General features: G+C 40.3%; 1 protein-coding gene across 6 annotated transcripts; it reads right to left on the bottom strand.

Annotated features, from left to right (window-relative positions):
* Positions 1–35,484: 35,484 nt before the first annotated feature.
* On the bottom strand, positions 35,485–132,437 carry LOC123753816 (homeobox protein abdominal-B-like). 6 transcript variants are annotated; one of them, XM_069312208.1, is made up of 5 exons: positions 132,342–132,437; positions 119,473–120,108; positions 98,008–98,040; positions 66,456–66,509; positions 35,485–37,886 (listed from the first exon to the last, which is right to left on the bottom strand). In XM_069312208.1, exons 2-5 carry the CDS (start codon positions 120,074–120,076, stop codon positions 37,540–37,542), a joined length of 1,038 nt encoding a protein of 345 aa, XP_069168309.1. In that variant the 5' UTR covers positions 120,077–120,108; positions 132,342–132,437; the 3' UTR covers positions 35,485–37,539. The 6 variants fall into 6 exon arrangements, with proteins under 6 accessions (XP_069168309.1, XP_069168305.1, XP_069168312.1 ...); XM_069312204.1 differs by lacking the exon at positions 132,342–132,437 and having other exon boundaries at positions 119,473–120,397; XM_069312211.1 differs by lacking the exons at positions 98,008–98,040; positions 132,342–132,437 and having other exon boundaries at positions 119,473–120,396.
* Positions 132,438–144,179: the final 11,742 nt, after the last annotated feature.

Here is a 144,179-nt window from a genome sequence, read left to right as displayed (position 1 = left end):
AAGTGAGAAATGGACTAAAGAACATTAGTGGAAGCTAGAGATCTACACGAGCCTGAAGGCTGTCACGAAATATGTCATTAGCGTAACATTTTCCAAGTGAAAGTTGCCACGAGATTTGGTTGCCGAAGAGAATTAAAAAAAATCTTAGAGCAAAAAATTGGTGAGAAACCAGCTTCTAGACTCTAGACACTGAAACGACGAGTGTGTGGAGCTAATACTGGACAAAAGTACATCTAGAAAACATATTGTATATATATATATATATATATATATATATATATATATATATATATATATATATATATATATATATATATATATATATATATATATATATATATATATATATATAATATATATACCGCACACATTTACGGACAGCGCTGGTTACAGAGCAGCAACGAAACGTGGTGTAATGTGCAGTTCACTAAATAGGCTGACAATGAGTAATGACGGCTGCATAAATTAACCGTGCAAATATTTAGACATTGATTGATTTTTTGCCATATAATTCAGCATAAAAAATACCGTGAATGGCAGTAGCAGTGTATGTTAAAAATCCTTAAGTCAAGTGGAAGCTCTATGGGAACTTCACCCCAAATTCAACTACCTGCCTCATACCCTTTCCTCAGTCCGCTTTCCCTTCCCCTCCCAGGCCCCGCCGCCTTTCCCTTCCCTCCAAAACTGCCCACTTCCCGTCTTCTTCTTGCCTTCTTCTCCTCCCTCCCTTCCAAACCCCGTTTCGTTCATCTCTTGAACTGTGAGATTTAAGACTGATGGGGAAGAGTTGAGGAGGACATGTTATCGAGGACCACAGAAAAAAGCCATCAATATGCAAGAAAAGTAGCATGGGATTTCAAACCGGGTGAATTTGTTCTTTATGTTCTATTAGCGATTAGGTAATCTCCTTTTGGTTGCGGAATAGAATTCCATTTTTGAGGTCAATTATCCCCAGTCAGGTGACATTACTATGATAAATTTGCAGGTGATTTCCATACCTGGTAGATCAGGTAAGACGTGTTACAATTATGAAATAGATACTGGTAATGAATATCTCAGGCTCAGTGTGGCCTGCTGAGCCACACTCTTTGCGTTCTTACTGTGAGTAGAGTCAAGGGAGGTAAATTATTACGGTCATCAAGATTCAAACACAAAATAGATAGTGTTTGATTCAAACACACACACATATACATACAGGTAAGGATATAAACGCATACTCAAAACAATAATGCTAAAACTTAGATTTAAAAAAAAATCTAATCTAATTGGTCTTCATCTCACTACTAGGACTTTGTCAAGGATCCGTCCAAGAGCGGGGAGTAAGGATGTTTCTCCATTTCCTTTTCCTTTAATTTACTTTTAGTATTTGTTCGTCTTTCCTACACTGTCCTTTCTTCTCGCAAGGCCTTAGCTACCGCCATGAACCGCTACTAGAGGGTTAAGGTTATAAGGACATGTGATAACTCTTAGTTGTCCTCAGTGTTCTGTGAATCATAAAAAAACGCTAAGAAATACCCGTCTGATTTGCGTGCATTATTGTATCGCTATTAACTTTAATATTATCCTATAACATAGGCTGGACAATCTCGCAACGCGAAGATTGTGTATATCGCGCATCCTCCATTTACTTTTTTCTCCTTCCCTCTATATTTGCGGCCCTTTGATTAAAAAGCTTAATGGGGCATAAAGTTACTTATAATTCTTGCGTTGTTATTCGCGGTCTTTTGCCGCTCCAGCTCATAACTGGAACATTACGAGGGTAATCCTGGACCTCCTGCCCCTCGATGCCTGGACCCAGGTCTCGTAAAGCCATTATAAACATACGAACGGCATTCAGAAACTTGTGTAAAGAATCATTCAGAACTTTGTATACCACATATGTCAGGCCAATCCTGGAGTATGCAGCCCCAGCATGGAGTCCATATCTAGTCAAGGATAAGACTAAACTGGAAAAGGTTCAAAGGTTTGCCACCAGACTAGTACCCGAGCTGAGAGGTATGAGCTACGAGGAGAGACTACGGGAATTAAACCTCACTTCGCTGGAAGACAGAAGAGTTAGGGGGGACATGATCACCACATTCAAGATTCTGAAGGGGATTGATAGGGTAGATAAAGACAGTCTATTTAACACAAGGGGAACACGCACAAGGGGACACAGGTGGAAACTGAGTGCCCAAATGAGCCACAGAGATATTAGAAAGAACTTTTTTAGTGTCAGAGTGGTTGACAAATGGAATGCATTAGGAAGTGATGTGGTGGAGGCTGACTCCATACACAGTTTCAAGTGTAGATATGACAGAGCCCGATAGGCTCAGGAATCTGTACACCTGTTGATTGACGGTTGAGAGGCGGGACCAAAGAGCCAGAGCTCAACCCCCGCAAACACAACTAGGTGAGTACAACTAGGTGAGTACACACACACACACACACTAACACACACACACACACACACACACACACACACACACACACACACACACACACACGCACATACACTCACACGACTAAAGGAATTGGACCTCACTACACAAGAAGAGTTGGTCATAGCTTCCATAATATTTTGAAAAATATAAAATTTAAGTGCTTTAACCGAAAAAAATTGTACAATCTCTTATGCTATCATTAAATATCATTCGTACTACCTGATATTCATCTTTCGTACCTCCATCTCCCCAGCCAGAAATTATGTAGAATTAGTCCTTAAATATGCAGCATCTCTATCTGGTAGAGAATATGTGTATGAAACGGTACAGAGAATCGTTTGACACTGCAACCAGAAAAATCACTTGACACTGTTATCAAAAAATCGCTTGAGACTCTAATCAGAAAATCGCTTCAGACTGGTATAAAAAAAATCGCTTGAGACTCTTATCAGAAAATCGCTTGACACTGTTACCAGAAAATCGCTTGAGATTGTTATGAGAAAACTGCTTGAGGAGCTCTTATCAGAAAATCACTTGAAAATATTATCAGAAATCCGAGTTGAAACTACAAACAGTGGAAGAGGAGGTAAACCACTTATCACTGCACCACAACATATTAAAACGAATCATAGACAAAGCTTACTGGGATACTTGGTTTCAGACAGCTGTAGACCGAAGGGAGAACTGTAAATACGCTGCACTAGCAGGGCACACACGAAATGAACATGATCAGCGCTTCTCAACTCGTTTCTGCCCAGGAACTACAATGACATCCAAAACAATTCCGTGTCCCACCTCCTTTTTCAGACATGATTTAAAAATAGCAAATACAGCATAAAATGACCTAATGGCAGGGCGGGCTGACACTGTACGACCCTAGGGAACAAGAACCACCTTAAAATCACCATGCACCACACGGACCGTTGAGCTAGAAGAAGTGGAAGCAAATAACATTAACTTCTAGAGTAGATATAACAGTAAGAATCTCCGAGTAAAGTTACCCTAGATTATGGAGAAAGCCCAAGAGTCCCTACTACCAGTCCGTAAGTACTATTACGTTGCCATTAGCATATACAAATTCACAACATCCACAGCTTAAATAGCATATGTATCACTGACGAACGTCAGAAAATATGGCTTAGCACAAAGTACAAAGAGAGTGAAGTGTCTAAATTCCGTGCAAAATGAAGGGCAAGCAACTTCCAACATAAGAAAATAAAAACCCCACTCGGGGTAGACATAATCACAAATTTAACTAGGAGGAAAATATAATTTGTGCTTGATATCCCAAACATGTGAACGTCCGGATACTCTCCTATAATTTCGACTAGGGAGCGTATAGAACTCTCTCTGCAATACAGTAAGGCTAATTTCAGAACGGTGAGGCCTGAGGTATGAAGAACTTTCAAAGGACAGTATCTAAGATCACTGGAAGAATGAAGGAACAGAAGACAGGATTTCAATAAATATTATCACACAGAAATCCCATTTCAGTGATTTCTGTGATTCTGGGAATTATATACCCAGTAGATTTTCTCATCGTAAAATAATATTCTAAGGATAATCGAAGAACCAGTAAAAGAAGCATATTAAGAATGGGGGAAGAATAGAACGAACGGATATAGATGGAAATTAAGCGCAAATTTTTCATAGAGATACCCTAAAGAACTCTTCAAGCGTAGAAATAATAAATATATGAAGTTATCTAAATCTTAATGAAGTGAACTTTCTAAACATTTAAATGTAAATAATTGGAAATACAATAGAACATCCTTTGCTTTATCTAGTAATGGTTCCGAAGGAGGGAATTAATTTTCTGTTGTCGCTCGTCCTAACAAACATGTCTAGGTAGGTACACCAAATACACTCTCGTGCGCACAAGCTGAAGTCCACAGACCCGGGTTCAATTCTCGGTCGAGACAGGAACAAATCGGCAGAGTTTCTTTCACTTGAGGTCTCTAGCAGTAAATAGGTACACGAGTTAGCTGCTACGGGCTGCATCCTGGGTATGTGTGTGCATGCGAGAGATAAAATTACGAAGAAAGAAGAGAGAGAAACAGGTCGAAGTCTGTATATTAGACTACCGACGGTTGAAATGTTCGGTTGAAATCTTTCTCTCTTATTTTCCTTCAACTCAGTAATTAGCAACTTATTTTAACGTTTTACGAGTCTAAGAGCTAACAGATCAATCCTGCAGGCACAAAAAGTTGATGCTAAATATACACAAATAGAGTTGCACACAACTACACACAGAATGATTATTCAGAATGAATATTCTAAAGATGCCTGAGCATGATTCGCAAGAACCAAGAAGTGGATTTCATCTAAATCCATCGAGTTAAGAAACGATGTAATGCATGTATTTAACAAATTGTGAGTTGAAGGAAAAAGACCAAGAAATAATATTTATATGGAAAGAGTTGGCCTTTCCGTAATGCATTAATTGGAAATGTTTTTATTTTACAATTTACTTAAATTTTTGGTCTATTTGAAGTCGGTTATTACTTGGAAATAAAAAAGAAATGTTAATATTGATGTTCGGGTGATATTTCAATATTGTTTCAGTTTAATTTTTGACACGTGGTGAAAAAATTCAGTCAGACTTTTCTGCTTGTGTCACTTTTTGCTTCTCTCTTTCTGTCTATCTCTCCTTCTCTCTTTCGATCAGTCTCTCCCTATCTCTTTCTAACACTCTCCCTCTCTCTTTCTGCCTCCTTATGTGCCTCTGTTTCTCCCTCTCCCTCTTTCTAATTTTATCTCTGCCTCTCCCTCTTTCTACCAACCGCGAACTGCAGCATTAGTCTCGCATAATCTTCTTAGCGAAGGATTCCCATAACAATGCAGGCCTGGGATCCCACCCTAAATACATCCTCCTCTACCACCATCACTACCTCCTGCACCACCACCACCACCATAACCTCATCACACCTCCCTTCACTCCCACGGCCTGCTCGACTATCACCACCATGTCTTACACCACAAGATCAACCACTACATGAACCATCAACACACACAAACCAACTATCGCAGCCATCACCACACCAACCACTACAACCACCATCTCACCAACCATTACAACTAACACCTCACTAAGCCATTGCAACCACTCCTTCCCTGACCCCCTCCTCTTTCCCTTCCCCGGCAACTGCATTCCTCACTCCCCACGTCTGTATATTGCTGTGTCTTGTCATCTCTGTAGTCACCTGCATTATTGGTTTAGTGTCCTCTTCCTCTCCTCCTTTCCCTTATACTGCGTTTCATGCCCCCATACTGCCCATCCCCCTCACCTGGTATTCAGTTCCTCTCACCATTCCGTCTCTCTTATTTTCCTTCAACTCAGTTATCTGCAACTTATCTTAACATTTTATACGAAAGTCATATATTTATATTATCATTATTTATTGATATTCTTTACATTCTCTTGTAATTTCACACATTTTTTTCCATCTCACGGCTACATCTCCCTTCCTGTTTTTTTTTTCTTGTTTTTTGTCAGTTTACGCGTTGTTAGTTGTTAATTTTTATTGCAAGGGATGCATTGCTCCTTTGTAGTATCTGTTCTCTGTTTACTGTCTTTTTTAACGTTTTTTCAATACTTTATGAGAGGAATTGTTACATGTTATTTACAATCCTTAGTTCCTCTCCTTTGCTGAGTCTGACAATGTTTTTTGCGTTATACATGAAGGTTCTTTTACCAGTGTTTAGTTTACAAGTTCTTCACTTTAACTACTTCCTCATTCAAATCATTACATATCATGCATATCATGAGTTCAATTGTTCCTTTATATAATCTGCTGCAAATCTACTTTTAATTCGTCATACCTTCTTCGTATCTGTTTTTGAAGTTGTGCCTCAAATGCCTCTTTATTTTTTAAGTCTCCCACTGCACACACCCATTAAATTTTATACCCTTGTATTTTCAGTTTCCTTTATTCTTTGTCGGCATTTCTTCACTAGCCGTCTTACCACCAAATGCATTTATGTATTTAGTGCAGCCATCACTCGCCTCCCCCCTCTCCCACATCCACCACATTCCCTCGTTTCACCTCCTCCTCCTTACCCCGCCTGCATTTTCTCGTTTACTGCCCCTGCAGAAAATTCGAAACTGCATTGTTTTGCCTTCACTGGGGAAGGATGCAGTCGCAGTCGGCATATAGGTTTTATGGCTAAACCACACTCTTCCTCCTCTAAGCTGCAGAAGACAAGACGAGTCTTTCTTGCAACCTTACTGAATGTTCGGTCCCTCAAGGCTATAACGATCTATTCCTCCTGCCCTCCCAATGACTCTGTTGTCGATATGTAAGACAAGTAGAGAGAAAAAGTGTTCCCAAGTAGTCCATATCCAAGTTTATTATGCATACCTCCAGCTCCGTCCAGGTGTTCTTTGGGTCACTTCCAAGTCCATGCATATATATATACTGAGCTCTTGGCTCCTGGGGAAATACAGTAGTTGCAGAAATTGTACTGGTGATGGTTAGCTGTCTGGCTGACTATGTGACTGGAAGGCTGGGTGTCCGGTTGACTCGCTAACTGGGGTGCTGGTCGACGGACTGGTTGGCTGGTTGGCCGATTTTAAGTTTCAACGTGGCAAGCAAGAAATGAACTTAACTGAACCTAAGAATTTAGTGACCATTAGCAACTAAATTGTAAAAACATCAAGGCCACTGTCTGAAGTGAATATTGTCCCATATACGAACATGTGTGTTTCAACATATATATATATATTATCTACAGATATATATATGCTTACATTTGAGTGATATATCTAGAGATATATATTTATACACATATATATACAGATATATGCTTACGTTTAAGCGAAATAACTTTCGCTTCAGCACCTCTAAACGTTAATATGATGTGTGTTTTGAGTGGAAATTAATCAACAAATAATGTAATTACCGAAAGAAAATGCGAAGTTGGTGAATTTGAAAGATTATGTATTAACTGGCGTCACTGCGCATGCTGTAATGATAAGCATCAACACATCGACGTGAATACAACAGCGTCTTCTGATACAGCAGAAATGTAAAAATTAGTGCAAGAAAGATCTAAAGAAAAATTCCCTTTTGTAAACGGGAAAGAATAATTGTGATGATAAACGGTGAACACTAATAGTAAACAGATACAGTAATATTTAACAGTAAATATGAAGAAAGACGTGTCGAAAAGCAAGCCCGTATAGAGTGTATTGAACCAACACTGCAGGAGATTTTCGGGTCTAGGAGACCTATGGTCCCATGAGGCCTATGGGACCTGAAGGCCTACGATACCAGGAGACCTATAGTCCCCAAAAGGCTTGCGGTACCGGAAACCTACAGGATCACAGGCAACTCTTCCAATATTTATTCATAAGACTTTATACCCTGAGTTTTTAAAAAGTAGTTTTTCAAACTAAGGCTACTTGTCATTTCCTCCTTCCTCTTCATTTCTTTTACCAAATCATTGTTTACCTTTAACCTAATCAATATTTATCTTTATCTTAACACATGTTTATCTCTGTCTTAACACATGTTTATCTCTATCTTAGCACATGTTTATCTCTATCCAAACTCCAGTTTACCTTTATCAAACCATTTATTTTATCATTACCTATGTTTTGTCTTTAGGCTATTCAGTGTTTTCCTTAATCCTAACCCATGCTTGTTTTAATATTATTTAATAATTCAATTAATCTTTTCCAGTATTCTCAGTTATCCTTCTCATATCTAAATTTTTCCAGCTGAATAAACGGGTCACAGTTCTGTTCCAGATTTATGTAATCCACTAGGGTCCTTTTTTCGATTCCCATTCTTTTCATATTCTTTTTTCTATTCCCTGACTATTCCTTTTACGCCCTTCAAGACAGTTTATTTAGCATTAACTTTGCCCTGGAATACTTTTGAAGAATGTTGAATATAACTTCATCGCATGACTCAAGTGATGGCACGAGATATGAAGGTAAGGATGATGGATAGTTTCATTTATTTCTTATCCACACTATAAGCCTCTTGTGATTCATAGTGGACCAAATATCCATCCTGTGAGTGATAGGAGATCTCATACCCATCTTCTGAGTTGTAATGAACCACATACCCATCCTGTGAGTGGCAGTTAACCCCACACCCATCCTGTTAATGGCAATTGACTCCATATCTAACCTGTTAGCGGCAGTGGACCCCATACCCATCCTGTGATCGGCAGTGTATCTCATACCCCATGCTGTGAAGGATAGTGAACCTAATACCCTTCCTGTGGGTTGTAGTGCACCCTATAACTATCCTGTCAGCTTCAGTGAATATAATCTACGTGAATATAATCCAAGGTGATGGATTATATTAAAATAGATATTTTGAAGATTTTTAGATATACCTCATACTTATCTGAGTACCTCATAGGATATGTTGCATATATTCGTATAAAGTTTTTGCTAATAAGCTTTTTTCTTATTATTATTCTCAGATCCAAGCTGAAGAATATTAGATTGTTCTGTTGTTGTTGTTTAAGATTCCCTACTAGGAACAAAAAGTTCCAGGCAAGCACAGGCTATGGTGAGCCCGTAGTTAGATTGTTCACATAAAGCTGTATTTATTTATTCAAAGTCCAAATGCTTTGCTTTCTCTAGTTATTTGAGATTTTCTTTGACTTGGCTAATTTTGATTTCATCCAATTTTGTGACGACTGAAAAATACTTAATCTGATCATTAATATCAAGAAAGCATATTGATGTTGTGAATAATATTTTTCCCCAAGTTATGTCCATGAAAACACCACACGTGATATTTAATTATCAAGGTTATTACATAATTAACGCTAACTCAATAATGTATTTATCTGTCGACCGTAACCGAATCAGATGTTCTGTATTTGGCTTGTAGTGCATGACCATAATTTTTTCTTTCATACCTCCGGTATCCCCCGTGTGGAACAGTGTCAGGAGACTTGTTATAGGCAAGTTAAACATCCGATCAATGATGACCAACATTCACTGCTTCAGAAGCATTTGACGAGTAAATACTTGTGGTGAGATGACCTTAACATTGAGAAGTTTTCTTCTTTTTGTCACAATTCAATTATTTCTCTCTCTATCCTTCACTCTTCTTGTCTCTTTCTGCACCTCTTTCTTTCTGATTTCCTACCTTTTTCTCTTTTTTCAGTTTTCTTCAGCCTCCCCTCCCTCCTCTCTCTCTCTCTCTCTTTCTCTCTTTCTCTATCTCTAATTCTATTTCCAACACTATTTCCGTTGACACCCAACACCAACATCCGAAAATGAAGAAGTGACAAAGTTTCAGTCCGTTCAGGACCAATATCAAGTCGTCATAATGGTCCACGACGAACCAAAACGTCGTCGGTTCTTCATGTTCATATGTATGGGATGAGTGTCAACTCTTCACCCACGTTATTGTGGTTCCTCGTCTGCAATAATTTCTTTCTCTCCGGTCTGCACTTATTTCCCTTTTCCCATTCCACCGTTCTGTATCCTTTGTCTGCTTCCTCTTTCATTTGTTGTCCATCCATCCCTATCAAGATTCTCCGTTCCCTTCCTCACTTTTCTATCTCTCCCTCCCCCTCCCTTATACCGCCGCTACCTCACTTGTAATCAATACTCCGCCGTTACAAAATGGCCGCCAGTAGGGGGTACTGTGCCCTGTGGAGGACATTTTCCGGTGGAAATGTCAACATTTAGAGGTAGGTAATGAAATATATGCACTTGGAAATAGTTACTAGAATATCCGCATTTAAAGAAAGGGAATGAAATATCCGCCCTTGGAGGTGTTTAATGAAGAATACGCAATTGGAGGCAGTTAATGAAATATCCGCACTTAGAGGTGATTAATCAAGTATCCCAGCCTCTCCTCAGATCAGGATCGTTCAAGCGGTGGCCGTCCTCGATGACGCATTCGTCAATTTTAACATAATGTGAATTATAAATAAGTTTGTTCTCATTTATAAAAAAAATACTATTATACATTAAAGTTCAATGTATAGTTAGGTTAGGTTAGGTGTTAAGGTTCTGTTGGCGATTACTTGTATTTAAAGTAATGCGTATGAAGCATTTACTAAGTTGCAATTCGAACAGGGTCGTCAGCGAAGCCCATTTCGAGAAATGTTAGAACGTCGTCAGTTGTGAGTCGCACACCTCTATATGCTTCTTCGACACATTGCACATTTGAATAACTTCCAACAAAATCAAAACATAACCTATTCTGATTATAGATTATAATATATAGTAATACTCCTTTTTCATTTAAGAAAATATAGCTTTTTGGTACAACACAATACATTAAAACTTTTTCATGTGTGTTTATAATTGGACGTATGCATGGATGAGATTAACCAAAGGATGGGTTGCGATGAGTTTTAATTGTTGAGTCAAGGATAGGTGTGAATGTCCTGTTAATTCAATTAATTCCCAATCTATGCTCATCCAATTTGTGGCCGACCCCAAAACGTATTTTTTATTATTATCAAACAGCGTAAGCAAGAAATTTGTTCGTAAATAAAAATAAAATAATTGCATATAACAATTTGCTGTATAGTTTGTCCTATAATTTGTAAATTGATTATGTTAACAATTATTGATTTTTACATGAGGGTAAACCATTTTGGAAGGTGCAAAAGGGCTTTGACAACTGGATTAACAACCGCTTGCTCATTGTTTATGAGGCGTGGCTGAGGACGCTGTTCATCAGACCTCATCAATTAATATCAATTACAATCTGCGGAACTGATCAATAGTTCTTTCCTACAGTTGTCCGGATGGTCAGGTTCAGTTGTTATTCTGAACCCCAAGGTAACAACCGTATGGTTTAGGGTTCAATTTCAGCGCAGAACGAGTGGTTTGCAGACGTTTTATAGCACCTGATGCATCTGTTCACAGCCCGTTCGTATCAAAGGCTTAATGCTCGATAATCCAGCTATCAAACCTGGTAATGAATGGTAACATTTTATAAACAACATTTTATGTATGCACAAGTGATGACAGTTGAACATTTATCTAGCAGTGCTCCGCTGACGACTTCTACTCGAATCGCAGCGTTGAATATGCTTCACTCAAGTACTTTAAATATATATAATTTCCAACTGAACCTAACCACCTAACCTACGCCTAGCCAAACATAAAACCTTATTATATAACAACAGTAATATATAAATGAGAAAAAATTTAATTCACAATACGTTAAAATTTATAAATGCGCTTTCGTGGTGGGGTGGGGCCGAAGCTTTAACGAGCCTAGTCTAAGGACGGATTGCTATTAACATGGTAGCAAATCGGTGCCTTTGAGATAGCTCACTATTGTGAGTTCCATCCTGAGAAAGGTCAGTCGTAGGCCTAGGGAGACCTTAATAAGCTTAACAAGATTTTTATTCCTGATAATTAGAGTCCTTAATTATTTATATTTTCTAACTGACAGTAGTTGTTATTATTATTATTAAAACTATATTTATTGCTGTTGTTTTTGTATTTTAACATTTATAGTTTTAAAACTTATAACTATCAATTACTCTATTGATAAAACATTGCATTAACATTTTTCCTTAAACAATGGTATCATATCACAACTTCATACTCCACTACTGGTCTAACGTAAGTTGTAAATAATTTATCATTTTACCATATATTTAAATTTAATCATAATACAGGTATCGTTAGGGTGTTTTTTTTTATCAAATATCATCTATAATTACCCGAATGTTTTATTTCATATTTTCCTATATTTTGTTCACAAAGTCTGTAATTCTTATTGGGCTTAATACCACTCTTCTCTACGTCCATTCTTAATACATTTCTTGCTTCATTCAGTTAGATTATTCAAGTCTATCTGGCGGACCTGAACATCAGAACAGTCGTTCTGATGTCTTTTCTCAAAATTGTTGCATCGTCTGTGACCATAAAATTACTCTCACCAATCAAGCCAATTATTGTTATATATATATAAGGAACACCATTATGATCTATAGTAAGCCATGCGAGATCCCGCATAATAACAGCTGCCCTCGTATCACTGTTCTCATTTTCATTTCAAACTTTTAGTCTGAAATGAAAGTCTGCCTATTATTTTTCAATAAGACCTTTTTGAGGGTCTTTGTCGAAAGCCAAATCAGCGAGTTTTTCTCATTGGAAATGTCAACAACTCAACGCAGTAGTAATGTGTAGATGAGCTTAGGATCCTCGCAGCAGTAATGTGTACATGAGCTTAGGATCCTTGCAGCAATATGTATATCTTGTCTGACATTTCCAACAGTACTTCACCAACCTATTCTCTCATCTGATGCGTTGCATATTTCACGGAGACGAGCAGTTCGCTATGAATGCGACGCATTAGTAAAAATGAAAAAAAAACTGTAATTTTGGCGTATTCCTCGGCCACGGTATCTCAAATGCTTTATATGGTACCTCTTACCAAGATGGTTAATCCACAACCGTTTTTCTCCTAACTATTTCATTTTCAGGAAAGTTTGCCTTATTTAATATCCCGTAATCTAACTTGGTATCTAATAAAACTGTACATAATGCATTTATTTTTATAAAATCAGCTGTAAGTGTTTGGAGATTAAGCACATTTTACAATTTATTTGCATAAATTTCGTAATCCTCACCTTTTTCATTTGAGTTAGAATTAGAATCAATCAGTCACATTTGAGCTAGAATTAGTGCTGTTACTCTCTGCATGATTTCTGTATAAACTATTTGACTGGTTTCCTTAATCCTATTACCATGCAAAAAAAATATTTTATCTTTTGCGGTTCTATTTATATATAACATTTTTCTACTGCATTTATCTTGAGAGTAGCCCTATAATCCTTGGATAGATCTTTGTTAGCTGTTGTATTCTTATCATTTACATCGATATATATGTATATATGATTTCTCACATTTTTATACACTTCTTCCATTTGTGTAACTTTACTTAAGATCGCCTTACGAAGTGAGAGAATGCTGCTCATCTTCTTGGATTATCAATGATAATTAAAGTGGTTCAGCGACTTCCAGAAGCAAGGAAGTCGCTGAACCAACCAGTGCAAATGGAAGTGAAGCGAAAAGATGAATATTGAAAATCGGAATAACTGGAAACAGGAACTGCCACAGGAACGCATGGACTAATTCGAACTAGCCCAACAAAGTCTATATGGCATATGATAATGAATTCAACAACATACTTAATGGTAGATGGCTGTAAAGCACTAAAGAAAGTAGTTTTTTGTAGAAATAAAGGATAAAGGTAGTCTTTTATTAACTTTAAGATGGCGCCTGAGATGCCTAGTGCTTGAAGCTTGAAGTTGCACATAAATTTGAGGATCAACTATCATGAATGATCAGAGGAATGCGCAGGAAGCCACAAACTAGACATCAACTTTGTTGACCATTCCACACACTAGAAAATGAAGGGACGACGACGCTTCGGTCCGTCCTGGACCATTCTCAAGTCGATTGTGACTTGATCGACTTAAGAATGATCCAGGACGGACCGAAACGTCGTCGTCCCTTCATTTTCTAGTGTGTAGATTGGTCAACATACTTCAGCGACGTTATTGTGACTCATCGCCTGCATAGACATCTCTTTTGTTAAACCTCGAATAAATACTCACACATAGGTAACAATACATTTTATAATCTACAATTATCTAGCGGGCGGCCATGGGCCGCACGGCTCCCTTGTGTCTAGACTCTTGGCCTACGGAAATATATATTCAAGGCGCTATATCGGCCCCCCGGAGCCGTCTACCGGGCATATAAAAGGATGTAAGGCAAGCCTCCACCAATGCCCATCACCGCTACATCACGCAGAGTGCCACTATTCAACTTTATGAAGGGGTTTTTATCTTCCCACCAGTCCCTCATGTGACTGCTTTATTACACTTTTCCTCCATCCTCTAGTGATAGAGAGAGGAGAGACAGACCCCAAAATATACTCAAACCGTCTCCATCTTGTATAATGTAATATGGACATATATCGTGCAAATGTATGTTCAGTAATAGTTTCACTAAATTTCAAAAATATGTTTGACAAATTGCAATATTCTTTCCAAACATCTTAGTATGAACAATATTGTATTTAATAATGAGAACTAATAAATACATACGTTATGTTCAGTCAGAATTGCAACACTGTGTATAAGTTGTTAGGATTAAAGCCCTTTAATCTAATCTATTTATACATAATGAGTAGTGATTCAAACTGATCCTCATTTATCAAACTTAACCAAACCACCTAGCCTAGGATAATATAGTAAAGCCAGCCCAAACGGCCTAACTTAATTTAAAGCCTTCTTTCCAATATACTTAAGTCACTGAACAATATATTCTGAACCTTATTTTTAACTACATATAAAATACAGTTAAATAAATTGTTCTGATCATTATTATTCTATACTATTCGAGTCTGGGACCCTGGATTATTAGTGAAGCTTCAAGCACTAGGCATAAAGAGTGCTGTACACCGTGAAGCAGAGTATCGTAATCCTGCTGTACTATATAAAGCAGAAACTCTTGTGATAATGCCGAATTTCCTTCACCCTCACTCTATTATCATGAGGATGTGACACGTGTGTGGCGTTCTCTGGCAACCCGCGTTCTATCCTCTACTTCAGTAAAGCTCTATTCGCTTCTATTTCCATTTGTCTGAGATTTGTTCCCAGTTCTACCCATGTCGCTCCTATTGTTAACAATATACTCTATTCCTGATCACATATAGCAAACTTTTAACCAATTTTTCCTATTTCTGGCAGTTTATTGTTGACAAATGTATGGTTTTAAGGCTAAATAATGAAGAGTTAGTAGATATCAGCTGGATGAAATGGACATTGCGGTCTGATTAAGAACAAATTATCAGTATTAGTGTACAGGAACGGCACTTATGTATGAATCAGATTGGGTAGATATAAATATTAGCTGCAGCATGTGTTAATATATGTTTCAGTTTTCAATAGAAAATTTTTGTTACTGGCACTGTTATTCAAATAATCTCACACAAATCTCAGCATTACATATATATTTAATTTTGAAAATACTGAACTTGCTGTACCCAATACGCTACGATGCTATCAAACATTCCTCGCCAACTGTTCAGATTGATATGACGCACTTCTAGAGGGTCACAGGGAAGATGTTAGATTTTCTTTTTCCGGTTAGATCTTCGGCCAGGGAGACTGTCTGGTTCCGGTTTGGTCGAAAGATGGCAGGTTGTGGAGTGCCCACGAGGTGTGGCGGATTTCTGGCTCTTGCTTCGTGGGAGGTCACTGGAAGATATCTTTTAAGCTTTTGCCAGACTGGATTTCAATTTTTAAGATGAGGCATCGCGATTCTACTGTTTGGCGTGACATTGTTCGACTACCCAGAGTTACAGGATGCTTGACGCCTTATCTCCTGGGACTCTAGGGCATCTCATGCACCTTCCTCTCACAGTGTTAATGTACGTTAAGGCACAATAGTTCTCTGCTGACTGGCGACAGTTTGGCACGTGGATTTTGCGTTTTACTCATCACGGGAACGCAAGAGGGGGGGGGGCCATCCGGCACAAATGCCATCATGGCCACTAAACCAAAAACAAAAATATGTAAACTTGTATGAGTCGTGTATGATGATATAAAGCATGAAAACTGGGTTGAGGAGTGTAAACCAAAGAGTAACATGTACGGAGTTGTGTAAGTTGTGTTGATAAGTGCGTCAATATCACAAGGGAGGCATAAATCAAAGCTTATAATCTGAATATATATATATATATATATATATATATATATATATATATATATATATATATATATATATATATATATATATATATATATTATTAAATATGACCGAAAAAGTAAGATTAATAATTCTAACACGAATTTTCTCAATCTTTCGTACATTACGCTTCACTGTTGGAGGTAAATCAAAAATCACTTCTCCAAAATTCATTTTTATTTCTAGTCTGACGCGACACGGGCGCGTTTCGTAAATCTTATTACATTTTCAAAGACTTCACAAATACACAACTGATTAGAACTTGCGTTTCCCTGATTTTATATCTACATTTGAGTGAGGTGGGAAGGGTGATGTGGCATTACATTTGAGTGAGGTGGGAAGGGTGATGTGGCATTAACACAAGACAGAACACTAGGGGATATTAATAGGGTATTAAAAGTATCAACACAAGACAGAACAGAAACAATGGGTATTGAATAGAAGTGTTTGTAGAAAGCCTATTGGTCCATATTTCTTGATGCTTCTATATTGGAGCGGAGTCTCGAGGTGGGTAGAATATAGTTGTGCAATAATTGGCTGTTGATTGCTGGTGTTGACTTCTTGATGTGTAGTGCCTCGCAAACGTCAAGCCGCCTGCTATCGCTGTATCTATCGATGATTTCTGTGTTGTTTACTAGGATTTCTCTGGCGATGGTTTGGTTATGGGAAGAGATTATATGTTCCTTAATGGAGCCCTGTTATTTATGCATCGTTAAACGCCTAGAAAGAGATGTTGTTGTCTTGCCTATATACTGGGTTTTTTGGAGCTTACAGTCCCCAAGAGGGCATTTGAAGGCATAGACGACGTTAGTCTCTTTTAAAGCGTTCTGTTTTGTGTCTGGAGAGTTTCTCATGAGTAGGCTGGCCGTTTTTCTGGTTTTATAGTAAATCGTCAGTTGTATCCTCTGATTCTTGTCTGTAGGGATAACGTTTCTATTAACAATATCTTTCAGGACCTTTTTCTCTGTTTTATGAGCTGTGGAAAAGAAGTTCTTGTAAAATAGTCTAATAGGGGGTATAGGTGTTGTGTTAGTTGTCTCTTCGGAGGTTGCATGGCTTTTCACTTTCCTTTTTATGATGTCTTCGATGAAACCATTGGAGAAGCCGTTATTGACTAGGACCTGCCTTACCCTACAGAGTTCTTCGTCGACTTGCTTCCATTCTGAGCTGTGGCTGAGAGCACGGTCGACGTATGCGTTAACAACACTCCTCTTGTACCTGTCAGGGCAGTCGCTGTTGGCATTTAGGCACATTCCTATGTTTGTTTCCTTTGTGTAGACTGCAGTGTGGAAACCTCCGCCCTTTATATATATATATATATATATATATATATATATATATATATATATATATATATATATATATATATATATATATATAAATGATCGTCTAGACGATCATTGGTGCGGTGGTCACGGTACTTTTGAAGTGAAAGAATGTTGCTCATCTTCTTGGATTATCAATGATAATTAAAGTGGAAAACAAAGAGAGAGAGAGAGAGAGAGAGAGAGAGAGAGAGAGAGAGAGAGAGAGAGAGAGAGAGAGAGAGAGAGAGAGAGAGAGAGAGAGAGAGAGAGAGAGAGAGAGAGAGAGAGAGAGACGCACATTAATTAAAATTAAAATAATAAGAGTATAACACAGCAGCAAGCGGCAAACTCAAGGCTCGCACCTGGAGCGCTCCAAGCAAGCTTCGCCATCAGCCATTTTGTTCTGCTTTTTCCAAGGTGCCGCAGTGCGCCATTTGCTTCGCCCCCTCCACCTTATCCAGCCTCCTCTCCCCCTCTCTCTCCTCCATCCTCATCTCCTCCTTTCGAAGGCTCCCTCCCATTACATGTACATAAAAATGGAAACAACCTGCGCTTCCTACCCACCAGAGACCCCATCACTGCCACTTCTCACTGATGTCGTACAAAAGTTATGTTGCTAATCGCCGTCAGCCTTGTTATACCCACCTGCTCAGGACCCCATCTTTTTTCTACCTTTCTTTCACCACCCCAGCTCGTGTGCCTTATCTCCCATGCCCGTTGCACACTTTTAATGCCCTCTTGCCCCACGTTCCTCACTCTCACAGTCTTGTTCCACGTTCTATTCTAAGACATTCTCGTCCAACGTTCCCTGTTCAGGCCCAATAGTCCGAGGTCTCATGCTCAAGGCTGCACACACCTTCAGTCAAGGTGTAATCCACCCATCTCTCATGTGCCTTGAACGATACGTAAATTAATTCTTTTTTCTGTTCTTGTCCTCCTATCATTCTTCTTCTTTCTCCTCAGACTAATTATCATAAATACGACTACTGTATAACATCTTTCACCTGCACACTGCAGGTGAGGCCCTCCTGGACCCGATCTTCTGATTGGTCTGGAATGGGAGCTTTGAGTGTGTTTTTATGCCACCTTCCTGATGATGATCCGGCCAATGGGAAACTTCTCCCAATCCCCCCTTCTACCTTCCCCTCGTCATCTTTCATTCTCTGTAGCCCTCACAACCTATCGTAGCAGCCAAAGTGGCCCGGAAAAAGATCTCTCGCCTTAATTTATTGAGTTCTCCAAGATAAAACCAATACCCACAGGAGTTTAGCAAGATGGAGCTTAGGGTGATCTTGTAGAGATCTGTAATGGTAGGGAGACCTTGCTGTTCCTCCATTTTTTACTTCGCGTTTACTTTCGTACCATGCAAGATGATGGAAAATATTGTTATAAAGAGGATAGTAGAACATCTGAAGAGAATAACCTTCATAGTACACAACCAGGATTGATTCAAAATTCAATCCCATCTTTTTCACCCCCTAAAATACTCGAGACACGATATCAACAGTTCAGGAAAGAGGCAAACGGATTTACAATATTATAAAAAGGAGACAAATAGCAGGCCATAATTGAAGACCAGTGTCACTATCAATTATTCCGAGTAAAGTGCTGGAAAAAGTTATCAGCAGGAGAATAATGGAGCACTTGGAGAGGACAGCCTGTTACAAAAAGAGACTAGACTGTATTTTATTAGAATGTCCCAAAGCATTTGGCATTCGTCCTCGTGAAATGCTTATGTTCAAAATGGAGACGCAAGGTAACATAACTGAGAAAACACTGAAATGGGCAAGAGAGTACCTGAATGACAGAAAACAAAGTCGTGGTCAGAGAGGACATTTCGAGCTGGATTAATGTGAAAAGTTGGGTCCCACAAGGCTCGGTTCTATTATCACTACTTTTCCCAACTTGTGTGAATGACCATCCTGGATGAGTGAGCTCATTCACCTCAATGTTTGCAGACGCCGAAAAGTAAATGAGCATTGAAAAATCCAAAGGGGACTGAACAAAATTACAGGAAGCTCTTGACAAACGCTAGAAATTGGCAAATAAATGGCTACTTGAATTAAATCCTGACAGTGTAAAATAACGAAAATGAGACGAAAGAAGGGAAGGCAGGAGGTATTTACATCCTACACCATACGAAAGCGGTAACTACAAGAATAAAAAAGAGAATAGTATTTGGAGTAGATATAATTCCAACATTAATACTAGAGGCACACATAAATAGGGTAACATCGGCAGAATATGTCATGCTGTTAAACATTCATACATATTCAAACCCGGGCGCCTTTCAAGGCAATCTATATGGCGATATATGGTACTGACCTGGAAACTATACCCTGTGAAGAGCAAAATAACTTAAAAAATAACAGTTTGGTACAAGATTATTGCCAGAACCAAGAGAATTCAGTTACGAGGATGCGTTAAGGCAATCAAATCTCGCAACTCGTTAGTTTAGTTCATTTATTATGCAACCCCGAGATAGAAAAAACAGAGGAAATATTATCAGAACATAAAAGATACAGAAGGAAATAGACAGTGAGGATAAGGAACTCCTTTCAATTCAAATAATATTGAAGAGGACATTCGTGAAAGCTGGAAACGCAAATAATAACGAGACTGGAGCGCCAAAACGGTGCGCCAGAGAAAGTTTTAAGTCTCAGTTTAGGTAATATTAGGTACTTGTGATATCCTTCCTTTTTGTGAGATACATTGGTCTAGTTTATAAAACAACAGATTCGTTCTTTTGAGGTCAGAGTTCGAATTTCTGATTATCCAAGTGAAAAAATATTATCCACGCAATTGTGGATTGCATCTTATATTCCATATATGAAAGGGTGGATCACCTGTATATATCTCAGCGGAGCTCCAGGGAGGCGTAAAGTCTCAGCTGAGTACCAGTAAGGTACTTCTGAGAGCCAGGTAAATGACCTTTTCTTTTATTAACACATTACTAAGGAGTAAGGCGTAATCAGACATTTAAAAGTTAAGAGTACATGCACTGATGACCAAATGGGTAATCCTGAGCATAATAATGTCACATTTCCTAACTTTCTAAATAACTTTATATTTCTTGCGAGTCAACGCAAGGCATAAAATATGCGTAAAAAGGAGAAATATGCTGTAATCGAGACCAATAATAAGGTCTGCGAGCATCTCCGAAGTCTTAGTGATGTATTGAGGCATATACGAAGTCTCAGTCATGTATAGAGGCATATACGAAGTCTTAGTCATGTATAGAGGCATATACGAAGTCTTAGTGATGTATAGAGGCATATATGAAGTCTTAGTGATGCTTAGAGGCATATACGAAGTCTTAGAGAGGTTCAGTGACACAGAATCTTAATGAGGTATAGTGATATTTACGGAGTTTTAACAAGGTATAGTGACTTTTACAGAGTCGTTATGAAGTTTAGTGACGAGCTGTTAAACACTGGCATTCTCGGAGTCTTGGGAAGTTGTTATCTTGCGATTAGCGACAGTTACTAAATCTTGGTAGTATACAGTGATATCCACGTGATCTTGAAGTAAGCAAACTAACAATCATAGAGGTAAGGAGTCTTTGTGAGGTATATTGATGTTAATGTAGTCTTATTGAGGTATAGTGACATTAATGTAGTCTTATTGAGGTATATTGATATTATTGTAGTCATATTGAGATATAGTAAAAAAAATGTAGCCTTAGTGAGGTATAGTGACATTATTGTAGTCTTAGTGACGTATAGTGACATTAATGTAGTCTTATTAAGATATATTGACATTAATGTAGTCTTATTGAGGTATAGTGACATAACTGTAGTCTTAGTGAGGTATAGTGACATTAATGCAGTCCTAGTGATGTATAGTGACATTAATGTAGTCTTAGTGAGGAATTGTGACATTAATGTAGTCTTAGTAAGGTATTGTGACATAAATGTAATCTTAGTGAGGTGTAGTGATATTAATGTAATCTTAGTGAGGTATAGTGACATTAATGTAGTCTTAGAGGGAAATTGAGACATTACGGAATATTAGTGAGGTACAGTGATATACACGAAATGAAAATGAGATATTAGTAACATATCTAGAGTTTTATTGAGGCATTTTGATACTGATGAAATATGGGATGTAGAGTGGCAGTCACTGAGTCATAATCGGGTAGTGTGACCTTCAGGTTCATAGTAAGGTATTGAATAAATTTTGCAGTTACAGTGAAGTACAGTGACATTCACGGAATAGTGGCATACAGTAACTTCTACAGAGTTTTAGAGAAGCATTGTGAGAATCAGTGAGTCTTAGTGAAGCATAGTGACATCCACACAGTCCTAGTGATAAATAATGATATTTATGGAGTCTTTGTGACAGTTACGGAATCATAATCAGGTACAGTGAGAATCACAGAGTCTTAATTAGACTCAGTGATTGTCACTCCGTGAATATAGTGATATTCACAGAGTCTTTGTGAGGTATAATGACATTTATGAAGTCTCATCAGCAAGGTATAGTCTAATTCACAGTAGCTTAGTGTGGTATAGAGACTTTTTCGAGGCATAGTGATGTATAGAAACATTTTTAGAATTATATTAAAGTATAATGCCATTCACGGAAACTTAGGAAGATATAGTGACATGCATGGAGTCTCACTGAGGTATATATGTAATTGCATTCACAGGGACTTAGTGAAATATAGTGGCATTCACTAAAATTAATTGGGTATAGAAGAGTCTTAGTGAATTAATAATAGGATTTTAATCTGGTATAGTTTATTATTATTTATTAACACCTTTATTGACAAAATTAATTACAATTTTGCCTAATCTGAGGATTTTAACTAAGTCTTATTAAAGTGAGGGGAATGCTGGAATTCACTGTCACACAGGAAAGAGGGTCATACACAAGACAATAAGTCTAAACTGTAGGCTGAAGCACATATATATCATGGTCACAATCAATGTTTTAATGTATGAATATGTGAAAGCAAATTTCTATTGTGCAAGGGCAGGGATGGGTTCATAAGTGATACAGCTTAGAAGTAATATACATAAAAATTGCTCTTCATTCCTTAAAATGGACAAGCAAATTTTTTATAAATTGTTAGGATGTCGTCCAGAACACCCTGAGTCAATGAAATAGTTACACAGTCGGTGGTACAATAGGCCAGGAGGTCTAAAGTCTTTTACGGTTTCACATTCAACAATATAGTGTTCTAGTGAATGCATTAAAGGTTTGTCACAGAGTTTACAATCTGAATATTCTGGTAGTGGCTCAGTCTCACTAATCTGCCAGATGTATCTATAGCCAAGATGAATTCGTATAATGACATGCATTAGGTTATAGTGAGTTATTAGTTCCAACAGTTTCCGTGGCGCAGTGGTAAAACACTCGCCCGGCGCTTGGCGAGCACTTTGGCCTGGATTCGTATCCTGGTCGGGGAGGATTGACCGGGCACCAATCCTTAACTGTAGCCTCTGTTCACCCAACAGTGAATAGGTACCTGATTGTTAAACGATTTGGCGGGTCGTATTCCGAGGAAAATTAGGATTAAAGACCTGCCCGAAACGCTATGCGTGCTAGTGGTTTTACAAGAATGTAAGAGCTCTTGTATAGATAAATAAATAAAAATAAGGACATCACGGAGTCTTAATGAAGAATAATGACATGGAGTCTTAGCGAGGCATACGAGCAATCAGTGAACATTAATAAAGTTTAGTGACATTCACAGAATCTTTGTGATAAACTTTGTCATTTCAGGAGTATTTGTGAGGTATAGTGACATTACTGGATTCATAGTCAAAAATAGTGAAAGTACTGATTCTTGATTAGGTATAATGATATACACAAAGTCTTAGTGAGGTTTAATGATTTATTTGGAGTCAAATCAGAAAAGTATAGTGTGACGATAATCTCCTTCAAGAGAGATTTGGCCTGCTCTTTCTTATCATCATGTTACTTCAGTACATCGACAACATCTAGCTACTACAATCAAGAGTAGTACATATTTAGTAGAATACGTTTCTACAGGAGGTATATGTACCCTACACTCGCTCTCCACCTCCACTTCCTCGCTGACACCACACCACCCTCGTCGATCACCAAACTACCACTTCCAGCCAGTACGCTTCCCATTGGTGAATCGGCGACTCCACTCGACTTCAGCGCCATCTATAGAGCCGATGACTAAGCATGCACGAGCCGTTGGATTTAGAATATTCTGTGCTTTCAAGGCTGATACATCTATCTAGTATACGCTCTGTGTAATAGTGGAGGTTTTCAGCCAGCCAATATTCTCAGCACCTTTTAATTCATTTTTTGTCTTGTTCATTGTAGAGTAACGTAACCATTGTTTTATTTTATATTATTTTTTGACTTTGTAATTTGTTTAATTCGCACAGTACATAGCCAAGGGATTATCTTTGTTCATATTTGTTTCAAGTCAATTAAAGTTTTATTGTTCATACGATTTGTTTTGCGTGTTTTTCCCTTTTACTTGACCACAGGAGACAACAGCAACGCAGTCAACTTTTGTTTCTCTTTTTTTTTTGTAAATGTGATTGTCATTGACACCAGCCATTGGGAGGACTGCCGTACACCTACATTTTTTTACATCACAATAGTCTCACATACACAGGTCTTAGTGTAATGTAGTGACTTTCTTGGTCTTTGTAATCTATAGTAATTTTTTGGAGTTTTATCGATGTATAATGGCATTCACGGAGTTCTCGGCAGGTATAGTGACCTTCACTGAATCTCATAGAGGTGTAGTGGCATTCATGGATCCTTAGTGAAACATAGTATCATTCATAGATTTTACTTAGTGGGGGTATAATGATATTCAAAGTCTTAGTGAAGCACTGTGATGGTCAAAATGTTGACGGCCTGGTCTTCGACCTGTTGATGGCCTGGTCTCTGACCAGGCCTGTTGATTGATGGTCTGGTCTCTAATTAGGCCTCCTGATTGACGGTCTGGTCTTAGTCTTAGTGAGTTAAAATGACAATTAGGAAGTCTAATGTGTTAGGTATAGGGATATTCACGGAGTCTTCGGCCGGTATAGTGACCGTCACTGAATCTCATAGAGGTGTAGTTACATTCAAGGATCTATAGTGAAGCATTGAGTCATTCATGGGTTTACTAAGTGGTGGTATAGTGATATTCAAAGTCTTAATGAAGCATTGTGATGTTCAAAAAGTTGACGGCCTGGTCTTTGAACTGTTGGTCTGGACTCTGACCAGTCCTCCTGACTGACGGTCTGGTCTCTGGCCAGGTCTCGTGGTTGATGAGTCTTAGTGAGATAAAATGACAATCAGGAAGTCTAATCTGTTAGGTATTGTGATTCATGGGGTCATAATAAAAAGCAGTTATATGTTTTGTCTTCAAACTGTTGTCTACCTGTTGTTGGTTCCCAGAATCAATATCCCGCGGCCCGGTCTCTGGCCATATATCCTGGTTGATAGTCTTTGTCGCTTAATATTAATAGCATTGTCAATTAGCGTACCCATCGCACCTCTGATTCTCAAAAACTAGTTATTTGCGTGTCAAGATTTGGAACCAATCACTCTTATATTTTCCAAGTGTAAATTATTATGAAACTTTCTCGCATGCACTCTGAAGAATACACTTTGAGAAATTAAAAACGTTTCCAATAATTTAGATGGTTTATTGAATGTTTTCGGACAGTAAAAGATCTCAGCACGTTCTCCAGACTAGCAATTTCTCCAGCTTTGAATGGGACAGTAAGTGAGCAACAATATTCCATCCTAGAGAGCACTCATATTTTATAAAGAACTGTCATTTGTCTTGCATTTCTTGTTTTAAATGTTCTTGTTATCCAGCCTGTTATTTTCTTGCAGCTGTAACATTTACAGAGTCGTAGTGACGTACAGTGACCTTCAGTGATTCATAGTAAGAAAAAATGGAATTCACCGTGTTTAATTTGTGTGGTATAAAGATATTTACCGAGTCTTAGTGAGGTATAGTGACATTCGGGGAGTTTTATTGATGTATAGAGACATCTACAAGGTCTTCCTTGACAGTCTTAGTGCTATTGTGACATCCACGGAGTCTTCGAAATAGTGTCACTCACGGAATCTTTCTTCACGTTGGCTCACATTCATGGTGTTTGTGAAGACGTGTTGTTCACGAAGTCTTAGTGAGGTATTAAGACATTTATGGAGTCTTAGAAATGTGTCTTGGGGAGTATATTTGACGTGGTATTGGGAATTTATTTGTTAGAACCTATGGTAATGGATTTATAAATATTTCGGTGGTGATTTGAGAAGTAGTTTGAACGTTTTGAAAGGGTCTTCGGTGGGATGTTTGGAGGATTCTAAAGGAAATGTGTTAGTAGTTAACTCTGGAAATGAGCCGTTGGTTAACGCTGGTAGCATCTTGGGAGAGTATTTCCAGAGGAATGATTTTGGGAGTATCTTTTGTAGCATGTTGATCATTTCATTCAGTGTATCTCTCGTAGGGTGTTGAGAATATCTTTGGTAGTGTGTAAAGAGAGAATATGGTGAATTGTTTAGAATATTTCTCGTAGCTGTATTGAAAATCCCTCAGTCTGAGCGCTGAGAATATTCCCAGTTTGGTGTTGAGTATGACTTGAGTTGGGCGCTGATAATATCTCCGGTTGGGTGTTGAAAATACCTCTGTAGAGTGTTGAATACCTCTGGAAGGGTGTTTGGTATAATTATGGTGAGTTCTTTAATACGTCTAATAGTGTGTCGAAAGTACCTATGGAATGTTGTTCTGAATAGATCTGATAGTGTACAGAACATTATCTGGCAGTGTTAAGGGTGTCTGGTAGGGAGTGGAAAAAAGCTTTTGTTGGTCTCTGACGAGGCCTTCTGTTGGTGTTAGATTTGTCATTTTCTGAAGTCCTGACATATATTTTTTTTAAGACTACTCAGCACCCAACAAGCAGTCTGGTGGGGTGCTGAGTAGTATTTCTGGTTGAGGTTAAGGCAAGTTATGTTGGGAAGCACCTCTGGCAGCAGGCAAGGGAGAATACTTACAGCTAGTTCGAAAGTTCCTCCGGCAATGTGTTGTGGAGTGACTAATGCAGCAAGTACTGCATGTACTGGAATATTAGAGTGTTTCTGCTAGTATATGGTAGAGTATCCCAGGTGGGACTGTGCGGAATGTCTCTCTTAAGGTTTTTATAGGATGCCCTATGGACGTATGCTGCCATGTTGGGGACTACCACATACTGGGTGATGAGAAATTCCTTTTATAGGGTGCTAGAGACCACACTCTGTAGGCATATTCTTAGGCTCTTTGGCATATTGAGGCAAAAATTTAAATGAACACATACAAATTTATTGAAGAGGACTATATGAGATCAATGCATTGATGTTTATTGATTTATTACTAAATCACTGACAAAGGTTCCATAAAAAACAATAAATTGAGGATAATGATACATTCAGTTCTAACATAATAATTTCTAAAGAACTGCACTCAGCTAAAAATATTTTATTACATAAATTAGGAACTCTCAATGCCCATTACAAAATTGTTAACAGCATCTATTTTGTTAACTTAATCATCCATAGCTACAGTAGCTGTATTATTGTTCTAGTGATTGTATTAATAACAGCGATAACAATATTTGTATTATTTATTATTTTTGGCCTTATGACGGTACTGTGTAGATCATTATAGCAGTACCATTTTTGTTCTTATCGTTATAACAATGTTATTATTGTTCACCCTCTTCATTATACAAGTATTATCGTTGTTCAAACTCATTATATTAGTACAATTATTGTTTTCCGGTAAGATTATTGTTCACCCCTTATCATATTACCAGTATCATTAATTATTGTTCATCCTCGTCATTATAACAATATTATTATTGTTCATCTTCATCTCTATACATTATCATATCTGTTCACCATTATCTTTATACCAATATTTTTATTGTCAACTCTCACGTTATGATGCGGACTGCAACATCACTCTCACATTATACCGTTTACTGGTTAGCTGTCTAGTTAACCTAAGCTATTGATTTCTGCAGCTCTCAGTTAAGTCGAAGGAAAGATGCACAGACCCTTTGACCAATTACCTATGGAGATCTTCTCCAAGTTCGCTCTTAAACAGACAGACATATGTTAGTAACGTCTTTTTATATTTAGACGGAGCGTGTTTGAAGGCCTTGACTTGGTAATGTTTACTGAATTCCCTCCTATTGGGTTCATTTCACACCTACTTTCTGATAAGAAGATGACTCCTGGTCTTGTACGGATTTAATTCAGTGTGTAAGGATGGAAGACGCCTAATACTTGCCAGCTATAGACTATAATGTATCTCCCTTTCGTTCCAATGAATACTGCAGGAAGTATTTTCTGTGATTCTAATGATTAAATTTAGTTTTTGCAGTTGAATCGGGTAGTAAATGTCATCTTCTCCCAACTTGAATTCAGTAGTTAATGTGAAATAATATTTCACCCTAGAGAGAACTTTTTAATTTCTTTTTTAATCTTCCATCAATGGTTTGGTATCTTCTGTTTGAAGGTCTAGTATAATCCAGACTTTCATTGTCTTGCATCTGAATTAATTACTTGACAGTGTTCTTTAAATGTCAGGTGTTTTGACATGATTGTTCTTAGGTATTTTACTTTGCTAACTATTATTTTTTGGGTAGTTAACTGATAATTAACTGATAAATAGTAATTGGTCCCATTAACTGATAAGCAGTTAAAGATTTATCGTCGTATTTCACCAGTTATCTAAAGGTTATCTTGAGGTTATCTTGAAATGATATCGGGGCTTAGCGTCCTCGCGGCCCGGTCCTCGACCAGGCCTCCTTTTTGTAACACACCACGAGGAAGCATCCCGTAGCAGCTGTCTAACTCCCAGGTACCTATTTACTGCTAGGTAACAGGGGCATCAGGGTGAAAGAAACATTTTGCCCATTTGTCTCCACCTCCACCGGGGATTGAACCCGGAATCTCAGGACTACGAATCCGAAGCGCTGTCCACCCAGCTGTCAGGCGCCCTGACAGCTGGGTGGGTGTGAAGTTATTCCTTCCACGTAGTTATTTTGTCTTATTGACATCGTGTACACATTTGTCCAATGTTTTCGGAAAGTTTGTTTGTTGTATTTATGTTTTAATTACCTTCCATAGTCTTCTTTTTAATTTTTTATGTATGCAATGGTGTTGTCGTCAATAATTGCTACATTTTTTCTTTCTTACTCAGTTCTTAAAATTCAGGCGTCTCGGAAGGCGGGGGAAAGTAGAGAAGTGTTTTGGCATATAGTCTATGCTTCAAAATGCAGTTGGAAATAAGATGATATCTGAGATTTAATATAATTTATTTTAAGGATGATGTCACGTTCATACAGAACTTTCATTTGAATTTCCATTATCTGTGTGCTTAGGTATTAATTGAAAACGAATTCGTAATATGTACATTGTATTTACCGCATTTCCAGTACGCCATTAGTAAATGTTTCATCTGCCTTGAGAAAGGGCCCAATTCTCAAAGTGGCTTTTGCTTTGAATCGAAAAAATTGGGCTTCTTTCAATATAATTGAAGACTTTTCGATTTTTGCCTCTCCTAGGCTAATTTATACGATGCTCTGAATTTTAGCTCAGTAGCATGCATGTCAATAGACTTGTTAGCAGTTTTTGTGATAGTGGGAAGGTGTTTATGCAGTTTTCTTATTTACTTCTTTCGCCCATAGCGTGAGCTTGGATCTCGCCAAAGTGTAGCTTTTCCTCATTTCCCTAAGTAGATTGTGAGTTTAGAATATTTCTAGTGTATCTGTGCTTATTCTCTTCAGCTTTGCGTTAGATATTCTTCTCAGGTATTGACAGGACACTGTGACAGTGACGGTGACACTGTGATAACAACACTCTCACACTCTGACAGACATTACAAGAGCACTCTCACACAATGACAGATATCACAACATGACTCTCACAATATGACAGACATCACAACAGCACTCTCACACTATAACAGACATCACAACCGCACTCTCACACTGTAACGGACATTACAACAGCACTCTCACACTATAACAGACAGTACAACAGCACTCTCACACTATGTCAGATATAACAACATGACTCTCACTATTATAAGCATTACAATAAGACACTCACACAATGGCAAGGTAGCAAGACATCGTGTTGAACATTAATCCCCTCCCCATGTTATAGGGGAACAAAATAACAGCCAACCCGTGTCAGGTAATTAAACATAGATTATACAAGAAACCATTTTATTAGCTAACTCGATAATTACAATGTTGTAGCCGGACCAAGGTCTCTCGAATATCAGAGTTTATGAAATAAAAAAAATATAATGATACTAGAGTCAAAATAGAAATCAGTCTTATATTCCTACTGACACAGATCAATCAATGTGTGAGTATTTGCGCAGCCTTATTTCTGCTTTTGTTGTTTGTTCCATTTACTTGCGCAAATTTGGAACAGAGCACGGAAGAGGATCAGCTTAAAGAGGACATTATACATAATGAAATTTATTAATTTCTGGCATTTCGTGTATATATATATATATATATATATATATATATATATATATATATATATATATATATATATATATATATATATTTAAATATAATATATAACATATATTATATATATTTATATATAATATATTACGAAATTGGCCAATTTGAAATTTGGTAGCACCTGTTCAACAATTTTTTTTAGACAGGTGCTCAATGTTTACAGATTACAGATTAGTTTATTATTATATCGTTCACTTCTTGACCAGATATATGAGATACAATTGATGAAATTCTACTCTGCAATATCAATTGACTCTGCAGTACTCTGCAATTTTACTGGATTGAGGCTGCTACTGCAGTATGACTCGAATGTAACCACTCAGCTATATTGTACCTGTCTGTCTTCAGGTATTGGGGGAGGGGGACGAGGTAGAAGTCGGGGTCTAGAAGGTGAAATGAGGGGGTAGAAATTTGGGAGACGGGGTTGGAGGGGAGAGGAAATCCCAAAAGTTATCCTGAAGAAGGTTTGATTCACTGAACTCTTAGTGAGTGTGTGCAGTAAGGGCTCTCGCTTTGCCTCTTTATTTGTTTATTACTTATAAATCATAAGGACTTGAGCGTTAAGGGGGAGGAGGAGGCGTTGATCCCCATCTCGCCGATGACGTCGCAATGAAGAATATGAAAGAACGGAATCAACCAAGAATGTTAAGTAGCTACATGGCAGCGTCTGTTGAGCAGCAAAAACACTATTTACAAATAAGAACAATTACACAGTCAGTCGTCAGCTACTTCGGTTTCTTCTTAATTTACGTCTCAATACGAGAGAATATTTTGTCTGCAATCCAGATGATTTCCAAGTGGAACTTGTTGAAGGAAAATGAATGACAGCTCCCTGAAGTTTGCTTCAGAGAACGCAAAGGTTAATTTTCACAGTAGTTAACTAGCATTGTAATTAACAAGCACTTCAGTTAACTAGCACTCTAGTTAATTAGCACTATAGTTAACTAGCACTATAGTTAACTAGCACTGTAAATGACTGACATTGAAGTTAACTAGCACTGTAGTTAACAAATACCGTAGTTAACTACACTGTAGTTATCAAGAAATTTAGTTAACTGACACAGTAGTTAACTATCACACTTGTTAATTATCTTTGTAGTTAACTTGCTGTGAAGTTAACAATCACTGTAGTTAACTGTCACTGTAGTTTGGGGTTAACTAAGATGTGTATTGAAGGGTTGGTCGATGTGGAGAGAAACTGTTTGACAGAAAGTCTGATCGGATGTGAATAAATAAATCAACACTCGAGAATAGTGTTTAACACCGAACAAACTCTTTTATTCATGAAAATTATTTTCTTATAAATGAAGACTTCTTTGAAGACTTAATTCTACACTTCATTTTCGCACATGTATATCTACATCCTGAAAATGACTGGCTTCCTGACAGTTTCACAATTGTTTTAACAGTAATACAAAAGTGGTTTGGAATCCTGACAGTTGACAAACAAGTAATGCATTCCCTCTCTGATATCCTCATTATTTAATTGTTTTCCACTTTTAGGGAGAGAACATCTTATAGGAAAATAATCTTTGCAGTGAACAAGTCTAAATGGACTAGTCTAGCCTATCTAAGGTATCCTCTGAATTCATCAACATCGTATCTAAACCACAATATCTGACCAGGAGTCCAGCGTACTTCACTAAATATAAAACAGCCAAGGGATTTTTATCTTACTAGCTTAAACCATTAGTGACGGCTTTCACTATATAAAACCAGAGAACCTCACAGGTCTCGTGTCTTAATCGATGAGATTCGCATACCTAAATGTATTTCAAGAATGTGGACGACTTCCATGTAACAGAAAAAATAAAAAACTATATATATATACATAATATATATATATATATATATATACATAATATATATATATATATATATATATATATATATATATATATATTTATATATATATATATATATATATATATATATATATATATATATATATATATATATATATATATATATATATACATATACATATACATACATATATATTTAAATATATATATATATATATATATATATATATATATATATATATATATATATATATATATATATATATAATATGTGTGAAGAACTGTGTTTTAATAAGGCAGACATCATATGTTTCCGCGACTTTTTTTTTGTTTTAACATTTTTATAATTTTCCAGAAAACAAACATCTGTGATCATTAGCATACATAGAGACATTTGTTTTAAAAAGTGAATTTTGGATGCTACTTCGACACGCTTGCGCGTACTCCTAGCTCTGGGGGAAGAGAAGGCGAGCCAGTATGTTTGTACTTGGTTGAAAAGCCATGTATACTACTCATCTCTCATGCCTTGTGGTTGTGCATTGCTCAGGAGGTACTTTCCCCCAGCTCGCCTCAACTCTTTACTCAGAAGTCGTACACCAGTTTTAATCCTCTCGCAGGAGGAACAATCAACCTTTGTTTATGTTCTTCTGGTGAGAAGATTTAAAACGTCCATAAAACAGAAATTCAAGACAGATTTACGAGCAACACTTGAGCCACAGAGAACGATGCTCTCATATAATATATATATATATATATATATATATATATATATATATATATATATATATATATATATATATTTATATATATATATATATATATATATATATATATATATATATGTATATATATATATATATATATATGTATATATATATGTATATATATATATATATATATATATATATATATATATATATATATATATACATATATATATATATATATATATATATATATATATATATATATATATATGTATATATATATATATATCATATAATATATATATATACACTCATCAAGAACCAAGCCTTACCCATATATCTACGAATCTCAACTTTACATACTCAGGATTAGCCATAATCAACATACCATCCACCATTTATTTAACAATTTTGCTCTCATCATACAACACATACTAATCAATATTTAAAAAAAATTAGGGAGGGAAATATAAAATATGCTCAAACATCTGACATTCACAGTATTACCTTACAGAGCACGACCTTTCCTTTGGTTAAAAACACTAATATATATATATATACATATATATATATATATATATATATATATATATATATATATATATATATATATATATATATATATATATATATATATATATATATATACATGTGATGTTTAACCACCAAGGAAAAAAATAAATAAATTCCTTGAGCACTTTCGCGTAATCAACACATTATCAGAAGGTATTTAAGGAATTTATTTAATTTTCCTTCATGTTAAACATTGTCACATTATTCATCACGTTATTCATCACGTGTTAGTTTCGTCGTGATTTACACACACACACACACAAACACACATACACATATTATCTGATATATAAATACATATATATATCAACCTTATCAGATAACCGGGAAACAAATACAGTCGTCTAAAATATTCATAGAACAGATAATAAATATACATTGTACGGTAAAACCCGAAATGTATACTCAACCTATGTACACACCCCTTGGGTCTTCATTATGTGACACGCTGAACTGAAGAGAGAGAGAGAGAGAGAGAGAGAGAGAGAGAGAGAGAGAGAGAGAGAGAGAGAGAGAGAGAGAGAGAGAGAGAGAGAGAGAGAGAGAAAGAGAAAGAGAAAGAGAGAGAGAGAAAGAGAGAGAGAGAGAGAGAGAGAGAGAGAGAGAGAGAGAGAGAGAGAGAGAGAGAGAGAGAGAGAGAGAGAGAGAGAGAGAGAGAGAGAGAGAGAGAGAGAGTAGGAATTAAAGAAGTATCTTAATGGTGGAGAAAGGTGAGGGATTTCCTTGTCAGCAAAGTCTAAGTTAAGAATCTTCCTCCCGAGGCTGTGTATATTGTGTATTCTATTATTCTGTAGACCAATAGAATAATAATGACCTGTTATTATTATTATTATTAGTAGTAGTAGTAGTAGTATTAATATTATTATTATTATTAGTATTATTATTATTATTATTATTATTATTATTACTTTGGTTGACACTTAAAATGCTGTCTTATTCTTACGAAAGTTGTGATTCTAGTTGGTTCATAATGCCCAAATAGTGATCATATCTCCTCTTTTTCCTTTTATCTTGAACTGGCCGGTAGAGCAACGTCCTTGCTTCTTGCGGGAGTCAGCGTCGATACCCGACGGTCAAAATGGCTTGGCATTTTTCCTTGACTATCCTCATATCTCACCTCCTTGAGTTCGCCTCCTTTACATATGCTACAATGTCATACAAGGCTTAGCGCTTTCTCCTCATAATACCTGACCTTTCCTCCTATCTTCTAGCTTTGGCATATTTAACACTTCTAGCCCATCTTCGGAGCTATAGTTGTTTAGTCCAAGAGGCCAAGAGAATTTACTTGAGAATGGTCCAGGACGTACCAAAACGTCGTCGTCCCTTCACCTTCTAGTGTGTGGTCTGGTCAACATACCTTAGCCATGTTATTGTGACTCATCGCCTCCTCAAGAGGCCACTTAGTAACTTGTCTGCATCTTTTTCAGTTTAATTGATTTCATTTATTTATTTGTTTGTGTAGAAGAAGGCACATTGGACTGTGGGAGTACATTGCACTGGTGTTCTTACATTCTTGCAAAGCCACTAACACGCACGCCGCTTTCGGCAGGCATATTGATACATTGGCAGACATTTTCGGGCATATTGGCTCACTTCTTGAGATATGAGCAGCATACAACCGCTGCATATTCCAATTTTGGTCTAAAAAAGTCGTGAAAAATTTGTGTTCTGTGTGTGTGTGGTTGTGTGTGTTGTGTGTGTGTACTCCACCTAGTTGTACTCACCAAATTGTGCTTGCGAAGGTTGAGCTCTGGCTTTTTGGTCCCGCCTCTCAACTGTCACTCAACTGAAGTACAGGTTCCTGAGCCTATTGAGCTCTATCATATATACACTTGAAGCTGTGAATGGAGTTTGAGTCCACCACCTCACTTCCTAATGCATTCCATTTGTCAACTATTCTTACACTAAAAAGTTATTTCTAATATCTCTGTGGCTCATTTAGGGACTCAATTTCCACCTGTGTCCCCTAGTGCGTGTGCCCTTTATGTTAAATAGCCTGTCTTTATCTACCCTATCAATTCCTTTGAGAATCTTGTATGTGGTGATCATGTTCCCTTCAACTCGGTGTGTGTGTGTGTATGTGTGTGTGTGTGTGTGTGTGTGTGTGTGTGTGTGTGTGTGTGTGTGTGTGTGTACTCACCTATATGTACTCACCTATATGTGCTTGCAGGATCGAGCATTGACTCTTGGATCCCGCCTTTCTAGCTATCGGTTGTTTACAGCAATGACTCCTGTCCCATTTCCCTATCATACCTAGTTTTAAAAGTATGAATAGTATTTGCTTCCACAACCTGTTCCCCAAGTGCATTCCATTTTTCTACTACTCTCACGCTAAAAGAAAACTTCCTAACATCTCTGTGACTCATCTGAGTTTCCAGTTACCACCCATGTCCCCTCGTTCTGTTATTATTACGTGTGAACATTTCATCTATTTGTGTGTGTGTGTGTGTGTGTGTGTGTGTGTGTGTGTGTGTGTGTGTGTGTGTGTGTGTGTGTGTGTCCGTGTGTTGGGGGGGGGAGTACATTTGGGAATGAATTATATACCTGTTCTATAATATTATTTAATACTGTAGTTAGGATTTGTTAAAATTTAAGAAGTTGTATTGAAGTCACTGAATTAATCGACTTGGAGGTGCTGTGAACAAAATTTTTTCTCTCTCTCAAGGATTCAGAAAATATATGGTGATGCAGTACTAGCTGCCTGGCTGTGCCTGGGAGCACCTATTGTTGACTTTTTACACCGAAGATTAACCTTTTTTGCATGAGGCTATACATAAAAGTATATACTAATTTGATTGAATACTCACGACAAAATACAGTATGACACTAGAACCTTGAAAAACAATATTTTATTGTTCAGCCCTCACTATTATACATTCAAACACATCCATACATGTTCTCAAGTAAACAAATAATCATATACACATACGAACATACACACATCCGTACACACAGAGATGCTTCCTCTAGACCTAATGTTAAAGTGACATTGATCCTGCGTTGGCGTTTCTCTAACAAAACAAAAGAATTATTTTAACAATAAGTAACAACATAACTAAGAGTAAGGGAGTAAAGCTGCCCTGTTTACTAGTGACAGAGGAACACTTGGGTCTGTGACGATAGTAACAGTTTCTCACAATAGACTCTGGTACATTGAGAAAAAATTAATTATAGAACATTAAGCACAATACCTACAGCATACGAAATTGGAATTTTTATTTACATTTATTACACCTGACGATAAATAGTAATGTACAAAGGGGGGACGGGGAGGGGGGGGGGACAGGAAGTTATTCGGGGGTTGGGTTGAAGTTTTTGGGACGGAGGTGATGACAGGAGGAGAAGAATTGTAACTCAGGAACATCATTATAACTATCAACATTATCAGCAGATATTTCCTCACATGGCTTTCAGTCTCTCTCTCTCTGTCTCTCTCTCCCCCTGTCATTCCTTCTTTTTTTCCCTCATCCCAATCCTTCCTTCCTTCCTTCCTTCCTTCCTTCCTTCCTTCCTTCCTTCCTTCCTTCCTTCCTTCCTTCCTTCCTTCCTTCCTTCCTTCCTTCCTTCCTTCCTTCCTTTCCTTCCTTCCTTTCTTTAATGTTATAAATGTTTGTTGTCACCACTTTTTTCTTCTTTAGAGTCCTGCACCGGTTTTTTCTCTCTTGTCACTTGGGAGTAACACTTGGAGACCGCGACTCCTCTGGAGGAACGAGGAGGAGGAGGAGGAAGAGGAGGAGAAGGAGGAGGAGGAAGAAGAGGAGGATGGAACCGTGGGTGGAGAAGGGAGGGAGAACCTCGGTACTTAAAAGGATCGAAGCCTGACGCAGTAGGAATAGCAGTAAAGAGAAGGAAGACATAAAGGTAGGGAGAAAGAGAATTTTGGATGGGAATTAGAGAAGTGGGAGTGAGATGGGTGGTGGGGCGCTAGGAAGGTGGTTGTGGAAAAGGGAGGATGGGAACAGAATTTGGGATTCGCTGTTGAACAAGTCTCTGTCTTGCACATGAAATGTTCTAGTTTCATGTGAACATTTTGTTTGGTTTAGTTTTTCTCCTGTCCAGCACAATGCCGCCAACCTGACTGGTATTTTTTTTCAGTTTAATCTATTTTATTGTATTTTAACACTTTGTTTGTTCACAATACACTTCCTGGTGGGTTGCTAGTGTACACCATACACTGCCCGAGCTGTTAGTGTACACAATACACTATCTGGTGCGCTGGTACTGTACATCACACAATGATTGGTAAGCAGGTCACCGTATATACTGCAGGCCATGGTGTACACTACAGCAGGTCACTGTGTACACTACAGCATGTGACGGTGCACTCTCCAGGGCACTGCAGGTCAAGTTGGACCGTCGGTGGCTCCTGCACTCACTACAGAACCTCTCACGCCCACATGTCCCCAGAGATGGTGGGGAGGGGATGGTGGTGGGGAACTGGAGCAGGGGGCAGGCTGGGGGCGGCTGGACAGGCTCCCTGCACTGGTCAAGGCTTGATAGTGTTTGGTGTCTGGGGAGTGTTGGGCTGATGTCCTGGGGTGCCGCCCCCAGATGAAGGGGTTCCGCCCCCCGCGCCATTTGCTGCCGCTTCCTGCGCCGCCTGTCTTTGGCTATTTTTCTTATTCTTCATCCGTCGGTTCTGGAACCATATTTTGACCTGTCGCTCGGTGAGGTTCAGGTTCCGCGCCAGCTCCCACCGCTTCTGTTTGGACACGTAGGCGTTGTAGAGGAATTCTTTCTCCAGCTCGAGCGTCTGGAACTTGGAGTAGGGCTTCCGTTTCTTCCTCACCGTCATGGTTCCCGTCCACTCCTGCGGGATGGACCCCAGCGCGCCTGGAATGCAAGATGGTAGCCATTAGTGATAAAATACTTGAGAATAAATGGTTCATCTAGCATCATATTACACAAATTACAGATAAAATTAGAGTTCATTACACACACACATATTCACGAAGGAAGACCAGCTCTTTAACAAGAGTTTGGTCGTGTGCAAAACATAAATAATGCTTATTAAGGAGAGCTGTAGAACAACATAGCAAATTAACAATCATGCACAGTATAATTGGCCTGCGGTAACAACGCCACAAACGCTACTGTCATCCAGATACTCTGCCAGCCATAGATCAATTAGACCAACCCGCCAGTGCTAAAGGCCAATGCCAAACACATGCTAAAGGTCAAACACAAAGTCAGAAGTGTAGGAATTCATTTAATTAGATAACAAACGGTTTAACAAGGCAGGGTCTAAGGGCTAATGCTCGATCTTGTAGGCAAAAATAACTGAGTACACGCACACACACACACACATACGCACGCACGCACGCACGCACACACACACACACACACACACACACACACACACACACACACACACACACACACATACACATACACATACACACACATACACACACTCTCTCCCAGGGGCCTCGCGGCTGAGTGGCCAGCGCTGTGGGGTCATAGGCCTAATGGCCCAAATTCGATTCCCGCGGAGGCGGAAACAAATGGTCAGAGTTTTTTTTCACCCTGATGCGTCTGTTAACCAATCAGTAAATAGGTACCCGGGAGTTAGACAGCTGCTTTTTGGAATGTGTGTGCGTGTGTTAGAAATAAATATGCGTAGTAGATATAATAGAGGAAAACTTGATTGGTTAGAAAGGAGGGGTCTCTCTCTCTCTCTCTCTCTCTCTCTCTCTCTCTCTCTCTCTCTCTCTCTCTCTCTCTCTCTCTCTCTCTCTCTCTCTCTGAGGGGGTTAAAGGGAGACACACACATACACAGAGGAAGGAGAAGGGGAGAGGGAAAGATTCATTTGTGTTGCGTTGCCAAGACGGCGCATAAACTTCCACTCTCTACCTCATAATTTCCCCAGACGAACCGTACAATTAGCATCCAAAATCAATCCCAAACAAGGAGCTAGAAGGAAAACATTGTCACGCATATGTGGTATCAAAGAATGCTCACTCTTTCTACTTTCAAAACAAAAGAAAAGTAACAAAAGAAAAAAAAATGGAGCCAAAAAATGGAGAGCATTGGCACCACTGCCAAAGTCTGGATGAGTGTTTATCTGACCCAGAGTTTTGGTCTTGCAGCGTTGTCAATGTCAGGGCCAACCACCTCCTTGGTGGTGTGTGTGTGTGTGTGTGTGTGTGTGTGTGTGTGTGTGTCTAAATGTGCGTCTCATAAATTACCAAACAAATATTTTAGAATTACCAACAAATCCAACAAAACGCCGAAAAACGTTATCGAGAGAGTGAGACATTATTCTTAACCCATCCAATAAACCTCCCGGAACAACTACCAAGTTGTCAAGTAACATTATAGAAGCAAACTTACTGGAAAGTTTCAAGCTATGGTTGGATAAGTAAATGAATGGGAGTGGATGTATATACATATGATCTACTCTCCTGGGGCCACTCAGCCCCATTTCAACCAACACCACCACAACCACCTTAAAAAAACACCAATCAGCCCCCACCTACACCACCATTACTACCACAATCACCTCCATCACTATAACCACCATCTCCCCCTACCTATTCCTTCCCTCTTGCAAGACTACGACGGTCACTAGACGAGCTGATATCATTCCCGTGAGAGATATGAGACGTCCATCGCCAGACTCTCAAAGAGAAACGTATCTTAAGGCAAAGAATACTTTCAAGAGTGCTTCTCACATCCACTCCGTCGATCGCAGGGGTAATTGTGTCTGGCCTCGATGTATGGGAAGGGAGACGTTGGGAAAAAGAATGAAGGGGTGGGCGAGTTTGGGCAAAAGGAGAGAGAGAGGGTGGGGGGGGGGAGAGTGGAAAGTGTGTGTGAGAGTTGGAGAGGTCAGTAAAGTTTCAGATGTAGAAGGAATGGCCGTGTAGATAGAGGTAATGTGTGGGTGGGTTGGTAGAAGGGTGTGTGTGTGTGTGTGTTTTTGTTTTATAGTGGTTTCTGTGTTTATTTATAGGGTGACAATTTCTAAGAGCAGTGGGGAGTTTGTGTTTTGGGTGTTTATCTTGGATGTGTGTGTGTGTTTGTATGCGTTTATCATGTATATGTAAGTTTGTAGTTATCATGTAGATGTGTTGCCCATGTTTGTGTGTTTGTGTTTTCTTGGCATATATCCCTACGATTGGTTGCAGGTGTGACTTGCAAGTTTGGGATACGACGGGGGATGGAATGGTGCCCGACCCCTGTGACGGGCGGGGATTGAACGCAGACCTGCAAGAAGCGAGACCGTTGTTCTATCGTCCTGTCCAAGTGACTGGATAAAAGCTAAAACAAACGCTTCATTACCACTTTCCTAATTACAACATCACTGCGGCCATTCTACAACATCACCACTACCACTATCCTACAACAATACAACTATTACCATCTTACAACGACACCACCACTACCACCATCCTACAACAACACCACCACTACCACCATCCTACGACACCCTTAAGCACCGACAACAATCGGTGCCGACTATTTAACACCACCAACTCCACCCTACAACAATAATCTCCACCGTTCCGTCTATTTCCACTCACTATCTAATATTGTCCATAACACGGCATGTGTATTAATGATGCTGTGACGGGATGATTTACAGGTCAGGATCTGCAAGAGAAGTTAACATTACACACCACTGAGCTTTCAAGATGTGTATATCTTTGTCTCGGAGCTGATGTGTGACCTGTTGACCTTCCCTTACCCCCTCACAGCCCTGCCGTCTCCCCTCACAAACCTTCCATTTCCCCTTATCCTCACTGTCCTCCTACCCCCTTGTCCTCCCCCTCACAAACCCCATGACACTCACCCCATAGTGTACAGCACACTATACTATTGGATATCGTGACAAAAAATTATGAGATAGCCACTCTGGAGTAGTTGTGGTGGCTTGGCGCTTTCTACCGATAGATCCCTTCCTCTTCTGGAGTATGTGTTCGTAAGTGTATTGGATACATGTATCAGGGTTAGAAGGAGCAAGATAGAGGAGCGTTGAAGGGTAGAAGGACGGAGAGAAAGGGATGCAGGCGCTAAGGAGGGAAAAGGGAGTCTTTAAGGTATACAAATTATGAGGAGGAAGTGATGAGGAAGAAAAGGAGAATGCCTTTGAGAATGTAGGAGGAAGAAGATAGAGTGTCCTTGGTATTAAAGAGTTACTATCTTTGGCACTGGTTTGAGGAGCTATTGGCAGTGGCTGTAAGCGTGGACAAATGTGTTACCCGTGTAGCACTAACATCCCTCAGCACACACACACACACACACACACACACACACACACACACACACACACACACACACACACACACACACACACACGCACACACACACACACACACACACACACACACACACACACACACACACACACACACACGCACACACACACACACACACACACACACACACACACACACACACACACACACACACACACACACACACACACACACACACGCACACACACACACACACACACACACACACACACACACACACACACACACACGCACACACACACACACACACACACACACACACACACAGGAAGCAGCCCGTAGCAGCTGTCTAACTCCCAGGTACCTATTTACTTTGATTTATTTATCAGGTGTACTGTGGCATCAAGGTGAACGAAAATCTGCCTACGACCCCGAGCGCTGTCCACTCAGCCGCGAGGCCCCTGTGCGTGTATGCGTGTTTGTGTGTTCGTGCATGTGTGTGTATATCTACTAGACCAAGTACTGGTTATCCCTAGGATGAACCTCAAAGTAGGTTTCTAACTTTCAGTACTATTTACTGTTAGGTAAACAAATGCATGAAATGAAAGAAAACGCTACCAATTGGTTAGGCTCAGACCGGGAATCGAACCCTGGACTTTCTCTCTAAACGGGAAGGCAACGGTCCAACCAAATATGCAAATAATAAAGTGAAAACATAAGTAGACGCCAGACACATTTACAGATAAATGACGGAATTGCATTAGCGAAAAGGAAATAAGCGCAACCCATAACCTAGTGGAGAAGAGGCAGGGGGAGGACAGCTCAGCTACACATACAAATCACAGCATTTACCACTCTATATTCCCACTGCCTGCCATCACCCCCCGTTCCTCCCTTCCTCTGTACCTTCGGTCGAAGCCTGCGAGCAAATGACGGATCCTTTCGAAAAAGTCTGTGGTCATCGGTAAGGAAAAAGAAAGGGAAAGAAAGAATATGGGGGAATAGGATGAGAAAAGAATCTGGGGAATATGGTGACGTTTGCTCCTTGAATATATTGCCTTAATGCACAGAATCACAGCGATTAGCATGTATTCTCCAGTTCCTCTGTGTTTGCATACGGTAGTGGTGGTGGTGGTTTTACCTAACAATCCATATTTATCAGTGACAACAATTTTCGCATCTGGCACTAAAGGTGAAGCTGGAAGTGGCTTTCACAACTTCTTCTTTCAGTGCATTTAACTTGTTGATCACTCACACAGAATATGAGAATTTTCTTTTATTTCCTCTCAAATGCATTTTCAGCTTCCTCCCATTCCTTCTTGTCCTATTTTCTCTCTTTTTAAAGAGAGAGAGATAAATTTTCTCTCTTTTATCTTTTCTCTCTCTTTTTGTCTCTCTTTTCTCGTACGTCCTTGTTCATCTTGTATGTTAATTTTGGTTCACTTTCTTTTCTAGGTTGTGAGATTGAGCTCCCTTACTTAGTCCTCTTAGCTTAGTCAGTAATATTGTTGCAATCTTCTGCAACTGTATAAGTTCAGTTTTGTGCTTGACGAGGCCTGTGGATGTAGTCATCGTTGTTGTCGTGGTTGTAGTTGTATTCATCCCCATAGGGTGAGGAACGCCATCTTCCAACAACAATACTTCCCTCCTATCATCCATCCCGAAAAGGATTCCAAACTTGCAGCAGAGGGAGCTCTTGATGGGATAGTGTCACTATTCCTACTCCCCATCATATTCCCCCCTCCCACCGTATATCCCTAACCCCCCTTCATACAGCGCACTATATTACGACGAAAAAACTCTGTATTTCGTAATCCATGAGACGGTTCTTGGCTCTTTCAGGAGAGTGCAGAGGGATGTTGGGTAGGCAGTTGACAGAGAGATTCCTCCCTAACCTCCAGAAGGTCAAAGTGCTCGGGCCAGATCATATACAGAAACTGACACTGCCTCGACTCATTCAGACCATCGGGTCCCGAGCAACGACCGCTCTTTAGGAATCACTGACTGATGGAAGCTGGGGTGAGAGGGGGTAGGGCTGGGATAGGGGTAGATGGGAGGAGGTGCGGGGAGGAGAGGTAATTGAGTAAAGGAGAGAGAGAGGGGAAAAAGTTGAGTGAGGGGTAGTGGGAGGTAATCAAGTCGGGGGGGGGGGTTGGAGAGTAGGACGAGAGGGAGAAAGAGTGAAGAAAGACACGAATGAGAAGAGGGAGAATGGGAGAAGGGAAAGAGGAAAAAGGATGCAATGAAAGAAACGGCTAATGATCTCAGCCGAAAAAACTAATAATCAAGAAAACGAGGTTGACAGAGCTTATTAACGATAATGTACAGAGATATTCAGACGGCCGGGTAAGGGTGAGGGACGAGGCTGACACCTCCGGCCAGAACTTCAAGCTCCCAGGATGTAACTTGAATGTTTGTTTATGTCTGGGCAGCTTATTACCTGCTGCCAGAGGGTGGCTCCTCGCTCCTGGAACAGCCAGGGGCCCTATAACGCCAAGCTATACTGAGAAAACTTCCCAAATCAGAAATGCCAATGAGCCTGATGGATTACAAGTCCGTATTTTTCCTCCTGCCTTTCTACAACTTCGTGATACTCGTAAAGGCATTCTGGGAGAGAACCAATTACTGTCCTGAGACAAGAGGACATATCGTGATAAATTGACGGAAAGTTAAAATTCAGTTGTATCTAGACAGCACACATAATGACTAGGAGGTTAGAATTTCAAGTAGAAACATTTTCAATCTGTTTTCTCTATTTTCATTTGTACTCTAATATGTTATTAATTATTACAGTTGCCGATATATCAAAGGAATCAGGTCGGAAAGTATAAGATAAATTTATTTTTGTTTACGCCAAGTAACTAACACCATCATAGGACTACTGTTTTGAGATAATGAATTACAATCATTACACGGTAACTATTCTTAAAGGTAATTGCAAAAATAAAAATGTTAAATTTCCTGCTTTGTCTGTTTCAGTGGCTGGTGTTTCTCCCATCCTTAAGAAGTATTTTGAATAGTGAATTATGCCATTCTTAAGGAGTATTGTGAATGATGAACTATGTCATTCTTAAGGAGTATTGTGAATGATGAATTATGACATTCTTAAGGAGTATTGTGAATGATGAATTATGTCATTCTTAATGTATGGAGTACTGAGGCTCAGAGTAGCAAAAAAAGTAGCGTGACACCTCTGTACAAGACAGATGTTCTATACATATGCACACAAAAGATGTGTGCCACAAAATATGTAGCCACAAACTCATATTCAGCAACTGTCGCAAGCACATCTCTCCCCTTCCCCTAAACTCGCAATCCAAAAGCTCCTCCACTGCACACACGCACGCACGCGAGCGTGTATACACCATACTACACCCTCATCCCTACACACGTAACACTCTTCCCCCAGCGCCCACAAATAACTCCCCAACACACTCAACCCCTTGCTTCCCCCCACCCCTCTCAGTACAAAACCATTCACTTCACAAACAACCCCTCCTTAGCCGCCCTATTCCTATCCCCGTCTCCCCTCTCTTCCCCCTTTCCATCGTCTCACTATCCCGCACATAATTTCCCCCTCTTTTCCCTCCTCCATCACCTCTCTCCTTCCCCTCCCTACCCCCAACACACACCTACCTCCCCCAACTCCCATCAAAGTTGTATTAGATCTTTGTCTTCTAATCAGGATAAATGCTCTGGCATCATCGAGTGAGATCAGCAGCGTCTCCGGCTTCGCTTAGACTCCTGAGCAGGCAGACAGATAATAAGGTTAAACTCCTTATCTGTAGTGCAACACGTCAAGGGACTGTTTCCTCTGATCAGAACGAAACGAAATATAAAGCGGAAGACATTTTTCAAGGTGGCTTGATGGATGAATTGAAGGATAAATGAATGGGTGGATTGATGAGTGAATTAGTGGATACATAGATGGATGGGTGAATTCATTAGAGGGTGAGTCAATAGAGGGATAGATGAGTCAATGGACTGATGGTAAATGTATAGTTAAGTCGATGAATGAATGAGTAGACTCATTGTTGAATTGGTGGATTGTGAATGCATGAATGAATTTAGCAATTAATGAGTCAAATGGTGGAAGTTATAAGTGAAGGGACCACTGTATGAATGAGTTGATCAAATGGAGATATAAGTAGAAAAGTAAATGTATAGAATTGACAGATGAATGAATAAATTAAAAATAGATAGATGAATGAACGAATATAATATGAATGTATTTTTCAGTATTTGAATCGATGAACGAATGCGTATGGATGAGATAAATAAATAGAAATATTAATGAACAAACACATTGATGAAATAAACAGGATAAGCAGATAAAACGGAAAAATGGATAAAAAGACGGAGAGAACGCCGAATAAATAATAAAAATTGATGAACAGAGAAAGATGAGATAAATATAAATAGATAAAATAATAACAAGTCAGATAAGCTGGAAAAACTGACAAGTTTACAGACGAACTTACAGGCAGTGACAGACATAAAACAAGATATATGTAAATCATATTATTATTGTGACTTAAATTTACTGTCTTCCTCCTCCTATCTACTTATCTTCCCTCCCCAACCCTCCCATCTTCTCCAGTCATCTCTCCTACTTTACCTCCTCTCTTCCCTACCATTCACTCTCATAGCTGAGAACCCCCATAAGGGTTGGCAACAGGGGGCCCCTTTTTCAACCTATCAAAAAGCAAATAGGATCATAATTGTACTTTTCTTCAAGATTCCCCTACCCACAAGCACATAAGGTAAACCTTCTATCGAATGAGGTCCATTAGGAGTCTCTTTCGTCTCTACAGGCAGCACTCTTGGACCCTCCTCCGTATATTTACCTGTACAAGGGGAAATAATGGCACCCTCCATGTCTGCATAGGAGGAATGTAAGGATTACTCCCTCCTCGTCGTCCTAGTATTTGTTTGGGAAAATTAAAAATGTACATTCTGACCATGTTGTCGTATCAGAGCATCAGATAGAGCTTAGCAAAGGCCTATTAGAGATCGGTAAAACTAGTGTGGTGCAAGGGATGAAGCATCTTTGGAGAGAAGATAGCACACCGTCGCACATTTTTGAAATGTATATTATTGTTACTAAGATTTTCGTGTTTGTATAGGTTGAAATACTTCGAATCAATTGATGGTTGAGTAATCCGGAGTCAGCTGGGCTCCACGAGACCCGTCAGGTTCGTGATACAGTAGCGTACTGAGGCTCTTATCTCGCCTCCAGCTGCACTCTCATTGATGCTGCCGCCGCTGCGCACGCTACGATGTGCTGCGGCTCATCTCTACACAACCGCCGCCACCTCATCTCCCCACAACCTCAACCCTTCAATCAGCTGCTATATCCTCCCTCCCCTACAAACATACCCCCTCCAACCAGCCACTACGTCCCACAACCCTCACATTCATCCATAACGACACCCCTACAACTAGTTACTACACTCTACAACAGCACACCTCTGCAACATGACGCTGCTTCCCACAACCACACACCCCTGCAACTAATCGCTACACCCCATAACCATATGCCCTAATAACCAACACCTTCACTCCACAACCATACACATTTACAATCAACCACTACACCTCATAACAACACAACTCTACAACCAGCATCTACACAAAACATCCCCTTATTGGTCAGCATCAATGGTTGGTCAGCATTTAGACCAACCCCTAAATCATATTAACTTTGAGGCTACATCACTACCCTTTCTGAAACCCCAGCTGATTATACTTGCTTCAGTTCTCAATAAACAACTGCCCCCATCCCCTTCCTTTACCCCTCCTCCGTAACGTAACAGCTTTGGTCAAAGTTGTTGTGAAAGTTATAAGAAATGGGATTAGGAGTATCACCTCCTTAAATTAGTAGACGCAGAAAATGTGATGGGCTCAGAGTAGGTCAACCCGATATTGTTAATTGTTTGGACCAGCCTCTGACAGCTCTGCCTAGTATATGATATATAAATATTCAGTGGAAGGCTCCAAATAACGTTCCATTTCAGAAGGGAATGATTCATTCAGTGGCTAGCAACTATAGACCACTGCCACAGGTGTCAATCACAAGTAAGAGTCTCAAGGTGTGAGATGTACAAAAGAAAGCCGATTTGGTCATAATTTCTTTATGTTCAACTGCCAATAGAGTTTCACTATACCATGATATTTCAGTCATTGAATGAATCTAGTGATAAAGCATAGTCTTCTGGCATAACAACATTCACTAAAACTCTCGGTGTTATATACAGCTCCTTGTTAACTTCCATGAAAATCAAAATCTGATGTAGTAGTTCAAAGGAAGAGTTTGAAAACCTTTCAGTTAGCAACAGTATACCACAGAGAAGTGTTTTTAGTCCGTCTGTTAGTAAATATCTCATTTGTGCTTCAATCTTATTGAAGATTAACCCTGTGTGTGTACTCGCTTAGTTGTGCTTGCGGGGCTGAGCTTCGGCTCTTTGGTCCCGCCTCTGAACCATCAATCAACAGGTGTAAAGGTTCCTGAGCCTATTGCGCTCTATCATATCCACTCTTAAAACTGTGTATGGAGTCTGCCTCCACAACATCACTTCTTAATGCATTCCATTTATTAACTACTCTGACACTAAAAAAGTTCTTTATAATGTCGTTATGGATCATTTGGGCACTCAGTTTCCACCTGTATCATCCAGTGCATATGCCCCTTGTGTTAAATAGTCTGCCTTTATCTACCCTATTAATTCCTTTGAGAATCTTATATGTGGTAATCAGGGCCACTCTAACTCTTCTGTCTTCCAGCATCGTGAGGTTTTATTCCCATAGTCTCTCCTCGTAGCCCATACTCCTCAGTTCGGGTACTAGTCTGGTGGCAAACCTTTCAACTTTTTCCAGTTTAGTTTTATGCTTGACTAGATATGGACTCCATGCTGGAGCTGCATACTCCCGGATTGGTCTGACATATCTGGTATACAAAATTCTGAATGATTCCTTACACAAGTTTCTAAAGGCTGTTCTTATGTTGGCCAGCCTGGCATATACCGCTGATGTTATCCTCTTGATATGGGCCTCAAAAGACAGGTCTGTGTTTGAGCTTTTGTACCTGCGTGCGTGAGCGCTTGCGTCCGTTGTTGTACCTACCTATTTGTGCTTGTGGGGGTTGAGCTTTGGCTCTTTGGTCCCACCCACTTTGGTTCCGCAGTTGTGCTTATATGAGGGAGGGTGTTTGAGAGGGGAGAAGGTAAGGGGACTGTGGGTTGCATAAGATGAAAGAAGGGGACGTGCTTGGGAGGTATGGGGGTGGAAGGGATAAGGATGAATTGGGATGGGAGCCAATAGAGCATGTAAAAGGAGAGATGGGTGGAAAAGAGGGGAAGATGTGTGATGTAACATTTGGGATATTGGGCTAGTAAGGAGAAGTAAAAGTGAAGAAAGTAGATATAAATGGATGAAAAACGGTGAGGCGGAATGAGATGGGAAAGGATGAGGGGAGTTGAAGAGGAGAATTAAGGGTTCACCTGCTAGACTCATGCAAGGCCATAAACTCACACAGGTGATTGTTGGCTATCGTGTCAAGCTGATGTTCCGTGTAGCGGTGGTTGTCTTGCCAGCAGCTGTGTTAGCTGCGGTTAACTTTTGTTCCACCGCTGCCTCGTATAATGGTACCACCTGGTACACTTTGTACCCTTATCTCTTTTATCTCTTATCTTGTATCTCTTATCTTATATGTTATCTCTCTCTCTCTCTCTTATCTTATATGTTATCTCTCTCTCTCTCTCTCTCTCTCTCTCTCTCTCTCTCTCTCTCTCTCTCTCTCTCTCTCTCTCTCTCTCTCTCTCTCTCCCTCTCTCTAATCACCCTCCCCTCCTCATTCCCAATCACCAGTTTGCTCATAAAATTGTCGGATAAAAATATTTCATTAAACAGTAAATGTAAGCGATTTCCTTCGTTCTTTAGCCTATTTTAATAATAATAATAATAATAATAATAATAATAATAATAATATTAATAATAATAATAATAATAATAATAATAATAATATTAATAATAATAATAATAATAATAATAATAATAATAATAATAATAATAATAATAATAATAATAATAATAATAATAATAATAAAAGAACAAATCCACAGGAGCCATGATGAGGGTTCGAACTTATGTGGTGAGTGTTCCCAGATACGCTCTAGTCAACTGTACCACGACGTGGTCATGGTTCCCACACGCACTCATTGCAAGGGTTCGAATCCTCATCAAGGCTCATATGGATTTGTTCTTTGATATATCACGTTAATGTGATTTGTCTGTGTTATTATAATAATAATAATGTTTTACAGCACGAAACATGATAATAAAAACCAAAGGTTCCTTCTAACAATTTTAACAATTATAGCTAAATAGGAAACTTATTCTAAGTTTGATTTTCAAGAGAACCTTAAATGCTCGAAGCTGAATCCACAAAGTTTCAACACGAGTGAGCTAAAACTACAAAATCCTGAGTTCTCTTTTCTTGAGTAACTTCTACGAGGAGGAATCGAGGCGTGACATAACGTAACTACATTAAACTCAGTACTGAATGCCCACTCGTCATACCCTTTATACGTGCCTGTATGAGGTACTTGGAGCTGCGCACATGCCGGCTCAACTCTCGCTTAACTGGAGATATTTTCATAATGAATCCAAAATGTGTCAATGCAGGCTATTGATCACAAAACCCCACTGAATGACAAACCATTCACTAAGAAGAGTGATTTTAGTATGACGTAGCCAGCTCTTGACACAAACTCTCTGATCATTCATATTGTTTAGGGTCGCCCAATAAACGTCCATGTACCTAAATATGGTAATGATAATAATCTAAATGGTCAGTCTCCATCTCTGGTCAAAGTTAGTCACATTCAGTCCTCGAGATCTTGATTTACTCGAAACCTAGTGATAAGGTGTTTAAAATCCAACTGGAGTCAACACTAAATTCTTCTAAGCTTCGTCTACCACCTTTGGTAAGTTTTTTGTGGTAGTAGAGATATCCTAATATCCAAAAAGACTATGAAATGTTTAGACATTGCTTCAGAATAAAAAGGGAAAGTTAGCATATAGCCAAGGCTTGAACCAGCCTCCCCTCTCTCTCGCCATCATGCCTGAGATGTTTAAACGTAAATAGCCACAGATACAGATAGGGGAGTGGCTCATGTGCTTGCTTCCCGAAAGGTGTGTCCTTATTGCTATCTTTGTTTACTAAAGGGACCCTGACCCACCACCTGAAATGAACACTTAAGATAACGCTTTGTTCAAATAGTCTCTACCAGGAGCCTTCTGCTCCTGTACTCTACGAGTCTGGCTGCCAACTCTCTTCACGCGAGCTGGCTACCTTTGACGTCCCCTTGCACCTTGAAAACTCAAGACTCAAGCCAATATGATTAATACCACTTCCACTACCCACCCTCTCCTCAGCCCCCTGGGATAGCCTCACTGACCGGTTGCCAACTAGCGCCAGTATCGAAGAAGAACATAACTTACGAAGCACATTGGGATGAAAAATTAATTGAAGTGCCACAACGTCCAAGGCACAGAACAACGTCCAGGAAAATGAGGAAAATGAGATATATCTTTGTACTGTTCTGTGTTGCTCCTCTTAGCATCTATGTAAGTTATATGGTTCTAAAGGAAGGAATTATTCATGTATTACGCAATGTATATTCTCTGACGAACACCTGAACATCACAAACTGAACTCTGCCACCACCTTCAGTTATTATTACTACAGAACAAACCCGACATTTAAACCATTAATAAAGCAGTCCAAGAATTATTTTCGAGTCATCCCAAAGCACGAGTTCTTTACCTACATACACTCACGCCTCTCCTCAGAGCATTAAGTGTAGAAGAACCAACATTCACACGCCATTCAACAGAGCACAAGGTACGAATGTGACTGTAGATACCCCTACATTCACTCGTTCGTCTTCGCATAGAGTGCTAGCTCTACGAACTTCAGGAAGAGCGTAGAAGCAGGAGGGAAGGGACGTGAAGGGAACGAAAGTGTGGATTGTTGATGGGACAGCGGTGGAGTACTCTCCGTCTCCCCCTCTGTGCCACTCATAACCCTCCTTATTCCTCCTCTTTCTCCATTTTCATTCTCCCGTTGCTCCTCTTCCTCTCTAGCGTCTTTGTCTAATGTAATCTTTTAATTCCCTTCTTTCCAACATGTATTAATTATACTCCTCCATCTCGATATGTCATACCTCACTCTCTCATCTTATTTCCCCTGTCCCCCTCAGTTTCTCACCTCACCTACTCTCTCTGTCTCTGTCTCTCTCTCTCTCTCTCTCTCTCTCTCTCTCTCTCTCTCTCTCTCTCTCTCTCTCTCTCTCTCTCTCTCTCTCTCTCTCTCTCTCTCTCTCTCTCTCTCCCATAATCTATCATCTCTCACTCCCCTCGGTCTCTTGTCTCACTTCCCTCTCTCCTCATCTAGACCTTCCTCTCCCCTCAGAACAGATCTGAAAGAAGCGTTCGCTCGATGAAACTTGTTCCAATCTTCTTCCAGTAATATCAAGACGCTCTCCCTTTTCTTTTACCCCTCTCTCCCTCCCCTGCCTCCCGCTCTTTCTCTCTCCCCCCAATATTTCCCCTCCTTCTTCCATCCTCTCCTCCCTCCCCTTCCTCCCTCTCTTTCTCTCTCCCCCCAATATTTCCCCTCCTTCTTCCATCCTCTCCTCCCTACCTCCCTCACTACTCTCTTCTTTCATCCCTTCCTCAATCCCCCTTTCTCTCTTCCTTCGCCCCCTCCTACCTATCTTCCTCCCATCGTATATCCTTCCTTTAATCCTTTTCTCACTGTCTTCTTTCCTTTCCCAATGTGTTTATTAAGATGTCTTACTGCCCCTAAGTTAACTAAACCATTTGATTTTGACTTTCATAATTTCTTTCTTTTTCCCTTCATTTCATCCTCCTTCCTTCGTCCCATCTTCGTAATTCCATCCATATTTGCTTTATTCCTCTCTTTATATTTTACAAATAATAAAAGTCCTAAAAAAGCACTCTGGGCCAGCACTCAATTTGTGACTGTTTTTCCCACCTAAACTTGACCACAATTTTATATAACTTCTCCTTTCTCCACTCAAAGATGACCTGATCCAATGTTGTATATCCCTTCCATGCCTGACGTTTCAGCTTTCCTCATCAACCTCTTGTGTGGTAATGCAAAAGCCCTTGCTGTGGTCACGGTATATAGTTAAGCTTTTGCCATTATGTTGTTTGTGAAGACAGATGAGTTGATTGTAAGTAAATTTTATAAGATAATTATGCATCTACGTTAGTTGTTATTTTGTTGTTTAGGGGGTTATGAATTCGATTTTTATATTATATTCGCAAGCAGTTTCGCCATGTTAGATTTGAAGTTAATTTTTAAGCAATTAGAGACCAAGGATCTGTTCCCCCATTTATTGGAATAGAGGCTCATTTTTGTCTTGGTTCTGGGTAAAATAGGATTAATGGATTAATAGTATTTTCGAGCCCTTTTTTGTCCCTTTTCCTTTGCAACCTCCTTTACTTCCATTGCATGTCACAAACCATTACATCTCTCCCATCCCACCTACCCTCAATCATCAATCACCCCGTCTCTCATTTCACCTAATCTCACTCTTTTCCATCCCACCTGTGCAGTCTTTTTCCAACCAACCCACCATCAATCACCTCGTATCCCACCCATCGTTATCCCTCTCCCAATCTACCCTCTATCCGTTTCCATTCAACTCACCCTCACATCTCTCTCTTCCCATCTACCCTCACATCTCTCTCCTCCCACCCACCAACGCTCACCCTCAGCCCTTTCCAATCCAACCCTCCCTCACTTTTCTTCTATCCCTCTTCCTCGCATTCTTTTCCATTAAACCAACCCTCACTACTTTCTAGAGTTTTAACTTCCTCTTAGTTCCTGTACCTTTGTCTCTTCCTAACTCCTACTTACCTCTCCCAATTCCACTTCTTTGATTCATCTCTCATCTACTTCATCTACCACACACTCTACCTCAATAACCACATTTTATCAGCCTTTCCTTTCTCCTTCTCTTTCGTGTCTCACATTTTATTGCACGTTTTTGTAGCGCCTTTCCTCACCCCCCTCACTCTCCCACTCCCTCTTTTCTTATTACCCTAATGGGCCGTCTGCTCTCTCTGGATCTCAGTGTTGTGCCTCACCTCTCCTCTTTCTCTCTCTCCTTTTTACGCTAACCTACTCCTCTCTCTCGCCTGTTCATTTTTACCCACCCCTCTCTTCCTCTTTCTCTACTTCTCTACCACCTATTCACCCCCTCTCTCCCTATCATCCTCTCTTTACTAGTCATCCTAACGTACCCTCCTCTCTCGCCTATTCATCCTAACCCACCCTCCTCTCCCTTCTTCTCTATCACCTATTCACGCTAACCTACCCCACTCCTTCCTTTTCCCCCTTTTATTCACTCTAAATCCTTCTCTGCCTCCTATTCACCATACCCCACCCCCCTTTTCTTCCTATTCATGCTTATCCCTCCCCTCCCCCCCTTTCCTTCCTATAATTCCTATTCACTCTACCGTACCCCAACTCCTTCCCTCCCTCACTCTTTCTAAATGCAGTTATTCTACCCAAGTGAATTCCACTCTTATTGTAGAAGGCTTGAATTACCCCACTAGTCTTCACATGCTCTGCTATGCTGGCTTGGGTTTCTCTAACTGAGGTGCTAAGTGCTTATCCCAGAGTCTAATTCTCATCTTTATTATCTCTTGCTCTCCCTCTTTTGTTTTTTTCACTTCTTGTTCCTTCGTCTGTTCTCTGTGTATGTTTATATACAGCCTGTCTGTATGTTGGCATGTATGCCTCTTTCTCTTTCTCCTATTTCGTACACAGGTGGGGTCAAAGAAGACGCCTTTTGACTCCTGTTAGCTGGCCGAGAGCTTACTCTTCCTATAGCTTTTGATAAGCCTTACCCTATTAGTTTTCCTTGGAACACAACCCGCATATCGGCTTTACTCCCAGGTTCTCAATTACTGCTGGGGGAACATGGGCAAACTCTTATGGATTTGTTCAAAGTAAATCCTTCCCGGGCTTTTGGCTCAGAGCGAGTGTGTGTGTATCATATGTTCCCGGGTGTCACTGTGTACGGTGTTGTGTGTATGTTTATGTATATCTAACTACTACGCCAACATCTGGCCATCCCTAGGATCAGGCCCCCAGAAATAGTCTAACTCCAATTTACCGATTTACTACTAGGTGAAGAGAGGCATGAAGTGACAGGAAATGCTACTACACACTGAAATCACAATAGCGTGATGCATCAAAGGAACAAATCCACAAGGGCCGTGACGAGGGCTCGAACCTATGTCCGAGAGGATCCCAGACGCCGCCTTAATCAACTGAGCTACGACATTTGCTTATAATTTATGAAATTTTTTGATTTCCCGGTTGCAATTCTTTTAACCATGTATTAGCTCAGTCGATTAAGGCAGCGTCTGGGATCCTCTCGGACGTAGGTTCGAACCCTCGTCACGGCCCTTGTGGATTTGTTCAAATGCTGCTAGTTTGTTGCTGCTCTAGCTGGGATTCGAACCCTGGACTTACAGCTGAAAATCGAGGTCGTTTATCTCGTGACCACTCTCTCCCTCTTCTTCCCTCCTATTGGTCAACTCAGCGTGTCATACAGAAGACACAAGGGCTGGCGTGCAACAATCAAGTGAGCTACTCTTCGGTTTAACCGTGCAATAGCGCATGAATAACATGGAAAGATACACCAAATGGAAAACCACCCCTCTTGAAACAAGAAAGGGTCTTAAGATACGCCACAAGGCTCTTGACCGAGTTTTAAAACGCGGTCAAGAGTTTAGAAAGGGGAATTCAATTACGCTTCAATAAATTGCTGAGAGGACGCCACCTCACTATGTTAGTGTATTGACGAAACATGGGATGAGATATAAACATGGAAAACATGGGGTAAAAGATACGGAGGAACAGTTAAAAATTGGTCTCAGAAGCAATGTTCTAAATGAGATGCGGCTGAATTATTGACCACGGGTTGATGCTACAAGATGACATTGTGGAGGCAGTAACTTTAATAAAAAATACAATGAAACAAAACTCATTTTACTCACATCTAGGTGAGTAAAATATCGCCCACGCCATTTATGTATCTCCATCTCACCCAACACAACTATTCATTTTATGCACCCCAAAACAGCCAATACCTCCAATATTCCCTCCACACAGCCAACACCTCCAATATTCCTCCACACAGCCAACACCTCCAATATTCATGCTTATCTCCCACAACCAAAACTCCCTCGCCTCTAACATACCCGCCACCACCAGACCTCTTCAACCCCACCTCTCGTCCTTCTCCAGTCTCTAACTGCGACGTGTCTCCCCTCCCACCCTCGAGCGCCTATCCCACCCTTCGACAACCGCCGGTGGGATGGTCGGGCGGGAGGGGTCACATTGGGGGTAGGGTGGGACGAGGGGCGAGGAGGGGGAGTAAGAGGAGGGTGAGACTAACAGTTCCACCCTTCCCAAAAGTGCATCAGCACGCCATCTATTGGGGGAGAGAGGAGTTACTCCCAGTCATTCCCTCGCTGGCTACTAAGTGCCCACCATCGTCGACGCCACAGACCCCGACACAAGCTCTCTCAGCGCGCAAGTGCGGCTCCAGTAGTCAACAGGTTTTGGGCACTCTAGAGCAATACTCTCTACTTGCCAAGTCACCGAGAAGTGTTACAACCGAGGCTTTGCTGTGTAAAACATAGACAAGAACTTTATGCTCACTAATCTATTATTTTCCAGCTGTCCTGATAAAGCTTGAACTGAATATGAGTTGGTATGGTGCAGGCATCTACATTACATAGTGATAATAATAATAATTGAGAAAATCAGGAGGAGTCATTCGTGTAGTGATGTTTAAAAAGTAATATCACCTTATTTATACAAAGTATTGGATACAATCGACGAACAAATTACTAAGTAAATACGAACATTATTATGTTATAGCTAACTTAACCTACAAAATAAAAGAGCACTACTAGAATGACTAAAATTTAAATTTCAAATTATAATAATAGCAATAGTAATAGTTATAGAGCTGTTATTAAGCTATTAGGTTTTAAGTATATAAATATATATATATATATATATATATATATATATATATATATATATATATATATATATATATATATATATGTGTGTGTGTGTGTGTGTGTGTGTGTGTGTGTGTGCGTGTGTGTGTGTGTGTGTGTGTGTGTGTGTGTGTGTGTGTGTGTGTGTGTGTGTGTTTGTGTGTGTGTGTGTGTGTGTGTGTGTCCAAGTTATACATCAGAAAACTCCTCCCGAGAAGGGTTCGAACCCAGACAGCTAAGCGCTCCATACACCTACCCATATTTTGTACCGTACCCACTAGTCATTCGTTATAAAGCAAGTCGTTGCAATTTACTGTGGATGTTGCAAGCTAGACCTGCATCTTTTCAGTACAGTTAGATAACAGCAAATAATATAGGGGGATTGCTGTTATTATTATTATTATTATTAGTATATTACTGTTACTTTCCTTAATAATAAAAATAATATACAATTAATACTAATAAAATTTGTGATAAAATAATAATAATTATAATAATAATAGTTAAATACAAAATTAATAAAAAAATGATAACTATTCTTTGCATCCTCAATAGTAGTAGGATTATTATTAGAGTACTTTTTCTTTTCTTAAAAATAATAATGATGAAAATATTAAAAAAAGAAATACAATAAAAATAGTAGTAAAACAAAATAATAATTTTAAAATAATTTTTACTTTAGAAACAAAATATAAAATAATAACAATATATGTTATTATTTACAATAAGTTATAAGGCATAAAGGAAGTACATTTTCTTACCTTCATTCACAGAATATATGAAAATATGCTTTACTATATAATACCAGTATACTTCTCCCAGTGTTATTTCGCCCTCCCTTTCTCTCTCCCTATTTTCCTCTTTAATATTCTTCCTTCCCTTTCTCCCTACCCTCCTTTCCTCCTCTCTCCCACAATAATAATATTAACAATAATAATGACAATAATAAGAAGAGGAATAGATAATAATAAAAATAATAATAGGAATGGTAATAAATGATAAATTCCCTTCGTACAAAGATATTTCAAAACTTGTATCACCCTCTTGAGGGTATCTTGAGATGATTTCGGGGCTTAGCGTCGCCGCGGCCCGGTCCTTGACCAGGTCTCCTTTTTGTTAAACGTCCTCCAGGAAACAGCCCGTAGCAGCTGTCTAACTCTCAGGTACCTATTTACTGCTAGGTCAACAGGCGCATCAGGGTGAAAGAAACTTTGCTCATTTGTTTCCTTCTCCACCGGGGATCGAACCCGGAACCTCAGGACTACGAATCTGAAGCGCTGTCCATTCAGCTATCAGGCCCATTTATAAAAAAATCTGTTTTACAAATATAGTGTTTCATGAATCTGTTTTTTTATATATATCACTAATTAAAAAAAAGTTTTTTTGGTAAAATACATAATTCAGACATTTTTTATAAACTGATCCTGATGTTTTTTTTTCTCTATAATTCCTCATTCGACTAATAAAAAATTTGATTAATTCCAAATTTTCCATTGAAAATTACATAGACTAAGACTTGGAGCGCAAAATTTTACTATTATTAGTAATAGTAGTATTAGAAATGTAATAAAACCAAAGGAATATATAGAGAAGAGAACTACAAAATATTATTGTTTAAACGATTATTGATTTGAGAATTTATACTTTTTCACACTATTATTTTTTTCAAGTTAAATTTTAAATATCATTTCAGTATTACCCACATTCCTTACTAATTGTCTTTGGAATGATTACGTATTACTATTATATTTCATACTAGTAATCAAACCACTGAGAGACAGCATCAATATTTACATTAACTTCTATAACCATTGTCAAAACTCATGATATATAAATTTATATGTAAACTAAATAATTATAAATTGGTAAACCTATTTATGACCATTAATAATGATTTCGGTACTATAAACAACGATCTTAAACGAATCTCTAGACAAATTATTTATGTGATCATTAACTATACAGCACAAATGGATATGTACTGTTTCATATACTGTACTCATCTATTATGTTCATAATCCCAAATATATATGATCATATGTAAATAGTATTTACTTCCAATTTATATTTTATCAGCATCAACAGGTATACTATAATTAATAATGAATGTCCATCTAGCGAGAGCATTGTTCAGATATAGACCCGCCACACATCCCAATAACAAATATCATCCTGGGAGTGTGAGTTTCATCTGAGACTCCTCGTTACATCAGAGACCAGGAAGTGGAGATGTTTGGTTTGGTGTTGGACTTAAGACCTCTCATTCTGGAGAGGGTTATTAACGCCACAACAACAATTTACTGACCAAATAACTGGTATACATAATCCAGGATAAAAAGTAAACTCTGAGTTTATATACAATAAGTACAGTGGTACAGCTCTCAATGGATACTACATTTTGTGTCGAGTTCCACTTGATCTATGTTGCGACATCCAACAGAAATGAGCGCTCAAGAAGGTTAAAATCGACATCAAGTTGTATTCTTAAGATATCGTTCAGGAACGAATTGATAGACTGCAATACTATTAATATCAATAATAATAAGTATAATAATTTAAATATTATTATTAATAGAGTAGAAAGCTCATAATAATCAGGAGAAAGCTCTAAGCCAGTAAGACTTCACTTGCACATGGAAGGGATACGAGACATCACAGGAGATGAGATGTAAGGACAGGGTTGAAGAAACAATATATAACAACTTGGACCATCGGGGATCGAACACCGACCTGCAAGAAGCGAGGCCAAATTGATGGACTAAAAATAATAAGACTAATAATGATGCTAATGAATTCATGAAAACTATATTCAACATGCCAACATAAATACAACTCACTCCCTCGGTGTGTGTTTATTCCCCCAAATATGTTTACTGTTCTGTCAGTGTGTTTGAACACTATCTTGATACTATCTTAAGAGCATGTTTGTCTTATTACTTGTAACGTGTTACGCAGAGGTTCAAACACACACACACACACACACACACACACACACACACACACACACGGCGGCTGAGTGGAGAGCACTCTGGGGTCGAAGTTCCCCAGCAGAGGCAGAAATAAATGGGCAGAGCTGCTTTCAACCTGATGCCCCTGTTTACCTAGCAGTAAATAGGTGCCTGGGAGTTAGACAGCTGCTTCTTTGGTATATGTGTGATGCAGTAGACATATTAGAGAAAAAATAAATTGGTTAGAAAGGCGGGGTACAAGAGCTAATAGCTCGATTCTGCAGATACAAATAGTAAATACACACACACGCGCACACACACACGCGCACACACACACACACACACACACACACACACACACACACACACACACACACGCACACACTGACGTTGAACCCTCTATAAATAGCCATATCAAGGTCACTCCGGCCTTGTCGAAGTGTCATCGTGCTCTCTCTCTCTCTCTCTCTCTCTCTCTCTCTCTCTCTCTCTCTCTCTCTCTCTCTCTCTCTCTCTCTCTCTCTCTCTCTCTCTCTCTCTAAAAGAGCTGTTATCCTACATCATCACGATATCCTACAGCTTATTGGTTGTATTTGTTAGGAATAAGATACATTTTTTGCACTGCATCATAAATAACACAATCACTTCTCTATCTGCCTTGTTTTCTCTTTTATACCCTTTCTCCTACATCACTCCTTTCCCCCTTCTCCCCCACTCTTATTCCTTCAATCATCTACCTACTTTCTCTCCCACAAATAACCATACTCTCTCTCCACTCTTCTTCCTCCTGCTTTCTTCCCCTTTCTGCTTCTTATCTGTGGTCTTCTCACTCCCTCTTTATCCCCCTCATTTACAGTCACACCCCCGTAAACAAATATCACCCTCCCTCTATTTCTCCCTCCTGCCCCTCTCGTCACTCTCCTCCCTTCAAAAATAATCATCGCCGGAGCCCACCTTCCTCTCCATCTTTTCCCACATCTCTCTTTAACACTACTCTCATTCTCCTCCTTTTCCATTACTGTCCTCTGACCCAGGCACCGGCCTAGCCCCCTTTCCGCCTCAGCCTCTCCCTCTCTCTCTCTCTCTCTCTCTCTCTCTCTCTCTCTCTCTCTCTCTCTCTCTCTCTCTCTCTCTCTCTCTCTCTCTCTCTCTCTTTCTCTCTCTCTCTATCTATCTCCCTATCTCTCTCTCTCTCCATCCATATGTCGTCTTCGTTTTTATGAATCGCGTTCTGATCCTTTCATGAGCCTTGGATGGACGAATGAACCAAATTGCAAAGGAGGACACGACGTTTTAGTTATTTATTCAAATAATTTCCTCTGCAGGGACATAGAATAAAAGTACGGTTCTAGCGACAGTAGCCTGGCCAGCTTGTGTGCTTACCTGCTTGCGTCTACGGGGAGCGAGATTTAGTTCTAGAGCCCCGCCTCATAGTTATCGCAAGTGCTGCATTTGCACCTCACGAAGTTCCGGTCATATTTGTTCCTGAAGCCTTGAGTGCTGTTAGCTTCTATCACCTCTGGCTTCATTTTATTTCACTTATTTTCCTTTCGCAATTCATGCGAATATTTTCTAACATTTCTCAGAATTATTTATGTTTCCAAATACCAACAGTGCCCCATCGTCCGTTATGTGGTCCTTAATCTGGGAAAAGACTGTGTATCTATTTAATCTATTTCATCTATTTCCATCAGTATCTTCCACGTTTTGGTCACATTGACTCTTAACCTTCTCCCAGTCATTATTAGTTATCGTAGCATACCCGCATAGCTCATTCCTTGTATCTCTGGTACATATCTCAATATATATATATATATATATATATATATATATATATATATATATATATATATATATATATATATATATATATATATATATATATATATATATATATCTTTAATAGTTTTATGTTTCATGATAGCATTGCATGTTCTTGTGCGGGTTTAATGTATGCCGTGTACAGTATTCTGCAGGATTCTTTGTTTTTGTTCTTGGAAGCCAATCATGTTTGCTTGTCTTGCATAAGTTCATGATATTCTGTTATTTTACTGGCAAAAAAGATTTGGCATTTTACTGTTCGTTTTCACTCATGTAGCTGTGTGCCAGCCAGGGGCGATTTTTGGCTTTTTTAGCTTCACCTCGTGACCAGTATGCTATTTTTTGGTTCTACTAAGTCCTGTTTTCCTCTGTGCTCTTTTGCCTGTACTTCCTTCCAACCTACTCCTTTCCCTCTTTATCAACCTTCTCTCGCCTCCTGAACTGTGGGTAAATCTTGATTTTTCTCCTCTACCTCTATCCTGGGTATAAGCGCTTTTCTGTGTACTTTATGCATTTATGAGCAATGAGTATTTATTAATCTCTCGTCAGTCTTTAGTGAGATTTCTCAGGCCTCATTATTTTCTCCTCCTTCAGTTTTGCAATGTGTGTATCTGTGTGCTCACCTAATTGTATTCACCTAGTTTTGCTTGCGAGATTAACATTGGATTTTGGTCCCGCCTCTCAACTATCAATCAACTGGTGTACAGGTTCTCGAGCCTACTGGGCTCTATCATATCTGCATTTGAAACTGTGTATGAATTCTGTCTCCACAACATCACTGCCTAATGCATTCCATTTATTAACTACTCCGACACTGAAAAAAGTTCTTTCTAATGTCTTTGTGGCTAATGGGGCCTCGTAGCCTGGTGGATAGCGCGCAGGACTCGTAATTCTGTGGCGCGGGTTCGATTCCCGCACGAGGCAGAAACAAATGGGCAAGTTTCTTTCACCCTGAATGCCCCTATTACCTAGCAGTAAATAGGTACCTGGGTGTTAGTCAGCTGTCACGGGCTGCTTCCTGGGGGTGGAGGCCTGGTCGAGGACCGGGCCGCGGGGACACTAAAGCCCCGAAATCATCTCAAGATAACCTCAAGATAACGGCTCATTTATGTACTCAGTTTCTACCTGTGTCCCCTTTCTGCAAAAACCACCCGAGAACATCTCGCAATTCTGAGACCTCACCCTTCACAGTGAGCTGCTGTTTTCTGTTGCTTAGGTACTCCATCATATGTGTGTGTGTGTGCGTGTGTGTGTGTGTGTGTGTGTGTGTGTGTGTGTGTGAGTGTGTGTGTGTGTGTGTGTGTGTGTGTGTGTGTACGAGTACACACACAATACAATGTATTTGCTTTCAGAATTTAAAAATATGTGTTGAATATATTTCCCTTTTGATATCTTGATGTACACAATACAGTTATATCACCCTATATAAGAAAAATATTAAGAGAAATGGTTGCTGACTTTCCTACACCAGAAGACATAGAATATAAATAATTAGCAAGGAAGAATTATGGGTTCTCTAAAATCAGTAAATTGGAGGCGAAATACGTACCCATTTCACCGTACCTTCCCCACGAAACTGAAGAGAAAATGGGCACCCATTTAATAGATCTTTCATCACAAAAGAGAAGTGAAAATTAACAGCGTAATAACCAATTCACTTGACACGAAATCAACAGACAGCAAATTGGGCATTCACATATGCTCTCTTGCAACATATATGACAGATAATGACTGGCATTCAAATATCGGCTCATCCACCTAAATATGGGAGAGAGTATTTTCCACTAATTTAACATAAATAATTTACCACTTGACCGAAGTCCGAAACAGACTTTTCGTGGCCCTTTTACTTAGAAATGGATTAATAAGTAAACAACCACATCATTGTACATTTTTCACGAAAATGGAAAGAGAATATGAAGAGGGAAAAGGGAAAGCTGCCAGGTATTGAATTGGGAAGAAGAAATAGAATGAAATGGACGAAAATGAGAACAGAGACAAAGAGGAAAAGTGTGGCGGATTGGAAAAGAGGAACGAGAATATAGAGGGTTAAATAATGTTAAAACGGAAAATGTTTATATATTGTGAATGTAAAACAATGGGAGAAATAAACGATAACTGGAGTGTTTGATAGAATAAGATAAGCAATATGATGAACAAGAAGAAATAAGGAGGCGGCGAAGAAGAAACAGTAGTAGGAGGAGGAGGAAGGACACCTGCAGCACTGTGCACAGTGACACTAAAACAGTAATCAGGAAAAGAACCAGTCTGCCTGTCCCACCCGTCCTTAGGTGCGTGACCAACTTGATGCGTGACCACAAGTAATATCTTACATTAAAATAATAATAATAGTGACACGGTAATTATCCTGTGTGTGTGTGCTTACTATTTGCTATGTGTGTCTGCAGAATCGAGCTATTAGCTCTTGGACCCCGTCTTTCCAAACCAATCTATTTTTCTCTATTATATCTACTACATATATTTCTTTAACACTCACACATACACAAACACGTACATACACACACACACACCCAGGAAGCAGCCCGTAAGACCTGTCTAACTCCCAAGTACTTATTTACTGCTAGGTGAATAGGGGTATCAGGATAAAAGCAACTCTGCCCATTTGTTTCCGCCACGGCCGGGAATCGAACCCAGGTCCTAAGGACTACGATTCCCGAGCGCTATTCACTCAGCCGCGAGGCCCCCCTCCCCAATTAATGTGTATATATACCTAGTTGTATTTACCTAGTTGTTCTTGCTGGGGTTGAGCTCTGCTCTTTCGGCCCGCCTCTCAACATTTAATCAATCAACTTTAACTACTAACTAGTGTTTTTCCCCCCTCCCCTACACACGCATACAGGAAGCAGCTCCGTAAGAGCTGTCTAACTCCCAGGTACCTATTTACTGCTAGGTAACTGGAGCACCAGGGTGAAAGAAACTTTGCCCATTAGTTTTTGCCTGGTCCGGGAATCGAACTCGGGCCACAGAATTACGATTCCTACGCGCTGTCCGCTCCGCTACCAGACCCCTGAGCGTGAGTGTGTGTGTGTGTGTGTACTCACCTAATTGTACTCACCTAATTGTGTTGGCGGGGGTTGAGCTTTGGCTCTTTCGGCCCGCCTCTCAACTGTCGATCAACTGGTGTACAGATTCCTGAGCCTACTGGACTCTATCATATCTACATTTAAAAATGCAGATATGTGTGTATTTGTGTTCTCACTAATTTAAAATTATCACGTGTAAAAACGTCATGTGACGAAAAGAAATAGCAATAAAACATAAAAATCAAAATGCCAAGAAATTGTTTCTGAATCGAAGTAATTGGACGAGTCATTACACGAGAGTGACAGGTTGGTGTAGTAAAGGCTTCCAAAGCAAACTGGTCCCATTACTGTCTCTTAATATATTTTTATATTTTAATTATTTTATTAATTTTTATTTTTATTGTATTTTTTTACATATTATTTTAGTACTGTTATTATTAGCTGTAGAAGTAGTAGTAGTAGTAGTAGTAGAAGAAGAAGAAGAAGAAATATCATTATTATTAAAAGTAGCAAACGTATTAGGTGTTATAAATTCAAGTAATGACCAAAACACCATAAAACAAGCAAGCGCTTAACGAGACGCAAGTTGAATTATTGTTCGAAGCTTTCAAATTACCCTCTCCCTAGTGCACACACACACACACAGACACACACAGACACACACACACACACACACACACACACACACACACACACACACACACACACACACACACACAGGGGGGACATGATCACCACATTCAAGATCCTCAAGGGAATCGACAGGGTTGATAAAGACACGCTGTTTAACACAAGGGGCACACGCACTAAGCGACACAGGTGGAAACTGAGTGCCCAAATGAGCCACAGAGATATTAGAAAGAACTTTTTTAGTGTCAGAGTGGTTGACAAATGGAATGCATTTTTAAGTGATGTGGTGGAGGCTGACTCCATACACAGTTTGAAGTGTAGATATGATAGAGCCCAATAGGCTCAGGAACCTGTACACCTGTTGATTGACAGTTGAGAGGCGGGACCAAAGAGCCAGAGCTCAACCCCCGCAAGCACAACTAAGTGAGTACAACTAGGTGAGTACACACACACACACACACACACACACACCCACACACACACACACACACACACACACTGCGGTCTTGCCCTCCCCTCCACTACCCCTTGATTTTCTTCGTCCGTGTTAAGCGAATGAACAGAAAACGTGGAGGAAAAAAGAATTAGGGGGAGGAAGAGGAGGAGACGGGGAATGGCTCGGTCGGTGGCAGAATGGAAGTTCATTCTGGAAATATTGCTTGAGTTGAAGCTAAGCCAGTGAGCTCATCGATTGCCTTGAGTAAGGCTTGTGGGTGGAGGGGAAGACTCTGTGGGTAGATGGAGAGATTCTGTGGGTGGAGCTAGAGACTGTGGGGTGGAGAGAGAGACTTTGTGGGTGTACAAAGAGTCTCTATAAGAGAGGAAGACTTTATTGGTCGTGGCAAAATATCTGAGGTTGCACAGAAAGACTCTGTTGGTATTAGAAGACTTTGTGAATAGAGGGACGAGACTCCATGGGTAGAGGAGAGACTTTGTTAGTGAAAGAAGAGATTCTAAACGAAGTGGCAATGTGGGATGAGGGATAAATTTTGTTGGTGGAGGAAGAGACTTTCTTTCTGATTCATTTGGTGTCACAGGATTTCTTGAGCCATATGTCGATCAAAAGTATCAATTTACTCTCTCTCTCTCTCTCTCTCTCTCTCTCTCTCTCTCTCTCTCTCTCTCTCTCTCTCTCTCTCTCTCTCTCTCTCTCTCTCTCTCTCTCTTTTTAAAACATGAATACAAATAAAAAGTGAGTACATACTGGTTTTATAGCATCATATAATAAAAGTTTATATACACAATGGTAACAAGTGCATGTGCAACAAATATATATATAAAAAATAAAATTAATAAAACAATAACTCTGGAAATTAAAATTAGACAAATTCCCATAGGAATGTTAGCGAGCAAAACAAACACACACACACGCACGAACACACAAAACGTGAACAAGGGTGCCATTAAGGATAATATATACATATACGTATATATATATATATATATATATATATATATATATATATATATGTATATATATATATATATATATATATATATATATATATATATATATATATATATATATGTATATATATATATATATATATATATATATATATATATATATATATATATATATATATATATATATGTTATGTGTTGTGTATATATATAAAATTCAACTTAAACTCATACCTAAAAGCGGGGTCCCCTTCCCCCCGTAGAGCCAGAAACTTCCAGTATTCGCATCTGTAAACACCCAAACGTTATAGACCTTAATAGAGAGGAATGGTAGATTGGCTGCGGGGGAAAACATAGAAGGGCAGGGAGGAAAGTATTGTGCTGGGGGAAATATGGTAGGGCAGGGAGGAAAGTACTGTGCTGGAGAGGAACATGGAGAGATTGGGAGAAATGTATTGTGCTGGGGAATATGGAAAAGCAGGGGGGAAAAAAAGTTTCGTGCTGAGGGAAATATTGAAGGGCAGGGATAAAAGTTTTTTTGCTTGAGTGACGGGAGAGGGCAGGGAGAAATGTGTTTTGTTCAGGGAAATATCGAAGGACAAAGAGAAAAATGTGTGGGTAAAGATAACTATAGAGTGGTGCAACCACCGAGACGTGGTTATGGCATTGGATGTAATATTGAAGGTGGTGATAGTGGTGGTGGTGGTGGTGGTAGGGCTGGTGGTGGTAGTGACTGTGGTGGTGGTGTCATTGATGTTTTTGTTATTGTTCTCGTGTTGATTGTGGTAATGATGGTAGAAGTGTTGACCTCGTAGCACAGTGATAGAACTGCCGTGATTGATTATAATTGCAGAGAGATGCGTAGAACAGAAATGTAGAGATAAAATATTGTGAGGAAGAAAAGAGAAAGGAATATAGGTGGAAGCGAAGGTAAAATGCGATGGGATAAGGGGACAAGAAAGCACAAAGAGCGGGCTTATAAAGACCTAGAGAAAGAGACGTTTGTTGATGGAGTAGAAAGATGGAATGGGAAGGAGCCAGACGCTGAACAAGTGATTGGGAATTGAGGAGACTGGTATCTAAGATGTTCCATGACATAGCTGGTGGAGCTTCCAGAGATGGGATGGTGTAGATGGGATGGTGCAGATAGGATTGTGCAGATGGGATGGAACAGATAGGATAGTGTAGAGAGGATGGTGTAGCCTAGGTAGACGAGAAACTGAGTTAGGATAGTGAAACAAGAGAGAAGGGGGAGATGGATAGTGAGAGATTAAGCCAAATGAGGTTTAAAATTAAACGTATCTAAAGACATGGCAAATTAATGCTCTCCAGTGAATATCGTGAATACAACAGTAAGTGAACAATAAAAAAGGATGAGAGTAGAATAAAACAAAGAACAATAGATGAATACAGTAGAGGATGATTGAGTAATACACAATATAATTATGTGAAAAATGGCTATAAAAATACATTGCAGTCTGAATAAAACCAATGAAGCAGCATAAATGAAATAGAATATGAGTGAGATATATTGTAACAAGAGCCATAACAAAACAGGAATAGTAATACTTGTATAACGACATAGAATGATCAGAAACAAATTACTCACAACATCAAATTATACAAAACGTGGTGATAAAATATTAGATAATTGAAATGAAAGGAACTGTACGAAGATCCGATAAAGAAGCAACACAGCAATCACACGACAAATCAAGAATAAATAAACTGTGTATAAGAGAAATCTGATGGGGTACAAACAACACTTGTTAGAAATAAATGCAACGTAAAACATTATTATATTTGTTAGGGTAGTAATCAGTATTCTGAGAAATAATTAAAATGTCAAGAAGTGTTGAGGGGGAAATATTGCTTTTCGAGGTACGATGAGGGGGGAAATATTACGTAAGATTTCATTGTGAGGAAGTAATGTGATAGAAGAAATACCCGCATGATGACGGACGGGAAAATCCAGAATGGTCAGAGATACAGACATACGTTGGCAGGAAGATCCGCAAGATGGCGGGATAAATATTCCTAAGAGAAAAAGGAACTTGGGAGAGGAGGCGAAAAGGAGAAATCAATACGATGGGGGAACAATACTCGATAGCAAGCGAAGAGTCATAAAGCGATGGCTAAGGTGTCTATCCTGGAGGCAAGGGGAGGAATCTCGATCGAAAGGGAAGTATTGTAGGGAAAAACTGAAATTTGGTGGGGAGACAGCCATATGATGGAGAGAACAGCAGTATAGTGGAGCAAGGATTAGTAGCAGCAAAGGAGCGTGAAAATATTGAAAGAACACTATGTTGGAGAGAATACAAACAACATGGGGAAGAAACACGAGCCACAGATAAGAATGTAAACTAATTATCTGATAAAAGAAGCCATAGGAGAAAGAGAATACAAACATGATCATGTGAACAAACAATGGCGCTTCAACAGGGAGATGATATTCACTGCAGTGAATGTTAAACAAAAAGGAAAATAACTCAACCACTAAGACATTAGAAACGGATGAATTTACAGAGGCTGGAGCGCGACATTATTGTGATGTACAGAAGCTACAAGCAAGGTATGGTAAGGTAAAGTTATTACGAGTATATAGCACTTGGAAGGGATAAGGATAAGGATAATGATGAAGATAAGGATAATAGAGTAAAATGGAATATAAACGAAATACAGTAAAAATATGGAAGTAAATTCAACTATGAAGAAGAACTACATGATAAAACAATAACAAACACTACAAGAGTAATCAAATACTACATATTGAAAGGGGGTTATATATATGACTACATATTAACAAAGCATAACTTACAAAATGTAAATTAAACAAATATATACATAACTAGATTAGAATATACCACAAATTAAAATAATATCAAACAGAACATAGGGACAATTTTAGATTAATATCTACATACATATATACATAAACATATATGAAACATACAGACACCCAACCCACAAATGTGAAAACCTTCGCAATACAGCCAAGTCATATTAACATAAAGTAATACGACAGCTCACGTGCAAAATAGTTAGCAGGGGTAAATGTAACAAGCAATTGCATAATTAACAAAGAGAAATGGATTGAAAAATTCATGGGGCATGCCTAAGAAATATAGAAAACCAGGTTAGTGAACAATAGTGTTTTGATATGAAGGAGGCAAGGATGTAATGAAGGAAAGAGGAAAGGAAGCAGGAGTGTAAGGGAAGAGAAGTGAAGGAATGGGGTGTGGTGTGAAAGAGAAGGGCAGAGGGCCGGGGTGTAAGGGAAGCAACAGGGGTTGTTGTGAAAGGTAAAGGGAGAACGATAAGTTGTAAGAGAAAGGGGCAAACGTGTAGGATATGAGAGAAATCATATAAGAGAAGGAAAAAGAGACAGAAACGTAAAAATAAATAGAAGGAACGGAAGGTGTGAATAGTTACCGTGGTCTCACAAAATAGACGAATTTTGACGCACTGAAATTTTCATTTATGACTGACGTGGGAGGTTTTATACATGAAACAATGAGAGATGCCAGTCACTAAAGTTTAAAAAATACAAAATAGAATTTTTTTTAAAACATCTTCTAAATGAGTTTCCTGTATTTACCAGCTTGGCTGCAGTCATTTTTTAATATTTTTTTTTAATAATTTACTGTATCATCACTACCACCTCAACCCCTCCCCTTAAAACACCCTTCCCCCACCAAAATAACTAAATATATACAACACTCTTGATAAAAACAAAACTTTTTGTTATTCTCAATGCAATCAGAATTCTCAATAATAAACACCCGTTAGCCCAAATACCAAGGGGAGTAAAAACACTTCAATTACGATACAGCACAAAATGCTAACATCAACATGAAGCCAGTAAATCAAAGCCAATGTAAAGAGGGAGGTTACAACTTTGGTTATAAATAAAATTTACAGAACTGATACGGCTGCTGATGAGAGTGCTGCTAAAACGGTAAAAGGAAATTAGCATAAAACGGAATATGTTCCTTCCAAGTAATGACAATTTAGCACTTGAAACAAAAACTAAACACAGAACGAAACGCACGAATTTGCTCCGAAGCATTTAAATGTAAACAAATCATTACCAGAGTGGAGGGAAGCGCCAGAATAACAAGATAAAAGGCAAAGCCACGGTTAAAATGGGTGTGAGGAGAGGGGAGACAAGTCAAACAGAGTTAACAGTAAGAGGGGACGTACAAACAAGGGGTACGAGAAAGAGTCATGAAAACGGGGAAGCGAACAAAGGGCAATGAAGAGTGTGAATGTGTATGTTTTGAAGTGAGAGAAAGACAGAGATGAAGAGAGAGAGATAGAGAGAGAGAGAGAGAGAGAGAGAGAGAGAGAGAGAGAGAGAGAGAGAGAGAGAGAGAGAGAGAGAGAGAGAGAGAGAGAGAGAGAGAGAGAGAGAGAGAGAGAGAGAGAGAGAGAGAAAGAAAGTTGCAATTCAAACTTTACTTTATCACTAGTGATTCCTGAGTGCAGTGTTTCTCACTCATAAACATGATGTTTGACAGCTGAACTAACGAACATTTGAACAATGTTTTGGTGATGAATTTTGCTTCATGCACCTTGAAAATACTCGAGAAGATATGTAAATAAGTCTAAAAAGATTATGCTTCTCCGATTAAAGAAGAGTTGTCGATCTTATTGAGCCTTTACATTTAGTATTTTATTGACAATGATAAGGCTGAATAAAGCAGACTGCATTATTTATACATGGTGGTGTTGCTGTAATTTAGCTATATATAAAAATATATATTTCTGTTTTGTTTTTGTTTTGGTTGTTGCATTGGTTCTTGTGGTAGATGTTCTGACAATTTTTGCTGTAATGGTTTATCATTGTGTTGGATTATTTGTTAATGTGGTTACTGTTGTAAGTGTTTTTTTTCTTGTTGTAGCGTTCTTAGGGAAGTTCATGTGGTTATAGTGCCTGATATTGTTGTTTTTGTGGTTGGTGCTGGAGATGTCGTTGTTTCATTGATGTTGTTGGCACAAAATTTTGTATAACACTGCAAAACAGACGTGTTTTGTTATACAGTACTAGCTACAATGAATAAATCCTCGCCAGGCCCAATTTGGTTCCAGTGTATACTGCTGATGAAAACTTATGATAAATCTACTTTTTATTGCATTTATTATTTTCAGATTTCTTTCATAAAACGACTCTCTCTCTCTCTCTCTCTCTCTCTCTCTCTCTCTCTCTCTCTCTCTCTCTCTCTCTCTCTCTCTCTCTCTCTCTCTCTCTCTCTCTCTCTCTCCCTTCGTCTTCTTACTCTACGAAACCCCTTCCTGTCCAGAAAACCCTCCCCTACTCGTTTCCTCTGCCCCTACCGAAAAGCCCTCCCCTCCCACTTCACCCCCCCCCCCCACGAGGTCTTCAAGAACTAGCCAGTGCCAAATCACCGCCAGGCTGGCCGATTCTCCCCTTGATAGGCCTAATGATGGCCGACTTCCATTAGACCAGCGACGTCTGTGGACTCAAGTTTTTCCTCCTTACTTTATTTTGTTTATGCCTTTTAAAAGAAAAGACCCAAATTATGAGAATTAACAATTAAATTTTCGTCGTTTACCCTCATCTCAATATACGAAAGATTTGTTAATTATACTTTTTGTTATTAATAATAAAAAAAGGTCATTTTCCCTCTCCTGATTTCTATTTTTTATTCCTTTTTTTCCTCAAATTTAAAATTCGAGATAAAAAAATATCATCAGGCGTACTTTTTTTGTTCCAGTCTCCTCCTAACGGCATCGATCCGCACCGTAATTGCCAAAGAATGGAGTGCGAATGTGGATGAGACTGCCCGTAGCTCTCAGTTCAAGGTTTGGGAATTGTTCCTCCCCACACACACACACACTCTCATCCCAAGGCCCTCCTCTTCCCTTACAAAGCCCCCTTAATGTGTTCAGTAAGACTGAGTGAACTAGTGTGCAAACTAACTTTAAAACACACTTTTCACCGCCTGATAACAACTCCCCATCCCCACATCTTCGCTCACTCTTCCCCCCCTTAGATGACACAATTATACTTTGGGTCAGAATTCCCCTCTGTCCTCTTCCCCTGGGATACCTTCCTAAAAAGAAATTCAGGTGAAAATATTTCACAGATAATTTATCTCAGGTTTTTTTCCCATCTGCCCTTTGACACTTACCTATTCTTTTTCTTCCCCCTCACATGTGAAAATTTCCCTCACCAAATAATCTTCCCGTGAAACACACTCACGAATTTTCCCCTCTCTGGCCCGGTCTTTCTATATTTTCCATTAGATTCTCCCCTCGATTACCTGCGAGCAAGAAAGGGGGCATCAAAGGGAAAGGCTCTGAACGTCCCCCTCTCCTACAGCTGGTCTTCAGGGGCTGAGGGGAGGAAGGGGAAGTAAAATGCTTGGCAGGGAAGAGGTCTCGCCACCCCTCACTTGCATATAAAGAAGAAACAACAAGATTTCCAAACGAGGGGAAGAACGACCCCTCTAGAGGAGATCGACGACCGAGGGGAACGTGTTGAGATGCTGCATTATTTGTGTGTATGTGTGTGTTTTTATATGTGTATGTGTGTTTATATGTGTGTGTTTAGGTGTGTGTGTGTATGTGTATGTGTACTCACCTAATTGTACTCACCTAATTGTTCTTGCAGGGGTTGAGCTCTGGCTCTTTGATCCCGCCTCTCAACGGTCAATCAACAGGTGAACAGGTTCCTGAGCCTATTGGGCTCTATCATATCAACATTTTGAAACTGTGTATGGAGCCTGCCTCCACTACATCGTGTGTGTGTGTGTTAGTGCGTATGGTATTAGCATGTCCATAATAGCCTTAGTGTATGGTGCATAGCGAGGTCCAGTTCTACATGCCACTATGCAGCTTTTCGGAGTAATAAGTTGAACTTTGGAACATCGAAATAAGAAAAAACTATTTTTACCTGGCCAGCCTACCTTCAAACCTATTTGGCAACTTGTTTACCTGCTTTTCTACAGCCTGCTTACCAGCTTGCCTGCCACTCAGCCTGTCTTCTTGCAATTGTGTCTGGCCTCTATCTAATATTATCTTCCCAATAAATAACATCTTCCCGTCCCAACCTATCTTCTTCCTTGTCTACCTGCTCCTTATTCCCCCTCTCTTCCTTTGCCTAGCTTCCTGCCTTTCTGCTTGTGTTCCTGCTTGGCTTCTCGTACCACAGTCCAATTTTCCCGTGCAGGCACCGGTGGTGACCAATAAGCACATCCCGACACTGAACAGGAAAAAGGCGTCGCGTCTTCGCTCGTTTGTAACGGGACTGTTGGTCTAACGACACATTTGTATGCCGGAGAGAGGAAAAAATATTGTAAGTAAAGTATAAGAAATATGGGTGTGGAGTGTGTTAGAGTTTTCCCTCGTGTATGAGGCGACAGAAAGGGAAATGGTACCAGGTAGGGATAAGTATAGAGGCAGAAACGTGTGGAAAGGAGATTGAAGCGAAGTTGCCAGGTAGGGCAGATGACAGAAAGAGGAACGGTAGATGTAGGGAATGGGTAGATTAGGGTGGAAAGAGGAGTGAAGAGTAGGGAACGGAAGGGGATACGAAGTGGAACAGATAGAAGGAATTTGAATGAATGGTAAAGGCAGAAAAGAGAGATAGGGGTGCCGATAAAATTTGAGAGCTAAGGGGGAGTGGTAAGAAAACAAAGTGAAATGCGAGAAAGGGGGACAGTAGAAGGAAGAGGGAGGGGAGACAGTAGGAGGGAGAGAGAGGGAAAAAGTAGGACGGAGAGGGAGAGACAACAGAGGGAGTGAGAGGGAGTGGAGACATTTCGAAGGAAAGGGAGTGGGGACAGTATGAGGGAGAGGGAGGGGGGGGCAGAATGAGGGAGAGGGACAGTAGGAGGGAGAGTGAGGGGAGACTTAAGTGACAGCGTGTCGCAATGAGATGAGGTCCCAAGGAAGACATGAAGGAGAGTAGACAAGAAAAGGACCGCAGCGGTGGCTGATGATGGCGAGAAAAATGAAAAGTTACAGAAGAAAAGAAGAAGAAGAAGAAGAAGAAGAAGAAGAAGAAGAAGAAGAAGAAGAAGAAGAAGAAGTAAAGGATGAAGAAAAAGAAGAAGAAGGAGGAGGAGAAAGAGGAGGAGGAGGAGGTGAAAGAGGACGAGAAAGGGGAGAAGACCAGGAAAAGGAAGAGAATGTCAAAAAGGGCCAGAAAGAGTATGAGAGAAAGACAGTTTTAAGGAGAATAGTTAAAAGAGAATCAATGAATAACAATAACTTAAAAATTCAAAGGTAAAGATAGAGGAGAAAATGGACTTAGGAGGAAGAAGAAGAAGTTAAGTAACACGAAGAGGAAAATTAGGAGAAAGATAAAAATAAACAAAACAAGGTAGAGGAAGGGGAGGGGGAGGATGAAGAGGAACAATAGAAGAGATAGAAATGAGAGATAAGAAGAAAATGATAGTAGAAAAATGAGGAAAAAGGGACGGAGGTACATGAGGAAGATGAACGGAGGAGTATTGGGACATGGATGAAAGGTAGAAGTCGCAGGAGGAGTGTAAGGACATGGATGAAGGGGTCGGAGAAGCAGGAGGATCAGGAGGAGGAGGAGGAAGCGGGGAGAGAGAGCATCACGGAGGAACGTGGAAGGCCAGAGGTTATCATAGGAGTGAAGTGCTGGTCGAGCCCCGGGTCCCGCCTCGAGGCCACACACAAAATCCTCAAAATTCATCACAAACGCGCCAGGACGACTCCATACGACAGCCAGAGAGAGAGAGAGGGCGACACACACACACACACACACACACACACACACACACACACACACACACACACACACACACACACACACACACACACACTCACACACACACAGAGTAGTGTGTGTGTGTGGGAATGCACTAGGAAGAGATGTGGTGGAGGGTGATTCCACATACATAGTTTCAAATGTAGATATGATAGAGCCCAGTAGGCTCAGGAATCTGTACATCAGTTCATTGACGGTTGAGAGGCGGGACCAAAGAGCCAAATCTCAACCCAACAAGCAAAACTAGGTGAGTACACAAAGAAGAAGAAGAGAGGAACAGAGACAGTGTGAAAAAAAAAGAAAGAAAGAAAGAAAGAAAGAAAGAAAGAAAGAAAGAAAGAAAGAAAGAAAGAAAGAGGGAGAGTGATGTGACAGAAGTGGAAATCTTAGGGGTCGAAAGGGAAGTGGGATATGTAATAAAGAAGGGGTAATGTGAGAGAGAGGAGCGTGCGCGCAAGAACGAATTCGAGCGCGCACACCGTCGACCAGGCGAGGAACTTGCGGAATTGAATAAACACTGAATAAATAAACAAAAATAAACAAAGAAATTATATAATTAAACAGAGATAACCCATATGATTCCTAAAAAAAATATTAATTTAGAGGTTACCAAGAGACAGGGATAGACAGACAAAGATGAAATTCCTAGTATACAATGACAGGAAAGTGAGCATAAACAAAATGAAGTAAAGATCAATGACTAAATAGACTCTTGTGTGTCCCGCCTAAGTCATTACTCTGGCTGCAATTACCACTGTTTACTTAAGGCTGTTTAGGTCACATTAGGTGCAGATGATGCCCGCGATAACCTGATAACGCTAAGAGCCATGTCTCAACTGTGTACAACACTAGTGGCTTTGACCAATCACCGTCGAGGGGGTTGAGTTTATAGTCCAAAGTGTCTCAAGGGATTGTATTTTCACCCCAGTGTCAAGATGCTTGAATTGTCGTCTACCCTTTAGGGGTGTTCTTGTATTCGGTACGAGTCACTGTCGGCATATTCTTTGATAATAATAATAATAATAATAATAATAATAATAATAATAATAATAATAATAATAATAATAATAATAATAATAATTTATTCAGGAAAAGTACAAGCATACTGTTGGACTTCGTTTACTTAGTATGATGTGCTCTCTTTTAGTCGTTATCTATGTTGAGCTCTTGTTCAGTTAGGATTATGTTGGGAATATGTTGTTTCGAAGCTCAGTCAGTATGCATATTGTGCAGTGCTGAGCTTTCGTTCGGTCAGTATGCATGTTCGGCTGCATTATGGTGTATTCGGTCAGAATATATGTTGTTCTCTAATTCAATATGTATGTCATTTTATTATTTACCAATAAGTGTTCACTTGGTTGCGATGTTATGCAATTCCATAGCGAAAGACTAGAGTGCATGAGAAATAAACGCCAAAGTCCTTGCATTTTCAGCCAGGTAATACTGAGATGTTGACACTCTCTGTCAGTCAGAGTCGAGATGTTTGCGCTCTCAGCCAATCGATGACCAAATGCTTTCGTTCTCAACCAATTACTGCTGAATACTTTTGTAACGACGGGAGTTTGCTCTAACACGCTACACGCGTATCAGGAGCCAAACACTTACCTTGCAAGTAACTCTCTGCTTGCATGACAGCCTCTTCATCATTCACGACACTCTCTGAACACACAAACTACGCACGATATATAGTAAGGATGGTCAAATCTCGGCTCCTATACTGACAGATAGACGGAAAATGTCATTTGTCGTTCTTTGAAAGGTATGAGAATTGAAATTTGTGTTTGCAGAATCGAGTTATTAGCTCTTGGAGACCGCCTTTCTAACCAATTTATTTTTCCCTCTATTTTATCTACTAGATATATTTCTAACACACGCACACACACATCACCAGGAAGCAGCCAGTAGCAGCTGTCTAGCTCCCAGGTATCTATCTACTACTAAGTGAACAGGTTCATTAGGGTGAAAGAAACTCAGTGGCGAGGCCCTGTGTGTGTGTGTGTACTCATTTAGTTGTACTCATCTAGCTGTGCATGAGGGTGTTGAGCTCTGACTCGTTGGTCCCGCCTCTCAACTGTCAGTCAACTGGTGTACAGATTCCTGAGCCTACTGGGCTCCATAATACCTACATTTGAAATTGTGTATGGAGTCAGCCTCCACCACATCACTTCCTATTGCATTCCATCTGTTAACTACTCTGACACTGAAAAAAGATCTTTCTAACGTCCTTGTAACTCATTTGGGTACTCAGTTACCACCTGTGTCCCCTTGTTCGCTTACCACCAGTGTTAAACATTTTATCCTTATCTACCCTGTCAATTCCTCTGAGAATTTTGTACGTAGTGATCAGGTCTCCCCTTAGTCTTCTGTCTTTCAGTATCATGAGGTGCATTTCACGCAGCCTCTCCTCGTAACTCATGCCTTTTAGTTCTGTTACTAGCCTAGTGGCATACCTCTTAACTTTTTCCAGCTACGTCTTATGCTTGAAAAGGCACGGGTTCCATGCTGGGGCCGCAAGTGAGTGTGCGCGCGCATGTATGCGTGTGCAGACGTGTGTGTGTGCGTGCGTGTGTGTGTGATAAAATCACAAGATACATAAATATTAACAAAAGCAAAAGCCACAATCAGAAACGAAAAATAATAGTGATATTAAAACATCTTGCATTACAAATGAAAGAAACAACACTCAACCTTAGCGAGATATGAGAGCAAGGGGGAAAATAAAACAAAAGAAACCACAGATATCAAACAATAAGGGAGAGAATGAGTCAAGATGCCGGGAGATGAAGATCTCCCCTGCCTCCCCACCCCCATCCCCTCTCCGCACCCTCCTCCAGTTGGAGTCAGATATAAAGAATAGAGGAAGCGTCCGTATGGGATGAGCAGCGGTGATCGGGTCTCGGGGGTAAGGTTATCAGAGACGGCAAGAGCAGGACTGCCTGCCTGGCCAAGGCCAGTCGACCAGATCGCTGACGAAAGCAGAACTCGCCGCCAGCTCAGCCACAACACCTCACAGCCAGGGAGCGCAAAAACACACACACACACACACGCACACACACACACACACACACACACACACACACACACACACACACACACACACACACACACACACACGCACACACACACACACACACACACACACACACACACACACACACACTCTGATATTGGTAAGAAGATGAAAATTCCCTCTTCTTCAGCCTCTGATTTGACTGGAGAGAAGCTCCCAGCGGGTTCGTTATCTTGAACGAAGGAGTAACAAAACAATGATGTGAGGGGGAGGAGGATGGGTTTTGTTTGGGTTCTCTCAAGTTCATCAAGGAGTCACACACAAGTATGTAAAGAGCAACACCCGGTGAACAGTCTCATTAAAACGCTTTTCCCAGCATTAAATAATTCTATACAGACACTGCACCAGATGCCCAAGCGCATCCCTCATCTCATTTGACAGGGAGAGGCATGCACAAAATATGATCACGTGTATATATTCATCATGGAAGAGGAGTCGACGCTTCAAGACTTGAAACACAAACAACACACTCCCTCTCTATCTCTCATGATTCCCAAGGGTGTAATTAACCCACTTTTTTGCCTGAATGTTTCTCAGCTCGTTGGCGTGACTAAGTATCCGGGAATGCCCCTGAAAGACTCCTTATCGACGTGGGGTGATGAGTTCAATTTATATCTGTCGAAGGGCCACGCCGCCGACCGCTGTAGGACAGGGCAGCGCTCACAAACATGGATGTTTATACTGAGTCTAGGTTGCTTGCCGCCTCTTATTAACGTTCCGCACTCATATTGTTTCGTGATAAGCTGCCCTTCGCGTCATATATATATATATATATATATATATATATATATATATATATATATATATATATATATATATATATATATATATACACGTATATAAATTGCTAACCACCATATCTCGTGGAAAATAACATTTCATTCTCTTGAGCTGGACAGTAGAGCGACAGTCTTGCTTTATGCAGGACGGCGTTCAATCCCCGACCGTCCAAGTGGTTGGGCACCATTCCTTCCCCCCGTCCCATCCCATCTGACCCTTTTCCAGTGCTATATAGTCGTAACAAATTGGCGCTATCCCTTGATAATTCCCTCCCTTGGATCATCGAAGCCTCGAACCGCAGATCACAAAAGCGGCAGCCTGCAGTCCTGCCAACTAAGCCACCAGGATCCACGATCACCTAACACATTCATACCAAAGTGGCACCTCAGGGAAGGCCACACTCAAATCACAAACATACACGCGCATACACCAAAAGCAGGAGAGACATGTTTACCATATATAAAATACTAAAGGGAACACACAAGGACAAATGATTTCGCATGATAATACACGAACAGGGGATCATAGATGGAAACTACGTTCCCAATTAAGCCACAGAGACATTAAAACATATTTTGTTCAGCATCATAGTGAACAAATACGCTAAGAAGTGAACTGGTGGACGTAAAGTTCACACGCCGCTTATATATAGATGTGACAGAGCACAATAGTCTCTGGTACTTATAAACCGGTCAGGTTGAAAGGCGGTACCCAAAATCAGTTGTTAAATCCCTCCGGAAACCCGACTATAAGAGTGCATACACGCACACAAACACAGTGAAGAAAGAGATGCACTTGGCATACATCAGCTTGGTAAATGATTAATATTGGCACGACGTTGTAAGGAAGATATTCGCAAGTGTTAATACTGAGCGAAGAGTTGAGAGAGAAAGAGAGGGAACAGTAAAGCATTCCTCCACGCTGCGCTCGGGGGGAATAACCAGTAATATAGATAACCGCCATGAGACCACACTGTCTCGTGTGGGAGACATGATCACTACCTACAAAATTCTCAGAGGAATTGACAGGGTAGATAAAGATTAACTGTTTAACACTGGTGGTACTCGAACAAGGGGACACAGGTGGAAAATAAGTACCCAAATGAGCCACAGGGACGTTAGAAAGAACTTTTTCAGTGTCAGAGTAGTTAACAGGTGGAATGCAATAGGCACTGATGTGGTAAAGGCTGACTCCATACACAGTTTCAAATGTAGATATGATGGAACCCAGTAGGCTCAGGAATCTGTAAACCAGTTGAAAGGCGGGACCAAAGAGCCCGAGCTAAACCCCCGCAAGCACAACTAGGTGAATACTGTTCAATTCATATTGTCAACTTCGTGACCGAGAGCCCAGCCCAGCCCGCTGCCTTCTACGCGTTTGGGCAGTTTATGCAAATAGCCAGAAAATACCGCTACGCCGACTATCGCTACGCAAATATCGCTACAGATATCTCAACGAAGATCTGTAAGTAAACAAGGGTGAGAGTGCGCTGGTTGAGGGAGAAATACATATTAGGGAAGAAAGGGCAGCTTGACTAAGAATGGGGAGAAAAGAGGTCAGGTGTTTAGCATCGGACGAAATACTTGACAAATCTAAATAATCAATTTGCACCTTAACATAACAAGATAATTCCAACATACCATTCCTTCCCCCCGTCCCATCCCAAATCCTTATCCTGACCCCTTCCAAGTGTTCTATAGTCGTAATGGTTTAGCGCTTTCTCCTGAGAGTTCCCTACCTTCCTTCCAACATAGCAAATTAAAGAAAGAAATATGCCAGCGAATCAGTGATAATTCAGGATCTGCAGAATAGTAACATGAATTAAAGCCAAAGATGAAAAAGAGAAAAATAAAGAAAATATGAATTTAGATATATATTTTTATACAGATATAGAGGAATTTCCCCAGGGACGAGCAGCCCTTTTTAGAATTGTGTCAGGGTTTAGGAAGTGTAACACTGATAAAATAATTGTTTTCGTGATCATTGTTGCATATATATTTATATATATATATATATATATATATATATATATATATATATATATATATATATATATATATATATATATATAAAGGTACCACCTCTGGTGCAAATGTAGGGACCCATAGCCTCGGAGAAGAAAATGACTGTAGAGGCATCTGTAGAGGCATCACTGTAGAGGCATCAATGAGTGCGTACACAGTAGAAGCATCAATGAGTGTGTACACTGTAGAGGCATCAATTATATATATATATATATATATATATATATATATATATATATATATATATATATATATATATATATATATATACATATATATATATATATATATATATATATATATATAGTTGAGAGAGAGAGAGAGAGAGAGAGAGAGAGAGAGAGAGAGAGAGAGAGAGAGAGAGAGAGAGAGAGAGAGAGAGAGAGAGAGAGAGAGAGAGAGAGAGATAGATAGATATATATATTAAAAATTAGTTTTGCAGATATTACAATGAAATACATATCGTAAAGCTATGTTGTTGGTGACAATGATACAAGGGGGAAAAACAACAGATGGGGCAACGGTGAAAGAAATGGCAAAGGAAGAAGAAGGAGAGAGCAGATACAGAGAGGAGAACGTAGATTAATTGCAAAGTGAAGTAGTGGAAGAGAGAGGGAGGGTGCGGGAGGGATGATGTAGATTAGGGGTAAGGGTGCGGGGGGGGGGAAGAGAAGGAACATTGACACAGCTGTGAGGCGTGGGTGGGTGTACACTGTGAGGCATCAATGAGTGCGTACACTGTAGAGGCATCAATGAGTGCGTACACTGTAGAGGCATCAATGAGTGTGTACACAGTAGAGGCATCAATGAGTGCGTACACTGTAGAGGTATCAATGAGTGCGTACAGTGTAGAGGCATCAATGAGTACCTACACTGTAGAGGCATCAATGAGTGCGTACACTGTAGGGGCATCAATGAGTGCATTCACTGTAGAGGCATCAATGAGTGTGTACACAGTAGAGGCATCAATGAGTGCGTACACAGTAGAGGCATCAATGAGTGTGTACACTGTAGAGGCATCAATGAGTGCGTACACTGTAGAGGCATCAATGAGTGTGTACACAGTAGAGGCATCAATGAGTGCGTACACTGTAGAGGTATCAATGAGTGCGTACACTGTAGAGGCATCAATGAGTACCTACACTGTAGAGGCATCAATGAGTGCGAACATTATAGAGGCATCAATGAGGGTGAGTAACATACACTCGGGTGAGAGACTATCAAGGTGACTGTATAAGCCGTAGAGGATACATCAATTATACAATGATACAGCCATACAATTATAAGTAAATTAGATCATCATACAAACCTAACAAAGAAAAAAAACATAACACAGATGATAACAATGACAACATCAGTACACTCAAACAAGGAAGCAGTGTAGCAGTGATGAAACAACGAAGCAATTATGACATAGTACTACAAGAATAGGTCATTAATCATCGTCAGCAAGCAGGTAATTATATAGTCACTGAGCTGAGATATGTCTCTCAGACCCCACATAATTTACATACACATATCGGGTGGCCGTCCAAACAAGCACCCACTCTAAAGAAGTTGTCTTTTAACCGAGACTTGCCAAGATAACCGAGAACCGATAACGGATAACCGAGAACCGATAACGGATAACCTAAAACCGATAACGGATAACCGATAACTCCCCAAATCTGTAAACCTGTAATAACACTGGAGAGTCAAAGGTAATAAGAGAATAAACAAGTAACTACGAATTATTAACACCATTTACTTATATCTTAGGATAACTAAAGATGGCTAAGAAAATGAACGGATAAGTAAGATAATTAATGAGGACTGGCAGTTATTCCCAATCAGCACGGATGTGCGCATCAAAGATCCCAACAAGAAGCTTCTCAACACATGCCAAAAATAGCGGTGGTGAACCCTCTTGTTATCAGATAAAGGTAATATGTTACCCTCCCACAAGGTTCACTCCCTTCCTCTCTCTCTCCCTCCCTCCCTCCCTACCTACCTCCTACACCTCACTCCCTTCCTCTCTCCCTCTTTCCAGATATTCCTCCCTCCTGCACTCCTCCGTCCCTCCCTTCCTTTTATGGCATTTATTAGTATCTGTGTTTATGCATGAGTACTCTCAAAAAAGTACTCAAGGAAACGTTTTAATCGGGTCGAGCGCTAGTTCTTGAGCCCCTCCTTACCAGTTGCCGGTTGTCTAATGCGGTAAATCACTGTTTCTCCTATTTCTTGGTATATCTGCGATTGTAACTATTTAAAGCATTAGATTCTAATATTTCACCATCAAACAAAATTATATACTCATTACTTTTAAGCTAAAAAACTTAAAACATCTCTGTGACATCTGCGCCTCACGTTTCCATCCATGAACCATTATTCAACAGTTGCTTACACAGAAAATATCCTCTGTAAGAAATTATTTCGAGTCTCGTTGCATACCTATGAACTTTTACCAGATTGCAATATGCAGACGAGGAGTCACAATATCGTGGCCAAACCACACACAAGAAAATGAAGGGACAACGACGTTTCGGTCCGTCGTGGACCATTCTCAAGTCGATTGTGAATCGACTTCACAATTCTCAAGACAATCGACTTGAGAATGGTCCACGACGGACCAAAACGTCTTCGTCCCTTCACATTCTAATGTGTGGTTTGGTCCACCAGGTTAAAGAAACACTGCTCATTTGTTTTTGTTTTGACCGGGAGTCGAACACGGGCCCTTAGGACTACAACCCCCGAGCGCGGATGTTTTTGTGCGTGTATATGTGTACGTGAGTGTATATTTGTGTCTGATGATACTGGCTTCTTAAGTCCCCACTTACGCCATCTATGGAGCCAGTAACACACTACGGGTTGGTGTCAACGAAAGGTCGTGCTGAGAGAGGGGAGGCGAGGGAGGAGGGGGAAGGGGAAGGTAGGTAGAAGGGAAGAGACTAGGCTTAGTAGAAACGATGTGGGATAGGGAAGAAGAACGAGGCACTAAGTGATAACTTTCCCCGAGGAATTTGATATATAAACTATTGAATTAAAATGATTTCGCACTCAGATGCAGTTCTAGACACAAAAGGTATTGCAGTGAAAAAAGTATATAATACATATCAACAAAGCAACAGTGCCACGTAAGAGGTAAGAGGGAGTGTTGGCACCCCTGCCCCATCATTCAGAGGGCCTCCCGCCTCTGGTAGTGCCAAAGGGCACCCTGGTGTCAGCGAGGGTTGCTCTCTCTAAGACTCACTCTCACCCACACACACACATAAACTCACACACTCTGGAGTCGGAGTCCAAAGAGCCCGGGTTAGATTCCCAGCCAAGGCAGAAACAAATGGACAGTTTGTTTCACCTAATGGACCTGTTCATCTAGCAGTAAATACGTGCCTGGGAGTAGGGCAGCCGATATGGGTTGAATCCCGCGGATGAGTGTACTTGTCTTCTTTATATATCTATCTTTCTCTTGTGAGAAAGAGAGATAGAAATATATGTAGTAGATATAGATATTAAGTCTGGAGTCTGTACATTAGACAATCTAAGGCTAGAAAGACAGGATACAAGAGCTAACAGCTCGATCCTGCACACACACACACACACACATACACACACACACACACACACACACACACACACACACACACACACACACACACACACACACACACACACACACACACACACACACACAGGTATATTCATTTAATGGGTTGGTTAATAATACAAAGAAACCCAAAGAAGTATTTGAATTTTCCTCATATTATTAGTTCTATAGTTTAATGGGAAAATAGCTAGTTATGACCTTCATCCAGATAAAGAAAGACAAAGTTGTCAAAGGTTCAGAGTACAAAGCATCAGCAAAATATTAGAACAACTTAACATTTGCCTAGATTTTAGTACACTTATCATTAACAATAGTTCAGGACGCCCATATTTACCATATTTTTCCACCACGTAACAAAAATTTTGGGGAACATAATACTACGACTCTGCTGCTGCTGCTGCTGCTGCTGCTGCTGCTGCTGCTGCTGCTGCTGCTGCATGAATTCAGGAACATTTATTACCTACATTTCCAAACACTTAACGAGCGGGTAGCGGACGCGCGACTCGGTTCCAGCAACGCGCGCGCCCTGCAGGAAACACACTAACCAGCCAAGCTCTCAACTCACCTCATTAGCAGTTTTATCTCACAAACAGGTAAATGCGTTTCCGGCCGTGTCATTAAGCGGTCACACACAGTAACTCAGGTGAGTCTAATTGATTTAATCGGCGGAAAGCCTCTGCTCGACCGCAACTTGCAATTTTCGAAAAAAAGGTGCAGAAAAAATCAAATGTGTGGAACCTGCCATTTATGGTTTACGAGTTTGCATACACTTATCGTGGTCCATGGGTATGGCATGCGTCTGGGGCTAGCCAGGACGCTGGTTCGATCAGCAGTTGTTTTTGCTAATGTTGGTGGGACCAGGATAGGCCCAGAGAGTCGCTCCTCGACCGTGTATTGAGGACAAGCAGCGAAATACCATGACAAATGTTTTGGTGTGGATGGCCTGTTGTCCGTGAGCTGGTAGTTTTGCATTTAATAGTATCTAATTAGTGGTTAATGGCATTAATACTAGTGTTGCTATTATTAGTAGTAGAAGAAGTAGGAGGAGCAGCGGTAGCAACAGTAGTGGTACGTAGACCTGATCCAAATCATTTGTTTTCATCGACGACGGCATAGAATAAGTAGTAGGGACGTGAGTGCTGACCGCTGCCGCGCTAGAAATATTACGGATGTTTTGGTTGAGAGAAAGAGAGATAACAAAAAACAAGAGAAAATATGTTTTCTCTTGTTTTCTCTTTCTCTAGTTGCAGAGAAGGGGAAAAGCTGCATCCACAGAAATATAGACAGCAGTATTAGCACTTATTGAAAACACTAAATCAACAGATGCAGGGTAACAGATGCAGTCCATAGCAATAATGCAAACATTTGTTGCAATGCTCAGTAAAATCTACACAGACAACTGAACGGCTTCCCTAACTAGCCATAGCCTGTAGTCAATCTTTTCATCTACTGTAAAATCTTATGTACGAAGAATACAGTGGTCCTTTACCACAGAGTTTGTTTATCTTACTTCATTTATTATGAACCCGAAATAAAATATATGCAATTAAATAGTCAAGAGACACGAGATTCACCCAACACAGCATAATTGTCTTAGTCCGAAATACCTACAAAATAACATTTAATTTTCTGGACCAATAACAGATGATACAAGCGAAGAGATGGGACAGAAACATTGTATCTCCCTTCAAGAACCGCAGATACGCGATGTATTTTGAGAAATGATGCATCTGTTACATCTGTCTAAACTGCAGCGATGTATTGCGAGAAACGATACCTCTGTGGTATTTGGATAGAGCCACACGACGTATTTTGCATACGACACCTTTGGTGTATCTAGATAAACTGCCGCCACACGACGAATCGTAGAGAACTCCTGGTCTCCCCTTCCTCCCCCTCACCACCAAACACCAGCTCAGAGCTCCTCAAAATAACAAGGGGTTCTCTGAGACGCCGGTGGGTGGGTGGGTTCCGCCGCCCTCGGCGTGTTTACTCTCACCAGCTGGCATGACACCGCTCTGCCTATTTGGAAATCCTGCTCTAGGAAAGAGTCAGTTTTTTTCCTTTACGTGTTTTTACCTGCATTCAGGATTTTGAGGTCGGTGAACAGTTAATTCTAACCACTTGGCGAGCATGGGAAGGGAGAGAGAGAATGAGGATTTGTGCCTACAAAAAGAAGTGCTTGTCATGACTTGGCATTTTAAGTGTAAACATCCCCAATCTTATCCCAACACGTGGAGGATGCAGCTTGGTATACCCTTCTCCTCCGATATACGCAAAAAAATTATAATTGATGGAAGTGAGTCGCAGGCGGAACTCCTGTTTTTCTCTTCAGTTTTAAACATCCCGGGAGAGGTCAAATGCCCAGTTTCTGATGCTGCATCTTGAGCGCATCTTCTCTACAACTCAGAGTAAACGAGTTCTTCTATAATTTATTGGCCATATCTTTTCTGTAATTCAAACATGAGCACCTGTATCAGAGCTTTGTTTTCAACAGTTAGCACACCTCAATTCTTTCTCCAAAATTTCCTTGCACAATACAAATATGTTCTAATATTTTTTCTTAAACGTGCCTATGCTTAAATGGGTCGCCTGCTTCAGCTACAACTATTCCGTTTCAACGCTCTTCCTAACGACCTTTCCTCCCTTAATCAATATTCTTCACTAACAATATCAATTGGCCATTTATGTGCACCACTCAACAGTGTTATCATTTCATACGCAGTGTTTCAAGTTATTTTAAATTCAAGTTGAGGACAAACAATTAGGGTTATTAATTACTTGGCCGTAACACACACACACACACACACAGCCTGAGTGACAAGATCACCAACCAGGAGGTCTGGTCAGAGACAGGGGCACGGAGACATTGGTCCCTGGAACCAAAAGCATGGAGTCAAGAGAGAACTTGATAAACGTCTTCACAGGACGCCTGATCAACTCAGCTGTGATTCATACGTCAGAATGCTAGCAACTGAGTCTAACAGTCTGATTGACTATATCACCAACCAGGAGGTTTGGTCAGAGACAGGGGCGCGGAGACATTGGTCCCTGGAACCAAAAGCATGGAGTCAACAGGTAGGTTGTCACTCACTGGAGACACATTCGCAGACCATAGATGGTGTTCTGAAGCTAGTGAACATTACTGTAAGCATTATCCTCACTTTAATAAGACTTAATTGAAATCCTCAGATTAGGCAAAATTGTAATTAAATTTTGTCAATAAAGATAATAATAAGTGTGGAAATCACAGAAAGATAACCGCGAAACTCGGGAAAGTTACTATCTTAAGAGATAAGCTCTTGAACTTGGAGCGTTGAGCTGTGAGGAAAGGCTGAGAGATTTTGACATTCCTGTGCTAAAAAAAACAGGAAAGAGGCATAATGACATCACACAATATTCGTAGAGGAAATCATGACGTGAACCAAAGAACTCCAAAACGAGTTTTTGGACGTCACGAGAAGATGTTGTGGGAATCACTTTTTTTTTCAAAGCAAGGGAATGAAGTTAGGAGAATAAGCTAGAACAGAAGTAGCTCAGAATAACTTATATATAGATTCTAGAACAGGCAAGATAGAAAGAGGGATCTGAAGTTAATAATATAGTTGAAGTATAACACCCTGAAGTTAATATTCGTCCTTCAAGCACGGGTAGGTGAGTCTATATAGTTGAATATCAACCCCATAGTTCCTTATCTCCCTCATCCTGCAAGCCCCTTTCCCTCTCACTCCCCTCCCCTCCCCCCCCCACATCCACCACGTAACCAAACCACCCCTCCCCAGTCGAGAACGCCCCCAAACGCGTCCGTATTGCTCCTAAAACACTACAATACAGTAAATTAAGGGTTCACCCTGGAGCCCGGACCCAAGTCAATGGACAATCCAGGTGGTACCAGGCTCCAAGGATCGAGGCTAGAGGGTTGACATCTGCATACGTATTATCATTTACCATGGAATGAAGGCAAGAAGGAGGTCAGGATGGAAGGGAGAAAGATGGTAACGAACAAAGGAAATGTAGGGAACGATGGAGAGGAGACAAAGAAATGAGACTGAGGGAAAAGGAGAAGAAAGAGGTTAAGTGTTACAAGAAGGTAAGGAAATAATATGATTTACGAAGAACTACAAATGAAATGTGATAATTTAATTTATAATATAAGTATGAGGGCTTCACGATGCATAAAGAGAGGGAACCAAGCGAGATGGTGGAGAGACCGTAAATATATATATGATAAAAGAGAGAAATTGGCTGCTGGTGAAATTCCTAAAAGGGTTTAAATATATTGAGATATAAAATTAAGTATATGTGAAAAATCTTTAGAGAGGAAGAAACAATGAAAATGGAGAAAATGTATTAAAAATTAAAGTAAAAATTCCAATAAAATTATTCAAGGACAACACCCAAATAATTTTATCTTAGGATCTACAAAACATACAAATAGTGAAGCCAACCTAAATTGATCGATATCAAAGTTAAAATAGCATAAATTGGACCAAATATGTCAAAATATAAACATGCCATAATATGAACTAAATGCTCGTAAATCAAGACAACAAGGAAATGAAAATACTTAAATTTACAAAACAGAGACAAAACGTTTAATTTTAAGTAATGGCATCATATTTTTTTGCCCTACAATTTAGCTAATATTCTGTGTTTTATTTTGAAATATGTAGTTTAATTTTTAGTATTTTAACTTAGATATACTTTTTTTATACTGAATTATTTATATTTCTTTAGATCTGATAAAAACTGAAATTTTCGAAACGTTATGAGGGTTTTTTCAAATATATGTACGTTTGCAATATATGTTTGCCATCTAGGGTTCGTTCTCGACTCACTATCGGAAATTTAGGGTTCAAATCCCTGGCGGGACTGAAACGGTTGGGCTCATTTCCTATCACCTAATGAGCCTGTTCACCTAGCAGTAAAATAGGTATCCAGGAGTTAGTCAGTTTGTCTTAAGGTTGCATCCTCGGGAGGATCGGTAGTTCGTCCTTGTGGTGGTTAGAAGGGGGGGGGGGTAACTCGATTTAAGCCTAATATGTATATATACACTGGCTGGCTGTCCCCGACATAATTATTTATATGCTCTCAGGGCCTTTTCATGAAGCAACCCACAACAGCTGATTCGCTTCCGGCTACCTATTTACTGTTAGGTGAACAGAGGCAGTAGGTTTAAGGAAACATTTCATAGAGTCTCTATCATGCCGATGAAATTGAACCCGGGACATTTTAAGTGTGATCCAGATGCGCAGACCACTGCTCTACCTTTACTCTTTCAAACTGATTAAAGTTCGTCATTGTCTCATACCATTCGATTCCTTAACAGAGACCGGACAAGAAGGTCAACTGATCCTCGGAACCAGAATAAGGTAGGCAGCCACATTACTTTTTATATAATATATCCAATGATTTTCTAGCATTTACTGTTTCCCCACTCTTTATTATCGTATATTTTTTATCATTGTCTTTCAATAACTTAACACATCGAACTTTTCTTGGATAAAACTTTCGCTATTGTCGACTTCTATTTCAAACTTATTCCTCTTACATTCCACGCACCCATTTGAACAGTCGTTGCTTAAATATGCATGCATGTATGTATGTATGTATGTATGTATGTATGTATGTATGTATGTATGTATGTATGTATGTATGTATGTATATATGTATTCTATAAAATACGATTTTTGTCTGTTTGACCGAGGTTTTAGGCCAGAAACCTAGGGCTAGCCTCACCCAACTCTCTATTATGACACATGTGGTAAGCGTGGGAGAGTCATAGGTCAGTTAGGGTCGGCCCTAGTGCCACACATTAAGAAATAGCTTCATCTAAATTGGAATGTATAGTGACTTTCAGAGTTATTTAACAGTTTTTTTACTTATTAATATACAATTTTCTGAGAGAGAGAGAGAGAGAGAGAGAGAGAGAGAGAGAGAGAGAGAGAGAGAGAGAGAGAGAGAGAGAGAGAGAGAGAGAGAGAGAGAGAGAGAGAGAGAGAGAAAAAGGAGAGGAGAGGTGGGAGAGAAAGGAGAGGAGAAAGTGAGAAAGATCGAGAGTGAGGAAGAAGAAAATAAATGTTTGCTTTTTTAAATATTATCCATGCGTGGCCGGCAGCCAATTCCAAAATCAGACTGAGGGAGAAGGCTAGTATGTGACCTTGGCATGCTAATCCCTCTTAAATTCCGGCGTCCTTGATCTGACCATGTTGGGGACGGACCTCACAGGAATCAGTGTACAAAGTTGGATGAGGTTATCCCAAACTGTCTAGCCTACAACTTTGGACAGACAGACAGAACAGGCAGGCAGCCATATATATAGATACAGATAAAAATGCATTTCTTGATATACACATGTATATATTTGCCCTGTATATAGTTTAATAACATTTCGCATCTTAATAATTTAACTCCAATAATCCCAACGTCTGGTTTTCATGTTGATAATCGAGCAAATATACAGAAAATGACCCTCAAATAACGTAATTATATAATTTACTTTCGTTTTAAAGTTTCTCAAATGATACGTTAATAACATTCTTGTATTTCATAATATTTGAGTGATTAATATGAGCATTAATATATTTTATATACATTGAGGGGGTACGAGAGGCAGTGTTTGATCAGCATTTTCTGGTAATAAAATGTTGCTTGATTTGGTGTGCGTGTTTGTATTACTATTTGTGCCTGTAGAATCGAGCTATTAGCTCTTGTAATCTTTTGAGAGTGTGTGTGTGTGTGTGTGTGTGTGTGTGTGTGTGTGTGTGTGTGTGTGTGTGTGTGTATGTGTGTGTGTGTGTGTGTGTGTGTGTGTGTGTGTGTGTGTGTGTGTGTGTGTATGTGTGTGTGTCTGTATGTGTGTGTGTGTGTGTGTGTGTGTGTGTGTGTGTGTGTGTGTGTGTGTGTGTGTGTGTGTGTGTGTGTGTGTGTGTGTGTGTGTGTGTGTGTGTGTGTGTGTGTGTGTGTGTGTGTGTGTGTGTGTGTGTGTGTGTGTGTGTGTGTGTGTGTGTGTGTGTGTGTGTGTGTGTGTGTGTGTGTGTATGTGTGTATGTGTGTGTGTCTGTATGTGTGTGTGTCTGTATGTGTGTGTGTGTGTGTGTGTGTGTGTGTGTGTGTGTGTGTGTGTGTGTGTGTGTGTGTGTGTGTGTGTGTGTGTGTGTGTGTGTGTGTGTGAATGTGCTAGTCTGTATCTGTTTAGATCATCATCGCCGAGGTATTGAAAAGGTCACTTGTTCAAGCAACATTAGTGTTGCAAGATCAAAGCAATTACTCCTAAATTCCTCTGTTGATAAAAAATAACCAATTCTTTGTCCATATAGGAAATTCTTCCCTTTGGTGTGTGTGTGTTTTTGTATGTGTTCTCACCTATTTATACAAACCTAATTCTGCTTGTGGGGGATTTGAGCTTGGACTCGTGGTTTCTGCCAATTAACCTTCAGTTGACTGTTGTGGAAAATACTGACTCGTTTGAGCGTTGTCGTATCTACATCTGAAGCTGTTTATGAAGTCTGTCTTCATCACTTCCCTTTTATTCATTACTTTGAACATATATATTACTTTCTACCTGTGTCCCTTTGTTCGAGTACCTGACATTCTAAATTGCCTGTCCAGGCCTTTTTTGTATTGGACCGAAAGTAAGAAAGGTTCTGCCTTTCGAACTATTAGTACTCTCTTGTAATGGCTCACGACCCCGTTCTCTCTTGGCATTTCAAGTTTCAAAACCATAAATGGAAATGACACACTATTCACCCCTTCTAATTCTCGGCATTTGTTTGCTGCTCCAAAACAGAGAAGTGTTTCCTCACGTTATGTGGGTGTCTAGCCTCATTGTCCTCTCATTACTGTTCAAATTATATATATATATATATATATATATATATATATATATATATATATAAATATATATATATATATATATATATATATATATATATATATATATATATATATATATATATATATATATATGTATACATATATAGTGGAAGGCCGTTCCCCTAAGGAGCTGGCTTTCCACAAACACGCCAGCAACTTGCCAGGCACAATGACTCCCACACCACCACCACACACGAGTCCGCCTCAACACGGCTCTTTTGAGACCCAATCTGGCCTCGGGGTTACACGTCTTTCGTGCGGCTAAGTTAGTTATTGTCAGATGACCCGACCCGTCCAACCCACGTCCCTGGGCTGTCACTCTTCCCTTCTCTGTATCCTTGTTTATTTGACGGGGTCTATGTGTGTGTGTGTGTGTGACGTGTGGAAGAATGTATCATGGCAGGCACACAGGCAGGCAGCTAGATAGGCAGGCAGGGAGCTAGGTGTGTTGAAAGACAGATTGAGGTAAAAACGGACAGGCAGACAAGCAGGTTGATGGGAAGACGAGCAGGCAGGTAGGAAGGTATACATCCAAGCAACTAGGTAGGTTGGTATTCCATTCACCTAAGCTCTAGGAGACTCGAACTGCGGACCCCCCACGCGGTCCATGGTTCGGTTTTATAGATAGGTTAACGGAAAGACGGACAGGCAGAATGGCAGACAAGACATGCAAACAAGCAGACGTGCAGAGAGGTAGGCGAGCGGGTAAATATGCGGCAGGCAGACAAAAGTTAGACTTTTCTAATGACGGACGGCAGGTACGCAGACCAGGCTCGCAAGGCAGGCGGGCAGGAACACAGTCATCTTGGCAGGCAAGTACGCGAGCACGACCCTCTCCTAGGAATACCTCCCAGTTTATCTACTTTCAAATTCCCATCAGAATCGAATATAAATCTAGTTATCATGTCTTCCCCTATTCACCATCTCCTCCATTGTGGTGGGACCCCAACCCGTCCTTCTAAGATTTCCCAACACCAAGAAACTGTTATACTAAAGTGCACTTATCCTAACCAACCCGAGGATTCAAAACAGAAAACGGGAGAGTATGTCAATTTTGCGAACCTCTACCCTTTTCTAGCAAGACAATTTCTGGCCTTAGGTAGAGTATACGTCAAAATGCGACGTTCTATTAGGATGACAGGTTAGAGATCAAGGTCGTCAGTGGGTCAGGCCCCCGAGCTGAGGGTGTCTTAGGGTGACCATGAGTGTGTTTGGCAGGCTGTCAATAAACGTGACTTAGGGTGTTTACCCTTAGGTTGATAAGTGTCACCTTAGAGTATCAAAGAGTGTGTCCCAGGTTGTCGATGAGTGGGAGTCGGATAGGGTGTCATTGAGTGTTTCTTGGGGTGTCAATGAGTGTGTGCATAGCAGGGGTGTCAATAAGCATGTGTGTGTCAGGGAGGGAGATGGTCGAGGAGCTGGTCTGGCTCAGTGGGGGGTTGAGGACGACCACAAGCATGAAGTTCTTGCTTGCTACCAGCAAAAAAAAAAAAAATAATAAAAGTATTATCTCGTTTTCTTTTATTTTTTTCACACACGTTAATTGCGAAATTTTGCAGCTCTATTTCCTCGTGGTAATTGATTAGCGAGTCAGGGGTTATTCTCGAATATATACCAGATGTTTATATACATATTTTCTTCTGTAATACAGAGATCATTGCCCTATCTTCCCTGTTTTAGGTTTCTCGCAAACTCTATTAAATAGGCTATTTTATATACTAATTTCGTTTCGTTCCTTTCAATGCGATTATTTGTTTATAATCTGGCTGCACTTTGCAAGCTGCGACTTGAGATGGATCTCATTTTTTTCTTATAATAATATCGGCCACCTTATGTGTGAATATCTGTGTGGAAGCACTTTCCGATTCACGGCTCGTCGCTTGGCTTTGGTTATGCCATCGTAGTGTCCTGCTGTGTGTGGGGGCGGGGGAAAGGGGTGAGAGGAGGGAATGTGGGTTGTATTGGCCAGCAGTACACGGGATGGCGTAGAGCGTGGAATGATAATGGCGTAATGGGTTCCGGCATGCATTCGTGTGCTCCTCTGCTGCTCGCATTTCGCCGCATAACTTGCTATTTTTTGCAGCTCTACCATTGACATTTATGACGATATTTTAATTGCAAATGAGTCGTAAGCCAGAGCCATAAAACCATCATTAAGAGCCGTGTCCTAACTTGTCCGTCGGTACGTAATAGAGCATAATTGAATCCCGTTACCGCCCCGTGCCCCGCCCCGTTCACCGGACACTGAAGTATTACCGCTTAATTAACCTCAAAAGTCCTTGTAGGTATAATGACATAATTATATTACGAATGATAAAAATACCAGTACAGTACTAGTCTCAGCCTCCAGGTCTTGCATACCATCGTTCCCAAATCTGGTGCAGATTACGTACGATATAAATAAGTGGAGGAGGCTAAAGGTATTAATAACAGTAGCATCACTCTTGTGTGCTACCAACTCCTACGGTGCGGCCACTAGTGACTGACGGATGGGCGGTGGGTGGTGGCTGGCAACACTGGACTTATCGCCTTTATGTTTAGCTTCCTGCCTCGGGGCCCTCCTGACGCTGGCTTCCGCTTCCAGTCCCTTAATGCGAAAACTGGTTTCTGTTCCCTTTTTTTTTCTGTCATCATACCTTCGCGCTCTCACACTTGACGAGTCCCGCGATCACCACTCTCGGCTGGGGTAAAAAATTCTCTCATCTATAAATCAGTGTAAGGTCTTGAGGCGTTCTGTGGACCACCTCTCTTTCTGACCAGGAGTTCGGACACATGTTAGGGCCAGAAGAACAGTTGGTCCTGGAATCGTAACTCAGACCCCTCGGAAACAGAATCGAGGCCGTGACATGCCCAGCTCCTCTGTGAATATTCCTAATTTCGGCATCATTCTCCTACATTCATTTCGTCGATATTCTCCTGGAAAAGGGAGTAAGGGAGGGAGGATGGACTATGGGATGAGGGGGAAAGGCAGATTTCATTATTTTCCTTTCCCTTTTGTTGGCCAGCCGCAAGGCTTTTGTTAGTGTAGTTTATGAAGGACTGTGTGTGTGTGTGTACATTTGCGTGTGAGTACTTGCGTGTATGCGTGCTGATTGGTCCCTGTGTGGAGTTGGGGACACTTACACAGGGATAAAGAAATCAATAAAGCCAACGAATTTTGCATTTTTTTGTTCAGTACAAGCTGTTATCAATAGTGAAATTACCAACTTACTCTTTGCCCCGAGTGCTTACTCTAAGATCCGAATTAACATGACAGCTTATTCTACAGCCCAAATGAACATACCAGCTTACTCTAAATAATGCGTGATCATGTTAGCTTACTCTACAACCCAAATAATCATACCATCTTGTTCTATGGTGCAATAGTGCACTCATCAATGAAAATTATAACCCACTATTTTTTTAATACAAGAGGAAACGTAGACTGTATATTTCTATCCCAATCCGGAATCCTCTTCAGCAGTGAAAAGTGTTGGGATCAAATTATATAGTCCTTCGTTTCCTCGTGCTTTCAAAATAGTGAGTTAATATTTTCATACACACACCTCGCTGGCTAAGTGGACAGCACTTGAGAGTCGTAGTCCTAATGGCTCGGGTTCGATTCCCAGCGGAGGCGGAAATAAATTGGCAGATTTTCTTTCACCCTGATATCCCCGTTCACCTAGCAGTAAATAGGTACCTGGGAGTTAGACAGCTGCTTTAGGCTTATATTTACTTTAGGTTTGTATTATTTTTATATCAAGTTCAAAGCATATTTTACTCCTATCCCTAATGAGTGTGTCCTATGCATTGTATATTATATATAATATAATAAAGCCTTATTTACGTATAAGGTAGCAGACACGTTAATAAGTATTCGTGCCCAATGACGTTAACCTATAATATTAATTGAATCTCATTTCTCTGTTAACCGAATATTTTAATGAAATGCCGTTTCTCTCCAGAGTGAGCGAACACGTGGAGGTATTACCAGGCATAACACGCGAACTTTGGCCGGCGACAGTGGTCACAACTGCAGCTTGTGTGGGGAATGCGATCAATAACCCCAGGATCATTAAGGACATTTATACAACTGCAGATAGTTATACAGACTAAGCTGTAACGTACCGACATGGTTTACTGAACAGGATTTATTATATGCTAATATCCTGATAATTTTAAACTTTATGTTCAATTTGTATGAATAACATTGACTGAATTTGCTAGTTGTATTTTGCTGTATTTAAATCTTTATCGTTTTATATAACTGTGTTTATACATAGTTCTTATTTACTTTCCTCCGTTCCTTAGGGAGATATTTAGTGTAACTTTGGGAAGTAATTAGTTTACTGATCTGCTTTTTGATCTTAAAAAAAATTAATCTCATAAACAAAGATTTTTTAAGAGGACACTAAAGTATCCACAAACAAACATACTGAAATATTATTTATGTAATTGTCATTATTATCTTATTGAATACTGTTTTAATTACATGAAATTGAGCTGAGATGTGATTAGGTGATGTGAGCGCAAGCACACACACACACACACACACACACACACACACACACACACACACACACACACACACACACACACACACACACACACACACACACACACACACACACTGCAGGGGTCTCGCGGCAGAGAGTGAACAGCGCTCGGGGGTCGTGGTCCGGTTTCGAATCCCGGCCGAGGCGAACACAAGTTGGCAGTTCCTTTAACCCTAATTCCCTGTTCACCTAGCAGAAAATGGGTACCTGTGAGTTAGACAGCTACTGTAGGCTGCTTTCCTGTGGATGTGTGTGTTCGTGTGTTAGAGAGAAAAATATGTAGTAGACATAATAGAGGAGAAAATAAATTAGTTAGAAAGGCGGGGTCCTAGAGCTAAATAGCTCGATTCTGCAGACAAAAATAGTAAATACTAATAGTATAAATACACACACACACATACACTCACTAAAATTAATAATAATAATAATAATAATAATAATAATAATAATAATAATAATAATAATAATAATAATAATAATAATAAAAACGTTGACAGTCCTTAACCTATACAATAACAACAATGAACAGAAACCCAGTTTCAGCCATGCGGCAAAAAACCTCTACCAAAAGCAGTTGCTGCCTCACTGCCCATGATCGAAGTGGCCTTTGAGCGAGAGGCAGATAGACAGGCAGATACAAGCAGGCAAACAAATAGGCAAAACAGAGCAGTAAACCAGCAGACAGGAAGCAGACAAAATAAGATAAAATACAGAAAGAGACAGACAGAAAATAATTTGCAGTTATTCTTAGACTTAGTCTTCTATGTAACTCCAATTAATGTTAATTAGAAAAGTCATATATCAAATAACTCTTTGAATAGCCGGAAGGAGTGTGTGTGCTCAGTTAAGACACCCGAGTAATATAACAGGAAGTGATTGAAATTGTTTGTAAGAAGCTTTCAGACTTGATAGATTTGTTCAACCATTTTTTACGAATTCTCAGGAAAAGATTTGATGTGGATTAAACTGCTCAGCACAAATAGATTCGAAAGAGAGAGATGATAACAGTTAAACAACAATTAGGAAAATAAAAATGAATGAAGATTAAGACAGAAATAGGAGAGCTAGGTGAGGGAGAATGGAGGGAAGGAGAGGTAGGTGGGAGAGGATAACTGTGCGAGGAGCTGAAGGAGGAGCCGCTTGGGACTTTACCTGCGTGGGAGACTGGGAAGGGCGGCCGGTGCGCTGCAAGAGAGCCAAGTGTAGGTCATTTGCAACTGCTGACGAGGCATCATCCAACCTATTCTCTTTTATATACTTTTTTGTGAGAGGGGGGGAGGAGTTTTTGTCTCTTGAATTTTAACCATTCTTAATGGGGAAAAGGAGAGGAGTTTATACACATAAGGTGGGTAATTTTGAGGGATATTTTCATATATTGATGTTTCATTATGCTTTCGGGAGATGACTTTTCCTGTTGTAGATTATAAAGGGAATTTTAATTTTATAACTGTATTAACAGTCTCTCTCAAGGAGTGTCTGGTATATTGTAATATATATTTTGTATTTATTAACTATAAACTATATCTAGCTTAACAAAAATTAAAGACAATAGTATAGTATATATATATATATATATATATATATATATATATATATATATATTATATATATATATATATAAATATTTATATACATATATATATATATATTTATATATATATATATATACACAAATATATAATCTTACATAGGCTTAAGCCATTACTTCCTGATAATGAAGTAAAGAAAAACATAAAATAATTAAAATTCATATATATATATATATATATATATATATATATATATATATATATATTATATATATATATATATATATATATATATATATGTATAGCATCTTAAAATCTACGTCCAACAAACCGAGAAGGGCACATTCATTTATAAATAATAAAAGAAGTATCCAACATTAGATACATTATTGCAATATTTATAACAAATAACAAGACATAAGAGTGTTTGTCAATGTACAGCTTTGATCATTTAGGAACGAGTTGCATCATATAATATTTACAATTAAAATATATATTAAGTAAGCTTTCTTGAGCTTTGTATGGCAATTAAAACGACTTAGATAAACAAAAAGCCAACTCATGTTTAATACCATCCTCACCCCTCTCTGAACCGTAACCACCTCAACATCACCCCAGTCACCTACCACTCAACCCTTCTCCCCCTCTGTACCGTAATCACCTAAATAACACCCCCCCCCCTCCTGCTCCTCTCCATTCTCCCCTCTTACGTGCGGGTAGCAGACGATGGTCACTTTCATTATTACAGTAATTATCCCTATTATTATTTATTAATTATCATTCTTCATTCACGTCACTAGTAAGACTATATTCCGAACTTTGAATGATAGAAATGCAATATTTCTGTACACTAAAGACTCAATACTTCTATCCATATCCAGTAGTTTGCAATATTTTATAGTTTTAAGTGAATGTTTAGGTGGTCAGCCTGTTGCAAAAAATGCGATCTATAATTTTGCGCATTTCGTGTGATAAGAGCGGCGAAATTGTTCTATTCGTGCAAAGCAAACACCAGTCTGCCTTGGCACATAACGATTATTTATTATTATTATTATTATTATTATTATATTATTATTATTATTTATTATTATTATTATTATTACATTTATTTCTAATACTATTAATATTAATATTAGTTGTAGTAGTAGTAATTGTAACTGTTGACATCTAAGTTTATAATAAAGAAATTGACAACGTTTAATTTTAGAGAGAGAGAGAGAGAGAGAGAGGAGGAGAGAGAGAGAGAGAGAGAGAGAGAGAGAGAGAGAGAGAGAGAGAGAGAGAGAGAGAGAGAGAGAGAGAGAGAGAGAGAGAGAGAGAGAGAGAGAGAGGGAGGAGAGAGAGAGAGAGAGAGAGAGAGAGAGAGAGAGAGAGAGAGAGAGAGAGAGAGAGAGAGAGAGAGAGAGAGAGAGAGAGAGAGAGAGAGAGAGAGAGAGAAGGGGTGGGGGGGTAAAGTGGGGCTCGGTGCGCCAGGCAGCTCACTCCACGCCTGCTCTGCATGCCTGTCGCGGCAGGCTTGCATGCTGCTGTCAGCCAGTAGTTTTGTTTCTTTGCTCTTCAGTTCACATGTCAACAACACACGCTAAACTAAACGTAATCATGGAATGGAAGAAGAACGCGTAAGTGAAGCAGGAGAAGTATGAGAAAGAGAAGAAAAACAAGAGGTACAAAACTAACAGGATGAGGAAGACGTGAAGAAGTATGATAAGAAAAAGAAGGAGCATCATAAGAAATAAAAGGAAGAGACAGAGAGTGTTCCCACCAACTTGGGTTCCGGCCAAGGAAAGGAAAGTTTAGAAGAAATAGATTGTAGGTTCGATCCACCCACTTGAAAGGTTCGAACTGCTTGAGTCCTGGAATATTTTTACAAGAAGAAAACAAATAAACTCTTAAGCTTGCGGGGCAGTCAAGGGTTCGACGTAAAATAGTTGCCAAACTTTTTTGTGTGTGTAGCGTTGTGTGAGTTTTTCTGTGTTTGTTTGTATGAGTGAATATGAAATTGTGTGCTCAGTGATATACACCAAGGAGCAGGTACACTTTTCGGTGTATATATATATATTCCTGTGTATTCTAGATGTAACTTGGAAACAATACAACACAACAGAGATGAAAATAATACTCAAGAGGGGAGAAAAATGTAATAAAATAATAGAATTCAATAATAATAATAATAATAATAATAATAATAATAATAATAATAATAATAATAATAATAATAAAAATAATAATAATAATATTCAACTATACTGACACTAAGAGACAAGGCACACTGATCTTATCAGAGGTGATTACTTTCCGAGCAGTTCTACTGAGTTGCAGAGTTAAAACTTATCAGATCAATACGTGACACATGTCTGTGGACACGGTTACATGATATATTAACTTAGCGAAATATAATTGTTATTATTAATCTAATAATGTATTTAACAATTATTATTTACAATGCACTCCTGAGGGACAATGTAACTGTGTTAATAATGGTTACTTCTGAGTCCAAATATACACTACCAGAAGTAATAGTTGGGACACTAACGTGTCACACAGTTGTAGTACTCCCATGGGTACTAGGTGTAGTACTCATAGGTGTGCTTCAGGTGTAGTAGAAGTAATGTTAGTGAAAGGTGGAAGTTGTGGCTAGCAATCCTCTTTTACTATTATTTTCAACAATCTTGGAGCAACGAATGCTGAACCTGCCACTGCATCTATGTCACACACACAGCTCTGGGAAGAGCGTCGATCATGCTCAACACACAGCACATGGAGCAGAGCTGACCTCGACGAGATCTCCATCATATCACTCAGTAACAAGCCACGTCCCTGGGACTGTAATTCCTTAATGATGTCAAAGTTTCCAGCTAGGATTATCTCTGCTGACTCGCTACACCTTTATAAGCATCATTCATTCTCAAGATGTTTTTTTCCTCGGAAGCATGTTGGCATTTCTAAAATTAACGTTCCTTTTCCCCTTAAACAAACCTTCCTAACCGGAATAAATCAATTAGGTCTTATTGTAGGTAGGATGGTGCTCGTATTCACTGCCACACGGGACAGTTTACCATACTCAAGGTGGAAAGACCTTTCATATGAAAATATCTGCATAAAATGCTGATGATGTTAACTGAATGAGTGATTAACTTGTTACTTACAAAATTCGTCAGTAACGAATGATTGTTTCGAACGTAAGAGTATAGGTGAGGTTAAACATACAGGTTAAGGGTAAACATGCTTGAATTCCTTCACAATTTAACGTAAAGCAACATTTCACAGCCAATACTTTCTAAGCCCGGTCTCTTGATTTACCACTCCGTACAAAATACAATCTCCTAACCTGACCAGAAACGTACGATAGCACGACTGACCGAATCACGCACACCTCATCTACTGGGAGTCCCATGTTTTAATCTCATCACAGCATATATGTTACAATTATACATCAGGTTATATTCAGCAACATATATTTCACACATTTTAAATGTGTTTCATAGCATCTCATGTCAACCCGTCCTCCCAACCATGGGGTCTCATTTTGACGTAATGGTCCTCAACAAACAACTTATACACCATTATGAAAAGCAGCGGTTCACATGTATCCAGGTTTTATATGCATTGGTAGGTTAGGACAGGTTAGGTTAGATTAGGTTAGGTTAGGATGTCGGATTTTGTATTTTGTGGCAAATCGGAGAACAGGATGTTCAGATAGGCTTACGTGTAATTACAAGTGAATTATTAGCATAACTAACAATATTTGCCAGAGCAAATTGCTTGACAGTGGATTTGTTGATCTTGCCTGTTGTTGAGAGGATAAAGAGGAGTAGGTGAGAGAGGGAGGAAGAGCAGAGGAAAAAAAGAGGCAGATGAAAAGGAATGGTAGATGGGTAGAATTTATAAATTGATTATTATATATTATAATGATGCCAATTATTATTATTGTAATTATAATCCATATTAAATGATAGTTATTATAATATTATTAGTGTTTATTATTATTATTGTTATTATTATTATTATTATTATTATTATTAGTATCATTATTATTATTATTATTATTATTATTATCATTATTATTATTATTATTATTATTATTATTATTATTATTATATTTTTTTTCATTCTGGTTAATATTATTTTCTCCACATAGCATTTAAACTTTTTCTAATGGTCTCATTGTAGTTGGTATTACAATATTATTAATAATAATGTTATTATTACTTTTTCTATTATTTTCATTATTATAAGTATTATTATTATTATTAAAATTATTATACATATCACTGGATATTGGTATTATGTGTTATAACTTCATTCACTGACATATGTGCTTTTCTAGTACACTGACACCGCTACTTCTCCGCGTCCTCTACTATCCTTTACTCCTGTTTCTTGCACACTCTCATCCTTCAGTTCTCACTATCCCTTTATTGTCTAGTCTCCCTTACTCCCTAATCTTATCATATCATCCCAAAACCTCCCACCCCTTCTTCCCCTCCCATTCGCCCCTTCCCCACATCCCTGCCCACAGACTCCCACTCGTCTTACCCTCATTCCCCTCATTTCCCCTTACTAACCAACCTTACCTTTCTTACCCCTCCCCTCACCTGCTATCTAACACACTCCACTCTACTCTCCCGCCACTCGCCTCCTCCCTAAGCTACCCCCACTCTTCTGCTGCTTATCCTTCTCCAACCTACTTCCCCAATCCTGTTGCCTAGCCCTCCACACACCTCCACCCTGATATCCCCCCCCATGTTATCTACCCCCTCTTCTCCTCTCCACCCTTTTTCATCAATACCACTCCCTAATTCTAGATGAGCTTTAATTCTATTGAACCAGTGTAACCTAATAAGGTACAGACTAAGTATGTATAATAAATAGAAGCTCCATACATGTATGTATGTATGCATGTATGTATGCATGTATGTATGCATATAATACATGCATGTAAGCTATACTGTATACATGTATGTACTACATATTGTATACATGCGTGTACTGTATACTGTATACATGTACGTACTACATAATGTGTACATGTATGTACTACATAATGTTTACTTGCATGCACTGTATACATGCATGAACTGTATACATTCAGTACTGTATGTATTTCGTTTTGGCAGCAAGAAAGTAACCAAAACAGACATTCAAACAATGCCAAACAGACCTTAAGAAACCGAAATTAATATCTTATAAATTTCAATCATATCCAGCTCTCATTACTACATATATATGTGAAATTTTTTACACTTTTACGTAACTGTACAAAATCTTCAGCTTTACATAAACAGCCAAGAATAAGTAAAATAAACAATAATTAAAAACGATAGTAATAATAATAATAATAATAATAATAAGGTAATATTTTATTATCATAACACGATATTATTTCATTTAATATTATTAATTATTACTACAACTAGTTCAGAGGAGTTATACTTCATTCTTCCCTTCACAGACGTAATTATATAACCCGCGATATTATATATTATGCGTGCAAGAAGACCGTAATTTTCCTCAAAATGAGTTGGTTTCATTGTTAACGTGCACACACACACACACACACACACACACACACACACATATATATATATATATATATATATATATATATATATATATATATATATATATATATATATATATATATATATATTTATATATATATATATATATATATATATATAACCGAAAGCACAGCTGATCTAGGCGTATACGAATACGCAAATAATAATAATAAAAACAATAATAATAATAATAATAGTAATAATACATTTTTAATAATATATGTTTTTAATATATGCAGTATTAGCAATAGTAGTAGTAGTAATTAATTATCTTCAATAATTACTGCGTAAAAAATATTGCACAAGAGAAGCCCAGATGCGCACCGCAACAGTTAATTTTAAATAGGTCAATAGTATCATCAGAAAAAAAACAAGTACAAACAAGACTATGAAAAGCCTAGCTTAAACTATCAAGCCACTATATACACAGAAGGATATATACACTCTATAGAACACATACAGAAAGACTCGCAGTCGAGCGGATAGCGCTCGAGATTAGGAGTCAATTTATCCGGGTTCGATTCACAACTGAGACAAACAAATGGGCAATTTTCGTTCACGTGATCCCTCTGTTCACCTAAAAGTAAATAGGGACCTTAGAGTTAAATGCTGCGGAATGCATCTTATGAATGTATGTCTGTGAGTATCTTAAGAAAATGTATGTTGTAGATATGATAGAGAAAAACTGATCGAGAGTCAGTACATTAGGCAACTGACGGTTAGAAAGGCTTACACTCATACAGACACACTAATACGTATACATATACAGACACCAAAGAGCCGAAGCTCAATCCCCGCAAGCACAACTAGGTGAGTACTAATGGGTAGTACTAATTTGATATAATTTCTATCCATATTTTGTTAATTTTAATCTTTTTATAAATGTATATTATTAAAAATGTTAAATTTAAAATTTTCTGTAGCGCCAGTTACTGTACGCTATTTGAAAATATAATTAAAATCGGATGAAGACTGACGAAGGTTTTATTGATTAAAATTGATTTTATAACATAAATTGAAAATCAATAATATATTATTGATTTAATTTTATTCATTAAAACTTTGATACAAATCAATAAAAAGTGCTTTGAGATTTGAATTTTACCTCGAAAAATGCAAAGTAAAAAATCCTCAACAATATTACTTAATCTGATACGAATAATTTTGTATATTACTGTCCAACAACTTGAACTAATTTAATCTGCCAATGTGTTATGTTTTCAGAGAACAAAAATTAAGACATGAGATGACAACTCCTCAGCATCGACAGTATCGTGAGCGATGTCATCGTTCACAATAATTAAACCAACTTCAGAGTTGACTAATGCTCTCATTAACAAAGTTCAAAGTGAAACTAAAGGTCTCATGCTATACAAAACACAATTTGACAACATTCTGAAGATACAACTGAGAACGACATCTGAACACGAATATATAGACATTCTAACCCATCCAGAGCAAACATGAAGGGGAAAAGAAATTCAGGAGAAAGTCCTAAGCGATTTTGACTGTACAGCACTTTGAGGGGATCAAGATAAGCATTTGGGATGGAAAGGAGGGAAGAAATGGTGCCCAACCACTTGAACGTTCGGGGATTGAACGCTGACCTGCATGAAACAAGACCCCTCGTTCTACCGTCCAGCTAACGTGGTTGGGCAGAGCAATCATGAGTACATATATAATACGCATTCATTCATTAGCTTCCTTAACGATTCAACATAGTGAGGAAACAGGGACGAGTAAACATTAATATGATGACCACGCATCACTCCAGCAACCATGACACTAGTGACCTCCTTCCATTACTAGGTGGGTGACATGTCGTAGGTCACTGAGGTGCAGCTGCCGAGGTCATACACGCTTAAGGAAGGATGAGTGAGGTGGGGAGGGTGTCAAGATTTCATGATATACAGCTGTTGATGACATAATCGCTGAGACGTCAGTGTTCTGCTTTGATGTACAGCACTTTAGGACTTACAACCGTCACTCACACGTTGATCTGGCGCTCATGCATACAGGCGTGCACACGCGTTTCTACACACACACACTTGGCAATGAAAATGCCCCCTTTCACCTCACCTCTCTTCTCTAATATTCGCCCTCTTCCATTCTTTCTTAGTCACGACCTGATAAAAGGTCAAGGGCATACCAAAATGTCATCGCACACGTATCTATTTGCTCGACGACCTCAAATCTGAGTTCTTTTACACTTTTCGGAGCATTTGTAGCAACCGAGGAAATAACCAAGAATAGCAATAACAACAGCACATTAAAGGCTTTGCGTCCGAGAGGCACTTAGGTCTAGCCAAGCTAAAACAATTTGTGCATATCACCCTTCTGCGAAACACATTCGTGCAATACAAAAAATACATCATCTCCTGTTAAGAGGTCAAGGCATATGTAAATTTACTTTGGAGAGTGGGATGTGGTTATCGATCATGATCTGCAAGACAGGAAGTGGGTCAATGGAACATGGGGAACCAGTTCTGAGCGATAGACTCTCACTCTTTCTGTCTCTATCTTTTAGTGTCTCTGTTTGTTTCTCTCTCTATCTCTGGAAAATCATGACATAATGCCCTCCCTCCCTCCCTCCCCCATCCCCCACCATATCTCTCTCTCTCTCTCTCTCTCTCTCTCTCTCTCTCTCTCTCTCTCTCTCTCTCTCTCTCTCTCTCTCTCTCTCTCTCTCTCTCTCTCTCTCTCTCTGGCCGTCGCGCACACCCTCTCGTTAGTTCCCATCCCAATGCATGAGGAGTCGAGTTACGCCGGGCTGAGCACCTGTGATAACTCGGTGATTAATGGGCGGGAGAGGGGGGAAAGAGTAGTAACTAAGTATAGAAGATATCACTCCGGGCAGACGAACGCACAACAAACAAGCACTCCGCAGGCGGCCATCAACGCAGCAAAGAGGAAAGGGGAATAGAGAGGGTCATGGAGGATGGAGTGAGGAGGAGCGACGTAAAAGAGAAGGTAGGCAGACGACAGAATAGATGAGGTTGAATTAGTGAAGGAGAAGAAGAGTGAGAGAGAGAGAGAGAGAGAGAGAGAGAGAGAGAGAGAGAGAGAGAGAGAGAGAGAGAGAGAGAGAGAGAGAGAGAGAGAAAGTGGAGTTGAAGAAGAAAATGAAGAGTGTGAAGAAAATACACAAATACGAAAGAATTAGGAGAGAAAAGAAAACAAGGGGCAGTAGGAGAAAAATATTAGGGCAAGGTAGAGATAAGCAGGAGAATAGCAATAAGGAGGTCAAGGGGAGAGAGAAAAGAGAGAATAAAGATGAAGACGAAATGAGGAGGGACGAGGACAAGGATAGTGAGAGGGGGTACCAACTCGAGGCCGTGGAGAGGAAGTTCCAGCTCCTAGTTCCCCTGCAACTCGGAGCTGGCTGGTGGCTGGTGCTCTGAGAGAAGAGATGTGACGGAAAAGTGCAATAGAGCAACGGAAGCTGGGTCGCCTCATGACCTGTGATAACATCTAGAGTCCGCAGGAAGGGAGGAAGAGGAGGGAAGATAAGTAGGAAGAGCAGGCTAAGGACAAACCGACGAGGATGAAAAAGAGAAAAAAAGAGGAGCAGGCTGGGCTAAGGAATGACGTAGAATAATGACGTGCAGTCATTGTCAGTCGCACAAGTACACACGCACACAAGTGTGTACACGAACATAAACACACGGACCACAAGCTATAGAAAACGGCAAATACCTTAGTTAACCCATCTACATCACCTCCCTCCTTCGTCTCCAAAAGTTATTCCTTCACTCCATCTACATACCCGCCTCTCATGCTACCAGTATCCATCCCTCCCATCAAAAACACCGCTCCCCGGCCACCCATCTTCCTATGTTGTCCAGAACGCTTGTTTTGTGGGAAGCAATTACTCCCTAAAACCAGCCCGAAGGTCGAAGCGTGGATTTAGTCACGGCCAAGGTTACTGCTACCAACCGCAGGGCGGGTATTATGGTACACTGTGTAGCACAGGTAAGATCACACACGTCCGCCTCTTTATTTTGCGTACTCACCTAGTTGTACTCATCTAGTTGTGCTTGCGGGGGTTGAGCTTTGGCTCTTTGGTCCCGCTTCTCAACTGTCAATCAACTGGTGTACAGATTTTTGAGTCTACTGGGTTTTATCATGTTTACATTTGAAACTGTGTATGGAGTCAGCCTCCACCACATCACTTCCTAATGCACTCCATTTGTCAACCACTCCTCTTACTGTGTGTGTGTGTGTGTGTGTGTGTGTGTGTGTGTGTGTGTGTGTGTGTGTGTGTGTGTGTGTGTGTGTGTGTGTGTGTGTGTGCGTGCGAGGACTTCACGGGTCCAGATACATGGTTATGCCTTTGCATACATTGATATTTCGCTCCACCCGCATATATAAACAGTGATAATTATCTCATAAGAATTCTTAATTCCCTACTAGTGCTAACGACGACAAAGAAATAGAGCATAATCACGCAAGTGTAACTTCAAAACAAAACAAAACAAAACAAGCGAAGCCAGTGTAGTCTGACATGCTCAGGTGCCAAGGGAGAAAAACGAGGCACTGAAACAAACGCGCTAACTCATTAAGCGCCTTGCCCCAAGAACTTGGCTCGAACGGGATCACACTTTAGTGAATTAAACGTGAAATAAGTTGTCACTGTGCAGGTCAGAGCCAGCATCCGACAGTTGGGAGATGATCCGGGCGCCGGGCATCACAACCAACCGGAATCCATTCCCAACTTTCCTTTCTCCATCAATTCCCCTTCGTCCTCCCCCTCCCTCCTCTCTCCGTCTGCCCTCTCGGGTCCCCCCGCTCCATCACCTCTGCCTCCCTCCCATCCCTCCCATCCCCCCTCACGCACAGCATCGGTATTTGTTTACTTGTTCTCGTGCCACGACGTGAGATAAAACATTGCTTGACTTGGGTGGACTTTCCTTACTAGTTGTCACGGCGATGCTGCGATGCGTCGCCTTGCTCTCTCTCTCTCTCTCTCTCTCTCTCTCTCTCTCTCTCTCTCTCTCTCTCTCTCTCTCTCTCTCTCTCTCTCTCTCTCTCTCTCTCTCTCTCGCTCACACACAAACACTCCACCAATATTGCTCGGTGGACAACGAAACTGCCACGTCCCCGTGAACCTGCCAGTGTTGTTCACGCTTGTCAGCACCCAGTCATCACTCCTCCCCCTCCTTACACACACACACACAAACACACACACACACACACACACACACACACACACACACACACACACACACACACACACACACACACACACACACACACACACACTTGGCGGGATCCAAGAGTCAATGCTCGATCCTGTAGACACAACTAGGTGAGTACACACACACACACACATTACTATGTGGAATAACTAGGTGAGTACACACACAAACATACACAATGGGCCTCGCAGCCGAGTGGACAGCGCTCGGGAGTCGTATTCCTAAGAGCCCCGGGCTCGATTCCCGATCTAGGCGGTAAAAATGAGCAGTTTCTCTCACCCTGATGAACCTGTTCACCTAACAGAAAATAGTTACCTGAGAGTTAAACAGAAGCTACGGGCTGCTTCCTGGGGATGAGTGTGTGTGAGTGTGTGCGCGTGTGTTAGAGAGAAATATATCTAGTAGATATAATAGATACTTTCCCCAGTGTTTATGTTATTCGCTCTTGAGGAGATGCGGCGGTTACTCATTTCCGGCTTTATGATGACGTCACACCTCTATTGAGAACGGGAAGACAGAATTCATATTCTAGTTCTCCGTTTTCTTTTCTTCTTTTCCCTGTTTCTGTCTAATATAAATATATACATATGCATGTTTTTCCATTTAACTTTATGCATATATAACCCCTTTTAGGTTAATATATATAAATATATATATATATATATATATATATATATATATATATATATATATATATATATATATATATATATATAACGCCTCCAGTGTATCACTTGAACTACCAGCCTCAATTGAAGGACATTAACATATAATGCTAATTAAAAACGACCTACGCCTTGACCCTTAACGAAATAAGTCAGAAAATATAAAAGATTACGAGCCATGTGCTCTGATAGTCTCGGGGTGTAAATATATTGTCATAGACACACACAGAAATCAGATTTGTTTATATTGTCATAGGTTTTATTATTTTCTTCGAAGGCCTACAATTCATGTAGTGTAGGACATTGCCTTGGGTCTGTATGTCTTCCTCATTGCCTATTCCAGCGAATGTCAGCCATAATTGTCAGGAAACAAGGGAACATCTGATGCAGGTTTTGAGTCAGCAATAGTCGGGTCAGGAGATTCCTCTCCACCCCTAACTCCTCCACCCCCTATCCCTCCTTCACACCCTCCCTCCCTACCTCCCTCCCTTACCCTTTCCCTTCACTTCCTCGCTGAGCTACATGACCTCTTGCATTGCCAACAATTGAAAGCGTCTGCGTATCAATGTGTGTGTAATCCCTTGATCGTACCTCATCACATTCTGTATCATCCCTTCATCACATTCTGTATCATCCCTTCATCATATACTGTATCATCCCTTCATCACATACTGTATCATCCCTTCATCACATACTGTATCATCCCTTCATCACATACTGTGTCTACATACTAACATTATGACAAGAGGACACAAGTGGAAGTTGGAAACGTAAATGAGCCAAGGAAACATAAGGAACTTAAGTGTGTAATATACACACACACACACACACACACACACACACACACACACACACACACACACACACACACACACACACAGACGGGTGGGTTGGGGAGAGCACCCCTGGCATTAGTCTCAGCAGATGCTGTAGTCTACAGGTTATTGTTGACATCGTCAGCAGTAAAACACTGATTAATTGACGTGTGCGTCAGCAGATTCAGAGTGGGATAAATAACTGGTCAGCAGCACTCGGTCCCTGATTGGTTCCTCGGGTAGCTGCTACGAGAGGGAGAAGAGAGACTGAATTAGAGTATGAGGCTCCTGCTTGAGCAACTTCTTGGAATCTAAGTGTCTGAGGAAGACAACCAAATTGTTGATATGCCAGTCATATTATGTATTATGGTTTTAGCGGTTTCAGTCTAATTTTGCGACTGTGTCTTGTGTGTAACCTCATTTATGTGTATTCACCTAGTTGTGCTTGCAGGGGTTGAGCTCTGCTCTTTCGGCCCGCCTCTCAACTGTCAATCAATCAACTGTTACTAACTACTAACTAATATTTTTTTTCACACACACGCGCACCCCCAGGAAGCAGCCCGTAACAGCTGTCTAACTCCCAGGTACCTATTTACTGCTGGTAAGACGGGCATCAGGGTGAAAGAAACTGCCCATTTGTCTCTGCCTAGTCCGGAAATCGAACCCGGGCCACGGGATTACGAGTCCCGCGCGCTATCCACTCAGCTACCAGACCCCTTGACTGTCTGACAGACAGACTGTCCTATATATGCTTACGGAATAACACCCAGCTCCTGGGCGCCGCCTCTTACCCTATTACAACGGTTTCCGCCCCTCTCAATCCTTGACACAGCTGACCTTGAAATTTGAGCAAGTCACTACTATTTCCCCATTCTAGCTCTTTCCACTTGCTCACTCTTCGTGCCCTGAAGTGCCTTCTCATATTCCTGTGATTCATCTGGGTTTCTGATTTCCACTCGGGGTCTCCCGTTATGCCTCAGTCCTCCCTCACAGCATATGCAAGTTTGCACGCTTCTACACTCTAAGATTTCGGGTTCTTTGGTAAGGAGGACTGGGTAACTCAGGTTTGTTTTGTATGTATGCATTCGCTTGCACGTAGGTCTGTATATATTACAGCCTATGGGTGTTAATTGGTGAGAGCGGGGTGTAAGCTGGAAATTTCGTATCAGTCTGTTTAAAGTATAGGCCTATATTTCCCTGACGTTAAGATCTCTTTTATGCTGTGATCGGTCCTAGGACTCACAGGCCTAGCCTACTTTTTCTTACCTATGTTAGTGATCTATCAATGGTGATAAAGGCCTACATAAAAATATTAAAGGATGATGCAAATTAATCAGAAGATTTTGAAAGGAAAATGATTGTCGAATACTGTATAAAGGCTTAACAGCCTGCAATGTTGGTTCGATATATGACTAATAAAAATCAATATCAATGTATTATATGATCAAAATAAGGACAGGAGACTAACAAAACGTTACACAATGCAGGGAAAACACCTTCAAACAACAAAAAAGAAAGGAATTAGGAGTAGAAAACACACCAAGTCTTACCCTCTCTAAGAGCACACAGAAATAAGACAGTTCTAATGTCAGTGGCATAGCTAAAGCCTACTCGAAACTAGCAAACATCAGAATAGCGTTCAGGTTCCTTAAAAAAAAAACTATGCACCACCAACGTGAGACCAGTCCAAGGGTATGCAACTCTGACGAGAAGCTCTACCTTAAAAAGCATATGAAGTAGCTATAATAGGCACAGCGGCTTGTACGGAAGCTTGCCTAAAAACTATGTGGGATGGAATGCAAAGCAAGATTAAACTACTTTTGTAAACCGACAAGCTGGTTAAAGAGGAACTGCTTACAATAACTACCCAAACGCTGGAACAAGAGGGTTAAGGACAGTGGTAGAGATAAACTATCGCTTAGAGATAAGAGAGAAAATACCCATTTAGCATAGGCCTAAGGTACATTAAGGAAAGTCAATAAGTTGGATGAGGTGTTAGGCAAATTGAAAGATAATTTCATCTATAATTTTACAAGTAGGCAGAGATCTGACGGAACAAATCAGATCGTGAGTCATTTCAATTGACGACAGGTGGCTGGAAACAGAGTTATTATAAATATGTCAGTATGTGACATGCATACATGCATACATACATACATACATACATACATACATACATACATACATACATACGTACACACCGTACACACATACATACATACATACATACATACATACATACATACATACATACATACATACATACATACATACATACATACATGCATACATACATACATACATACACACCAATACACATAATCTACATAACACACACACACACACTCACACACACACACAAAGAGAGTGTACCAAAGAGCCAAAGCTCAACCCCCGCAAGCACAACTAGGTTAGTTTGTACTTGCGGGGGTTGCACACTCAACAACACCCAGTTGTCCTTTCATTCCATAACATATTAGTTTAGGCTAAATTTGTATAAGAATTCTCAAACTCCCTCGAAATGTTGCAAGCAAGTGTCGCTTGTCCCTTCATCAGAGCCTCTTTGAGTGTCACCCAATACGGCACTGTACAGTTACTCAGAATGACACTCTCCCCTCCGTGTCAGCATGTAACTTGCATGACAGAGGCCAACTTTAAGTTACAATGGAGTGGCGAGATGGGAGGAAGGTGATGGATAGGTGAAAGGGTCGTATCGTGATGGATGGATGAGGAGCAGATGATGGGCAGATTGGTAGGTGAGACGAGTCGTGGATGTATGAAGAGGTTGATGGAACGGGCCTTTGATAAGTGGATATGTAGGTGGAACAAACCGTTCATAAGTGGTTTGGTGAAAGAGGTGAGTGGGAGGGTGATAAGGATGACGGGACAATATCCGCACAAGTTGTTGCTACTGAGTTGCAGCTGCTAACTGAAACCAGTTATCGTGGGGTGTAAGCTGGTTTTTAAGTAACAATATAGAGAATTTCGTGTGTGAGATGCTATATATGGAGTTAGAGAGGCTATAACGTGCAGGATGATAGCCTTAGAGTAGCACAGATACAGGTATGAATGAATGGCACATAAAAACCAACTGATATGCACATATGTGCACATATGCTGCACATAAAGAGTTAAATCCTAGACGACATGCAGAGAGCAACGTATAGATTTGAGAGTGTCTTGATAGATATCGCCGAAGGAATTTAGTGTACTGTCACCAGAGTAGAGTGAGGCAGAAGGAGTTCAGAGTGTGGGATGATAGATGATGCGAGAGATACAGTATGATTATGCCGAAAATCATGCCGCCAGGACCGAGCATGATAACACTATCGTGTCAAGTGACTGCAGCAGGTGAATCAATTCATCAGTAACAACAGCACAGTGAACAATACAACACGTAGCACTCAAAAATAACATCACAGTAACAGACAGTGATCACCAGAACACATTACACACACAATGAAATACAGAAGTAAAACAAAAGAAGTGACGAGCGAGACTATAGAAAGAATCAACTATATAACAACATCACATACTAGTTCACAGGAACAGACAACATCGCACATCAGGTCAAAGAAAACAACAACATCTGACACGACTTTAGAAGAATGAACAACATCACACACGAGATCACAGCAACGAACAAATAACATGCCATGAATTGCAAAATGTAGATTGTGGAAGGATGATTTGCAACAAAATATGGAGATAGGGAGTGAATAGATCCTTAAACATCCCTAGAATGAATTGGTCCCCTAATGATCACTAAAATGAATAGGTCGCCAAACATCACTAGCATGAATACGTCACCAAAAATCAGAATAATAAATAAACCCTTTTATACCACCAGAGTGAATAACCGTCAAATACCGTCTGTATACAATTAATTGTCTACACCCCCACACCCCTACACCCCCACATCCCTACACCCCCACACCCCTACCCCCCCACCAGAGAAGCGCACGAAACGAAACCTGAATGAAAAACCATCTCAAAACCTTTCAACAAATTTAGTGTGAAACAAAACCGCAGACAGAGACACACAATGATTGCTAGAATAAATAAATACACTTTCATCGTTATAATTATAGTGAACAACCAATCATCTATAACTAGAATGTTGCCTTGACTACAATTAGAGGTTAAAGTGACTGAAGAATGATAATTATACCGAAGAAAATAATATGAATAAAATATATGAAGTTTATAAAAGGAGGAGAGAGGCAGGGGTAGACAAGCAGCTGATTACTGCACTCTCTGCTGTACTCTGTGGACCCTGAGTGGTTACATCATAAGGAAGGTGGCTGCCAGATTTATGGGCCGCTGGCATTGGCAACACTGCTAGGAGGACGAAGAGGAGAGGGAGGAGGAAGAGGTATAGATATAGGAGAAAGAGGAGGAGGAACACGAATAGAAGGAGGAGGTAGAATAAGAGATATAGGAGGAGAGGGATATGATAGGAGGAAAATGTCATTATAGGAAGAGGAGAAAGAGAATGGTCTCGTGGTACAAGAAAGGGAAGATATTGTGGTAGGTGGGGAGAATAGGATTTGGTGATAGGAGGAGAAGGAGGAAGATGGGGTGGTAGGAAGAGAACGATGTCATGGTAGGAGAGAGGGGAGGAGAATGTTGTGATAGGAAGGGTGGGTGGGGGGGGGGATGGAGTGGCGGAAGGAGGAGGAGAACGGTCTCGTGGTAGGAGAGGACTAGGAGGATGTGGTGGAAGGAGGAAGAAGAGGAGGATGTAGTGGTAATCGTAGGAGAAAATAATGTGGTGAAGGGAAGGCTCAGTGGTGGGAGAGAATCGTGTACGAGAGAGAGAGAGAGAGAGAGAGAGAGAGAGAGAGAGAGAGAGAGAGAGAGAGAGAGAGAGAGAGAGAGAGAGAGAGAGAGAGAGAGAGAGAGGGAGAGAGAGAGAGAGAGAGAGGGGGGGAGAGAGAGAGAGAGAGAGAGAGAGAGAGAGAGAGAGAGAGAGAGAGAGAGAGAGAGAGAGAGAGAGAGAGAGAGAGAGAGAGAGAGAGAGAGAGGGAGAGAGAGAGAAAGAGAGAGAAAGAGAGAGAGAGACAGAGAGACAGACAGACAGCGAGACAGAGACAGAGACACACAGAGAGAGAGAGGTCTAGGACCAAACTTGTTTACATCTAACTGGAGAACGACAAAATGCAACATGAAAGAAATAAAGTAAAACAAGAAAGCTTTGGACTAATCACCAAAATACTAAAAGAAAATAAATGAGCAGAAAGACCAAAAATGTATAACTAAAGGGCCTACCATAAACAAAATATGATCCAAGCTAAACAAGACCGATCCAGCACAATTACAAATTTATTAAATTATATAAAGACTATGATTACATTAATAACCCAAGACACTTATATCAAGGCCCGGGGGGCGGGGGACAGGAAGCCACATAGTAAACATTATAAAACAAAACAAACGAAGGAAGAAATAGAAGATGGAGATAAAGGTGAGAGAAGGAGCGGGAGAAGAGACTAATATAATGTATAAATATTTCAGGAATAATTCCATGCCGCCAAGAAATGGTAGAAGCAGAGAGGTACAGGAGAGTAGCGAGGTTATGAGAGCGTTATGTGGTGAGGGGGTGATGGTGAGGATTATGATGAGGGGTGATGGTGAGGGTTATGATGAGGGTTGATGGTGAGGGTTATGATGAGGGGTGATGGTGAGGGTTATGATGAGGGGTGATGGTGAGGGTTATGATGAGGGGTGATGGTGAGGATTATGATGAGGGGTGATGGTGAGGGTTATGATGAGGGGTGATGGTGAGGGTTATGATGAGGGGTGATGGTGAGGGTTATGATGAGGGGTGATGGTGAGGGTTATGATGAGGGGTGATGGTGAGGGTTATGATGAGGGGTGATGGTGAGGGTTATGGTGAGGAGTGATGGTGACTGTGATGGTGATAGTGAGGGTTATGATGAGAGGGTTATGATGAGCGGTGATGGTGAAGGTTATGATGAGGGGTGATGGTGAGGGTTATGATGAGGGGGTGATGGTGAGGGTTATGATGAGGAGTGATGGTGAAGGTTATGATGAGGGGTGATGGTGAGGGTTATGATGAGGGGTGAAGGTGAGGGTGATAGTGAGGGTTATGATGAGGGGGTGATGATGAGGGGTGATGGTGAGGGTTATGATGAGGGGTGATGGTGAGGGTTATGATAAGGGGTGATGGTGAGGGGTGATGGTGAGGGTTATGATGAGGGGTGATGGTGAGGGTTATGATGAGGGGTGATGGTGAGGGTTATGATGAAGGGGTGATGGTGAGGGTTATGATAAGGGGTGATGGTGAGGGTTATGAGGGGTGATAGTGAGGGTTATGATGAAGGGGTGATGGTGAGGGTTATGATAAGGGGGTGATGGTGAGAATAATGATGATGGGTGATGGTGAGGGTTATGATGAGGGATGATGGTGAGGGGTTATGATGAGGGAAGATGGTGAGGATTATGATGAGGGGTTATGGTGAGGGTTTTGATGAGGGGGTGATGGTGAGGGCTATGATGAGGGGTGATAGTGAGGGTTATGATGAGGAGGTGATGGTGAAGGTTATGATGAGGAGTGATGGTGAGGGTTAGGATGAGGGGTGATAGTGAGGGTTATGATGAGGAGGTGATGGTGAAGGTTATGATGAGGAGTGATGGTGAGGGTTAGGATGAAAGGGTGATAAAGAGGGTTGTGATGAAGGGGTGATGGTGAGGGTTATGATGAGGGGGTGATGGTGAGGGTTATGATGAGGGGGTGATGGTGAGGGTTATGATGAGGGGTGATGGTGAGGGTTTTGATGAGTGATGGTGAGGATGATGGTGAGGGTTATGATTAGGGATGATGGTGAGGGTTATGATTAGGGATGATGGTGAGGGTTATGATGAGTGATGGTGAGGATTATGATGAGGGATGATGGTGAGGGTTATGATTAGGGATGATGGTGAGGGTTATGATGAGTGATGGTGAGGGTTATGATGAGGGGTGATGGTGAGGATTATGATGAGGGATGATGGTGAGGGTTATGATGATGATGATGAGGGGTGAGGGTGAGAGTTATGATGAGGGATGATGGTGAGGGTTATGATGAGGGGTGATGGTGAGGGCTATGATGAGGGGTGAGGGTAAGAGTTATGACGTGGGGTGATGGTGAGGGTTAGGATGAGGGGTGATGGTGAGGGGTGATGATGAGGGGTGATGGTGAGGGCTATGATGAGGGGTGAGGGTAAGAGTTATGATGAGGGGTGATGGTGAGGGTTATGATGAGGGGTGATGGTGAGGGTAATAATGAGGGGTTATGATGAGGTGTGATGGTGAGGGTTATGATGAGGAGTGATAGTGAGGGTTATGATGATGATGATGATGATGAGGGTTGAAGGTGGGAGTTATGATGACGGGTGATGGTGAGGGGTTATGATTAGGGGGTTATGATGAGGGGGGTTATGATGAGGGATGATGGTGAGGCTTATGATGATGGTGAAGGGTTTTCATGAAGGGTGATGGAGAGGGTTATGAAGAGGGGTGAGGATAAGGGGTTATGATTAGGGGTGATGGTGAGGGTTATGATGAGGAATGGTGGTGATGGGGTGAGGAGATATGATGAGAGGTGATGGTGCGGGTTATGAGGGGTGACGGTGAGTGTTATGATGAGGACTGATGGTGAGGGGGTGTTGGTGAGGGGTTATGATGAGGGGTGATGGTGAGGTTATGGTGAGGGGTGATGGTGAGGGTTATGATGAGGGGTGATGGTGTGGGTTATGATGATGGGGTGATGGTGAAAGGTTATGATAAGGAGTGATGGTGAGGAGCTATGATAAGGGGTGATGGTGAGGGGGTTATGATGAGGGATGATGCGGGCCACGATGAGAGCAAAGATGATGTTATGAGATATAATATGTTGAGTATTGTTACCATGAAGAATTTTAAAATGTGGATTATTATGATGAGATTGTTATGATGAAGGTTGTTATGAAGATGATTGTTATAATAATGACTGGAGAAAAATTGTTATGGTGTAGATTGTTATGAAGATTATTATGATGAGGGTTGTATAATGAGGATTGTAATTGGGAAGATTATTATAATGAGGGTCGTTACGAGAGAAGATTGTTATGATACGGGTTGTTATGGTGGAGATTGTTATAATGAGGCGTGTTATAGTGAGGATTGTGATAATGAGGCTGGTCTTGATGAGGATTGTTATGATTAGGATTGTAGTGATGTTATTATTAATTATTATGATGAGGATTATTATAATGACGGTTGTTATGGTGAAAATTTTTATAATAAGGGTTGTTATAATGAAAACTGTTATAATGCGAGTTGTTATGATGAAGGCTGTTATAATGAGGGTTGTTATGATGAAGGCTGTTATAATGAGGGATGTTTGGATGAGAGTCGTGATGATGAGAACACTCATAATAAAGACCAAATGATGATGACTGTGATGATGAGTACTCTGACGATGAGTACTGTGACGATGATAACTGTGATAATGAAGACTATTATGATGACTATGATGATGAGAACTGGGATGATGACTGTAATAATGAGAGCTGATGATAACTGTTATTATGAGAACTATAATGAAAACTGTAACGGTGTGGTCTATTATGGTGACGAAGAGAGAGAGAGAGAGAGAGAGAGAGAGAGAGAGGATAGCGGTATTGTGGGACGGGTTATTTTTATGACGGGAGGGAGGTGTAGAGGCAGAAGGTGAGGTTTACGACACCACAACCCCACCCCACCTCCTCCCCCAACCCCAGGAGAGGAGTGACCAGGCACACAACCCCAGCAGGAGGTGACAGGGACACGGCTAGTGAGGGCCGTGCCACCCTCGGGTACGTACCTGGTGGGTAGGGTGCCGGAGGCATGCTCTCCGCTGTAGGGTAGTTCCGCAGGTAGCCGTCGTGGGGGTATCCGGCAGCAGCCTCCATGGCAGATTTAGGAGCCCCGTCGGCCGCCGTCAGGTATGGCACGGGCTGGCCGTGGGCGTCGACGTGGCCCACACGCCCGTAGGGAGGGTAGTTGCACCACGTCTGGGCGGCGAAAGCCTGACACGACTCCGTGGCCATCGACGAGGGTCCCGGGGCGTAGTCGTATTTGTTCGGCCAGAAGGCCAGAGTCTTGCGGTCAGCCATTCTGGAATCCGCAATATTGTAGTAGGTGGGCGTGACCCCGTCCCGACAGAAAGCCTGGCCATATTGGGAGTCGAACGGGGCTGTGGCGGCGGCGTGATCAGGCTGGTAGTTCCAGGGTTGTGTAGAGTGAGAGTGCCTGATGACCCCAGCCGCGGCGCCCGAGTCTGGCCCCGTGGGGCACTCGGGCGGGTGCGGGTAGGTGGATACTGCCAGGGTGGTGGCCACACGCTTGGCCGGGATGTGGAGCGGTGTCTGGCCCGTGGGCTCCAAGCCTCGTGTACTGGCCGAGTCCTCATACAGTGATCCGTTCATCCTGTCTAGTCCTCCTCCCTCGCTGCTACCCACTGCATGGTGGTGCCGCCACGGTATGGAGTCCACCGTCGCCAGGGTGCCGCACAGTCACACACGATCGGAAAGAGAGAACAACACACACACATTAGCTGGCGTGGCACTGCCGCCGCATGGAGCAAGCACGCTAAGCACGGCAGCCGCGGCAAAAAACAGCCTGCGTGTGTTGAGGCCGCGGCGAGCTCAAACACTATCTGGCGGGTGGCCGGACTCCGCGCTCTCAACCCGAGGAGGCGGGGCTACCAGTTGGCTCCGCCCAGTCACAGTAGCCCCGCCTTCCCTCGCCCCACCTCTAGCTCTCGCCCCACTCTATTGGTTTAAACTGGTCACGTGACGCTCTTAGCCCCTCCTCCCCTTGCCCCGCGACCCTGGTGGCATCCGGGCCCAGTTCTAACACACAAATTATTACATGCAGTAATTAAGGCTCTGTATGCCGTCCTGAGTGATTGGCATAACACGGCTGTAGCCAGAGTACAGCCGGACGTCCTCCACTATCTAACCCCTCCCGCAGATGACACCACAACCCCCAACCCTACTACCCTCCGCCTCACCTCCCTCACTCCTACCTTCCCTGATCGTACCTCGACCCTCTAATTCCCTTCCCCTCGCCCCAAACACCTTCCCCGCTTCCTACTGCCCCGCGGCAGTCTCTGTCTGCCAGCAGTAGCTCCGTGCTCAATGCTGATCCATCTATCTCCCCACTCCTCCACCCCCATCATTCCTGCTAGGCTCATTAACACACCTTCCTCTAGCCCCCATCAACACCCACACTGAGACAGCCACCGCCACCCAGGGGATGCGAGAGAGGCCTCAAACCTGACCCAGCAGAGCAGCTTGGGCCACCCACCAGTCGTGGGGGTTAAAGAGACGTCAGTCAGGCGCGACACCACAGAGTGCTGATGGGCCTCCCTGGGACACTCACGCACGCACGCACGCACGCACACACACACACACGCACACACACACACATACATCATACATACATACATACATACATACATACATACATACATACATACATACATACATACATACATACATACATACATACATACATACATTCAAACATACATATACGCACGCACGCACACACACACCCACACAAGAAATACACACCTAGACTGCAAGAGATGACGCACATGGGATGCAAGTAGTGTAGTTTAGCCACATTTTGGAGAAAATGGTGGCTAAGGGAGCTAATTTGTCTCAGTATTGCAGATGTCTGTGTGTGGAGGTGCACGTGTCTAGATAAGATCTTGTAAGTCTGAACATGTCTAGAGAATATTGTCAAATGGAAAGTTATTTTGGATGAGGTTAAGGGATGGGTTGTAGGAGATTTGGAGGTAACATTCGTGGGGGTAATGAGGAGTCGGTCTTCAGTGAAGGAAATTAAGGTGCCTTTGGAGGCTACTTTCATGGATTTGGAAGGGTTGGGAGGGGAAAGATTGGATGTTATGCAATTAGAACGACGAGGGATAACTGTTAGAAGATTTGGTGGTAACGTCAACGCGATTTTAATGGTTGTAATGAGTATATTGTAATTTGTATTAAGTATTTGTTAAAACAGAACAGATTGATATATGTTGATTTAGATGTCCTATCACTACTCCAATCATATCTCTCACACCTACCAATCACTCCTTCACCTCTTCATTTTTCACCCCAACACCACTTTAATTACCTGTTATTGTATTCTTCCTAATTCTGTTATCCTCCATTCGCTTTCATAAACAGTTTCTTGTCAACTTATATTGGCCTCGGACCGACACCTACCCAACCAACCACTTGAGCTGGACGGTAGAGCGACGGTCTCGCTTCATGCTGGTCGGCGTTCAATCCCCGACCGTCCAAGTGGTTGGGCACCATTCCTTCCCCCCGTCCCATCCCAAATCCTTATCCTGACCCCTTCCCAGTGCTGTATAGTAGCAATGGCTTGGTGCTTTCCCCCTGATGATTCCCTTCCCCTTGGACCGACACCCCGCTCTTCCCTTCATAATCATTTTTATCATTATCGTTTCCATCTTTGCCCTTTCCTTCTCCTTTTTATATTTACTTTTCTATACCTACGCACTTTCTGTCTCTTTCTTTCTCCTTATGTCTACAGTTCTTCTATATCTCCCTCATCCAATCTTTCCTTACTCCTCCTTTTATTTCTCTCCCATTCCTTTTCCATCTTTCCCCTCTCTATGTTCAACCACCTTCTCCTCCTTCTCCTCATCCTTTTTCTTCTACCTTCATCATTTCCTTTCAACTATTCTTCCCTCTACTTTTATCTTTCTCTCCCTCTAGTTATCGACTGCGGCTTCCAGCAGACAGCGGAGTGACCTTCCTCACTAAATTATCGATCGGTTCGGTTCCTGGGATGAGAAGGGAAAGAGGGAGGGAGAGACGGAGAGTGAGAAGTATTTAGAGAGGCGAACCAAGAGGAGGAAGAACAATAAGAGAAAGATATGGAAGGAGGAAGAGCATAAAGAGAAGGAAACGGAAGGAGAGAAGCAATAGAATGTGAAGATATAGGAGGAGAAAGAAAAGGAAAGAGGGAGAGGTGCAAAAGAAGAGAGAGGATGCATATACAGAAGAGAGAGGGAAGGAGGATTTGATATATATATATATATATATATATATATATATATATATATATATATATATATATATATATATAGAGAGAGAGAGAGAGAGAGAGAGAGAGAGAGAGAGAGAGAGAGAGAGAGAGAGAGACAGACAGACAGACAGACAGACAGACAGACAGACAGACAGACAGACAGACAGACAGACAGAAAGACACAGACAGACAGACAGACAGACAAACAGACTGACAGACACACAGACAAACAATATAGTTAGCAAAAGGTGAGAGTGAAAAACGTGTCTGAAAGAGCGAGAAAGATGACGAAAGGCAGAGAAGGAGGAAGGGCAGAAGAGAGAGAATGGGAGGGAGTGAAAACGGAGTGATGAGGGAGGGGAGGCAAGTAAAAAATCGAGTCAGGAAGCGATGGAAGCCGACAGAGTGGCTAATTGGAGAGGGCGTCGAAGGGGTGACGAGAGGGGGAATGGATACACAGGGAGAGGGGAAAGGATACATAGAAAGAGGGGGAAATGGATGCACAGGAAGAGGAAAAACGGATACACAGGAAGAGGAAAAAAGGATACACAGGGAGGGAGGAAAGGATACACAGATAGAGGAAAAAGGAGACTAAACGAGACGGGAAAGCAGACCCAAGGAGAGACAAAGGCTACAGAGAGAGAGAGGGAGAAGGGGCGGAAAGAGACACACACACACACGGATTGGGAAGAAAGGAGGCACAGAGAGAGAGAGGGGAAAGGAACCATAAAGAGAGAGATCTAATACGCATGGAGATATGAAAGACACTGTACATAGAGGAATAATTGAGGTGGAATAGAGGGACATAAAGCAAAGAGAAGGGTTGTAAAGCAAAGAGAAGGGATATAAAGCATAATGATCATTATTTCACAAGGAAAGATAATGTTATACAGAGAAAGAAAAAATGCAAAGGGAAAGGAGAACAGTGCGTAGGGGAGAAAGGAAAAAAAAGAAGAGAGGGAGAGAGAGAGAGAGAGAGAGAGAGAGAGAGAGAGAGAGAGAGAGAGAGAGAGAGAGAGAGAGAGAGAGAGAGAGAGAGAGAGAGAGAGAAGAGAGAGAGAGAGAGAGAGAGAGAGAGAGAGAAAGAGAGAGAGAGAGAGAGAGAGACAGAGAGACAGAGACAGAGACATACACACACACATATGGAATGCACCAGGAAGTGATGTGGTAGAGGAAGATTCCATGCTCAATTTCATATCTAGATATGATAGAACTCAAGAAGCTCAGAAACCTGTGCACCAGTAGATTGACAGTTGAGAGGCAGGACCAAAGAGCCAAAGCTCAACCCCTGCAAGCACAACTGGCGAGTACAACTAGGTAAATACACACACATATTCAAAGTAAGGGCAAAACTTATGAAAAAATTAACACCAATAATTCAAAATTACAAGATGGATTCAAATGATAATGAAAGAGTGGGAAAAGGGACGATAATAATACAAGGAAGAGGTAGGGGAGAAATTGAAGAATAGAAAGGATAGGGAGAGGAGAGGTTGCCTTGGCTGGGAACCGTAAGCCATAAACCGCTCACGGGCGCTCTAGCCACAATGGAACCCAACCTAACATATATGGGAAAATACGAAGCTATTCTGAAAAGCGCTCATATATACACACAAACACGCAACGTAAACATATACAAATACACACATACACATGCACTCACACGGGCACGCTGTATATACATCATATGAGAGACCCATTCTTGAGTATGCAGCACGGGCATGGATCCCCAACTAAAAAACAAAACTAGATAAAGTATAGAGATATGAAACAGGGATCGCTGCTCGGCTGAGGAAACTGAACTATTAAGACTGAAGGAACTGGATGTCACCACACGAGAGGTAAAGGGCAGACATGATAACTAAGTACAGGATAGTAAAGGAAATTGACCAACTAGATAAAACAAGTTCATAGTGAGAAAGAATAGACATAATTGGTAAATGAAGACATAAATTAGTCACAGAGAGGTGAGGAGGGATCTTGTTCACCTTAAGAGTCAGATATTAATGAATCGAACAACATGAAGTTGCTGATAGCAACTTGATACACACTTTTAAATGTAAATATGACAAGAAAAAAGAGTGAAATGAGAACACATTCTCACACACAGGTAGTCTTAAAGGCCTGGGTTGAATTCTCAGTCAAGGCAGAAACAAATGGGGATCGTTTCTTTCACCTGGTGCACCTGTTCACCTAGCAGTAAATAGGTACCAGGGAGTCAGATAGTTGCAACAGGTTGTATCCTGAGGATGTGAGTGTTAGAGACAAATACATGTGGTTGATATGTAGTAAAGAAAAATAGGTCGGGCGTCAGTTCATTAGACAACCGACAGCTAGAAAGGTGGGGTCCAAGAGCTAACTGTTCCATCTTGCAGATACAAATAGTAAACACACACAAATACAGTAGAGCCCAGTAGGGTCAGGAATCTGTACAGCAGTAGACTGACAGTTGAGAAGCGGGACCAAAGAGACAAAGCTCAACCCCCGCAAGCACAATTAGGTGAGTACTGTAGGGGACCATAGGGGACGGTGTGAACAGGTTGAGGATACAAGGTAAAAGTCTCACAGAAAACGACTTGGTATGAGATGAGCTCTAATTAAACATTTCGGGAAGCCTTTACCAAAGAACTACGTGGAGACCAAGGTTGAATGGTGAAAGGTGGAAAGAACAAACACTGGATATCATAGATATAAATAAAGTTGAGCTAAACAAAATATCTGGAGGAATTGTTGCAACACAATTCAAAAGACCAGAATTAATATCACTATGGCTGCTGAAGGAAGCTACAAGGTACTTTGTCACCTTCTAACTGAAACGTTAAATTAAACATTCGGGACAAGAAATCTAGAAATTCTGAAGATGATAGACCAGAATTACGTGTAAAGTGCTAGAGAAATTAATTATGCTGGAAATATGCTGGAAATATGTTGGGGGGGGGGAGAGAGAGAGAGAGAGAGAGAGAGAGAGAGAGAGAGAGAGAGAGAGAGAGAGAGAGAGAGAGAGAGAGAGAGAGAGAGAGAGTGAGAGTGAGTTAGGAAAGTCTGGTCTACAGAGTGGGGGAAATGGAAAGAGAATATAACATTAAAACTGGCACTAAAAGAGGGGAAGCTGTGCAAACAACTATCCCAGTGTCAAACTGAATTTAAAATAATTGTTCTGAATATGTGAGAGGAGAGAGACAACGAGAGCGAGAAATATAGAGAAAGAGACACAAAGGTACGCTTGAAATCCAGTCATCTGACCACATGAAAGCTCTGGGACACAGTTGGCTTCATTCTCTTACTAATATGGGTATCACTTAGTATTTTAGTACTAATAAAAGATAATTCCAAGGGGAAACAACTAATAAGCTCGTGAAACAAATGTCTCTAGGAGTCTGGCTTCAGATGACCTGATGTAGGATAACAGCTAATGTTTGTAACTTTTTTAGGCACATAAATGACTTACCTAATGAACCCCCTTTTCTCATGGTAAAAGAGAGAGAGAGAGAGAGAGAGAGAGAGAGGAGGTAGGGAACAGAAAACAAGAGGAACAGGCTCAGCCTGTTCCTTATATGATTGTTACCTAATGTTGTTAATGAGTAAAGGCTATTCCTATTGATGCATATAACAGGCTCATGAAATAAATGGGCCTCTAGGAGTTGGTTTCAATTTAGCTGATGTAGGATTACAACTATTCCATGAAGTTTCACCAAGTTCCTTATATGATAGTTCTCTATGTGATAGTTTCAAGGTCCATTCTCATGAAATAAATGAGTTTCTAGGAGCAGACTTCAGATGAGCTGAGGTAGGATAACAGCTCTTGCTTGCAGTTTCACGAGTTTTAGATACTCGATAAGTGGGTTGCTTGGGTGCGTACATTTCAGGTTTGGTTACGAGGATGTATTTTTTACGGAGTGGCAAATCCAGAGACCTGGCTGCAGTGGTATGGAATTCCAGGCAAAAGAGCTAATGCTGTTGACTGTTAGATGGGTAGTAGTATTATTATTTCTAACAAATAATTATCTGATTATTTCTAACAAATTTATGGCAGTTGTTAAGGTGGGGAATATATGTCCATTTTTGTTTTGTGCTGTGGTGGGATATTGTTTAAATTGGCAAAAGGAAGATTGTTGTTGCTGTTTTAGATTTAGCTACTCGGAATTAAATGTCCATGTAGCGCTGGCTATAGTGAGCCCGTATTGAAAAAAGGAAGAGAAAACAGTGTTAGATATGGCTTGATGTCTAGAACACTCCACCCTTCTTGCCTACGCCCACACACCCTCCCCCAACCAAACTTACCTTCCCAACTACATAAACCCATTACTGGCCACTTTCCCAGCACCTACCCCGTCGTCCATTTATCTATCTCCTCGACCCACTCTCCGCCCACACATCCTCTGTTACAGCACACATATTATGCATCCTTCTGATTCCGAGAGCTAAACACCCAATTATAAATGCCTTTCCATTTCACTACCTATCCGCTCACAATTAGTCACACACCATCCCTTCCTACTCACCTGTTGAACCATACCCGCCTCTCCCTCCTATTTCTCCTCTTCCTCATCCTCCTCCTCTTCTTCTTCCTCCTTCTCTTCCTTCTCCTTCTCCTCCTCCTCCTCTACCATCGTCTACACTCTCATGGTTCACGCACCCCCTTTTGTTACCTATTACAACATCATTGGTCAATTTCACCCTTCCTGTCCCTTCCCCTCTCTGCCTGTAGACCATTTTTTTCCCCTTTAGCTGCCCATCGACCAGGCTCTTCCCTTAACCTCTGTTACCAGATCACATTCTTGGCCTAACCATTCCCTTTGCTTGTCCTTCCCTTCACCTCTACTTTCTACTCCCTTCTCATTCTCTCCTTTCTCCTCGTATTTGTTTTCTCTCTAACTCTTTCCCTTTTGTTTCTCTCTTCTTCTCCCAATCTTCCCCTCCTTTCCCTCACCACTTTTTCCCTATTCCCTTCTCATTATGTGCCTCTCTATTCACTTCACCCATCTTCTATTTTCTGCTTCTCACCTGTTCTCTTATTCAGTTTTCTTACATCTCATATTCGCTCTTCCCTTCTATCACACAAAGTTTGTCCTTCCCAATTTAATGTGTCCTCTATTACTACCAGATTTATCCATCTCAGCCCTGTCTAGTCTTTTATTATATTTTTCTTCCTGTCTCTCCTTCTCTTTCCCTCCCTCACCTTCTTTCTTATTCTTTCTCCTTCTTTCACTCTAGTTCCTTCTTATCCTGTCTACATCGCCGTCATTACGCTGTTTGTTGTCATTTTCATCGTGTGAAGATCATGTGAGTTCATGTGTAGTTATGGAATCATATAAATGTGTTTTCAAGATGAACATCTTTTCTTGAGACTCATCTTCTAGCCCTGTTTTCTCGATTTTTTTTTTAATTCCATGATGAGCCTTTGTTTGGTCCTGCGACCTAAGATACGTTCAGATCCTCAAGGTAGTTCTTTGTCTTCCCTGCTGTGTCTTCCTTGTTGCTCGGTCTCTAATTCAAGGGTGTGTAGTCCCTCTGCCTGTGAGAGATGTTCAGGCTCTTGCCTGAACGCTACCTAGAAGCTTTTTCGACAAATTTGTTTTCTCTCCTATTTTTTTAGTATAACTGCATGATCGTTCTCTGATAATGTTCTCTCGATGTGACTGTGTTGTAGTTTTGTGAGTTTATTTAGTCAGGAACGCTGTGACATTCTCATAGCACTTCTGTTTTTATTTTTTTCACGTTCACCGATTGATTTTGAGCTCTATTGCAGATATTTCTAGTCTCCTGTTGCTTATTCTTTCTGAAATTCTTCGATTTTTTCTCTTATTCTATCTTGCCTCGAGGCTCTATATATTAAACCAAGAATTGATGTTGTGGTTTGCTACCTTGTCCCTCAATTTTGGAATAAATCTTTCCAGCTTCTGAACTTTCTTCGCAACATGTATTTTTCAGTAATCTTGCTCAGGTCAGTCTTGCACGGAACTCCTTCATTGAAGCTCCTTATTATCTCATATATTTACTTTTCGGTATTTTTACTTTTTCAACTATACAAATGCAGATTACTACACTGTTGTCACTGGCACTTCGTGTTCGTGGAATTTCGTGTTCTATTTCCTCAATGTCTGCCTCGTTGTGGGTGAAAACGGGTGTAAACACAGTCAGTTCCCCTTGACATACGTGGATGTTTTTTTTCGGTGAGGTCCACCAACCAGTTGTCCATGTACTAGATACACTGTATTGTGTGTGTGTACTCACCTAGTTGAGGACGTAAAATGACTCCCCATGTCTTCTTTGAGGTTCTTGCAGTCTTCATCTGTGTTTATTCTCGTAATTTCAGTAATATTTGAAAGCATTGATTGAAAGAAGTCTATCTCCACTTTAAGATCAGTCACATGGATTAGAAATAGGATAAACCATTGCAGATAATAAGTCACTCCAACATGGCTGAAAACAAGTTATCAAACTCGTGCGTTCTGGGCCTTTATCTATAAGTATTTTTGAAGTTATTACTATTTGTTTATGGTCCGGAACGGACCGAAACGTCAACACTTTAATTTCATTTGTGAGGGATGGATTATTTGTTTATTGATCTGACTGTTGTGGAATCTTTCTGCGTTTCCTCTTTCAACGAGCGAAACCCATTATTTAATCTCTCCCTCTTTTTCCTACATCTTCCTCGATAAATCGAAATGTCTCCAGTACCATCTTACTGCTGCTACTGTTCATGTTTATACTACGAAAACTTTCCTCAGAATACTGCGGGTAAATTTATTTGTATTATTAGTTTTTCGTATTCTGTGTTCGCTTGAGCACATGGTACATGGTCTTAAAGTATTGCTTCACACAATGGTAACTGGCATAAATGGTATCATAGAAGTGCTTCACAATAGTGGTAACTTGTGTACATGGTATTCCTCAAGTGATTCACCTAGTGGTAACTTGTGTCCTGCGTGTCTCAAAAGACCTCATATATATATATATATATATATATATATATATATATATATATATATATATATATATATATATATATATATATATATATATATATATATATATAAATATATATATATATATATATATATATATATATATATATATATATATATATATAAATATATATATATATATATATATATATATATATATATATATATATATATATAAATATATATATATATATATATATATATATATATATATATATTTATATATATATATATATATATATAAATATATATATATATATATATATATATATATATATATATATATATATATATATATATATATATATATATATATATATATACATACATATATATATATATATATATATATATATATATATATATATATATATATATATATATATATATATGTATATATAGTTGTGCTTATTTCCAGATGTTACTTAAGATACTTTCTGATTATAGCCCTTATACTTCAAAATACACTTATCATTATCATATTTCTTTACGGCTGTCTACTTGTTTAAAACGCCACAATGATAACACTTATATAAAAAAGTTGCAATAAAAGCTTTTGAATTAAAACTTTTGGTTTTGGTAAAGTAATGTTTCAACATTTGAAAATTCTCGGTTTTTATCTTCCTTTCAACCTCTCTTTAATAAAAACAGCCTTTCCCTTTCACCTCTCCATCACGCGATCTCCCCTTTTTACCCTCTTTTCTTATAAGAAAACTCTCCCGAGTTCCTGTTCCTCATTATACTCTACCAGCTATCTTCCTAGCAATCTTATTTATTTAAGTCTCTCTCTCTCTCTCTCTCTCTCTCTCTCTCTCTCTCTCTCTCTCTCTCTCTCTCTCTCTCTCTCTCTCTCTCTCTCTCTCTCTCTCTCTCTCTCTCTCTTTCTCTCTCTCTCTCTCTCTCTCTCTCTCTCTCTCTCTCTCTCTCTCTCTCTCTCTCTTTCTCTCATCGCCCTCCTCATACACACCTCAATTTCATTGTTAACAACAACTTCGACACACCTAACATCGCAGGCCAACCTTCGGAGTGCCTGGAAGACAAAGATTCGACTTTTATCTCTTGGTCCCACTTTCCCAGCCACCGGCCGTCCAATTGAAAGAATCCAAACCTAAATATCTCCTGTCATATATACTTTTAACGTTGTGGGTGAATTTCTCCTTTATTCTTTGGCTTATCCCAAAGCCCAGAGCCAGAAGCATTCGGTACTTGTAGGTGATGCTATTTAAAATCTGGGGATATTACAAGCAGTTGAACTTGCAGCCGTCTGCACAATGTATTCCAGTCTGACCATGTAGGGGTTTACAACTTGATCCAATGCAAACTTAAAACTTATGGGCCTTATCCAATGTAAACTGAAACCCCCTTAAATTAGAAGAGATCTCGGTGTTCAGAGTTTACTGGCATTAGAAACTAGTAATAGTTTAATATATAACTTGTAGGAGAGATTCTACTAGCTGAGTTAAATCTTTGCGTACAGATGAAAAGGACTATAGGAGGGTTGCATGTAAAAGAGTTTATATACCTCTTGTGCTCCTCAGAGTGACAAGCTACAGGTGTAAAAGGTGTCAAAACATTCCTGGAAAACGTCTTGCCTCAATAATCTATTGTTATAATCAATATTTTTAGAATTTATTTATTCTAATTGGATTTATTCCCGATGCAAGTAGATGCAGGGACCGTATTACCCTTTAATAGTTTCAGATGCTAGTAAAATAATAAACAAAATATAAATAATAAAAGAGTATTAGTGACTGCGAGTATATTTATCATGCATGACAAGACATCCACTCCTTCAAATCATCTGAGTCTCTAGAAACCCATTCAGAATCATCCGAATCTCTGTAAACCTTTTTAAATTAGAAATCCCTGTAATGCCCTTTCAAATTATGAGTCTCTGGAAATCCTTTTTTAAGTTATTTGAATCTTTGGAAACTCCTAATGCTGTGTTATTAACACGCGACTTAAGAACCCTACAACACACTTGTACTTGCGCATACGACGAGTCAAAATAATGTGGCGCATAAGAGTGATGTCCCCACCACACACCAGAAGATGAAGAAGCGACAACGTTTCGGTCCATCCTGGACCATTATCAACCAATTTAATTATGGTCCAGAATGGACCAGTTATTATACCTGAGAGCTTTAATTTACAAACAAAATTATTTTAATTTACTAAAAATTAGGAGACGAATGTTACCCGTGATTAATCCCTCACCATTTGGCCACGTTTTATAACATGAATAATCGTGAAGACTACAAAAACTGTTCTGATGATAATTAATTCCTCTGATTACCTTTACATTTCATTACCTAACAAATAAATATTATTACTCCAATAAATTTGATCTCTAACTGATGTATTTCAAAATATATGTATAAATATACTTGTGTAAATTATTCTAAAAATCATCCAAATGGTTATTAAATAGTACAAAATCCAGTAAGTAACTCTGCAAATCTTTAAACACCCTTTCAATTCCAGTGGTTACATGTGTGTGTGTGTGTGTGTGTGTCTGTGTGACTGAGTGAGCATGTGTATGCGTGAGTTAGTGTGTTACACAACACACACACGTGATGAACGTGTGTATTCTTAGTGTATGTGATAGTCAGTGTATTCTTTGCATGAGTTTGTGCATGTTGCTGTACCATAGACTCACCGTGTGACCTAGAGAGGCTGGAGGCGGTCAGGAGCGGAGGGTGCCTCTGGTCCTGGAAGTGCCCTGGCTGGAGGCATTGAGATCACACCCTGGAAGGAGTAACAAATCATGGAGTCAGCTTAGGCGTTCCAGAAAGGTTAGGTAGAATTATTCACTCATTATATTCTTGTCATTCGTGATGTATAAGGAAAAATTATCTTGATATGCAATAATAATAATAATAATAATAATAATAATAATAATAATAATAATAATAATAATAATAATAATAATAATAATAATAACAATAATAATAATTATTATAATTATTATTATTATTATTATTATTATTATTATTATTATTATTAATTTATTTAAATAATGACAATTTATATTTCCTATCTCTGCCCTATTTTCTTCTCTAAATATTTTTTTTCTTCAATATTTACATAAATATAAATCGTGGACTAATAGCAATTTACGTCAGCGTGAGAAAGCCTAAGGAGCTTAGGCTTTCTAAGGAACGCTTCTCAGTTCTATATATCAGTAAAAAATCATGATATACTTTCCATGCATTCCATTAGATCATAATTTAAATCTCTGTTAAGAGACACAATGTTCAGAAAACCTGTCTACTAACAAAATAGTATTACACTCACTAATAGAGGATAGGCCTATTGACCGGTAATATAATTAGCCGATGATATTGTTGAAAAGTAGCGAAAGCAAACATTGACACGGAGAAACCCAATTCTCGGACCCAAAAAACACTAAAACGGATTTCCTTACACTAACAAACACATTAATAATAAAATAATGCTTGAAATAGTAATTTCAACAGCAGCTTCCACGACAGCAAGGAAATCCAGCTAAGAAATCTGCAAGATGGGACACGAGAGCAGGAGGTATGGGAATAAGACGTTTTTGGCAAGTAGGGGGCGGCCGCTCTAGGCCTAGGCTCCCTCCCATTTTCTATAGACCTGATTATCGATCGGGTGGTGACGTGATGCAAGCCCCGCCCACAGCCATGGTGTCGCCCACGCCTCCCGTGACCGTCACTAACCTCACAGATTGATGCTGGGAAGTGGGGTGAGGGGGAAGAATGGACTGGGAAGGTGGATTAAAAGAGAAAAGGGTGAAGAAAGTAATCCTGAAAAAAAGGAAAGACAAAGAAAGCAGGGGGGGGCTATTGTTTACACAATATGCTAATTTTTATCCGTTTTCCTACATTTTATTGTATATTTACTACATTTTATTGTACATTTTATTATATTGTATATTTTTACTACATTTTATAATATTGTATACACTTTGGAAGCGGTCTTTCATATAGATATATATTTATTGTATATTTACTTCATTTTATTGTACATTTTATTATATTGTATATTTTTACCACATTTTATAATAGTGTATACACTTTGGAAGCGGTCTTTCATGTAGATATATGTTACTGGATATGGCTGCATGGGTGAGATCAATGATTCTAGCACAAATCTTCTCCATATTTCTGATGTTCATGTTCTCTAAAGGATGTTCATGTTCACTAAATGAGCTCTCCTAAGTTCTATTGCGGCGTTTTATTATAAAGTGAGCTTCAGAGAGTTAATTAAGATCACCCAGTATCACGTTGATGACTTCTAATATGCACTCAACAACGAAGATATCTAGTTAATGATTAATGGTGAAAATATTTCAGTTAGTAAACATTCAGGTTATTCGCCTGATTAAAAATTCAGCATCTTCCTATATTCTCCACGTTTTATTACACCGTCTTAGTTTCTCGACATCCTACCTCTCCCTCTTCCTCCTTCACCGAGGCCCCCTCTCTCTTAACTCATCCTCACTCTACATCATTTGTCCCCTTTCCTTCATATCTTTCTTTCTCATCTTTCTTTGGAAAACGTTATCAAAGGATTCGATATTCAGGTTATGAGTGACAGTGTACAAATGAGACTCACTCTTCCTCTTTCTACTCCTCATCCTTCTCTTCCGCCTCCTGTCTCTCCTCATTCTCCGCCTCCTGCACTTCTTTCTTCATATTTCTTCTTCCTTCTATCTACTTGAAAACCCAGCTGCCCAGCCGAGCAATCACCGTATGGGAGGGGGAGAGGACGAGAAAAGGGACATATTATGGTAGTGGGAATGAGAAGGTAAAAGGATAAAGGGGGCTGTTGTTGTTGGGAAAGAAATAAGGGTGTTGGAAGAGGCTGTTATGGTGGAAATGATAATGATGTTAGTGGTAGTAGTGGTGGTGGGGGGAAGTGAGAGTAATGGTGATGGTGGAAGTGGTGATGGTGATGGTAGTGATGGTGATAGGGAAGATGAGTTCTAGCTCTTTATGTGTCATTTTCTAGCCATGCTGTATCTGTTCCTTTGTAATTTAACTATTCTCATGTTCGAATTCTTTGTCGAATTTGACATTAAAGTTGTGAATGGAAGCAGTGTTGATGGTTTTGATGACGATGGTTGTATCGATAATGATTGTGGAGCTGTTGTTGTTGTTTGACGATGACGGTCAGAATAAAAATGATGTCAGTAAGGGTGTTAAAGATGATGGTGGTAACAACACAGTTGCTACTCCTGCGTGTGGTCATTATCTGGAGAGCTGATCCTGATAACTATGCACTTAGGTATGATGGAGTCCAGTAGGCTCATGAACATGTACATCTCTTGATTGACGATTGAGAGGCGGGACCAAGGAGCTAGAGCTCAACCCCCACAAGCACAACTAGGTGAGTATTTAACCATCCAGCATCAACCACTCTTTTTCCAACAATATACTTCCACTTATAATTCTCCTTCATCGTTTTTTCATCCTCATTTCTACTTTATCATTACTCTTTCATTCTCAACCTTCTACTCTCCGTCCTCCATCTATAATCCTCCACCTTCTCGCTATCTTCATTCCTTCACAGGCTCCTCGCTTCCTTCTCTGTAGTGTTCCCAGCGCCTGGGCTGCAAGCTCCCTCGGTCCATAACAATTTACATACTGATCAATCTGCAACTCGATTGGTTATGTAGAAACGGGTTGCAAGACATGGCGCTAGTTGGCGAATAGAGGAGAAGGGGTGAAAGAGAGAGAGAGAGAGAGAGAGAGAGAGAGAGAGAGAGAGAGAGAGAGAGAGAGAGAGAGAGAGAGAGAGAGAGAGAGAGAGAGAGAGAAAGAGAGAATGGGGATCGCGTTCATTACGTTATATTAGCCAACGTCACAAATACAGCCTAATATGAAATGTAACATCTCTCACATATATCTCCGTTTTCTAAGCATCGGACTCAATAGGTTGGGTGGGTTGCTCGGGATCGTAAATTTCTAGTTATGTTAGAAGGTTGAATTCCTTACTGAGTGGCAAATCAGAACAGGTTGTACCAGTGGCCGGCCGTCTGTACTAACCACGATGTCCATGCCACCTGCCGAGAACAGAGACCGAAGTTTACTAAATGCTTTTTATGTATGTGTGAAAAGTGAGGGTCAGTAGTGAGGGGACCCCCCACTTTGAGGGGAGCATGAGTGGTGTGTGGGGGTTATATACCCCCCCCTCTCAATGTGGGTGGATGGGTGACATGGTGGTTTAGGAAAAAGCTGTGGGCTGACCTATAAAGGAGAAGGGAGGAGGTATTGGAATGAATGAGAAAACGGATGCAATGTTGTGAGTGTTTGTGTGTGTGTGTGTTTGTGTGTGTGTGTTTGTGTGTGTGTGTATGTGTGTGTGTTTGTGTGTGTACCTGTGTTTTGTATGCATGTGTTAAGTAACTAAATCTCAAAGCTCCAAAATTAATCATGCTAAATCCCCTCAGCTGAAGCTTTAAATTTGAACCAGAGGGACCAAACCTACAAGTTCCATAATTACTCCTCCGATCTAATCCACCAAGACCACAGGTAAACTTCCAATAGTCCATACACTAAACCACCAAAACTACACCTAAGCATCCAAGCCCCTCCAAATATACCGCCAAGTCACCCAAATATACATCCAAGTCACCCAAATATTCCTCCAAATCACCCAAATATACTTCCAAGATCACCAACAACCTTACAATGAACAAGACTAAGAAAGATAAGTGTAAAAACGAAGGTGAAACAAAAGAACACAGATCCGCTTCATGTCAGAGGAATGATAACCCAACCTCACAGAAACAACAAAAAGTAAGTCAAGCTATCACGGTCAGGGATGCATATATATCGCTGGAGAGAGACCAGAGGGATATATCTAGCTCGAAGGACTTCCAGAGGATATATCTGAGGGTATGCGATGGCGTCCACACGAAATATTTCGCCTGAGGGACAACCAGATCTTACTCGCCGTGGAGGATGCCCTCTGATGTATCTCCCAGAATATATTTTTGCAAGCATGCAATGGCGCTGGTGGGATATATTTTGCTTCGGAATAGGCAATACGAATATATATCTGTTTTTTGAGATGCCGCTTGGGTATATATTTTGCTATAAGACGGCAGACTATACGGGCATATTCTCCATTCCATATCAAGGACACAGAATACTTTGCGGACTAAGTAAGCCACGACGCCTATATACCAACCTATATGTGCCGTCAAGACCGAGTTTCAGCTCATGGACCGTGCCTTTCCAACCACTGATTGGTTAATGATTAAATTAGTACGGAATAATTGGCACGGCAAGCATCTCTGACCTAAGAGTGAGGGAAATATATGTGAGTATTGCGGATGCATTGTTCTAGCATATGTCTGACTTGTGTATGACTGACCTGTGTATGCCTGACCTGTGTGTGCTTGAGCTGAGTATGCCTGAACTATGTATGACTGAGCTATGTATGACTGAGCCAAAAACAAATCCATTAAATTGTCTGAGAAATAACTATAATTAATGGGCACATGTATGGCATCCCGGTGTATGTTCATATCCCTTCCCTGTCTGTCTTTCTGTCCATGTCTTTCTGTTTCTCTCTTTGTGTCCGTGTCTATGTCTGGCTCTCTGTCTGAGTCCCTGTATTTCTATTTGTGTCTGTGTCTGTATCTTTATTTGTGTCTCTGTCTATTCCTCTCTCTCTCTCTCTCTCTCTCTCTCTCTCTCTCTCTCTCTCTCTCTCTCTCTCTCTCTCTCTCTCTCTCTCTCTCTCTCTCTCTCTCTCTCTCACTCACACACAACATAACTAATAACTCTGTACAAACACTTAACACATAGTCGGTACCATAACCTCGATGGTAGCAAGACACAATCAAAAACTCTAAGGACAAAATACCCCGACATCATCACACTTTATTCAGGCTATAAAATTTTGGGGAGATCAGCGCATGATGGTTTACAATATAGTAAGGAAAAACAAAAACATAATAACATACGAGTCATAATACTGCAAAAAAGATTCGTCATGGGGCTCGCTTTGGCACCATGTCACGTGCGAACAATTACAATCATGCTAATCCCGACCCACCCATGTTGGGCACAAACCCTACATAAATTATTGTGAAAAATTAAGTGAGACTAGCCCAACGCGTCTGACTTTCAACCTCGAACAAACAAATAGAAACAGAGGGGAGGAGAGGAGAGGGCCAAAGACAAAGAATAATAAATAATATTAGATATATCGGTTTAACTCATTATTACCTCCGAGTCAGACAGCAGTATTCGCCGCTGTGTTGTCGCTGTTGTAGGGCACAGAGCAAGAAGGAAGGAATCGAAGACAGGCAGAGTATTCCCCAGTGGGCTTTACTATGCAAACGATGCCTAGTAGAAGTCGTGTCGAGAAAGCCTTTATATGTGTGTGTGTGTGTGTGTGTGTGTGTGTGTGTGTGTGTGTGTGTGTGTGTGTGTGTGTGTGTGTGTGTGTGTGTGTGTGTGTCCTAGTTGTATTCACCTAGTTGTATTCACCTAATTGTGCTTGCGGGGGTTGAGCTCTGCTCTGTGTGTACTCACCTAGTTGTACTCACCTAGTTGTGTGTGCGTGTATGTGTTCGTGTGGGGTATACTAACTTATTTGTTCTTACCTATTTGTGTCTGCAGGATTGAGTCCAAAATCATGGTTCCTGGCATTGCAGTCGGCAGTTGTTTAAAGCAATTAGTGTGGAGCGCGAGGGAATAAAAATATACTCCAGAAATACATAATGAAGAAATAAACAATAATGACACATAAAAAAGTCGTTATCCGCAACACCACGACCCCTGCCAACCCCCCTAACCCCCGCGTCTTCTCAATCCGACCCCTGATGGCTCTCCGCTGGAGAGCAGTATTTAAACCCAACACTCCTCAATTTGCAGCCCTGGACGGGACATGCAATTCCTCTCCTTAATCCTCCTCCTCCTGCCTACAACAACCTAACCCAACCTGAGTCTGTCCTAACTATTCAGCACATTCTAATATGTAACAATATTAACTTATTGAGAAAATACTGATTATGAATACGCAGTATGCGAACGTCGACGACTGCATCACTGGGGGAATCGACTGCCGGTTGAACGAACCTAGCCTGAGGACAGATTGAAGTCTGGTGTGAAGTCAGTGTTGTTAACTAACTTTATTGCAACGGAGCTATAACTCGAATTGTGCTTCATTCACTTCCAGCCTGTACTGTAAACTCGTAGCCCGTCGTCATAAACAAAGACCAAATGCTCGTTAATCCAACCGCTAAAACTCCCTGTTAATGAATGAAAAAACAAGCTACTAACAACTGATGACGTTCGAACTTTTCTCGAACAGTGTTTCACTCACTTCCTTTGTTCGAATCTCACCTTTCTAAATTCTTCACGAACGATGGATCAGGTCAAGCAGAGGCTGAAGATAGGAATTGTCAGCCACAAGGACAAATAAAAATAAGCGAGAATATATTAACCAATGACTCAAGAGGCAATACAAGAAGCAAACACGAAAAACGGGAGAGAGTGAAGTTAATACAAAAATCAAACGATAGAATTAAACCGAAACAGATGCGACATGGGTTAAAAAGGAATACATAAATACAATTTGAGTAGCGGAAAGAAACTTTGCAAATGATATTGCATCATAAGGAAAGAAAAGACGGAAACTACTACATAACTATATAGGAAGAAAAATATCAGTTCCCCTTCTAGATGAACACACCCCCTTCAAGTTATTTTTACCTTCATATTTGTAGTGATTCAACTAATCACATGACTCCAATTCGAGTCTGAAACTCCTCCCATTCGCTTACTTGCCGCTTCTTATTGGTCCACGGTGCATCATGATGTTTCCAGACAATCATTAACTTCAAATCAGAAGCGCCCCGCCCCTTCCAACTCCCTACCACGGCTGGCTCATTAGTCTGTATTCGAATATAATTTAGCGTGGAGCAAGTAAGCGTGATCTGTTTACTTGTGTGTGTGTGTGTGTGTGTGTGTGTGTGTGTGTGTGTGTGTGTGTGTGTGTGTGTGTGTACGTGTGTGTGTGTGTGTGTGTGTGTGTGTGTGTGTGTGTGTGTGTGTGTGTGTGTGTGTGTGTGTGTACGTGTGTGTGTGTGTGTGTGTGTGTGTGTGTGTGTGTGTGTGTGTGTGTGTGTGTGTGTGTGTGTGTACGTGTGTGTGTGTGTGTGTGTGTGTACTCACCTAATTGTACTCACCTAATTGTGCTTGCGGGGGTTGAGCTTTGGCTCTTTGGTCCCGCCTCTCAACTGTCAATCAACTGGTGTACAGATTCCTGAGCCTACTGGGCTCTATCATACCTACATTTGAAACTGTGTATGGAGTCAGCCTCCACCACATCACTTCCTAGTGCATTCCATTTATTAACTGTGTGTGTGTGTGTGTGTGTGTGTTTGCTGACCTAGTTGAGCTTGCAGGCTCGAACATTTGCTCTTAAGCCCCGCGTTTCGAGCATCTTTAGTTCACTGTTAGGAGTCTTTTCACTTGTTTCTTCACCTTTTCGTTTTTTCACCTCTCTCTCTCTCTCTCTCTCTCTCTCTCTCTCTCTCTCTCTCTCTCTCTCTCTCTCTCTCTCTCTCTCTCTCTCTACATATATATGTATGTACGTATGAAGACAATTTTATAAGCGTATTTCCTTAAATGCTGCTTAAGAATACTATGCAGCATGTATATTTAGTAAACGATTCACGTTTATTAAAGATTCTGTGCCATTCTTGCTCGTTTTCCCCTTTTCTGCTTTCCTCGTACTTTTATCCCATTCTCTTTATTTTTTTTTACTATTTTGCCTCCCTTTCGCTCCTTTCCACAGTTATCACGCCTCTTCCAACTTTCATTCCTCTTTCACACCACTATTCTTTGTATGTTTACCTTTTTCTTGATGCTTCTTCCTTTCACCCCTTCCATGCCCTGTCCACCATTCTGTTCCAATCTCTTCCTGCGTATTACGTTCCCACACCCATGCTCCCCTCTCCCTCTTCCGCACCATAACCTCCATCCACTTGTTACGCTTCTTGCCCCCCCCCACCCCTCTCTCTCTCTCTCTTACCCTGCCCTGTTATACACCGTCCCCCCAACCCCTATGCTCTTCTCATCTCCCCGACCCATCACCTCTCCTGACGTAGGCGCTCTGTCCCTGTCCCCATTCTCCCTTCCGCTGTCCCTTGAGTCTCAACATTATAATTTTACACTTGTTTTACCTTCTCGCTACTCCCTCTCCTCGTCCTCCACTCCTTCCCTCTTTCCCCTCCTTAACTCGTCCCCCCCATCCTTCCTTCTTCCCTGCCCCCTCGTCCCCCCCCCATCCATATCATTGGCACCATCAGTTGGCACTTCTTCTTCCGGGGGGGTTAGGGCGCCCATGGGAAATCAGAAGACTCGCTATCATGGCATTCGCTAACTGGGCCCAGCGGTGGCACCAGGGGCTCTCGTCGAGGTGGTGGTTCAAGGAGGTGGTGCTAGGAGAGGGTGCTAAGTGGTGGAGCCGGGAGGTAGGTCAAGCACGAGGGGATGAAGCTAAGAGGTGCTGGTGCAGACGAGGAGTCACAATAACGTGCCTGAAATATGTTGACCAAACCCCACACTAGAAAGTGAAGGGACGACGACGTTTCGGTCTGTCCTGGACCATTCTCAAGTCTCAAGTCGAAACGTCGTCGTTTCTTCACTTTCTAGTGTGTGTGGTTTGGTCAACAAGAGATGGTGGTGCTTGGAGGTGGCGGTGGTGTTTAAAGACCGTAAGACTTGGTGGACGTGCATGCAGGTGGTGCAATGGAGCTGTGGTGCTTGGGGATGATGGTGCTCGAAGATGGTGATGCTTAGAGGTGGTATTACGAGTGGTGCTGTTATGAGTAAGATGTGAGTGGGAAATGTAGTGTTGGGAGGAAGAGATGTTGAGAATTGGGGGAGAAACGAAGATAGATGTCTTACTAGGACGTGTTGGTGGGGATAGTTGTAGGTGACAGTGGTAGTAGGTGGTGATGGTGGTTGTGATGTTGTTGTGGTATAGTGATTACCTGTTTGTATTTATCTAAGAGTAAATACGTGGAAGTGAAGTGTATATCTCTACGGCCAGACTTCTAGCCTTGGTGTACCTCTTGCCAGGTATATATTTGACAGGAAGGCAATTGAACAGATAGACAGCGAGACAACTAACATGCGTACAGAAAGACAGGTACACCAAGTGTGTAATAAACTAGTAGACGTAGAGGCAGAAGAAGGTTGGGAGTGAGCAAATATTTACAACATGTTATGATTAGTTTATATATTAGTTCTACTGCTAATAACGTCTTCTTGCTATGGTTAATGTGACTGTAATGTAAGTAATATACTGTATTTTTATGTACACTTCCCCCAATTATAAATGTAATACATTTACGAATGTCTTTGATTTAATTTGATTTGTACTCCAGATATTAATAAGTCCCAATGGTCAAAATAATTTCCTTTTAACATTAACTGTAAAAAGTGTTAACACCTCAGGCTGTACAAATTAAAATTTGTGTTGCAAATTCAACTACTGAAAAGAACATTATCATTATGTATTTATTATTATTATTATTATTATTATTATTATTATTATTATTATTATTATTATTATTAAAATTGACAGACAAAATGTAGGCAAGCAGACAGACGGTCATACACAAATGGGTACACAGATGGATAGACAGGAAGTGAGACTGAGAGGAAAGACAAAGAAATAGACATGGATACACGACGGGAAGACAGGGAGGGGGAGGGAGGAAGGTATTATGTGCTACTGTTTACATGACAAGATCCTTCAACAGCCCCAGAGGTCCAACTGACCGTGTCCGGCACCCCTTTGATCTCTTCACTCAGGGTAAACACAACGCTATCTGGGCACCCTCCTGGACCTGGCTCTGGCTCTCTCTCTCTCTCTCTCTCTCTCTCTCTCTCTCTCTCTCTCTCTCTCTCTCTCTCTCTCTCTCTCTCTCTCTCTCTCTCTCTCTCTCTTTCTCTCTCTCTCCCTCTCTCTCCCGCTCTTCTAGCGTGTGTGAGCAGTTGTACGTTTATCGGTGTGCGAATTTGGTAATGTTGTTCTTTGGATGGCGTCAGTCTAAATATTTAATACTAGAAACACCCCACCCCTGAGTAGTCGCTACTCTCTCTCTCTCTCTCTCTCTCTCTCTCTCTCTCTCTCTCTCTCTCTCTCTCTCTCTCTCTCTCTCTCTCTCTCTCTCTCTCTCTCTATCTCTCTCCACTTCCCGATTGTGCTTGTTTCCACTCTCTTTTTGTTCCGTGTTTTCCAAGAACTTCGTCTAAGTTAGCCATTGTATAATGTATGAATTTCATACTTTTTTTTACAGGATTACTTGCCGTTACCATACTAAGAAAATCTTCAGATGTGTATAGTAACTATTATATATATTTATATATATATATATGTATATTATATATATATATATATATATATATATATATATATATATATATATATGTATATATATATATATGTATATAATATACATATATATATAAATATATATAATATATATAATATATATATATATATATATATATATATATATATATACATATATATATATATATATATATATATATATATATATATATGTATTTATATATATATATATATATATATATATATATATATATATTATATATATTATATATATTTATATATATATGTATATTATATACATATATATATATACATATATATATATATATATATATATATATATATATATATATATATATATATATATATAATATACATATATATATATAAATATATATAATATATATATATATATATATATATATATATATACCTGGCTATTTATCTATCTATATGTCTATTTCTATCTTTTATTATCTTTTCCTCTACTCTATAACACCCCCCCCCCCTTGTCTCTCTCTCGTCCACACGGGGTACATAATTGCTCAGGCCAACGAGGAACGCACATAAACAAGGAGCTCTGATTAAATCTGCATGTAAATTGTCCCTCTTCGTGTTTTGGTATCAGTCGGGGTTAATTATTCTCATCCAGGGCTAATAGGTGGGCTTTGGGCTTATGGCTTTGGTTTGAGGGAATGGAAGGAGAGGGGGCTTAAGGCTTAGGACTGGAAAATGACACTTTAGACCATAATTGTGGGACTTCAGGAGGGCTAAAAAGAGGCGATTTAGACTATTGTTTGGTTGGTTAGTTAGGGGGGCTTAGCGCTGTTGTCCTAAACCTCTCTCACCTAAGTTCTCGATAAAAGCCTAACGTGTATGAATACATTCTGGCTTCCTGTCCCCCCGACACAATGAATCATATAATAGCTTACAGCTTCCTCCTGATAATTACCTTACCTTCCTAGCCCTTCTGTTCTTCTTAATATTATTTCTTTCTGTTAGTGCGCTTTACTCCAACCAAAGTAATTCAGACTTAGATAAACTAAGCATCCCTTTGTTTTGATGATGTGTTAGGTTACTCGACTACTCGCCTGGTCCTATATCTATCTAATTATTTTGCGTT

Source organism: Procambarus clarkii, chromosome 7 (assembly GCF_040958095.1).
Source record: "Procambarus clarkii isolate CNS0578487 chromosome 7, FALCON_Pclarkii_2.0, whole genome shotgun sequence".
Taxonomy (NCBI): Eukaryota; Metazoa; Arthropoda; class Malacostraca; order Decapoda; family Cambaridae; genus Procambarus; species Procambarus clarkii.
This window is presented reverse-complemented; position numbering and strand designations above follow the sequence as displayed.

What these genes read in the sequence shown, in the direction of transcription:
- LOC123753816 (XM_069312208.1), bottom strand. Translation starts at nt 120,076, where the DNA reads ATGAACGGATCACTGTATGAGGACTCGGCCAGTACACGAGGCTTGGAG. An exon ending in TCCGGCACCCTACCCACCAG is followed by an intron (nt 98,041 to 119,472) that starts GTACGTACCCGA and finishes GCTCTCTTGCAG; the next exon opens with CGCACCGGCCGCCCTTCCCA. An exon ending in CTTCCCAGTCTCCCACGCAG is followed by an intron (nt 66,510 to 98,007) that starts GTAAAGTCCCAA and finishes GGGTGTTTACAG; the next exon opens with ATGCGAATACTGGAAGTTTC.